Source organism: Chenopodium album, chromosome 10 (genome assembly GCF_948465745.1).
Source record: "Chenopodium album chromosome 10, dcCheAlbu1.1, whole genome shotgun sequence".
Taxonomy (NCBI): Eukaryota; Viridiplantae; Streptophyta; class Magnoliopsida; order Caryophyllales; family Amaranthaceae; genus Chenopodium; species Chenopodium album.
Window position 1 is genome coordinate 21,995,906 of NC_137843.1, and position 144,179 is coordinate 22,140,084.

The window sequence follows — 144,179 nt, forward strand, 5'->3', positions numbered from 1 at the left end:
AGTGTGAGTGTATGAACGTCAGTCAAACTTAAGGTCCCCATCTGCTCTATTATTACCGTGAACTTATGTAATTACAAGTTTAGCCATGCACTAACGCAATTCATGACTGTAGACACCTGATTGTGTCTCCCCAAAACCAAATCCAGTGATGAATATCTTTCACGTCATTGATTATCGAACGAGGTGATGAAATGTGAAAGAGTCTCGTGATGCGTCTATTTTTTAATAAAAATACTTCTTTCTGTTTTCGAAAATATTTCTTTTTATACCTTATTCATGGAGAATGTCCTATCCTATTTAGTTTGGTCTATGATATGGGTCCAATAATAGTGTAGTTGGATGGGGCTCGAAAAGAGCTTTCCAACGATATATTATAAGCCCAATTCCGATGAATAAAGAGGAAGTTATGGCCAAAATACTAAATTGGGCCCAAAACGATTTTATATGGCCCAATGATCAAATGAAAGGCCCATTAATTATCATCTTAAATTCATTAGGAATTTCTTTAATTTTCTAGAATAACCTAGAAGGTTATTTTAAATTCTAATAGAGTTAGGATTAATAATTATATTTTCATATTATTTAGAAAAGATGAAGAATTCAATTTGAAATAAAACAAGTGTTTTAAAAGATAAAACTGATTTAAATTAAGATAATTACAGTGTCTAATTACCTAATTATATTAGGAAAAGGACTCCGTACATGATTTTTATCCTGATCAAGCCATCGCGTTGCGGAGAGCCTATCGCATCGCGATAGGGTATGTCGCGTCGCGATAGTGTCTGTTTTACTTCGAGTCAAATTCTGACTCTTTTCAAAGCGTTCCGGATGTTTTCTCTATAAATAGGGGCGTTATTTCCCAGTTTTCAATCACCAACAATCATCAACAATCATCTAATTCTATTCTCTTCTCTCTCAAAGCTAGAAGTTTATTCTTTCCCCCTCTTTCTAAGACTTCCCTTTTCAAAATACAATATTCGTCCATTACGAGACTTAGACACACATAGCCAAGCTCGAAGTTGCCTTCGCCCTAGACGTGAAAGGTTGATAATCTCTGAAGGTTTGGTCCCAAATCCCTATTTCAATTATTTAAATTAATTGTTTGATTTAATATTTTCTTTGAAGTTACTAACGTGTGTATTGTTTTGATAGAAAAAGATACGGGGCAACAAAGTAAGTTGTTTTATTGTTATATATCTATAGAAAGCATGCTTATATTATTTTAATTCCTAGTATCATGTTAGGACGTTATTTATAGCTTTCTAGTATCATGTTTAGGTTGATTCCTATTTTCTTCTATCATGTTAGTATCATGTTAGGATAAAGCTTTGATCTTTATTGTTTAGTGACATGCTAGGATTTGTTATTAATCATAATAGTATCATGCCTAGGATCTTGCTAATAATATTACTATGCTTTATTGAGAATATTATTATGTTGCTTGATATTACTGTTATTGATTGATCACGCCCTCTCTTGCAGGTTTAAAGGGAATTTATACTTGAAATCACTCTTAATAAGATAATTAATAATTTTATTTAGGCTAATATGATTTTAATTCAAGTGATCACCAATAATAGTTTTGTTTGTGCATTAATATTCAACCAACATAGATTAAACAGATTTTAGGGTTAATCTAATGATTGTATGTTAGTTAGAAAGCACACATGAATATGAGAAGAATAAAGTAGAGGCCTATTTTTAGGGCAGGTTCAATCTCTTTCAGATTGGATTTCTACCTTCATCCCAGAATATCCAGTCATGGTTCCAGACCACTATGGAGTTAGCGATCTCATGGATCGTGAAGGGGTGTAACCTTCACCCTGTGAACGGTTTACAAGTTCCTAAAACTTGTTGGCGACTCGTTTACTCTAGCTTCCTTCCCTTTGGACGCCACCATACTTAACTGTATGATCACAGTGGGGCTCAAGTGTGGGATGCTTGAAATATTCTGTACAGTTTTTGGCGACTCCACTAGGGAGGATTTCTATTTTAATTCCTAAAATTTATTTTGGCAATAATTAGAATAAGAGGATGAGACTCGAAAAGTTCTAAGTATTCATGTGCGTAATTTTGATTGACATTATTGGCATAAGCATAAAAAGGTCCGAATTGGATAGACCATCCGTAATGCGTCAAAAACATAGGATTTTTACACGTAAGAAATTTGGGAAATATCTTTCACAACTAGAATCGAAAAAAACGTTGTGAAAACTAGAAAATTCTAAGAACAAAGAGAGTTGCTGAGGCATGAAGGAACTGGCACTGAGAAAACAGTGCCCATCGCAGTGCGATGGCTCTGTCGCAAGGCAATAGCAATATCGAGGCGCGATAGGGCTATCGTCTCGCGATGGTCCCTGTTGTCTCGCACTACGTTCTTCCAATACCGAGCCAGAAATCTGCATTCTTGCTTTTACCGGTTCTTGTACTGTTTGCTCGATTTTACTTCCTGATTGAGTTTGTCTCACTTTTCTGAACCCATGTGTTCTACATATGGCCATAACCCTCTGGGAATTCATGCTCCATTTACCCAATCGAACACTCATTACAACAAAAGGTACATCTGAGTTTGTGAATTCACCAAACCATGGAAACAAGTTTAACTTGTGGGGTCCCATCCATACGCGCTAACCCTTCCTTAGGTAAGGCTTCCGCGCGATGCATCCAGACTCATAACCATGGACCCTCTTTGACTATCCCTTATCCTTGAACTTTAGAGAACTAGAGCCATGGTTAGGTTGCAAACTCATTGCATCATATTGTGCTTACTTGACTATTTGTGCATCTTTTGCTCGTACATAATCTATGAGTGTTTAAACTAACCGTTTGGTTTGACTTGTGATTGTAAATATGCTAAAATAAGTTAACCAATGACTAAAGGACTTTGCTTAATTAATTGAATAATTAATTGGAGCTAATAAATATGTCTAAAATGGAGTCATAGTTCCTTTGAGTCAACCCGGATTTTTATTCCCGTATACTGCACAAGCGTCAACTTGTTTTGGTCAAATCCGGAGTTCTAGGAAGATTTACAAGTCGTACAGCCTATCGATCTGTAGCCCCGAGTTTTATCTTTCATTTTGCGTTGGTTTCGTCCAATTCGAAGTCACAAATCAAAAGTTACGACTAAAATACTACAGCCTGTCTAGTTTAGTGCATATACATAAGGTCTTAACTTAGTGTTTGTTCGAGTCTAATCATATGTCTAGTCACATGATCATGACACGAGTCTAACATATCACTTACACTCACAAGTATTCACACACTTTGTATATGTGTTTCACCATGACCATGTCTTAGGTTCATGCATGAGCCGTCCTTTCCGTCTTTTGAGTTGGGGGTCCACTCTATTCCTAAATTCTTCTACATCTCTCCATCTACATCATCTTTCCACGCTCCACATGCTTTCTCCATACATGTCATTCCCCCCATTCTTCCATGATCTCTTCCCATCTATGCATGTTGAATTGAGTTTGAGTCAGATAATTAATAATAAACATCCATGACTTCCCTTTCCACAGCACTTGGTCAAGGAGGGAAGGGCATTTAATCAAGGACAACACTTTCATTTAAGTACTATTATTTGATAAACCGATTCGAAAAAGAAGGAAAGCTAAGTGAATGGTATCCCAAGAAGAAGTTAATGAACTAAGGCAAAACATGACTAACTTGACCGAGATGTTCAAAACTCTCGCTCTTCAAGTCAACGACCCTAGTAAGCAACAACAGCTTGAGCGTATGGAAGAAAGCCTTAAGAAAGTTTCCAATGATTATAAGTATCAAGGAATTAGCACACAAGGGGTCTCGGTGGACAAGGAACTTCTTCCGCAAAAGTTCAATGCCAATGACATCCCCAAGTTCAAGCCAACAGATAACCCTTACTTTCATTTAAGAGCTTTTAAAAAAAAATAATGAATATTAAGGGAATTGATAAAAAAGTTTTCCATTCACTATTTTCACTACCTTTAGAAACCGTTTGTCAACAATGGTTCTTCTCCCTAGACAAAGAGAAGATCTCCTCTTAAACAAACGCTTTCATTAATAGATACAAATGCAACATTTAAGTTGAAACTGACCATAGGGAACTTGAGATATTGAAGCAAAAGGAAAACGAAAGATTTACTTCCTTCTTCAAAAGGTGGAGGGAAACTTCCGCTAAGATGGTAGATGTTCCTACCGAAAAAAGAGTCCGTAAGGATGTTCATTAAGAATCTCCAAGACAAATACCAAAATCACTTGAAATATCAATGCAATTTAAATACCTTCAAAGCTGTTTACAAATGTAGGCATTGATATTGAAGACGACCTTTTGAAAGTTGATAATGAGAAAAGAAAGAAGAATGACTATCCTTTCTCTTCCACTCCCATTAATAAAGTACATGCTACAAACACCTCTAAACAACGAATCTAAAGGTCGAAAAGAGTGTCCACTCCTCTTGGTATGAGTTACGAGACAACTTTCGAAAAGCTACACTATAAAGGACTAATCATGCCCATAGGACCCATCAAAGACCTAGTTCCAGAAGCCAGGCCAACTAAGTGGGATCCTAATAAAAACTACAAATACCACCAGGGAAAGGGTCACGATACTGAGGAGTGTTGGAAACTCAAAAAAGCAATTTAAGACCTGATCGATGACAATAAAACTTTCGAAGTTCTAGCCATTGCAGAAGATCAAATATCATTCGATCCTTCGCTCCTTATCACACCTGTAGGTCAGCCCATGATCGAGGCAGTCTATATAACCTCTATCGATGAAGTGACCATGATTGAAGAGGATGAAGGAATTTTCTTAGATGATACCAAGGAAAACTCGTCAAGTCTAAAAGAAGACTTTCGAAAACTGCAAGATATCATTGTCATGCTCTTGAGTATGGTGGAAAGCCTAGCAAATCGGATGTCAGTCATCAAACAACGCTATCATCACCAGGACCATAAGAATGAAAAGAACATTGTATCCTCCTTCTTCTTTCCATCAAGAACTTAAGGAAAAATTCAATTCTCCTAAGCCACGGTCAAAACGGACCATTGAAGAATACACACCAATAGGAATGACTTTTAATGAAGCTTTTGACTATTTTCACAGTCGAAACCTCATTTATCCCATCGATCCAAGTCAAGACCCACCACCTGAGAAATGGTCTCTCAATTGGGATCCAAAGTCCTATTGCAGATATCATAGAGGCCATGGTCAAACCACAGAAAAGTGCTTCACCCTTAAGGATCGCATTCAAGATCTCTTTGATTCAAATTCCCTTTGTGTTCCTCCACACAACAAGAAGGTCGAAATCAATAAAAATGATGGAAAAAGCAGGAAGAACGACAATCCTTCTTCCGCTTCTTCCTATAAAAATGGAAGTCGCATCAATAAAAATGCTTTAAAGACCAAAGAACCAGAAAGAAAGTTCACCGCAATTGGGATGAGCTAAAATATTGCCTTTGATCGACTCCTTGCTTAGGGACTCATCACTCCAATTGGGCCCGTACAAGATCCTCCTCTTGAAAGGAGAACACCCGAATGGAACCCAGAATCCTATTGCAAGTACCATCAAAGCTACGGTCATACTACAAATAAATGTTGCAAGTTTCAAAATCTCATTCAAGACCTCTTCTATGCAAACAAGCTTCCATTCCCTCCGGCTAGCAAGAAAATCGAGTGATGATTAGCGCAAGACACGAGGCGGGCTTCAATGACAAGATTCCATGACGCTTTTTTTTAGTTCCCCTCCCCTTAATAAGTCTAGCATAGGCACCCTTTATCTTCCTTAGATTTATTCCATAGATTTTATCCTTTTCCATTTTAATAAAATGAGCATTTATTTCTTTGCATATGATCATTGCATTGCATTAAAAAAAATAAAAATAAAAAAATCCATGCCGAACTAAGAACAAGGTATACTAGTGATTCGAGGCACCCTTGTAGCCATACAATATTATTTTCACCCTTCAAATACATAATCCTTTCTTAAGAAACCACTTTGAGCCTCGTCTAACGATAGACCTTCATTTTTTCAACCTACATCTACCCAACCTTGGGATGGGATGGTGTGCAACTTATGCAATTTAAAAATAAAATCTTGACTGATTTTACAAAAATTTAAAAAATGCAAAAAATAATAAAAGTGTGCAAAAAGGGCAATTGTTCCAATGTCATTGATATGAACATGTCTTTAATATGAACACGTCTCAGATTGCGTCTCTTATCGAGTGCTCGGTACCGTGCCTGAGAAACATGAATGCCAAGTGAGTGATAGACCACATGATCGGGATTTCCCACACTTATCACAATAAAAAAAATGCAAAAGCAAAAAAGAGAGAGCAAAATATAAAAGAGAATTCAAAAGTGAGGAAATCTCAAGCATACAGATACAAAGATTCAAAAGCAAGGTTGCACACCTTGGGGGTTTATTTTGGGTCTTGAGCCTTTATTCCCAACCTTTAACTAACCACGTTACAACCCTTAAAAGACCTCTTTGAGGTATACACACACTTGTGCGAAGTTTGGCTAGAGCTATGTTCGACCTGATTCCTAACGGATATGTAGGCAACTTCACATTAAGGTGCGGCCGTAATAACAATGCATTCGTACATTCACATTCATACATATCAAGGGATATCCATTGCTCATCCCTATCCATTTAGAGCTAGACTTGGGGGCTTGATCCCTACATCAGATCATTAGCTTACCCAGCCTAAGAGTCACCACTATTTGACTCTTTTCAAAATACTTTTCCATACACTTAGCTTTTGCGGCCTAACTTTAGTGTCACTTTCACACACATCACAGATACATGACCAAATAAACCTTCCCTTAGGAACCTTTGTCATATGTGAAATCTTAACACAACGTTGAAGCATGCCTTGTCATATCAAGATCACTCATTGCATTACAAAGTATGAAGAGCTTAGCCTCTGTGCCTAAGTCACCTAAATACTTTCATTATCGAGTCAACAATTGAGATAGTCTAGCATTATCAATCCTCACACCATGAGATACAACGATCAATGCATACACTTGATTAAGCTCATTCAACATGCACCCTCAAACACTTCACTTCTTCCTTTTTGCGTCTTTCTTTTTTGGGAGAAAGTCGGTACTCTCCACAAAAATGACGGAAAATTTTTGCTTTTCTGCATTTTGAGTCAAGCACATTACAAACACAATGCACACACGAGTCATGCACATTGATTCATGTCGTGTCAAGTTGAGTCTAACACATGTGTCAAAACACATTAAGTCACACAAGAGTCAAACACTGAAACTCGAGTCAACCTCAAGTTAGTCAATCACATTGAGTCAACCTCAAGTCAAATCAATCATAATGTCAAGTACACCAAGCCTTAGGTCAACCCTAAAAAAAACACTAGCAAAGTCTTTTGGCAATCTTTGATTTTACAGGATACAACCATTCAGCAAAACTCTTGTTCGCAGCCATTATAGATAAAGGATAGTAACTCCTGTTCATTCAGGAGTTACTATCTCAAATAGTAACTCCTGAACGATCTCAATCAAGCTATTTTGTTCAGAGACGCGTGGACATTTCAATCAAGCTCTTTTGTTTAGAGACGCGTGGACATTTCAATTAAGCTCTTTTGTTTAAAGACGCTTGGACATTTCAATCAAAGCTCTTTGTTCAGAGACTCGTGGACATCTCCCTTAAGCTCTTTTGTTTAGAGACGCGTGGACATTTCAATCAAGCTCTTTTGTTCAGAGACACGTGGACATTTCAATTAAAGCTCTTTGTTCAGAGACGCGTGGACATTTCAAATCAAGCTCCATTATTCAAAGACGAGTGAACATTCCTCAAAAAGAAGCTCTTTTAGTTCAGAGACGAGTGAACATCAACAGCGGCGAAGCACGACCAAAACATCAAATAGCAACGAGATGGCGTTCACGATGCACTGTGGAGGTCGTCACAACAAATACAACAACAAAATTGGTTACCCGGGAGACGTGTACTCGACGGTGCAAGATACGCGTTTCTTAACTCTTTTATCTGTTTAAACTAACGCTAGTTTGCAGGTATCGGCGTTAAAATATGATTTAGGATCGCAAAACGTTCTGAATCATTCTCCGTCCCTATCACTAATTTGACTTTTGTTTTCGAAACTTATGTTTCTCCAAACTCAATGAAAGTGCGGGCTTCTGTAGAAACCTGATTGTGTCTCCCCAAAACCAAAACCAGTGATGAATATCTTTCACGTCATTGATTATCGAACGAGGTGATGAAATGTGAAAGAGTCTCGTGATGCGTCTATTTTTTAATAAAAATACTTCTTTCTGTTTTCGAAAATATTTCTTTTTATACCTTATTCATGGAGAATGTCCTATCCTATTTAGTTTTGTCTATGATATGGGTCCAATAATAGTGTAGTTGGATGGGGCTCGAAAAGAGCTTTCCAACGATATATTATAAGCCCAATTCCGATGAATAAAGAGGAAGTTATGGCCAAAATACTAAATTGGGCCCAAAACGATTTTATATGGCCCAATGATCAAATGAAAGGCCCATTAATTATCATTCTTAAATTCATTAGGAATTTCTTTAATTTTCTAGAATAACCTAGAAGGTTATTTTAAATTCTAATAGAGTTAGGATTAATAATTATATTTTCATATTATTTAGAAAAGATGAAGAACTCAATTTGAAATAAAACAAGTGTTTTATAAGATAAAACTGATTTAAATTAAGATAATTACAGTGTCTAATTACCTAATTATATTAGGAAAAGGACTCCGTACAGGATTTTTATCCTGATCAAGCCATCGCGCTGCGGAGAGCCTATCGCATCGCGATAGGGTATGTCGCGTCGCGATAGTGTCTGTTTTACTTCGAGTCAAATTCTGACTCTTTTCAAAGCGTTCCGGATGTTTTCTCTATAAATAGGGGCGTTATTTCCCAGTTTTCAATCACCAACAATTATCAACAATCATCTAATTCTATTCTCTTCTCTCTCAAAGCTAGAATTTTATTCTTTCCCCCTCTTTCTAAGACTTCCCTTTTCAAAATACAATATTCATCCATTACGAGACTTAGACACACATAGCCAAGCTCGAAGTTGCCTTCGCCCTAGACGTGAAAGGTTGATAATCTCTGAAGGTTTGGTCCCAAATCCCTATTTCAATTATTTAAATTAATTGTTTGATTTAATATTTTCCTTGAAGTTACTAACGTGTGTATTGTTTTGATAGAAAGAGATATGAGGCAACAAAGTAAGTTGTTTTATTGCTATATATCTATAGAAAGCATGCTTATATTATTTTAATTCCTAGTATCATGTTAGGATGTTATTTATTGCTTTGTAATATCATGTTTAGGTTGCTTCCTATTTTCTTCTATCATGTTAGTATCATGTTAGGATAAAGCTTTGATCTTTATTGTTTAGTGACATGCTAGGATTTGTTATTAATCATGTTAGTATCATGTCTAGGATCTTGCTAATAATATTATTATGCTTTATTGAGAATATTATTATGTTTCTTGATATTACTGTTATTGGTTGATCATGCCCTCTCTTGCAGGTTTAAAGGGGATTTATACTTGAAATCACGCTTAATAAGATAATTAATAATTTTATTTAGGTTAATATTATTTTAATTCAAGTGATCGCCAATAATAGTTTTGTTTGTGCATTAATATTCAACCAACATAGATAACAGATTTTAGGGTTAATCTAATGATTGTATGTTAGTTAGAAAGCACACATGAATATGAAAAGAATAAAGTAGAGGCCTATTTTTAGGGCAGGTTCAATCTCTTTTAGATTGGATTTCTATCTTTATCCCCGAATATCCAGTTATGGTTCTAGACCACTATGGAGTTAGTGATCTCATGGATTGTGAAGGGGTGTAACCTTCAACCTGTGAACGGTTTACAAGTTCCTAAAACTTGTTGGCGACTCGTTTGCTTTAGCTTCCTTCCCTTTGGACGCCACCATACTTAAGTGTATGATCACAGTGGGGCTCAAGTGTGGGATGCTTGAAATATTCCCTATAATGACATTTTTCCCCTGTGAGAAACATAATTTGTTTCGCACGGAGCTGACTTGTAATTACCGCAAAAGATGTTTCATTCCACTGGTTAAATTTTGAATTTTGACATTATATACTAATGCATCATTGAGACAAATCTAACACTATCACTTATGACTAAAGTACAATATTTTGAATCAACTTTTCATTATATGAGTATTACTCCAATATTATTAATGCCAAGTTTGTTTTTATTGAACAAGTTAGTGCCAATCCAATGAGTGGTACAACATGATATTAATAAAAGTGATATACACAATGTTTGGTGTTATTGAGCATTATTTTGCCACGGAGTAATGTAGCCACAGATGAATGCATAGAGATATTGTATTGATTATAAACCCACTGCATTCCTTAGTACTAACGAACTAAAACGAGTTGTTTGATCCATACGGGAGCTTCAGTAATCAGTTCTTTCATAACATCTTCTCTAGAAGCCCATGGATTCATCTTAACAGGCTGACTACCATCCAGATTAATATGCTTTGCTCCTCCTAACAGCATAGGGTCTACTTTAATTGCTTTGTTCCTACAATGGGGACTACAATCCTCATTCTCAATGTAGTTTTGGTGAATTTAGAGGATGAGGATTGTTGTGGAAGTTTGCATAAGGATCCTCAATTAAAGAGGATGAAGGTGAATCCTCTACAGATGGAGGATGAAAGAGCATCGGCTAAAGAGCCAACTTTTGGGTAGAAATGTGTGGGTGGGTGACACGTGGAGAGAAAAAAGGGAATTATTTTGTTTTTTTTTTTAAATCGTCAACAAGCACCAATTATTGTTAGACACTTGGCAATGCTTTTTTAGTTTTTTTAGCTGAATATGTTCATGTTTTTGTAACATCGGTTATATTTTAACGGCTATTGTTTTTTAAAAAAAATAAAAATTACCAACCTATGACAAATATTTTTATCTATAAATAGAGTGTAATTTTGTTTATTATAGTTTTGTACTAGGTTAGGTCCCGTGCCATGCACAATGGTATATTTTAATATTCATTGTAAATTTAGCATTATATTTGATTAAAAAATTAAAAATTATCTAAAACTATTGTGAATAAATTTTGACCTCATTTTCTTCTTATTTCATGTCTTTACAAACATTTAAACATAGAATATCATGTGAAAGAGTTGTTTGGTCGAATGAAACCAATGAGTATTTTAAAATTATGTCGTTGATAATATGGGTAATTATAAAATTTCAAAGACAAATTGATGGTGTATTATAATGTTTTTGTTACTTAAATCAAATGAGTATTTTAAAAATAATTATAATCGTAAGAGTAGGAATTTAATAGAAGTATGGTATTAATAAATTACCCCATTTTTTTTAGGTCGTTTAAGGTTATAGTTGTTTACTCCCTAACCATGTATCTAATCACAACCAAGTGCAATAAATATCTCATGTGGTCTAAATACTTTTTCACAATAACAACTCATATATTATTCATTAATTAATGTCTCTGATTTTTTCTTTGAAAAATTTCAATATTTAAAGTTAATTGTTTTTAATTTTTCTTTTAATATTATGCAATTTTGTTTTGTAAATTATCTTTTTGAATTTTTTTTCTCCTACGTAAATAATGCCATTGGATTGTTGGACAACATTTTTGGTAAGAAGAGTAGTCGAGTAGTCATATTAAGATTGAATATCTTTAATCTTTGCGAATAAAATTTTCATCTTTTGTTTTTTGATGAAAAAATTTTTTTCCTTCTTCTGTTGTATAATAAATATATATAGTAGAAGAAGCTTTCTATATATATAGAATTGAGATCGTGTGAGAACCAATGTCAATAATAAGAACTAGGAACTCATCTCGGCCGTTGATTACACTTACTCTAACGGCTGAAATCTCGCCCGCCTCATTAATGGCAAAATAGTAAATTCATCACTTTAATGACTACCCAAACATTTCCGTTTCTTTTTTTTCTCTTTCCCTCTCTTCTTTACTCTTTCTCTCTCTTCCTCCATATTTTCTTTAGTTTGATTTTTTCACTGTTCTTCGCATATCAAATTCTTTGCATTTTTATTTGGATCATCATCACCTATTATCTATGAACAAGTAAGTTGTTTGATTTTATTTTTCTTGTTCTTTTTCAATTATTAGTTATGTTTTAAAGTTTCGATTATTTGGAGTGTGAAGTTAGGTTTTCGCCATTTTTTGTTTGATTAATTTGTGTCTGCGTTTTTTATAATCAGATATTTGATTTGGTATTGTTATAATTTCACATTATTTCTTTTGGAAATAATAATTCGTTTGAATTATGTATAATTTGATTTATTTTTCTTATTTGTTCGATTGAGGTTTTCTTCAAATTTGACTGACTTTAGGGGTTTTGTATTTGATCTTCTAAAATTATGGCTTCAATCGATACTTTTGTCCTAGGCTTCTATACTGGAAATTTCATCTGGTCTTAGCCACTGTTTTTGATGTTGCTAATGTTGTCTTTGCTCATTTTGTTATTGGCAATTGCCCAGGTGCAACTTTGTCCATAAAATTTCACTAAATACACTGCAGATATTGTCTTGTGCTGATTCTATTTTTATATTTCTTTTGCGACTGCAATACGAGTTGTTGCTTAGCAAGGTACTTATCCAGCTGGCTGTTTTAATCCTATGGAAGAGAGTGAAACACGGGTTGTTTTGCGACTTCAACACACAGATTGTTGCTCAGCAAGGCCCTATCAGAATCAGATGAGAAGGTCAACATTGGTTCAAATCTTTCAGTTATGAAATTTCTGCACATCTTCTGAGTTTTATTATTTAGTTTTGTGAAATTCATGGTGGAATTTTATTATTTAGTTTTATTTACTTTTGAGTTAGTCTTATTTACTTTTGAGTTAATGGTAGTTACTTTTGAGTTGATGTTAGTGACTGAGTTTGGTATATAAATGTGTGCAAGGATTATTTAGTAGCAGACTACACTTTTCAATATGGAGCAGGTGACTTCCAACCTACAATAACACCCTAGAAATTTCTTTCCTTTAAAATACCTGTTTTGCTCTGTTTTAAAACTTTAATTAGGAATATCTAACATATTACCGCCACCGTGATAACGGCTAAGGCAACTATCAAAGACACACAGCGGAAGACTAATTTCAAACCCTTTCAAAACAAGTCAACTTAAAAGTAAATCAACGAAAATAAAGTCAAACCAAAGTAAAATAAAATCAACCTACAACTTGGAACCATTATAGGACCTTATTAAAACCAAACCAAATTCAAAACCTTTTCGTTAATCATGCATAATAATATTATCATAAATAATTAAAGCGATAAACACATCATAAACTTATGGAAACTAGCATGATATGCTCTTCACTCATGCCCATTCATGAATATGCTTCTACACCTGAAAAACTTATCTCTACCTATTTCCACTACTCTCCATTATAAATGGGTCATCATAAGGCCAAGATAAAGACAAGGCCAACCAAACACACAAAAAACACAATCAGCAAAGTTGAGTACATAAGCGTAATTAACACACTAACATACAATTTCCTATTAACACACGACTTACCTTGTTGCACCTGTTTTTCAAGCATACCACATTCAATAAAAATTCTCACTAGACACTAAATAATTTATTTAGCATTGATTACGCATCGAACGGGTTTCCCCCTAGCCTCCCCCAATAAATTGAGGTTACTGACACGCGAGCTAATCGTGCCAGCATAAAAAACCACACATAGGTGGCGGAATTCCTACGCATAATAATAATAAAAAGGAATATACAGCGTCCTGTACTCCATTAGAAGTTATGGTTAAATATAAAACCGCATAACTCCCCCCATATGTTCATACTCAAGGTATATACGTTCCAAGAGTTTTGGTGCGTAATCTATTTCACTTTACGTTATTTACCGATTATTAAACTTGGTGATGACTCTCAAACCATAATCATTCAATCAATAATAATTATTCAAACAATCAAATATTTCAATTTAATTCTTGAATAATTAGGGACCACATAATATTTAATGTTGAACCCTTTTTAATTCTACCTCGGTGCCAATGACACCTTAAACGCATAAAGTGCAACAAATCATATCCCTCGGTGTTAAAAACACCTTAAGTGCACTAAGGCATCAACATACAATTTATTCCTCGTGTACATAGACACTTATATAGCTCCTTTCCTCATGCTTATAGCATCAATAAAAATTATATGAACCATAAATAAATTCTTTTTCAATATTCCAAACCAAATTAAACATTTAGTTTAATTAAACATGCTCTCTATCATGCCATAAATAAATAAGTGGTTCATAAATAATATTCCAAACTATTATCGTCCATCCAATATTCCATCACAAATAAATCATGCTTCATAATCCAATCACCAATGACATCCAAATCATAATTTCCAATCCAAACCTAGCATGATACTACTTGTAATCAATCAAACACATTTAGCATGCTATTACATCAACATAATTATGCTAAGTACGGGAACGTACCTTGAATACGATCTTAATATCGCCACAATTAATAGAAATCACTCACTTCAAAGTCTCCTACAATTTAAAATCATAAAAGGATATTAAAACTCACTCTACACAAATTTCCAGCAATATATACTATTATAAAACCCCTCATAATTTATTTAAAATAAGCTGAAATTATATTTAAAGCCTCATCATTAAATCTCAATTAATGGGTAATTAAAATTCCTTAAAGAAACTTGATTTCTAATGCTTTACCAAAAATTCCAGCACTTTATTTTAGTTAAATCTTGCTGTAATTTAGTCTTAAAACACTTTACTCAAAGGTTTACACCATTATATATCATAATCCTTCAATAATTTATAAATCAAGAACCTAGGGTTTCAAAAATTGGGGCTTTTTAATTAAAAACATAATCTGAAAATTAATTAACATAATACTTTTAATCAAACATCAAAATCAAATCACAAGACCCATAATTAATATTTAGATCTAGGATTAAATTGATTTTTAAAACAAAATTAAATTTTTTTTTTTTTTTTTGTATTCGAAAAAGAGAGAGGAAGAAGGTGGCAGCCACCACCCCTGCTGCTGGCGGCGGCAGCCACCTGCTGCCGGTGGCTGGCAGTGGTGGTGGGGGTGGCCGAAAAAAAAGAAGGGGAAGGGGAGAAAGGAAAAAGAAAAAAGAAAAATAAGGAAAAGGAGAGAGAAGTTTACCTTGGGTTTTGTCCACTCTGGGCGAAGTTTGATTTGCCTCATATGTGGGATATTTATACCCCTTCTCTAAAACCCTTCTCCCTAAACTTTCCCTTTTTAATTTTCCTAATCCCATCCCTAATAAAACTTTACTAAAATAAACTTTCCTAAATTAAACCCCAACTTAATTAAAATAATTAATTAAATAAACTTTCCTTTTATAAAATATTTCCAACTTATTAAAATAAATAAATAAAGTACTTTAAGTAAAACATTTAAATTCAATTAAATACTTCTCAAAATACTTATTTTAAATAAAATAATACTTATTTTAAATAAAATACGTATAAAAATACGAGGTATTACATTTGCCTAATGTATGTTGCCTCTTACACTAATAGCGACACACACACTCACATCACAAACAACCCAAAATTCAATGTGTTGCTTGCACTGCTATTTTAATCTTTAAACTGATTTGAGTAGATAACTTTGTTCTTCTTGGCTAACACCATCTAAATGCTGACCCAGAGCTTACACTATCGTCATGTCACAGCGGATTGCACTTGTCAGATATGTGGGGCTTCGTGTGAATCTTTCATTCATGCTTTGTTCCAATGTCGGGATGCAAAATTGATTTGGGACTTGGGAGCATAGTAATTATATGGAGTTGTTGAATGATGCGCCTACAAGCTCCTTTGTTGAGAGTCTGTAGTGGCTTGCACATAAGGTGAAGAAAAAAGAACTAAGTTTGATCTGTGTTCTGACTCGGGTTGCTTGGTTTTGCAGGGATAAGAGTATTTACCAGGACCCTGTGACTAGTCTTGTAAGTCTAGCATTTAATTATACCAAGCTACTGCATGATTATAGCGAGTACTCTATGCAAGTATTCAAGCCTGTTGTGACAAATAAGGCTGCTCTGAATGCAAGTTGGTGTACACCAGCAGCTGAGGTTGTGAAAGTTAACATTGATGCGCATCTCTCTGCTGCTAATCAGGTTGGAATTGGTGTGCAACAGCAAGGCTTGGCATCATATTGGCAAAACATATGGGTTTCATGAGGATCGAGTGTAAAATAATTTATTTGTAAAACCTAGATCACTCACTTGTCTCTCTGGAACCTCCAAGGCTTCTAAACCTGAAATTTCATTTGGTCTTAGCAACTGTTTTTGAAGTTGTTAATGTTGTCTTGCTCATTTTATTATTGTCAAATTGATATACACTAGCCTACTAGCTTAAGAGGTAGAGTATTTGTGCAAATGCACAAAAGATGTGGGTTCGAATCCCACGAAGGTTTATTTGTATTTACTTTAAGAAATATTTTATTTACTTCAACTTATTTTGTATCTACTTTTATTACTTAAAAACTCAAACTCACTTATCCAAGGATTAAGATATGACAGAAGTTTTTATAATCTTATACTATATATTTAACCATTCATAGCAATTGTAGACTGTCAATAAGCATTTCTGCGTAGCAATTTCTTGACACTACTACAAAAAGAGTGATTTTTGGACGCAATTGGTTCGACGCTGTTGAAGGGGCGTCAGTCTATAGTTTTTGGTTCCGTCTTTTTGCGACGCTTTTTGTAGTCGAAAATTTTCTCGACACTTAAAAGCGTCGAGAAACTCACGTGCATATGAGTAAGGTTGCCCGCAATTTTGAATTTTTTTAATGAAATAATTAGCGGGTTCGTCTTTTTTCACCCTCAGCTCAGTCGAATTAGTTCCCAATTAAACGTCTTCAAAAAAGAAAAAAAAAAGAAAAAGGTTCCCAATTAAACTGCCCATATTCTGTTCTGCTCTCCTCCAAATTTGGACTCCATCATCACTTTCATCAGCGACAAAAAAAATCTCACATTTTAGGTTAATTTCTGGGTTTTGCTTGCTAAATTTCAAGGAATTTGGGGTTTTGTGGCTCGTCACTTTCATAAATTTGAGGTATTAATTTACAATTTGCTGAACAATATTGTTGCTAGGTATATATCTCTATCGTTTTTGGCATATAATATATCACAATTCTCTAAATTTTCGTTAAAATTGGGAATTATTTGTTTGCATGTCTTCGATTTTGCGTTGGTGAAGAACAAGAATCAATCTCTTATTGCGAGGTAATTTTTTGCCCTTAATTAGATAAATTAATTTCTTTTTATGTTGTTTTTTCGTGAATTCTGTTTTAAAATCCAATTTTTCATGTTTTTTTTTCATATTGTTTTTTGGTTTTTGTTTTGATTTTTATGGCGTTTTAGGGTTTTAGTTTGGAATGTTATGGGTTTTTTATATGAATATTATAGGCTTTGAATTTTCTGGTTTTTGATATGAATTTTGTAGGCTTTGAATTTTATGGGTTTTTGATATATATGAATTTTCTGGTTTTTGATATGAAATTTGTAGGCTTTGAATTTTATGGGTTTTTGATATGAATTTTATGGGTTTTTGATATGAATTTTCTTGTTTTTCTATGGTGATTTTGTGGCTGATGATTGCATTCTGTCCTCACATGCTCTACTCTTAGAAGCAATACTCATTCCCTTATAAATCATTAGACAACACCCCCAATACTCACGGCCTGCTGCTGATGAATCAGTATAAGTTTGTTTGTTCGTTATTATGATATGTACGTATAGAGCCAAGGCAGCAGTGTGAACTGGATATGATCCTAGGTTTGGGAGCTGTTGATGAATCAAGTCTTGTTGTTAAGAATGTACGTATTGTTGTTTTCTTTTGAGGTGTGGGAGCCATAGCAGGTAATCTCATATAAATAATGTACTCTATATATAAGAGGAGGACAGTGAGATTGATTTTGGGACAGTGAATTTGGTCTAATATTGGGCTTTATCTCAGAGATGAAATCAAACTTTATGATTTTCTCCTTAAATATGCTATATTAATTGGAAGTTGAAACACAGTAGTTTTTACATGGACTGTATCTAGCAATATCCTTTGTCTTTAGTTTCCCCAATTCTATTTTTTCCACCTAATGTGGTTCCTATCGTTCTTTTTTCCTTTTCCTCTCAGCTTCCCCATCTGGGTGCTCAGTTATTTAAGATTTGATCACTTTGTTTTTCTTCTATCATATTTTGATATTCTCAGTTTATTCGTTATTGTATTGTAGGAAAAATAGAGTTTGACTCGTTGCTTTTCCCTTCTTACACATGCATATTGCATGATGTTTGGGAATCATTGTAGTCTTTACAAGGACCCCTTCAATTCCTTACCCCATGAATTTTGTTACTTTCAGTGCCAATCTCCGCATTGTGCATATTTTGTCTAGCTGGACAATTTACACTCGGGTATCACATCTTGCTCAAAGGATATACACCTTTTTCTTTGTGAGTGACGAAGTAGAATTAAGATTTGATAAAAGATCTATACATAGGATCCATGACACTCCATCAGTAAAACAATGTGGCAGCAATGGGCACATGCCCATAGATTATCCAAAACTGCTTTAATTCTCTGATATTCAGGATTCTTTGTTATGGATGACTTATTTGTCTGTATAAAATAAATGAAGTATCTGAATAGATTTATAATTTAGATAGTGAATGAAAGTAGCTAATTTCTGTGTGTTCTGCCTAATTTTTTAATCATGATAGAACTAAATGTATAGCTGAGTTTACTGTTATTTGGTACTTGTGGCTTTTCATTAAATGTGAGGCTTTCATTAATCTTTTTGAAAGATCTCTTGATGTATAGATATTGCAACTTTTGCACTTTTGACATCAAACATTTCTATTCAACCTCATATCGCGGTTATATAGAAGAAAATATATACTACGTAGTTATGTGGGGTCTTGTTGATTTGTCTTGGTATACACTTTCATTTTGTTTTAGGAGGGTAAAAATAATTCCAACAAATAGACACGTTGATAAGGATACCAATCTGAAACACTAATGTTGGCTACAATCTGATCACTACTGCCTCCCCTAGCCTAGTTCTCTTTCATTGCCTATATTTTTTTAGCTCTTATTTTGGATCAAGAATCTGAAATATTGACAATTGCTCGGTGATGACAATTGCCTCTTAGTGGTAAAAGTAAGCAATGTATGAATTTACATGATTGACAGAAATTTATGTGCAGAAAGCTTACTTCTAAGGTGGAACACTGTTAAATAACTTGTCATAAATGATTTGCATAATATTTAAACAACTCTATGATGTTTGGAGGGAAGCATGAGGCTAAAATTTTTCTTTATAAACAGATTTTTCCTTTGATGTTGCTGCAGCTGTAGATTTCTGGTTGAGAGTTACATTTCGCTTGTGGTTTTAGACAAGCCAAAGTTTATTAAGGTACGATTTTCATTGCATCAAACATCGATATATTCATAATCTTGTCTGATTTTGTTATGGTTGAGTAAAGTCTCAATTTTATACATTTTATATTTAGTCTAAATATGGAGTCCTAGTAGACTCCTACTGTTGTCTAGCAAAGATAGATTACCAAAATGGATGTGTGTGAGTTAGTTGGATTTGAATAGCTTCGTGCCTCAACTTTCCTTTTTTTGTTCACTATTGTATTGGTGCCTTGGTGCCTTGGTGCCTTTTTTTGTTCACTCCGGATTGGCGAGATGACATTGATTTTGACGACAAGGAGGAGGTTCTAACCATAGGTAAATGTTTTGTATTCAAAGTTGTCTGCTGATGCTTGATGTTGTTGTGGTGTGATCCTGCCCTATTGCTGCTGCTTGTTATTGTGGGGGGAGGGGGAGGGGGGCTAGCTTGTGTTATACGTGTTATACATGCATATGTATTTTAAATATCATTGTCAAACTTGTTCTAAATTTGGATATTTGGAATTGTTTATATCTTGAAACTTGTATTGAGCTGCATAATTAATTGCGTTATACGTGTTATGTGCTAATGTCATGTTTGTTTGGTTTTTATTTTTATTTTTATATTTTTTTTCCTTACTTCATCATGAGATCAGATTTTGAGACACACATATGATATGTGTAGCATGCTTTCTTTTTTGATTCAGTACATGCTAATTGTGTTATACGTGATTCAGTACATTTGATTTCAGTTCTGGATTTCAGTTTTGATTTCAGCTCTGAACATCAGAAATGAATTCTAGAATTGAAATCAGAACTGAATCAAATCTGATTTCAGTTCTGGATATCAGTTTTGATTTCAGCTCTGATCATCAGAAATGAATTCTAGAACTGATATCAGAACTGAAATTCAAATCTGAATTCAGTTCTGGATTTCAGTTTTGATTTCAGCTCTGATCATCAGAAATGAATTCTAGAACTGATATCAGAACTGAAATTCAAATCTGAATTCAGTTTTGGAATTCAGCTCTGAACATCAGAACTGAATTATAGAACTGAAATCAGAACTGAAATTCAAATCTGAATTCAGTTTTGGAATTCAGTTTTGAATTCAGCTCTGAACATCAGAACTGAATTACAGAACTGAAATCAGAACTGAAATTCAAATCTTAAAGCGCTTGTTGGACAATTTTCTCAGATTGTAGGTGCAGTTCGTCAAGGGAATGCATCTTCAGGTCTTCTAGACAAAGCATTTGAATTCTTAGGAAAGGCAAAACATCAGGTAACAAACTGATCTGAAGTTCAGAAATGGAAATCAGAACTTCAATCCAAAAATGCTTGTGTGTGTGTGAAATTCAAAGCTTGTGTGTGTGTGTGAAAGTCAGAGCTTGTGTGAATGCTTGCTTGTGATGTGTGTGTGTGTGTGTGTGTGTGTGTGTGTGTGTGTGTGTGTGTGTGTGTGTGTGAGTTTGCCTTGCTCCCCTGCTACTGCTTGTCTGCCCTGCTCCCCTGCTGCTTTTATTCTGCTTGTCTGTCCTGCTCCCCTGCTACTTGCTGTATTGTGTAGTAAGTTGTTGTATTGTGTATTGTAACTTGCTGTTTACTATATATTCTTAACAATTTCAGAACTGAAATCCAGAACTAAAAATTGTTGATTATTTGATTATTAGTAGTGCATAATCGACCTATAAATTGTTGTATCGCCTTATGAAATTGGTTAAATTGCCTTGTTAAATCAAAAGTTTTTTTGTTTCAATTCTCCCTTGTCATCAAGATTTGTTTTTGAAATTTCATCGCATTAGCTGTATGTTTTTGCTACCCTCTCTTGCTTTATATACTGTATTTGATTCATATACTATGATGTTTGAATGTTACAATTGCATTAATCTGTGTATGTTTGGATGTTCAGTGTGATTTTTGGGGATCCTTATTTTTGAACTCTTTAATTTCTTGTAATTTGAGAGCTTGAAAGCTATATTTGAGTATGATAGCAAAAAATAAATAAAATTTTATTGCTTAAGCTTGCTGTGCATATTCTCTGAAGCTGGTGTTCTGTTCAAATTGATTTTTGTGGAGTAGTATAGTTTTGTGATTTGAAAACAATTAAGATCTGGGTTTTGGTTTAATTGCAAGAAGTTCATCATTTTGTTTGGCTATTAAAATTTTGAGTTTTAATCTGGGGTTTTGGTTTTTTATGGCAAGATGTTTATCTGGCAATTATACTGAGTTCTGAACTGGGGTTGTTTGAATTATACTGAGTTCTGAACTGGGGTTGCTGTAGACTGCTAGTATGGCTGGGATGCTTCAGAAATGTTCCTGGTATTTTTTGACATTCCTATGTGCATATATCAAGTTTTGAGTGTGACCACTGACAGAGTATTTTTGAAGTATGTCAGGCAGACTGTAATATTAAGTTTTGACCAAGTATATCCTGCTATTGATTGAAGGACTTAACCTCTGAATAACATGTATTAATAATTAGCATTTCACTCATCTTATGTAAATTGCTTTTTTGGGATAATTTGGAATAAATAAATAATTATTTTAACTTTTTAGCTCGTTTAAGGGCTATCTTGAGGAGTGTCATCATTTGGGAATTATGAAATACAGCATCAAAAATTATGATCATCTGAATTAATCATTCGTTTCCAATAATTATCAGTTAACATTCTTCCTTTTCATATATATCACAATCCCATAAAATTCAAAGCCTACTGTGATGTGCTATTTCTTAATGTGATAAATGAAAAGGAAAAGTTTCTGTTACACTCTTCTTTCTCCTTAATGTGCTATTTCCTACTGTGATGCCATGCTTTTCACATATAGAGAAATGCAGAGTATTAGTTTTTGTTCATTTGTTTTTTAGACATTATGTTTGATGCCATGCTGTAATACCTAATATGTGAAAAGCTCTTTGCTGCTTCTTTTCTTTATAATTTTCTAATAAAGACCATAGTCCATAGGTTACTTTGGCTGCGCTTCTGAAAAACATCATCAGCTAATTGCCCTGTATAAGGCTTAGGTTGGTAATTTATGAGTGTTAATTTATGACATCATTTCTTAATTAGAGTAATCTACTACAGTTTCCTGCTTTTACATTCCTTGTGAAAAATTGTTGATACCCAATATAATTCTTTATTTTGTTAGCAACTGGGATAGTTTTGGACTGAGAAAGTGATGTGTGTGTGTGTGTGTGTGTGTATAAGCCAATATAATTTTGAGCTTGTGTGTGTGTGTGTGTGTGTAAGGCTATATTGTGTAATGTACTAATTTATACTTGTTTTTTTTTTTTTTTTAAGATTGGAAAAGGCAATGTAGGAGCAACAAGAGAATAGGTCGAGACACTTGAGCATCAAAACAAGCGACTATATCTATCTATTTTGGTTTTTAGTCTTATTTATATTAGTGATGTATTTATTTAGGGACAAGCTACTATAATATGCGACTTTTTTTTTATTTTAGTTAATTGTGTTGATGTTTTCTTTTATTTATAAATTTGGTAATTGTTAGCAACATACTCTTATTATTGTTGATTAATTATTGTTTTTTATTTAATCTAATCTAAACTTGTTATATTGAATATTTGTTTATTTTAATTTTAATGTTATTAATTTAATTTATGATAAATTTAAATAACTATATTGTATATGATGGTAATAATTTAATAAAAGGAAAAAAAAGAAAAAAAAAGCTTAAAAAATAAATCTAGACGCTTTTTAATGTCTACATAATTGCACATTTTCAAATTTCAAAGACTTTCCCGCCATACCATAGGCTGACACGAATAAACGCAAGACAACAAAAAGCGTCGCAAAATTTGATTATGTGGATAGGAAAAAGCGTCGCTAAAAAACTACATACATTTGGGATAATGCGCGAAATACGTGATTTTGGACGCTTCGTATATTCGTTTGGACAATAAAAAGCGTCGAGAATCTCGACGCTTTTTTGTGTCTCCGAAAAATTTTCGACTCTTGGATTTGCGACGCTTTTTTGCAGCGTCGAGAAATTATTTTTCGACGCTTTTTAGCGTCGAAAAAAGGCCTAAAAAGCGTCCAAAAAACACGCATTTTGTAGTAGTGTGATTTTAGAAGTAGACTAGATGAATTTCATTTCTATTTACTTTAATAAATATTTTATTTACTTTAACTTATTTTGTATCTAATTTTATAATAGAAACTCAAGCTCACTTATCTAAGGATTAAAGATATAAACATGTTGGTAAACTAATACCCTGCTTTTTTTTCAGCAATGTTCGCCCTAGACTGAATAGTTGTCATTGTCCCATGCTCTAATTTGACCCGTGTTTTAGTTTATTTACTTTTTGTATTATTTTATTAACTTCTTATTTGAAAATTTTTACTTTAACCTCATATGCTTCTTTTTAATTTAATTATTTTTCACTTTGTATTGTGGATTATGATTTGGCTATATCTTATCATGATACAAAAATCAATGACTTAGTTTGCTACACTCATATATCACTTTTACCCTGATTTCATTATACATATGCATTTTTAAAAACTTTATTCACTTTTTTTTTAATCTACTTTTGGCATCATTTTATTTACTTTTAGTTTGGTATATTTTGATTTGCTTTTGGACTACTAGCATATTGGCATATTTTGATTTGCTTTTTAGTTACTTTGACTTAATTACTTTATAGTTACTTTGATTTACTTATGAGATATTTTTATTAACTTTAAAGTGTTTTATATTTACTTTTAGAGATAACCTATGTAGGATTCGAACCTACACCTCTATGCATCCCCATAGTGCTCTACCACTTGAGCTAATAGGTTTACTTCAAAGTCTTTTTTATTTACTTTAGATTCTTTTTAATTTACTTTAGATCGAGACTACTTAGAATTATGACCATTCTATGAAATTTGACAATTGCTAGTGGTCAGTAAAAAAGGTTTAAGGGAAAACTATGATTCAAATTCACAATAAAAATATTACTCATACTAAACAACAGTCGTATACACTGACACAAATATTAAAGACGGTATTGTGAAGGATAACCAATATGTTATCCATGAAGAGATTAGGGATAAGCTTGTCAGTGAGTGACTCAGATTGAGGATTGCAAGTATTTTAATCAGATTAATATGAGGTTTTACCTACCCAAGCAGAAGCAGATTGTGCATCACTTCTCTTCACCTTGGTAGAGACTCTGGCAGCATATGCATTATAGTCATAGACATACCTGGTGAAACCTGCAGCTAGCATTATAGGATCTTGTGTTGACGACTCATGAATGGCGTTACTCCTGCTAGTCCAAGAGGCCCATGTCCTATTTGTCTGATAGTACTAATGCATGTATGTAAATCCTTTTTTGTCTTATTTGACTCTTTTTTAAAAAAAATAGTTTCTTGCACAAGTCTGATATGGCCCAATCCAAGAATCCGCAGGTTGTAATATTTATGGATTAATTGGAATATTAATATTGCAAATGTAAGAGGACCTTTTCATCTTTTGATTTTAATTATTGTTAATCTGAACATTTGGAATGGAATTTATTAGTCTAAGATTAAGGTGTATCATGCTAAGATCTTATTACTTTTTTTGTTTTTTTTTAAAGCAAGATCTTATTACTTCAGCCCCCATATGCTGTTAGTAAAACTCTGTTTCTTAAAGAACACGATTGTTGACCACCTCAGGTTGAAGGGATTTTACAACCTCTTTTCCTAAATGTTGGTTTCCCATACAGTTTAATCTTCTAAAGTAAAATCTCTATGTTATGAATGTAGTCTATGCAGATGAGTTTCTACCAGTATATTGCTTACTTTTTTTCACCATAACAGCCACCTATGCATTCAATCTTAGCACCATAACAACCATAATCTTCCCTTATTCATCCCTAATTATAACACCCAAGCTAACCCCCGTACCTTTGAAAATACGCTGCATCAGAATACACAAACTCTAACTCTGAACCTAGTTCCTATCAACCTAGTGAAATCCTACAACTACTTGAAATCGCCCAAGCGATGCTTCCCAGCCCCCAAGCAAATACTACATGAGTAAATTTAACAACAATGATCAGCACAAGAACTTGGTTGCTAATCATATACACATTACAGAATACAGGCAATGCACAGCATGCGGTCCTTAACATACTGTCCTTTGAGGTCCTTTGAATACTGAGCAATTAGTCTACTTTTAAGGATATCTAATTTACTTTAAGAGTAATTTAGTTTACTTATTCAAGGTCAATTAAATGTATTCAAAGATTTCAAACACATGTGCAATGAAACATGGAGAATATTGGACAATTAAGCATCATAAGCTTCACTTAATCCCTATATCTTTCAAATGACCAAGAATCGAGCTCTAAATTTCTAGAAAATCATAAGCTAAAAACATTCAAAAAATCTTATATATTCAATCGCTAAAAACTACTAATCGTAAGAATTCACTCAATTCACATAGATTTGTTTGCAAACTCGCCAAAATTCACATAAAATTGAATGCTAGTGCTTTCAGATCTAAGTGTTTAGGAATTCTAGCAACAAAATCATCGCTATAAGCCTATAACCATTCATAAGCTCAATAATTATAAATAAGAGTTCGAATTTCACTAAAAAGAACCCTAAATTGACAAAAAAAAAAAAAAAAAAAGAATAAAAAAAAGAAATTAACGATGAACCATTGAAATTGAAATTCGTGATTCAAAACAAAAAAAATAAAAAATAAATAAAAGAGAAAAACAAACATCTTACCTCATAACTTGCTTCATTGGAGTCAAGAAAGCTCGAAAGCCGCTTCAATGGAGTAGATTCGAAAGCTGCTTCAATGGAGGATTCAGAGGCAGTCGTAATGGAGGAGAGAGAAAACGCTTGGAGGAGAGAGAAAGTGAGCTAGATCTAAGGTTTGATTTAATCTAAGCCGCTCATCAAGCGCGCATATGATGTAGATCTAACGACCCTAATTAGTTTTCAGTTCCTATTATTCACTTAGTTCTCATTATAACCTAGTCCTATATATATATATATATATATATATATATATATATATATATATATATATTATATATAAGAAGATACAAATACTATAAGGTTTTTTTGTGCATGATTCTTGCTAATAAGTATATGAAGACTATATTCTTTAAAAAAATTCTCAAAGATTAAGTAAATTATATATTGTCATGGTATGTGATATATTATATAATAATATTTATTTATTTATTTGATATAGGTGAAAAAATCAAGTCAACCATGGTATGTGAATAGTACAAAAGTCAAAGTGATGCAAAAAGAAAAAAAAACGGGGGGAGTAAATTAGAAGATGAGGATTTTGTTGCACATGCCAGCATAGTGTCATGGGCGTTATTTGGGTCACTAAGCATCAAGGCATAATCGTGGCTAGGGAGCTTGCCCTTGGTGCCCAACCAAGCACTTCCCCCGATAGAGCTTTATTAAGCCCAGGTAGTAAAATCCCAATGAACACCCAAGTGACGGTAACACAATAATTGTTCATTTGGAGACCCAAATGAAGTCCAAAGGGGCCTTAGTTGGGGGTCCACCGTATTTTGGGTCAAGGAAGACCATGGTGATGTCGGTTTTTCGAGATGAGGTCCCGAAGTACAAGTTTTGGCAGCAGGTTGTCTGGAAAACGCGGGAAGCTTCTAGAAGGTTACGGAGCTATCTACAAGGTTCTTTGGAAGACTATTATTCTAGAGTGGATGACTCTAGAATAATCAAGGAAGGTCTGGTACATCTTAGAAGTCTTCTAGGATCTTCTATGTATGTACACAAGTATGTATAGTTTCCAGAATGTTCTAGGGTAGGCCTTAGCATTCTAGGTAGGAAGTGTTTATGTTCCTTTTGAGGTGGGAACTCTCTAGATTATTGTATTCTAGAACCCTTTATTTGAGGAGGTTAGGAATATTCTAGCTAATCCTTGTAAGTAGGATGGAGCACTACAAATAGGTTCCAAGGCTCATTTGTACATTCAAGTTGAGAACAATACAAAAGGCATTCCAAAAGCACTTGTGTTCTCTTGCAACTCAATCCTTTCCTTCAAACACTTAGAGAGTGTGAGGAAAACCAAGGCATGAGGTTGCCAAGTGAGTGATCGGGCATACTAGCAAGGGTGATAGCTCGTGCGCTCAATTGCCTACGACACTTAGTCGTAAATTTTCAGACTAAGGCACAAAGGGTGAGTGCTTAGTTCAACTAAGGGGGCTTATTAGCACCAAGGGGTCGTGCTAGCAAACATATTCAAGCAGCACAAAAGGTTGTGCTACGTGGGCACAAGGATTAGTGCCAAAGGAGGAAGCCTGACTCGTCTTACGACGAACTGTAAGCGAGTAGCGCATGGTGCGTGACTAGGGAAAAGTAGTCGGCCCGTGACAACAGGGTCTTCAATTGCTTTGTTCCTAACAGCATAGGGTCAACTTCAATTGCTTCGTTCCTACCATCCTTATATTTCGCCTTAAACACACCACTCCTTAACAGCACAACCTAGCTTCTCAATACCAATTTTCCCCATACTCTCCTTGCTAACGCATTAGCAACATGATATGGAGGTTTTATCCAGAAAATGTAACAGGCAAATTGCAGTCTCGAGTATTCAATTTCAGATTGAACAACTTGCGTGATTTGTAACAATTTTCACAACATGCTGAGAGTTCTGAATTTCTATTAAACAAAACATTAACGTGAAGTATGTAAATAGCTGTATATATGCCAAATTTCAAAATTGTAATTTATTCAATATCTATACATTTTAATAAGATTACATACCCAAAGCACTAAACAATAACTATTTTATAAATATGCCAAACTTCGAAACTTAAGGCAGCAACGCAGCTGGTTACTGGCTTAGATGAAGGATATTAACATGTTTTCGCTTTTACTGTTATGTACTTATGTATCAGGTTTATGTACACTAAAACTATGGTGCTATCTATACATACACTGCACATCTTAGCTACATTATCTATCACTCAAGTGTGATCTACCATTCCAGATCTAAAATTTGAGGCCTACTCTAGATCACCCCTCACCACTTCCAGAATCTGTAGACGATAAAGATCCAAACATATGAACAACTAGGCTTCCACCTGCAGCAGAGGATAATTTGTAATAAGCACAACGAGTGAGGTACAACCACCATGATCACTCATACATAGTAACAGAAGATATTCAAGTATAGCGTTGGAAAAACATAGAAGTTTAGATATTAATGCATGAGAGACTGGAACAAACTTGAAAACAAGCGGCTAGGCAAGGAACAAGAGAGGCTTCTACATCAACTTACTACGTTGCTTTATAGGTAATAATGTTAGGACTTTTCCTTTTCCTTATGTTTCTAACATTGACGTTTCCTATCCCTCCGACAAAATCCTTCCAAAGAGAAAACCATAACAAATGCAGAGTAAATTGAAGCATTTATGGTGGTGCCTCCCAATTGGGGGAAACAATAGGTTTGGAAACTACCAGTGAGATACATAGGGGTTCTGTCTGATAAACTAAAAAGCTGATTGAAACTCCTCCAGGTAAGCCATTGAGCTAGTTAATCTCTCTCATATGCAGGCAGATTGTAGCATATCAAAACAATTTTTCTTTTTTGCTGTGCAAATCTGACTGGACAAACCCTACAGTTTCCTCCGAATCAGGTTTCGGATTTAACTTGCAAGCTGATCCGCAGGTCGTTTTCATGGATGGTAAGAGGGTAAGGAGGAGAAAAGTTCCTATTGAACCACACATTCATGTTTCCATGTCCAAAGGTGGTCTAGTGTTCAATCTCTGGGATAGGAATTTGGTTACCCACTTTGAAAAAGAAGTCTATGGTAAGATGATTCAGCCAATCACTGCTATAACTTGAACCATGCCAATTTCGGTGCTCACATTCTTGAGAGATCTTTATTGATAACTATGGAGTAAATGCTACTACCTCCATTTTTAATTAGTTGACACATTTTGACTTAAACACTATTCACACACTCTACTTTGACCGTGTTTTGTGCTTTATACATAATGAAAAATATAGTCATGTAGGATTTTGTTAGATTCTTCCTTATATATATTTGTAAAATATCAACTTTTCATAATTTTTTCTTATCGGTAATTATTGATATTAATGGTTGAGTTTGTGCATTGGCAAAAGTGACTAAAGAAACGTGTCAACTAAAAAGAAATGGAGGAAGTATTATATAATAGCAAAGATCATAAGATTCCTATCAATTATCAATCATTGCCCTGGTCTAAAATGTTTTGGGCACTTCTAGTACTCCCCGCAAAATTTTTTGCAATGGGCAAGCAGTTTTTTAAATGCTTCTAAGTTCTTACAATAGAAAGAATTGATGTAATGAGGATCAATAAAGTTTCCACCTCAGAAATCCAAGCTAGAGGCAGATGCTTAAGTTACAAATGGCTAAATTTGTCCCATTCCAAGTGGGAAGAGAAACGGGGCTCCAATCAAAAGGACAGAAGCATTGGCACTTAGATTTGCATAGGTGTACTTGCAGCACAGATTCACATATTCACTAGAATCTTTGCTCCAGATTTAAGAACAGAATTAAATCTGTAATGAACAGTATTACCACTTCCACTACATCAGCCCAGATAGGTGTTGATTTTCTTTATTTTTTTCTGTTTTTTTGAGGGAAGGGGTTGCATTTGTAATTTACTGTGAGGACTAATAAAATTAGTGATTGCTTACCAAGGATAAGAGCAGCACCAATCCATCCAATAGTGTCCCATCTTTCACCAAGTAGGAACCAAGCAAACCCAGCACCCCAAACAGGTTCCGTTGCATATATAATCGCTGTTTCAGTTGCTGATACATCTCTCATTGCAGCCATCTGCATAACCATATAAATTCAGAAGTTTTTATGTCACAAAAAAATTTTACCTGATGATATGATATCCTAGATGGTCAGCAATACACCAGATTCACAATTTGTTTACTTGTGACCAAAAATAGAAAAAACAAATGCTTGATAGCTCACTATGCAGTGTGCAACTAGATGTATCTTCTATATAACAATACCCAACACTTCCAGATTATTAATGTCAATGCTGAATTGCTGATACCCACTAAAAGCGCAATTTTTACCATTTTCAAAAATAATAAACAAGACATTTTTCTGATTTTATAATCTACTCACACGTAAAATTGTTATCTCAAAAGATTTCACAAGGTTCACTAGACCCAGCACTCTAAAATGCAAAAATTTCCACATCTTACGCTTCTGTCACCACATGACTCTAATTACCATTAACGGATTGAGAAGGTCATCAGCATGCTACCTATATTAGCATAAAGAGCTCTATATCTGTGGTCTGTCAATTAGTTTATGCAACACGTGCTAGATGGCCAAGAAATAATTTCAAGAAGAACAAGAAACAGGAATGTAGTTCATATACAAAGTTAAATAAAGATGTAAGTAGCCAATGCTCATATGAAGGAAAAGAAGTGTAATATAGATCAAACTAAGGTTTAGAGAAGTTTAACTCTACCCATAAACATAACCCGGTTGTTAATACCCCTGTGTATATTGCTGGTATCCAAGGAAAAGAGACCCATGAAGCCCAAAACAAATCCCATGTCCAAGGTCTAAGACTTTCACCAAACCAGCCTTCGAAGAAGAACCAGATCATTGATGATAGTGCAACAACGCATACCTGAGGAAACCTCAGAACTGCTCAGGACACGGGCAAAAAAATCAATATTTTCAATCAACAGATAGTTTTTTTTTTTTTTTTTTTTTTTTTTTTTTTTTTTGGTTACAGATGTAAAGTATTTCTGAACAGGAAATGAACCTCAATTGCCAAAACGTTGAACATGAAAATTCCTTCATGGCTCCTAAAAGTGAACTTACCTCATATCCAAGGAGCGGTATGAAGTTCTCTTTGCCTGTGCATCTTGAAATTCTTTCAGTTCTCAACATATGAATGCCAAAAAAAACTGCACTCAGAATGTTAAATAGATCTCCAACCTGAAAAAAGATTATACTGAGATAGTTAAGATATCAGGCAATGTCATATCATCTAGCACAGAGCTCAGATAATGGTGATTACTAATTTATCTATGATAAGAATGTAATGACATAAAGCATAAAGCACAGACTGGCCTCTCATACACTTACATCAGGTGGGGATCCAGTAGATTCCAGCATAGCAACCCCTACAACCGACATGATGGCACCAAACCATGTAAGAGGTGGAATCACTGATCCCAACATTCCATCAAGCAAAGGAACCACAATCACCTGAGCAGAAGAATGACCAATAAATCAACAAAGAACATCACAATCAATACATTACAATATTTTCAACCAGATGAGGTTTGATATCCGGAATATAGAAGCTTACTGTAAGTATAGAGATAAAAGATGCAGGTCCTGCATCAGATGTAAGTAACCCAAGTGACTGAAAAAGATAACCTAAACTGGCCCATAAACCCAATTCTGCCCCTGACTTGCATACGTGAGCATCATGTCTTGCTTGAAATGCAGCTGGTAGAAAGGGAATAGCTGATAGAGTAAATCTAACAACATTGAAAGTAGCAGGGTCCATAAATTCTTCAACTTCTTTCAGAACTGGAATGTCACTAGCTGCCATAATAATCAAACCATCATTAATAATGTTCAACTGGAAATTACATATTAATAGTATCGTTAAACAACTATAAAAATAAGCAAGCAATTAGAAACATTATGACAGCTATAATATTTCACCATTTTCACTACAAAAGTTTCAATGTAGGCAGCAGTCAAATAGCGCCTCAACTTCTGATTCATAAATAAACCCCTGGGAATCATATAGAAGTTATATCTCTACTCAAAAGCACCTCACAGCGCACCTCACAGCACTTATCACTTCCAAAATTCATAACACCAATTTTAGAGTAACAATCTTTCAAAGGCCATATTTACTGCTGCAAAGACGATTGAAGTTGGTAGGAAAATATCACTCCTCAATATATGAAGGGGCATACATGGACTCTTCATTTCACCTCAAGCACCTATGTCAGACCGTGGACACTCGGACATAGGTATGACACTTAGATACTTCACTTTTCGTTCAAAACCATGGTGTTTTGGCACAAAATAGCTGAGTCGGGCGTTTGGACACATACCCGTGTTGGACATGGGTACCCGAGTCCATGTAACATATGGGTCAATAGTAAAATTAGCCTGGAAAAAGAACTCTACCCTAATCATAAGGGGTTAACTCTCACAAACCCTATCAAAGTAAACTACAATAATATTATCTTAAAAATATAAACTACAATAAGCTTCATAAATAATACCAAATTAACAATCATCACAAAACATTTAAATTTATTTTTTGTGTACCAAAAAAAGAATCAGCAAAATTAAACCAAATATAGAACAGAATTAAGAACACACCATATATAACAGTAATGACATTAAGGAGAATAATGGCGCGAACTTTCTTGGAAGTGAGAAAGATCCTACGCCACAATGATCGCTTTTGAAACAAAGCCCCAAATTCATGGGATTTGATGGGTTGTGAAACCACTATTGCCTTCTCTCGATTACCATTAGCAGAATACTTACAAATGTAGACGAATTTTTTGGATGCATAAGAATTTTTAGAAGAAGATGAACACGAAGAAGAAAATGAAGAGAGAGAAATGAATGAATTTGAGAAAGAAGAGAGTGTAAAATTGGTGTGAGGTTTTGAAATTAACTGCCATGGATGGCTGCTGCTTGAGCTTGATAGTGCAACTGAAACCATTTTTGTTAGATTTTGCTAAATTATTCTCTGCTACTCTTTTGATCGGATCGTTTTTGGTTAAGGATTATTGATTTATGATTTGTAATATTTGATTTTAATTGAATTAATTTGAATGTTGGAGAAAAGAGTCGGATTTGTATGTGGACTTGGATGTGAATTGTGAAAATATCTTCCACTCGGTCTGTATTATTCATCACGTTTTTCTTATTTGGTTTTTTCGGCCATTAATTCAATGTTTCAAACTCTCAATGTCTCCGGCCAAATGTGTGTATTGTTGTGCTCGTATATGGCCAATACAATATGGGTGAAAATGTCAATTTTAGTCAACAGTTCGGTTTCAAGATGGTTAATTGGGTTGTGGGTTGTAATGGGTCGGGTTAAAACAAATTCATATGGTTAATAAATTACTAAATTGGTTCGACTTAGTTACTTTTTTAAAAAAAAAACAAAATAGCAATTCAATTTTTTTTTCAATTTTTTTTTTTTTGTTTGTTTTCAATTTGAGGCTAATAGTCGAATCGGATATATTGGGATAGAAACGAGCTTAATCGGGTTAAAGCAGATATTAAGGTAGATCATAATTGAATTGGATATATTATAAACAAGTTGGGTTACTGAGTAGCAAGTTGGAACAGATTGAGTCATAATTGACTTGGATCATAATTAAATTCAGTCAACAAATAATAGATTGAAACGAGTCGAGTTATAAATTTATTGGATTAATCCAGGTATTAGGTTATAACGAGCCAAATCATAATGCAATTGATGATCGAGTAGTCGTATATGATATCGATTTATGCAATTCAGATTATAAATAGGAAAATTTGTAAATTACCACCCAAATAGAAGACCTGTTTTGAAATTACTATCCGTTAAATTATTTTTTTTCATTTTACCACCCCTTAAATTAAAAATGTATTCTAATTCCCACCCTTTTCAAAATTCCGGTGGATTTTCCGTTTGAGGGCCCCACCTAACGACTATATTGACCTTTTTGACTGATTTTCCCCTAATTTTTCTATTTAAAACAGCTTGTAACTTCAATTCCCATTCCATTTGTTCTTAAATTAGGATTCTTCGCTAACTATAATTGGGGTAAATGGGTAGATTTGGGAATTAGGGTTCTTGGGACAGTTCAAATGGGCGTTTTCAACAATTAGGGTTCTTGTTGCAATTGAATTGTGGTTTTTTTTTATTTAAAATTTGTGTTGATTTGAGTTGAAACTGTTTAATTTTGTTGAATAATTGCTTATGTTTGCAAATGCCAAGTAGCAAAATTTGAGGAAGAACTGTAGTTAAGAGTAGAAGATTTGAGGGAATGAGTAATCATATAAGCGAGAGCTTCACGGTCTTGATGAGAGAGAATGGAGATTATAGTAAGAATCGCAGTTGGAAGGAGATGATTGAGTGAAGAAATTGGGTCATAGAACATTGATAGTTGCAAAAGAAGAGGAGGAAGAAGAAGAAGGGTGAACTTTGCCTTTGTTTTTGCTTTTGTTGAGCTTCATGGTTAGTATTAATGGTGGTAACCGTATGTCTGCAGTGGAGCTTCATGGTTAGAATGGAGCTTTTGTTGATTTGAGTTGAAGCTGTTAAATTTTGTTGAATAATTGCTTATGTCTGCAATTGTGGGGAATCAATCTTCAAACAACAAGTAGCAAAATTTGAGAAAATTTGGTGGAATTTGGTGAAGGGAATGGGAATTGAAGTTGCAAGCTGTTTAAAATAGAAAAATCGGGGGAAAATCAGTCAAAAAGGTTAATATAGCCGTTAGGTGGGCCCTCAAACGAAAATTCCACCGGATTTTTGAAAAAGGTGGGAATCGGAATACTTTTTTAATTTAAGGGGTGATAAAATAAAAAATAAAAAATTATTTAACGGGTGGTAATTTCAAATAGGTCTCCTATTTGGGTGGTAATTTACAAATTTTCCTTATAAATATATAGATTTAGTCGGGTTGTAACGGATTTGTGTTCATATCACGTTATACTTTGTATATGATACATAAGCATGTATAAGTGTTCCAAAACATTTAACATAAAAATAGATAAGCACTCAAATGTATAATGTACAACCGATTGTAGATGAAAGCCTCATTCAATAGCACCATGCCCATTGCCCATTGCCCAATTGATATACTACATTTTTATCACGTCTGATCCCTTGAAGAATTTAAACAATCTCTTTTATATACTAAATTTCTCCTATAATTTCTTACAGAATGAAGGGGTGTCAGTGTGTCACTTAAAGTAATTTAATTTGTTGAGATAGGTCTGTCTATGCACTAGAAGTACTCTTGGAGTCTTGCTTGGTGCCTATACTAAAATATATAGAAAATTATATACTTTCCAATATGCAAATCGATATCTGTATTAAAACGATGATAATCATCTCACTCTTTAGCCTTTAAACACTTAACAGCCAGCATAACATAAAATACATAAGTCAATTGCAGCTGCCCAGCAATTTAAAAGTGGTACCTTGTCAATGATCTCATAGTTATCAGCTTTATTTCAGTGATCGCTGCTAAATACAACCATAAATTGTAACATATGCAAGGTGAGAGCAAAAAACACTTTGATATCACATCCCAATATAAATCAATAAATTTTACATGAGAAGAGTAACTATAAATTGAATAAAAATAGTAAAATTTGTTTACCTAAATAGCAATATGACCATAAATTTGACAGCAGGATTCAAAAGCAGAGGACTTGTGTAGATACTGGAGTGAAAAGCACCTCGTTTGATTGTGTTGGCCGATGGACTTTGATTTGGACCGAAATAACAACAGTGTGGTCTTTTTCTTTTGAAGGATCAAGATTTTGAAGGCGGGAAGCCCAATTGATCTATTAGATCAACAAATTTTATCAATCTATGCTTATTCACTACTTAGTCATGCTTAGTCACTGCTTAGTCATCAAAATAGACAATTTATTCCATTGAAGCTTCAACCTTCCTTCCACCGACACCTCCCACTTCCTTCCACCGACACCACCAATTCCACCGTGCCGACACCATCTGCATCACCTCCTCCTTCCACCGACACCAGGCCATCTGCATCGTCTCCACCTTTCACCGAAACAATAATCTTCTACCGACAACATCAATGCAGCTTCGCCACCAAATTAAACGAAACCCCTATGTTAAAAAGGTGAAATTAAGGGAATGGTTAACCCTAAAGGGAAGGGGTGTTATCCTCCTCCATTAATGTTACCCTTGGAGCTTTAATTTCTGCCAAAAAAATTCGAAAATCGCTATTTTTAAAAAATTAAAGAAAGGACTTCATACTGTGGCCACCACCGACGCCATCTTTCTGGTGGTTGCCGACAACAAGGGCGTCACAGTGGTGGTGGTGGTGGTTATGGTCGTTGCGTTAGGGCATGAAGCTTAGTGTTTATGGTGGTGGTTGGGTTTACCGTTTAACTGGAAAATGGTGATGGTGATTGTGAGTTGGCAATGGTGAATTGGCAATTTTGTCTAATCATGCTTATGCTTTTACCAAATTGTCCAATACTAAATGAAGGAAAAACCTAAAATACCCTTATGATTGACAATTTTTGTTAATCTAGTAGATCAACATGTATTTCCCTATTTTGAAGATTATAAGTATAAGTAGTGAAGCAGAGCAGATCATCACCGAGGTGGTGCAAGGCATCGAAAACATACTTTGAATAGTCCTCAAACTCAGTGGACAACACAACATTCAACCATTGTTTGGTGTCTAAATCATAAGCCTGAATCAATTCCTTTGATTTTCTAATGTAAAAGTAGATAATTCCATCAACAAAAACAATAGGACCGATCCACACTCCGTTAAAATTCTGAACGAGGCATTCCCAGGTAGCATCAGCAGGGTAGTAGGCGTAGATTGAAGAAGCAAATGGGAGGAAGAGGTCCACATGTACAAGGATACAATCGTGCAAAGGATCAGACACAAGCAGAGAAGAAACTTTAAAATTTCTCCTAGAAAAAGGAATTGGCTTTGGTAAGGGATCCCATGTGTTATTCATGGGATCAAAAACCTCGCCGAAGCAAGCCCATTTTGCACTTCTAAAGACATACAGCTTGCCACAAAGAGCGCCGCAATTTGGGAAATTCTTATGCTCTACGAAAAGAGGACCTTTTTTCCAACCCATCTGAGGGTTAGATAAATCGAAATAAGACATGCCCTCGTAAAATTCAACTATATCATTTACTCCTTTATAATGGGAAAAGTAATACGAGTAATCTGGGTTTAGACTTCCAATTCGGGGCTTGTCGAGGGTGTAAATCACTGAACCTGTCGAGAAAATTGTGCCGATTCCAGCATCCCCTAAGAGAGTAAATGAAGTTTTTGACAACTCACCACTATCTACATCCAATATCTGGAATTCACTATAGGAGGAAACACATATTAAGACTGATTTGTTTTTCTTCGCACTGTGCACCACCCGTAATAATACCTTCTTCTTTAACGAACACTTTTTCACATACTCATCACCCATTATTTCTCTGAGTAGTCTTTAACAGAGAGAAAGAGAAGGAGGGAGAAAGATCACAAGTGTTTTAAAAACTGAGATTAGGGTTTTTACAAAGAACGGTTCCTTAGAAATTGTATTTTTAACCCCTTATAAATCACTAAAAAAATAAAAGCTTTTTAACAACTAAGTTTGGCAACAGATTTTTAGAACATTGCTAAATAGCAACGAATATAATTTTTTTCATTACCTAATTAAAAGCGAGATTTTTTGCTTTAGTTTTTTAATAATCAATGGCTACATGTTTTTGATTTGTTGTTGTTTAAAACAAATTGTCTTACTAGTTGTTACTAGATGGCATCATATTTTTCTCTTGTTGTCATATAGTAACAAACTATGGCAACAAATATTTTATTTGTATTGATTTAGAACTAAACAAAAGCAATGAATTTTTGAATCGTTTCCATTAGAAACAAGTCGTCTAAACTATTGTTGCTAGATGATAACGTATTTTTTTATTTGTTGTCATTGGAAACAAGTGTTACATTTAGTTGTTAATTTATATGTAGGCCACTTTTTGCAGCTATTATGTATAAAATTATTTGAAGACACTCTTCTTATTATTTGTTGCTATAATGACATCAAATAGAGACTGATTTCAGTTTCGTCTCTAATTTAGAGACGGATTTTTTATTTCGTCCCTAATTTAGAGACCAAATTTTTCAATTTCGTCTCTAATATTTCGTTCACTTATTATAAATTATATGCATAGAAATAAACAAATAGTACTTGGTATAGTTGGTAAGAGATTCACCATGTGACTTTAAGGTCACAAGTTCGACCCCTACCAACTGAGATTCTTGAGACTGGGGATTCAAAGAACCTTACGTGCAAAGTTGAGCTAAGTTGATAGCAACCAATATTTATAATTTGTTGCTATTTTTATGAACCAACTTTAATACTTTGTTGTTATTTTTAGGAACTAACATTAATAATTTGTTGCTATTTTAGGAACTAACATTAATAATTTGTTGCTAATTTTAGCAACAACCAATGGTAATCTGCTGCCAAGTTGGCAACGAATGCACCAAAAACAGCAACCATCGTAGAAACTATATTTAAATGGATGCAACATTGCAACTGGTAGCCAAAATCCCATGGCAACAAGCCTTTTAGCAACAACAAATTTTCGTTTCCAACCTGTTGCTAAATAGAGTTGGCAACGAATTTTTGGCGAATAGCAACAAATTTTAGTTGATGCTATATAGACTTAATTTTGTAGTGAATCTATATACGGGATTATACATTAGGGTAGCTAACGTTGCGATGCGCACCATATATAACTAGCCATGTCAGGAAAACTCTTGATTTAGCCTTAAAATTTATATTATAACTTTTGTTGTGGTAGGATTAATGAGAAAAATTATATAAACAAATATTTTTAGAGGAATAATATAAGTACACCTATTCACAAAAAAAAAAAAAAAAAAAAAAAAAAAAAAAAAAAAAAACTCTGTAAAAAATAAAATTATAACATAAGTACACTTCTTAAGAGTTTGAAAAAAGAGGCAATTAACATTAATAAGTGTGAATAAGTAAATAAACATTTTAAAGAATATATTTGTCCAAACACTATTTATAAATCATGTTAATTCAAACTTTTTTAATGGTAACATTTACGTTATTCCTTGTGTCAATACTACATCTTAATTAGGTTTATATGTACAAATACATGACATAGGGTGAATGCTATATACACCAGCCATAGCTTAGGCTTCTAACTAATGTTTCTTTTGCATAAGGTTTTATCTCCTTATATAAGACTCAATTTGAGATAAATCAACATTTTTATCTAATCCGCTATCAACAAGAAACCTGAAAGAAAAAAATAAACGCAATTAGTAAATAGCTTATAATGAGGCAAGGAGAAGTGAAAATGTTGGTCAAGTAAGGTTTCATACTTATCCATAAAGATATTAGTCATGGATCGGCAACCTCCAGGAATAGACGATTGCATGTTCACTGCAATGTTTGGATTATGAACACTCTGCCTCAAGTGCACCCAACCTTGTTCATTTTCCTCCTTATCCAATACCTTCACCCTGCAATGTTTATTTTGTCATTTGTTTTACAAAAGTTCACAACAAAAAGGTTGTAACCTCAACCCTCACGGTTTTTTTGGTCCAGTATTTGCAGGTCAGATACTTTAAAAGTGAGGGGGAAAGAGTAAAGGATCCCTACTCTTAAAGTGCCACTAGTGGGGATTGAACCCCCAACCTCAAAGTTAGAAGGTAGAATCCTTACCACAAAACCAATTTTGGTAGACAATACCAATCTTAGCTTGATTCGCAACTGCCAAATTAGGCACTCTTGGTAATACCAATGTATATGTATCTATATAATTTTCATTTTTATACTCAAATAGTCAAAAGTGGAACTTTCCACTAAATCTTACTTTTTCATGTTTTCAAATTACTACTATGATCGGGAAGATGGAAAAAAAAAATGGAAATCGTATGTTGAGATCCAAAGAGAAATGAAGAAGTATGAAAGAAAGCCCCTACTCCTAAGGGAAAAGACTTTATACAAATTGAGAATCATACACACTTCACAGTAACTAAGGGGGCGTTTGGTTCAAACAATGGTACGGGTTTGGAATGAGGAATGAAACCTAGGTGGTATGGGATTGGAACTTGATACTTGATTTCATGTGTTTGGCTTTTATCTAGGAATGATAGTTTTTCTTTAATTTTAAACCTAAAGGTATGGGTATGAGCCATACCCACCTCCCCCCTTGGATTTCTAAAACCCATACCTTGGGGGTTTGAGGTATGGGTTTGAAAAATGAAATTTCAAGAAACAAACACAAGGTATGGGTTTTGGTCATTCCAAACCCATACCTTATACCTAATTTGCTTGAACCAAACACCCCCTAAAAGAGATGAAAATGTAGAGATAATGTGACCCTTTTAACAAAATAATTCTAAGTTAAAAACAACCCCAATTGATTGCACCCCGACTATTTTGATATTTTTTTCTAATAAAAGAATAAAAATAGTTAAATAGTGGAACAATATAAGATTCTTGTAATGTCTACTCCAGCAAAAACTCAAGTTATTCTTGTAATCTTGTTTAAAAAAAAAAAAGTTATTCTTATAATCTTACAAGTTTGTTAATAGTTTTAATTGTAATTGTAAATGTAAAATTTATCTTAACCACTGCATTCATTTCATAGTTTAGATTATAGCCTTATAAGATGCAATGTCAATAATATTCAATAAACAACATTCAATTGCAATATGAAATATCCAATTTCCCATCATACTCTTGTCACAAATTCCAAATTTAGTCTTATATGAGTACATGCTAGATATGCAACGATAAGATTTGAAAGTAATACCTGTACATATGAGCATCAATAGCTGTTGGATTTTCGTTCAAGTCTACAAGGCAACCTTCGCCGACCCAACAATCTCCACACGAATCAAGCACCCAACCCTCTATTTTATCATCCTGATTGCATATTCATATATCAAACAACAATTAGTATTGATTAAAACCATCACTAACAACTTAACAAGTTAAGCATGATTTTTTAATTTGTTACTTCATACCTCCACATATTTTCGAAAAGTTTCAATGACTTCAACTGCCTTTGTCTTAGCATATCTTGGCTCTGCAACAACATCCATTCTTAGCTCCACAAAATCTACAGGATCTTCAAGGTCTTTGATGAGGCTTCCTATTCCTTCACTTGATCCCGAAAGCCTCATACGAATCATCTCAATAATGATCTTTACAACCATATAAGCACCTAACATACAATAACAATGTTAGTTATCATGCAAAACAATGACTAACAAATAATGCTCAAGTTATTAAGCAATACATCAATCAGTTAATTACCATCGTCGAGAAAGTAGTTCTCCTTAAGAGCACCATGCCCGGAAGTCTCCATCATTAGATGAGTCTCAATGCCGTCTTTATTCAACTGAACACCCTTATCAATAACATTCCTATACCCAACTCTATATAAACAATGCTTTCCTCCACGATTAGTGATGAACCTGGACAGCCCAATGCTAGTCCGAGCATCAGTCACAATGGTTGTTTCAGGATGCTCTTTAAGCACAATAGCAGACATTAGTGCTATCAACTTGTCACCGTTGATGGGGTTCCCTTTGTTGTCAACTAAACCACTACGATCAACATCAGTGTCAAAGACAATTCCAATGTCAGCCGAGTTTTCTAGGACTGCTGCTCTTGTGAAGGCCATGGCTGTTTTGTCCTCAGGGTTAGGAATGTGGTTAGGGAACATTCCATCAGGGTTGAGATGTAGTGATCCAAAAGTGTCTGCTCCAAGTTTGTCTAGCACATCATATGTGAAAAATCCTCCTGAACCATTTCCAGCATTTACAATGATCTGCAATATATTCAAGTTTTTTCATGTAAATATGATTAGGAAAATTTGTTGAAAACTATCTTATAAAAATCAAATTTTGTTGAAAACCATCTTATAAATTTTTTTTTGTCAAAGTACACCTGTTTTAAAATTTTTTTTGTTGAATCCCACCACTTTTCGGATTTCGACTATCGATTGACATTTCCGGCGTTAATTAACATGTGCACCTCATGTGACCTACTTAACCCCACTTTTCTATTATTTTTCCCCCCTTTTCCTTTCATTCATTCCCCCTTCGTTACTTACATTTCCATGCAATTATATAAAAGGCTATAAAAACCAAAGTATGATGAAGAGGATTGACGAAAAGGGGAATGAATGGAGGGAAAGGGGGGATAAAAGAAAAGTAGAGTTAAGTGGGTCACGTGAGGTGCGCATGTTTAGTCAACGTCAGAAATGTAAGTAATTAGTCGGAACCCGAAGAAATGGTGGGACTTAACAAAAAAAATTTTAAAACAGGTGTGCCTTGACAAAAAAATTGTTAAAAGAGGTTTGTTTTGACAAAGAAAAAATTTATAAGATGATATTCAACAAAATTTGATTTTTATAAGATGGTTTTTAACAAATTTTCCATATGATTAATTATGGTTATTGATTTGGAATATTTATCCTCTTAATTCACAATTTTCTTTTATGAAATACAAGTACGTTGTAATGTATTATGTATATATACTCATTCAAAATTGATTTATTGTACTTCTATTCAACTATGGAGTAATGAAAATAAAATCGAATAATTTTATGGGATTCTAGTCCTTATATCATGTGAAAAGAACAAGTCCTTAGTCTTTTTATTTCATATAATGAAAAACTTGACTCAAATTAAGATAAAGACGCGTATAGACATGGAAGTAGACTTTTGTTTTTTTTCTTGATTCAGAATACTATATAAATGTCTATTATAAATTTAGCGTGTTTTGTATGCAGCTGGCCACACCACGTGACTGTTTGTTAAAAAATAAAGTAATCCTATACCACTATTCGAGTTAGCTTCTATAATACTAATTAGGTAATCCCTACAACAATAACAAAATAAATCCTGTAAGATTAACTATAAAACCCCTATAACACTAACGAAGTAACTTTATCACACGGTCTGGCCGCTACATATAAGAATTTGAGTCACAATTTTTTTTATTTTATTATATTTTTTTTCCTGTAATTAGCTAGAGGACCAAATAATTGGCTCAATATATCATACAAATTGTGTGGTCCGTGTTCCTAAGCTAGTGTAGCATGTGTAGAACTTGCATTATCTACAATCGACAGTAGCATGCAAATGTGCGAACCATATAAATTGTCATACCACAAACAACAAATAAATTGTCATATCCACAAACACTTGAAATAGCAAGGTTATGTATCATATTTATTATTTAACTCATTTTAAAACTAGCTTATAGGTAAGTTTTAGGTAAGGAAAAGGGCCCACCCGAGATAATAAGGGAAAATCTCCCAAGTGAACTTGACGATGTTTTTAACTCTAGCCTATTAAATGTTTGGAAGTTGGAGAGCTAGCTAAAGAAAAATGAAAAGGTTAAAAGTTAGTACCTGAAAGCCTTGGAGAGGTGTGTCGTAATGAGTAGGATGGTTGATTCTCTCCTTGATAATGTCTCGGAGATGGCTAGCATAAGCACTCATGAGATTTACTTTAATTGGAGGATTGTTTAAAGTCAAGGAAACCTTGGCTTGCCTATTAGCATACTTGCGGGCAGCTCTGTCACATAGCTCTTCCACCTCTAGAGAAGTAAGCCCTCCTCTTTTTGTGAAAAATTTTAAACCGTTTCTAGTGTATGGTAAATGTGATGCTGTCATCTGCAACATAAATACCATATAGATCGTGTTAACTGAAATTTATGCACGAGTCATTTAATTTCAACAATCTAGATTATAAATGGTACTAAAGAGTAGGTCAATCTATCCTAGGTTAGCGGATAATGCCCCTATAAGGGGAGAGGGGAGGATAAGATAATACACACGTCCAAAGTGTCATTAGTGGAAATTAGAGATACTTTTTTTAACTCTAAACCAATCAAGTACTACTTATTTTGTTGTTTATTTATTCAACTATGATTAAATGTTAAATATGATAAGTAGTTAAAAAATAGAAGATATCACCCCAAAATATAGACATATATTATCATACTCACAAGTTAAGTTTGAAAGTGTTTCATACAAGATTTGGTCACTCCTTTCAAAATATAGCTTTTCTATGATGAAACTAGCTACAATTTAATTTTTAGTTGAAAAAATGAACAACAACAAAAGGAAAATGCACTTCAAAAGAATATTGTAGCTAGCTTGTTATATTTTAAAGATTTTTATTAAACATATGTTTTAGAAATCAAAACCCAAGTAGCTTTTTAAGGCTATATTACAAAAAGCAATCTGTATATTTTTATCAATTTTAAAATCAACGTCGATACATAAATTTGCATATAATTTATACGAGTATAAATTAGATATATATAATGTCAATTAACGTAGCAATAAATTCTAGATATCACAACTTATAACTTTTAGTATACTAATATTAATTAAATTAGTTACGAAATATATGATGTTAATTAACGTGACAATAAATTCCGAATAAAAGACATACATAATTGTATTTACCATGATAGAGCCATGATAAGAAAAATCAGGCAAAACAGTGCTCATAAAACAAGCTGGTGTAGTAGCAAGACCCATGTCAAAACTCAGACAACTAGCTCTAGCAAGACCAGCAAACACAGCCACACTCAACACCGCACCCGTAACTCGAGGATCTCTTCCTAGTGACACCTTAACAACATCCACAACTTCATTCTCCTCCTCACCATCTCTTAACTTTGATATCAACCACTCTCCAAAACTCTCCGCGATAGCCTCCACAGCAGGCGGCGTAAGGTCAACTGATCGACCCTTTTCACCCTCCAATGCTACCCCTCGAATGTCCGACCCATTCTGAAGCCTCTTTATTCTTTCTATATCCTCATCATTGGTCAGCACATCCGACGACAGAGAAGGAGGTGCACTCGACGAAGATCTAACAAAAATGGCATTGCTTCGAGGAGGGAAGGATGGTAAGTTAAGGTTTATTATGGTTTGCAATGGTTTATTCCTCTCTGGTAGCCATGGGAAATGGAGTTTATTCGCGTTGCGATTTAGTGTGAGAGTTGGAGAAGATGTACAAGCCATGAATATTGATATAAGAAGAAAAGTTGTATGTATTTTTAAACAAGCTAAGCCACCTGGAAACGAAGCTAGAAGTTATGATACTAATATCTTTGAAGAAATCAAATGAGATATTGACCAATTAAACCAGAACCTTACAATATTTGAGTTACTATCCATTAAACGTGCAAATATCTTGAGGTAAACTGACAAAACTATTCAGATTTTTTGCTCTCTTTCATATCCACGGATTTGTAATAATTTGCAAGCTTATGGCTTTGCTCTTGTTTTCCCTTTTGTTTTCTTCTCAGCAATATGACAAGCATAATTTTGACATATTATTTGAGAGCATATGCACAAAAGAAGGACTTGGAGAGAAAAAAACGAGCATGTGCTATGTACTCGGGTAGTGTAAAAAAATAAAAAAAAATAAATAAATAAATAAAACTATTTTATAACATGATTTTATTTATAAAAAAATGGAAAATGATAAATATAGCCAATATTGAGGAAATAATAACATTAATTACACCGATCTGCGTGTGATTTAGAAAGTATAAAAAATGCTTATATATAGCCATAAGAGCATCTCCAATGGCAAGCTACAATACTTTGTAGCTTGCTTTTCCACATTAATTTTTAAGTTAATACATTTTTTAGCAATAAAGTGTTCCAATGGTAAGTTACAACATCTTTTAGTTTGTAAAAAATAAATTTTACAAAATAAATAAATAATTATACACATGTTACAATATGAGTGGAGTTTATTCGTCTCTTTTTCAATCAAGCATGTAGCTTGTTTGAGCTACAATTGCTAGCATGTTGCTCAATTTTTTGTTCTCCAATAGTAAGCAGGTAGCTAGGAATTTTATTTATATTGCAAGCAAGTCCTTACAATTAAACCATTGGAGAAGCTCTGGGCTACATATATTATTACCTAATATATATCATACAACTAATATATAAAGCTAAACTTTTAGCCAGGTCACGAGGCAGTGACACTTGACATTCTAATTTTTCGCCAAGTGTCACGCCAAATTGGATAGATTTAAATAGGCTTCACAAGATAAAAAAAAAGTTGGTTTAGAATTCTATTTGGATAGAATTTTAGGATAAAATTGTTAGTTTCAAGTTTTATTTTCGATAAAATACCAATATTTCAGAGTACAAATTGAATTATAATTTTATTCAAAAAAAAATTATTAGATTATAATTCTCAAAAATTATCATATAAATTTAATTTTTATATCATAATATTTTTTGGAGCAAAGGAAGAGTTCAAATCGTAAAACATCCATTTATAATATATATACTAATCGGTTAAAATAATATACTTCATAATCTAATAGAATTTTATCACTGTGTAAACCTGTCAATTAGGGTCGAGTCATGAATCATCTCGGATTGAGACATTTCAGGTTACGAGTCAAGAAATGTTCAACCCTTGCCCAAAGTTTTGGGTTCGGGTCAACCCAACGAGCATTGAACATTTATTTTATTTTTTTGCTAATTTTGTATTTTTTTTAATGTATTAAATCGAACATTTCCACCAACATTATTATTAGTCATTACATGCGTACTAGATAACAAATCGTCACAAAAGCACATCAATTCTTATAATTTTGTATCAACGATATATTTTAAGATTTGACATATAGATTAAAAACTTATCTTAAAATTCAATAAACAACCCGGGTATCGCACGGGGCACAAAACTAGTGTATATATATATATATATATATATATATATATATATATATATATATATATATATATATATATATATATATATATATATATATATATATATATATAGGGTCGGGATCCGGTGAGAACCACCCTCTATGTGAGAACCCATCCCTTATGTGAGGACAAATTACAGCCGCTAGATTTGATAAAATTCAACCGCTGAGATTATATCCTGCCTAACTAACTAACCTTCAACCTCTACTATATCTCTCTCCTCTATTCTGTCTTCAAATCAAAGCTCATCAATAGCGATTTACTCATCAATGGAGATTCACCGAGTATGCTCTTCTTTCGGCAAATTTTAACAATTTCTTTCTGCAAATTTGAATGATTTCTTTTTGCAAATTTCAACAACTCTTTCTGCAAATTTCAACGGTCGCAATTTCATCAATCATTGAGGTTTGTTCGTACTTTTAATTTTTAATTGCATGTTAATGTTCAAAATATTTTGATTTTACATCTCTGAAAATTTTGGAATTGTATGTTAATTTTCGAATTGAATTACATGTTAATTTTTGAATTGCATTAATCGAATTAAATGTTCAATTGAATCAATTATTTGATTGAATTGAATCAATTATTTAGGTTTGATTAATTTGATAGAGATTGTAATGATGTCAGGATAAAATTATGATCAAAAATTAAGAAATGTTCTGATATTTTCAATTGAATGCTCTTATTATGTTGTTAGTTGAATGTTGTTATATGTTCTTATTTTCAATCAAATTTAAAATGAGCAAATATTAATTACATTCACAATTAATTCAAGGATCTATAAGTACTCAGTTTTACAGAATATGCACAACAATGCATTTTTCTTTTCCAAATATAGGAGCAAAAATAATTAAAATGAGCAAATATAATCAAAATGAGCAAACATATTCCCCCTCCTCTTTCTGCTTGAAATCTGATTTCAAAAACTGATTTCAGTTCTAATTTTAGATTCTGAAATTATTGTGTTTGTGTGTATGTGTGGGTGTGTGTGTGTGTGTGTGTAAGTGTGTATCTGTGTTTGTGTGTGTGTAAGTTTGTTTAAGAATATGATTTCAGTTCTAATTATTGACAGTGTGTGTGTGTGTTTAAGTGTGTGTGTGCTTAAGTGTGTTCTATTTTGTGGTATTGACATAAATGATGAGCAACAACGAACAAGTTGAGAGTCAATCAAGTGTCATCACAAATGTGCCAACTACTCCTACAATAATAGTTTCTCCTAAAGTAGCACCTTTGATCACTCCTGGAGGAACAAAAGAATGGCATTCAATATGCCCCAATGAGTTGAAACCAGCTATAGGGATGAAGTTTAACAATCTTGAAGAGGGCCTTGAATTTTATAAAGGCTATGCATTTGCTTTTGGTTTCAATACAAGGAAGTATACAACTAAAAGACAAAAAAAAAAGCAAAGAATTGAAATCATAGTATATCTTGTGCAATAAGGAAGGATACAAAGAGAAAAGAAAGACTACTGTAGAAAAAGATTTAAATAACAAGGAAGGGGAAAACAATGAAGAAAAACCTTTAATCAAAAGGAAAAGACTCGTTACTCGTGTTGGGTGCAAGGCACATATTGTCCTAAAGCATTGTGATGATAACACATTCATAGTGACACAATTTCATGAGGGACATACTCATGCACTTTATACACCTAGTTGCAATCTATTCCAAAAAGAATGAAGGAAAATGAACATTTTACACAAAAAATAATTGTGAATAATTCTAAGATAACACTTTCAAATTCTCTTATGTTTCATGAATTCTCTGTATGTTCTAATAATTTTTTGGTCATTTGCCAAATGAGCATTGAATTGTTTCATGAATTCTCTGCAAATTCTAATAAAAGTTGTTTGCTCATTTGACAAATGAGCATATAATTTATTTTCTCATTTGACAAATGAGCATTGAATTGTTTTCTCATTTGAAAAATGAGCATTGAATTGTTTGCTCATTTTAAAAATGACCATTGAATTATATGCTCATGTGACAAACTGTTTTGTTCTTTAAATAGGTGAATATTGGTCTCGTTACAACTTTTCGAATGATGAAAGAAATTGTTGTAGGATATGAAAACATTGGTGCATCTAAGGAAGATATCAAAAATTTTCATAGAGATTTAAAAGCATACATTCAAGGAAGCGATGTTCAAATGTTCGTGGATAATTTTACTAACAAAAAGCTAATGTGGAGCACTTTTTTCTTTGATTTTGAGATGGATGAAGATTATTGCCTTTGTAGAGCATTGTGGGCAAACCCCCTTTGTAAAAAGAGTTATGCTCTATTTGGTGATATGATATCCTTTGATACCACATACCAAACCAATAGGTAATTCATTTATGTGTTATTACTATGGCTTAAATTAATGACTTTGTTTTAAACAAAATTACTGTAGTTTAATTGCTCATTACTTCTATGTGAAAATTGCTCAAGAATATGAATGTGGGAATTGAATTGCATGTTCATTTGACAAATGAGCATTGAATTATTTGCTCACACTACTATAAAAATGCTCAAAGAGACCTTAATTAAGAGACCATTTAAATAAATATGTGGTCTCTTGTATTCAAGAGACCAAATATTTCAAATAAATGGTCTCTTATATATAATGAAAATGTAACAAAAACCATTTATTCTAAATAAGTGGTCTCTCTTTTATTTTTTAATTAAATAAATAAATAAAAAAAAGAGACCATTTATTTAAGACAAGTGGTCTCTCCTTTTTTAATTATATAAATAAATAAAAAAAAGAGACCATCTATTTAACAGCAGTGGTCTCTGCTTTTTTTAATTAAATAAATAAAAAAGAGAAAGATCATTTATTTAAGAGAAATGGTCTCTCTTTCTTTTTAATTAAAAGCGGGTTAGTGTTGAGGGTTTTCGACCTGTTTAGTTAAACGGGTTAACACGACACGATTAGTTAAATGGGTCAAGTTAGTGTTGAAAATTATAACATGAAAGTAACACGAACAAACCCTTTTAATAAATGGGTCGTGTTCGGGTCAACCCGTTTACCTGGCTAACAACTTAAGATCTAAAACAAACGGTGTATTAGATTATGGCCTAAAAAATGATAATGGCCCAAACAAAAAGAAAAAAACCTAATAACGCTCTTTCTTATCACTGTAGCCGTCATATATATAACAAAAATTACCTAATTTCACTCTCTCATTTACTCTATTACTCTCTCTCTCTCTCTCTCTCTCTCTCTCTCTTAGGCGTATAGGAAACATAGCAAAGAGCAACCATTGTTAAGGTAATCTCGCAGTAAAGTTGGTAAGATTTTCTCACCATTAATTAACAACATTGAATTTTTTTTCTCTAAAGATAATTGATTATTTGTAAGTTTTCTTCCTTTGAATATCAATTTCTAACATCTTTTTATGGTTTACGACTAATTTTTTTGTAGATTTGTTATCAAAATTTGTATTTGCAAGTCTGCTATTTCCCTATTTGCAAGAGGTTCACTTATATCATGAAGCTGGATGATTTTAGATTTTCTGGAGAACAATAATTAGCTAATTTGTACCATTTTTAATCCTATATTTGAAGGACTGTAATATATTTGAGAATTTTTAGTTGTGTTGTGTATATTTAATGTATTAAACTCATTAATCGATAATTGGGCGTTGTTTTACTAACCTATTATATGTTAATTTCTGGAAATTATTATGAATGTATAATTGTGTGCTAATTTTGGATTTCTTGGAAAATTTTCAGGACACAAAGTGTAATTAAAGAAGATTAATGATTTTGTTTGTTGAATTGTTCGGTTGGTAGCACAAGATTATGCTTAGAAGGTCTTGATTGTAGCATTAATAAAGTTTGTTAGTATGAGTTTTGTATAATATTTGAATGAATATTGATTGTAGTATTAATGAAATTTTTAGTATTGGTTTTGTATATTTTTTGTAAGTGTAAACTATGTATATGGTTTTTAGTATTAATGAATTGTATTTTTTTCATTGATATTTTATATATTAAAATATGAATAAAATTTCTTTTTTTAATAATAAAAGAAAGAAAGAGACCATCTATTTGAAATAGGTGGTCTCAAATTTTGAAAAATTGAGACCATCTATTTGAAATAGGTGGTCTTATATTTTGAAAAAATTGAGACCATCTATTCTAAATAAGTGGTCTCTCTTTTTAAAACAAGAGATCACCTTTGATGAAATGGTCTCTTAGGTCAACGAGACCTGTGAGCTAGAGACCACCTCTAAGGTAGTCTCTTTGGTCATTTTGATATGATCTCTTTGGCCAATTTTGTAGTAGTGTCATTTAACAAATGAGCATTGAATTGTTTGCTCATTTCACAAATGAGCATTGAGTTATTTACTCATTTGACAAATGAGCATTCAATTATTTGCACATTTGACAAATGAGCAAAGAATGGTTTGCTTATTTCACAAATGAGTATTGAGTTATTTGCTCATTTGACAAATGAGCAATCAATTATTTGATCATTTTTCAAATAGGCATTGGATTATTTGCTCATTTAAACTTTATTCTGTATGTTAAACAGGTACAACATGATGTTTACTCCATATACAGGGGTTGACCATCATAAGAGCTGATGATTTCATACCAAAGGAAGATATCGTGTCATTTGAATGGTTGTTTAGATCATTTCTCAAGGCAATGGGTGAGAATGAACCTAATTGTATGATCACAGATCATGATCCAACAATGAAAATTGCTGTTAGAAATGTGTTTAAGAAGAACGAAACATCGGTTCTGTATGTGGCACATAATGAAAATATTACCAAATAAGGTGGAGAAATCAATCATGCAAGAAGAAACTGGTTTCCTAAAAAAATTATGTGCTTGCGTTTGGCACCTTGAAATTGGACCCGCTGAGTTTGAAGAAAGGTGGAACAAGGTGATGATTGAATACCACTTGGAACAACATGAGTGGTTAGGTTATATGTTCAAGATAAGAGACAAGTGGATTCCGACCTATTTCAGAGATGTGTTCCTTGCAGGAATAATGCATACAACTTCAAGATCCGAAAGTGAAAACAACTTTTTCTGCTCCTTTATCAATCCTCATGTGTCACTTGTTGAGTTTTACTTGAGATATGAAGCTGCAATTGATGCCTAGAGACACACTCAAGGTCAAAATGATAATGATTCAAAGCACAAATATCCTAAGTGCAAAACACCACTAGGGATAGAAAAGCATGCCTCGCATTTATATACTAACTCTGTCTTTTATGAATTTCAATATAAAGTTGAAATTGCTTGTTTTTCTTGTGGTGTTGATGAATTGAAGAAATATAATGGATTGGAAGTTGCAAAAAGTAAGTGAAGGAAATCGGATTAGAACATTTGATGTTGTGTTTAATCCGATTAACAATGACACCACATGTTCTTGCAAGCTATTTTATAGGCAAGGAATTCCATGTAGGCATATGATTTGGGCTTGGAAAGCAAAAAGGTTTGAAACCATTCCTGAGCAGTATATGCTACACAGGTGGACTACTATGGCACTGAAGAAACCAATATTTGACTTGGGAGGAAACCTGTTGGAGCAATATGCTAATATAATTGACAAGAAAAAGTTGTTAAATGATTTATGGTCAGAGATACACACTTGTGTAAGTTCAAGGAATAAGAAAGGATTTGGAGGCTAAGAGGATTGCAAGAAATAATGAAACAACAACTGTAAGTGCAGAAAACAAAGAGTAAGACATTGAGCTATTGATTAGAGCTAGTGAGCCAAGTGAAATAATTGTCAAACCTCCAAAAGTTTCAAAGAACAAAGGAACAGGAGTTTATGTATCAAAAGAGGCTCAAAGAACAAAGGAACAGGAGTTCATGTATCATAAGAGGCTTCAAAAAAGAAAGCGACTGAGATTGATGATCAACAGGTAGAAGTGCAAAAAGGCTTAAGGGAGAAAAAGAAAAGGCTGTAAAACAAAATAAAAAATAGAATAGATTATGTAAAGGTTGTTGTGAATTGAGTCATCATGATATTAGAAATTGTCCAAAAAAAAGTGTAATGGTACTTTTTATACATATAAGATTTTGATGAATTTTTATACTTTAATCATAGTTTAATGCTTTGCAAATTTTGTTGAATCGAAAATAGTTTAATCATAGTTTAATGATTTGCAAATATTGTTGAATTGCACTCCTGTTTCATCTCTTAATCCAAGTTCCTATTGCTCATTTGAGAAATGAACAAACATTTCTTTGTTCATTTGAGAAATGAACAAGTAAATCATTGCTCATTTGTCAAATGAACAAGTAAATCCTTGCTCATTTTCTGAAATGAACAAGTAAATCCTTGCTCATTTGTCAAATGAGCAAGGATTTCCTTGCTCATTTCTTAAATGAGCAAGAAATTCCTTGCCTAATTATCAAATGCGCAAGAATTTTTTAATCTTTCTTTTAATATGCAAGCATCGATCTGTTTAGTTATTTAAGAAATGAGCAAAGAAATCATTTCTTAAATGAGCAAGAAATTCCTTGCCTATTTATCAAATGAGCAAGCATCTGTTTGCTCATTTCTTAAATGAGCAAAGAATTAGTTGCTCATTTGAGAAATGAGCAAAGTGGGTATGAAATGAGTGAATATCAAATGAGCAAAGTGGACATGAAATTAGCAAAACAAATACAAAAATGAACAAATTGAACTTTATTTGACAAATGAGCACTAAAGTTTTATTTTGCTCATTTGACAAATGAGAAAAAAATTAATTGCTCATTTGACAAATGAGCAAAATTAATTGCACTGAAGTTGAATTGCACTCCTATTTCATCTCCCAGACCAAGTTCCTGTTGCTCATTTGAGAAATGAGCAAACAACTCTTTGTTCATTTGAGAAATGAACAAGTAAATCCTTGCTCATTTATCAAAAGAACAAGTAAATCCTTGCTCATTTGTCAAATCAACAAACATTTCTTTGCTCATTTCTTAAATGAGCAAGAAATTCCTTGCCTATTTATCAAATGAGCAAGAATTCTTTAATCTTTCATGTAATGAGCAAGCATATGTTTGCTCATTTCTTAAATGAGCAAAGAATTAGTTGCTCATTTATGAAATGAATAAGTAAATCCTTGCTCATTTATGAAATGAATAAGTAAATCCTTGCTCATTTGTCAAATGAGCAAACATTTCTTTTCCTTGCTCATTTATTAAATAAATGAGCAAATAATTCCTTGCTCATTTAGCAAATAATCAAAAAGTAAAATGCTGAATTTCTTAGATGAGCATGAAATTCCTTGTCTATTTATCAAATGAGCAAGAATTCTTTAATCTATCATTTAATGAGCAAGCATTTTTTTGCTCATTTAACAAATGAACGAATATTTCAAATGAACACTAGCTGTATATGACAAGGTATGTGAAGTAAAAACAAATAAAAGATTGAATTTTAATTCAACAATCATCACCATAAGCTGTTGGTAAAATCTGTTTTTAAATCAGTTTTACATCATTCAAAAGCTGCTTAAAGTAGATAAAATCTTAATAACCCAATTCCCTAAACCAAGAAAGACAAATCATCACTACTAACTATTTAATTCCCTAACATTCAGCTTTCTTCAGTCTTTTGTTCTTTCTTCCTTGAACTTTTTCTTCTTCAGGCTCTTCTTTTTTAGCATTTTCTTCTTCTTTGTCCGCAACAGAAACTTTTCTTTGCTTTTTCTTCTTCGGAGGAATTTCTTTAACAGATTGATTAGTGTTCACTTCACTGGTTATTATTCCTAGGGTGTACTTTTCACGAAGTTTAGACAAGATTATCAGCTGCAAAACAAATAACATAATCAAACCCTATACAATTAAGGAGATTTCAATAAAATAGGTATACCACACGGTCATGAACTCATGATGCTGAGGATAAGAGTCATAACTCTCATAAAACAAACATGAAACTCTATAGTAAAATGATTACAAAAAGGTGGCACACAATATTCACTATCCAAACAGTCGGGAGCAAGGAGTTAGTCAAACTGCCATCCATCAAAACCATGATACTCTCCACAAGGATACTCTCCATACAATTTTAACTGCAATATTCCACCAACTTTACACCAACCATGTTTTCTTTTCATTTATAAGACAGTAACAGGTTATAGTTGAGACAAAGAAGATAACATTGAATGCAATAGTTGGAATATGAAGTTTCTAAGAATAGGAAACCAAATTCATTTATCAATATGATAGACAGTAAGAGTAAAAGCAGAGTTCAGTTAGCATCTCAATGAGATCAAATGAACAAGTAAATTCTTGCTCATTTGTCAAATGAGCAAGTAATTTCTTGCTCATTTATGAAATGAAATTATAGTTATTGTGACTGTTTAATTTATAGACCCAAAGGGGACATAAGTAGGCTTGCTTGCTTTCTCCTTTGGGGTCTTAAGAATGACTAATTGCTTGAAAATATGCAAATAGACAAAAACATTTCATTGCTCATTTCTCAAACGAGCAAAGAATTAGTTGCTCATTTGAGAAATGAGCAAGCATTTCTTTGTTCATTTATGAAATGAACAAATAAGCAAATAAACCAAAACATCTTATTATTAATGAGACTAATCTGAAAGACTTACATTAATTTTCTTCATACCAGGATCCCACTTTGCACTACCCATGTATGTTTCCATGAGTCTCGTCACTACAACTCCACAGTGCAAATAATTTTTATCCGAAGACTTCCATAGACCATTAATCACAGAAATTTCCATTTGCTTGATATCATTTACTAGTAGAAAAATGTTCATTTGCATCACTCATAGAAATAAACGACACAAATGAGATATTTTGGCTACATTATAAGTAATTTGCGTCGGATATTAATGTTAAAGCGAAGCAAAAGTCTGAAATATTTCCGCTTACTTATATTTGCGTCACTTTTATAAATAGGAACGACGCATATAATATTGTTATTTGCGTCACTCATTTATCGACAAATGACGCAAATAACTTTGTGGACTAATTTGCGTCACTACTTCTCGTATTGAGTGACGCAAATGTCTATTTAGTATACAAAAAAATAAAATAAAAACTCACTGCTGCAATGCCGTTCGAACTTCAAAACCCCAGTAAATTCAACCCCAAAATCCCCAGAAATTCAACCCCAAGAAACTCAACCCCAAAATCCCAAGAAATTTAATTGCAAAACCCCAAAAATTCGACTAGTAAAACCCTAGAAATCCCCAGCGTTGTTGTTCAACTTCAACCCCCAAAACACCAACGAATTCAACAGCAATACCTCGAGAAATTCGACCCCAAAACTTACAAACTCAACCACTAATCGAAAACCCCAGCAAATGTGAGACAAAACCCCCTATATTCAAGCAAATTCGAGCCAAAACTCCCTATTTTTGAGCAAAAGATCGATCCAAAACCCCCACGAAGTTCGAATAATAAAAACCCTATAATTTTCGACCAAAAATTCGAAAAGTTAGAGAAGTTAAGTTTTTGTTTCGAATTTAGGGTTCATTTAATTTTTCGCACAGATCTAAGCAAGGAGGTTGGGTTTTTGTTCAAATTAGTAGCAATTTGTTTTGATTATTTGAATGTTAGGCTTTGTACTCGATTCTATGAAATTTTGGCTCCAATTTTGCTGAAGTTGCAAGCTCGATTTCATCCAATGTAAGACCTCTTCATCTCTTTTTCATATTGTTCAATCTATATAGATATTTGGAGTTCAATTGTAAATGAACTTAGTTTAATTTACTATTTTGTTGCTATTTTTTGCACGAATTTTAGAATTATAAGCAGATTTCCTTATAACAGATTTTTGGTGTTCGTTTTCGAATTTAAGGTTCATCAATTGCAGTATATATTGCGCACAAATCAAAGAAATTTAGGGGTTTATACTCGATTCTAACAAATTTTGGTTCTGTTTTTGTGAAATTTATGTAGTTGATTTCAACGAAGGTAAGATTTGTTCTTTTTTTTTTCTGACTGTTTTCATACTAGTTGGAATTTAGTGTTCAATTTTGCATGAACTTAATTAGTTTAATTTTACTATTTTGCTGTGATATTTTGCACGGATTTTAGAATTTTATTTTACAAATTATCTGCTTTATGCTTAGTATATAGATGTCTATTAAGTCACTTTTGAGCTGCTGAAGTGAAAAGGATTAAGATGTAATAAGGTGTTCTTGTAATGCAACCTACCTATCAAAATGTTGTTCATCATTGTTAAGGTCGACAGTCTCAACACTAACCTATAATTAGGAAATGGGATATGTTCCTTCCTTCAGTTTAAGGCCTTTAAGGAGTTTTTGCTGTCATTTTGTGCTTCTGATGATTTGGATTAATCAATAATGGTATACGACATTTCTTGGAACGGCTTTGTGCACATATGATCTTACAGATAATGCCAAATATACCAAAACCTTTTTTCAACATCCACTTGTTTTCTCTCCTAGTTGAATGAGTAATATGATTTCATGGAAAAATATTGGCACCCAGTAGTAGATATGCTCTCTATATTATTCATGGAATTGGTCATAGTGGCTCCTCACTTTTTTTTGCCAATTTTTACCGAATCTAGGTGTTTGGTCTTGTTCTCAATGAGCTTTTTAGGCCTTCCTGTTTTAAACCAAAGCATTTGTGCATTTCTATGAAACTTAAAGTTATGTGCTATCAAAATAAAGCCTTGAGTATCTGATTTTAGTAGATACTGATGAAGCGAAAGTAGAAAAAAAATTTAAACCCTATTCACCTTCTTCTTCCTTTTCTACCTCCTATATATTATGGCTGCTTGAAAAGGTGTAGTTATAGAAAGCTAAACATGCCAAGGGGATCCCTCTTTCAATTGAATGACTTTGGGATTGAGTGTTATTGTCTAGCTTCCGTTAAAGATGTGATTAAATCTAATTTTGCATACAACTTCCACTTGGGATTTAAAATATTGGGTACAATGTACTCTGCCCTTTTTGAGGATTCTTTATCAATGTTGCTGTAACCTACATCTTTAAATGTGCAAAAATTTTCCTAGCTCTATGCTAGGCTCTAACAGACTTTTTTTTTTGATGTTTTGCTGCTCATTTTTACTGATTTTTAAAGGGTCGAAAATTAGTTTTAGTGAACATTGAACATATAAGATGGTCATGTATGCCTTTTTTTTTTTTTTTTTTTTTTTTTTGTAGCTCTTTGGTCCCCTACTACTTACTAAAGGAAGCTCTTTCCCATATTTTTTAATGCTCGAAAATGTTCCATGATATACTTAGTTGTGAATAGATGAACTATGATACAATGTTTGTATTCAATTAATTTTACCAGGTCGTTTTGTTTTTATTTTAGTTATTTAAATAATTGTAGAAATTTATTTTGCTGCTTAATTCTCACCTCTAATTGTTTATTGATCCATTATGGTGACTTTAAATTATTTGCAAGAGAAAAAGGAAGTAGACTTCCATTATGGACTTGTTCGTGTTAGGGAAAATGTAGATTATGTTTTTGTTAGCTTTAAACTTATCAAATTTCATTTATTTATAGGATTATTTTGTTTTAGTTCTTAGGCTTGAAATGAACGCATTTGGTTTACCAACATTTGGGTTGGTCTTGGTGCTTGTGTTAGTTGTTGATGATGAAGATGTCAATATTGTTGAGTTGTGAACTTATTTGATAGGTTGTTAATACAAGGCGCCGTCATTCCCAAATTAATGGGTAGGCCAAAATACAAAGGAAATTCTGTCGAAATTTGTACTTGATCTTATTATTTTAATTTTTTGTCTCGCACTATTATGTTATACGAAGGGATATAGTTGATGGAAAAATATAATGTTGTTTTATTGTGTAGTATAAAAAAAATGTCATTTGAATCTCTCTTTAAAAAAGAAGCAACGTAATTAGCTCATTTTCTCTTCCTTAATCCAGTCATTTGCATCACTCGTTTATTAAAGAAGTGACGCAAATAACAGAATATATGTTATCTGTCGCGCATTTGTAAACGAGCAACATAAATAACACTTTTTTGCTCGCTCATAGGAGCAACGCAAATAACTTTGGGTCATTTGCGTCGCGAGCTGTTGCGTCGCTCATAGAAGCGATGCAAATACACCCTAAATGAGCAACGCAAATCAACGTTTTTGTACTAGTGTTTGCCAAAACAGAACTTTGTACATTTCATTCGCATTAAATAAAGTTTGAAAATGCAGTTCTCTGAAAATAATAACATCAAATAAGCAAACATAATAAATCTAATCATTCAAGTAAAAGAAACAAACATAATGTGAAAAGAGATTAACTTTTAAGCCATACCAAATGTTTTACAAGCTGTTTATGATCTCCAGCATCTTCGCCATAATAAAAAAGATCGATATTACAATTCACTGTGGTCGTGTTAAAACATACCAAATAGTAATGATCTTCTTCATAAACTGGGAAGAAAAAAAGCTGAATATCCTTGTGTGGTACAACTGATTTGATGTACAAATTCTCAACAACCTCAAAAAAACATCTTATTTCGATGGCCAACAGAATCTATCTCATAGTGAATAAGACAGTCCTATATGTTAAAGAAAAAAATTAATTACAACAAAAATACTGTAAAATAATTCAATAAAACAAAATAAAAGTAAGAATTGGAACTTACGGTAGCAGTAAGGTTAAAAAAGAAATGACTAGGAGAACTAGGATCTTTAAACTGCTCATTATAGTTCAAATGCTACACCAAGCATTAATGATATCTGAATCAACTTTATTTTTAGTATGAAGCTTCTCAAGATGTAATCTCGAAATTTCAAGAACATTCTCTGAATGCATAAAAAGAATAAAGAAAGTTAGTATGACTAAAACAAATGGAAGTTATTGTACAAGATAAGAAATTCTATAGACAAAGAAAAATACTTGCAAACAATTTTTATCATCAGCAAACATTGCTTCCAAGCTGCTAAGCTGAATTGGTAAAATGGATTGTAAATATTTGTAATGCGAGACTTAAAAGGTGATCTAAGTTGTATTGATGGCTGAGGTTTGCGTTTCTGTGGAATAGAACTCTCCTTTTCTCTTATGCATAATTGCCTTGAGCATCAGAAATGAGATCTTGAGGATTAGCATTTAGAACATCAACAACAGCTTAAGAAGCATCGACAACAGAAGCACAAACTTGTGCATTGACAGAAGCAACTACAGGTTCAGTAGGCGAATTAGTTTTTTGAGAAGAGATTCCTAAACTGAATGTAGGAGTCCCAGATACTTTGGCAAGTGAACGTCCTGAACCAGATTTGAAACATGAATCTCCAATTTTTTTTAACACATTTTTAGTAGCCCTATCTGAACATCCAACATCAAGAATACAACTTGCTATCTGAACAACCCTTGCATTGATTGAAGATTCAACATGCTTGTTGTTGCTTAAAATCTCAAAAAACCTATCCAAAGCCTCAATAACCGCAGGATCTTGCCAATACTCTTCATCTTGGCTAAATGAAGAGTATTAGCACTCATTTTCTTCGATCAAAGGTTTGAAACTCAATTTCTGCTCATCACAAATGAGCATTGCAGCTTCTTTCAACTTCTATATTTTCCCATTATTTGGAAAATACTTGACGGCAGCTTCATGATATTGATTGAAATTCATGTATGCCAACACCAAGTTTGTAGAAGCTGTTACAAGACCCATAAGGCATTCCCGTAAAAAAAATACATAAATGTAATGAATTGCAAATATTGTTGAATTGCACTCTTGTTTCATCTCCCAGTCCAAGTTCTTGTTGCTCATTTGAGAAATAAACAAGTAAATCCTTGCTCATTTATGAAATGAACAGGTAAATCCTTGCTCATTTCTGAAATAAACAAGTAAATCCTTACTCATTTGTCAAATGAGCAAGGATTTCTTTGCTCATTTCTTAAATGAGCCAGAAATTCCTTGCCTATTTATCAAATGTGCATGAATTATTTAATCTTTCATTTAATAAGCAAGCATCTATTTGGTTATTTAAGAAATGAGCAAACATTTTTTTGTTTATTTATGAAATGAACAAGTAAATCCTTGCTCATTTATGAAATGAACAAGTAAATCCTTGCTCATTTGTCAAATGAGCAAACATTTCTTTGCTCATTTCTTAAATGAGCAAGAAATTCCTTGCCTATTTATCAAATAAGCAAGCATCTGTTTGCTCATTTCTTAAATGGGCAAAGAATTAGTTGCTCATTTGAGAAATGAGCAAACATTTCTTTGTTTGTTTATGAAATGAACAATTAAATCTTTGACAAATGAGCGCTGAAGTTTTTGCTAATTTGACAAATCAGCCAAAAAATTAATATTAGATCTATATTGAAATATTAAAAATCATATAAATACCTTCTTTGGATCTACTTAAACATCTTTGTTAGTTTGTGAAGCAATTGGAACGGATGTTTCCTAAATGCAAAACATTAAAAAGAAACAAATAGTAATGAGAAAATATCAAATGAGCAAACAGAATATGAAATGAGCAAAGTGGATATGAAATGAGTGAATATCAAATGAGCAAAGTGGATATGAAATGAGCAAAAGAAATATAAAAATGAACAAATTGAACTTTGTTTGACAAATGAGCACTGACGTTTTTGCTCATATGACAAATGAACAAAAAACTAATTGCTCATTGACAAATGAGCAAAATTATTTTTGCTTATTTAGAGAATAGCTAAGTATTGGTTGAAAGTGAAATACCAATTTTGGTTTTTTGCTGCCAGAAGGACCAACAACCTTTAGATTTTTATCAACAAGTCCGAGCCTCCCCTTAAATATTTCCAATTTCTCAAGAGTAGACAACATATTGGTTATCCAACCTTTCAGAACTGGAGTTTCTCGTTTGGATCTAACTTCCTCAATGACAAACTGATCAACATATACAAGCTACAAAAAAGTAGGATAGGAAAAATTAGTACATTAAAACTTAACAAATAAATAACAATTAATACATAAAAAATTAATATATAAAAAAAACATAAAAAATACCAGCCCCACACCCTATACTGTCACTTACCCACACAAACCTATCCCTTCTCTGCTTAGGTTTATGTGCGTGTGTGCGTGTGTGTGTGTGTGTGTGTGTGTTTTCTTGTTTAAGGGAGGGAGGAGGTGCAGAATTGCAGGGTATACCATAAGATGTAACACATTAAAAATAAAGAAAAGGTAGAAAATATCATAAAAAATAACAAAGATCCTGAAAAGCATCGAGAAAGAAGTTGTTCCCATTTAATCTTCGCATTCACAAGGGAATCAAAAATAAACTTCGACCAATTTAAATCCTTGATTTTATGAACATTAGTCAAATATCTCATAATGTCATGATTAACATTCTTGTTTTGCCCACCTAACAATTAAAACAGAAACTAAATAAGCAAAATGAAAGTAAAATGATCAAAATGAAATTGAAATGATCAAAATGAAAGTAAAATGAACAAAATGAAAATGAAAAGACTACCTGACAATAAAGTGGAAACACCAAAAACTATAAAATTGCGTTTGAACATTGGTCCAACTGACTTCCGGTCCTTCAAAATATATTGTAAGATCCCCAATGCTGATAGATGATAAATTCTTTTTGAATTGTTTTTTTCATTGGCTAATGACTTTATCATTCATGGAAAAAAATATTTGCATCCATCTCAATGCCTCCAATTGGAAACCCTAGGACCTCATGTACATGTTGTTTAGTAAGTTTGAAAGGATCGAAATCAGGAATATTCGAGGAACAACTCTGAGCATCAAAGTGCTTGATCAACCAGAAGCCTAACTGCAAAGGCAGTTGGGAAACCTTCAAAAATTCCAAGAACCCAAATCTCATAGTTCTAATAGCAATTTTTTGATCTTCTAAAAGATTCTTTATAACAGTAACTACAGATGAAGCCGAAATCCTATTACGTATCGCCCCGTAAACAACAGACTTTGATCATTGCCCTTCATCCCCTAAATTTAATTCTCCAACTTCACCATCAAGATCCTCGAACTTCATATTCTGTTTTTCTTTCACTTCTTTTTCAACTTTTTTTCCTTTACCCTTGCTGGCGACTGATTTTAATTTCTTCTTCTTGTTTTTTGATTTTATAGATGCATTCAGCTTCAAAGACTCTACACCCACTACTGCACCAGATGAACCAACATCAACAGTAGACTCATTTTCAATTGAGTTCCTGCTCATACAAAACCTTAAAAAAAAGAAGTAAATATCACATAGATTTAGCAATCAATATTCTAAATCAATACATTCACTCTACAGCTAGCACACTCAATGATCAACAAAGAAAGAGCGTAACAAAGAAAATTTGAGTGCTCAATGCTCATGGAGACAGACATACTGTTATGATCACACCGGAACAATGGACACCCTAAAACATACATTTAGGAATCAGAAACATAATAGTCAATAGGCAAAAGGATGCATCATCCTATGAGAGCATAAGGCTATAATACTCTCTGCTTTACAAGAAATACACAAAGATACAGTACTCAATACTATGTCAGTATCCATTAGGACATGTTATAAAATTCAATTATACCATGCGACATCACATTCAATATTTCTTTGATCATTTGCGAAATGAGAAATCAATCAATTTTTTACAATCAATAATAAATTAACAATCAATATTTTGCTAATTTAGCAAATGAGCAAATAGTTAGTTGCTCATTTGTCAAATGAACAAATACTTAGTTGCTAATTTAACAAAATGAGCAAAAACTTAGATGCTCATTTGTCAAATGACAACTCCAAACGTAACATACATTTCATCAGATATGCTATACAAAATCAAAAAACATGATATTTCATAAATGAGCAATAAAACATAAAATGAGCAAGTTTTATCCAAACTAAAACTATTACACTAACCAAGAAAACATAAAATGAGCAAATAAGAAAACATGTACATATACCTTTCCAAAGGTACAGCCGTACAATCATTAGCATTGCTAGAATCAATACCAACAGAAGAATCTTTTGTATTAGCTCCTGTTACATGTTGTTCACCACAACCATTAGCAGTAGAATCAATAGCAACCGAAGAATCTTTTGCATTAGCCCTTGCTGCATGTTGTTCACCACAATCAATAGCAACGAAAGAATCTTCTGCATTAGCCCCTGTTGCATGTTGTTCACCACAACCATTACCAGCAGAATCTTTTGCATCAGCCCCTGCTGCATATTGTTCACCACAACCATTAGCAGTAGAATCTGTTTCAACAGATGTCCTGCTCATACAAAATAAAAAAAAAAAATGAAAAAAGAATTTCAGCATAAATTGGACCAACATGTCATGAAAGTAAACCCTTAAGTTTGAGCTTAAGTTATAGGAGCTTTCAAATGCCAAGATTCATTTCCTTAAATAAATGTTAAGGTTCATATGAAATTAGCAGTCATTAGACCATTCTTTCTTTATCATACATTCACATATACAAATGCAAACCTTATAACAGCAATGAGTAAAGCCAAACACTCGTTTCATTCCTACTGTCTAGCCAAGTTATCACAGCCAACAAAACTGAATATCATACTTTCAATAGCAAAAAGCATGTGAAAATTACTCAAACAAAGCTAAACACAAATTATTATATTGAGCAACAAACAAAAAATGAGCAAGTAAATATAAAATGAAAAAATAAAAATAAAATAAGAAGAAGAACATACATTGGAGTTCCTTGCAAACCAATTACAGATGATTCCACAACAATTAGTCTAGGTTTCCAAAAACAACAAGGAAAATGTAAGACAAAAACTCAAATGCAGTAAAATTATAACTAAAATCAACTAATAAGAACTCAAATATAATCGAATGAATTGATGAAATCGGGAGGAAAAAAATAGAACGGAAATTGAACCAAAATTCGCCAAAAATCGCAAAAAAAATTGACGAATACCTTAAGTAATCAACTAAAATCAACGAAAATGAAACTTTAATCAACAAAAATCAAACTTTAATCAATGAAAAGCAAAATAAAATCAACGAGAACGAAAATCAAACTTTAAACAACGAAAATCAAACTTTAATCAACGAAAATCAAAGTAAAATCAACGAAAATCACCTTAAAGTAAGCAGAATTGATGAACAATCGAAGCAAAGCAAGAGAGCAGTAAGAAATGGCGCAGACAAATTGAACAAGGAGAGAGAAATGGCACGTTGAATTGAATGAGCAGAGAGAGAAATTTGATTTTGGAATTAAATTTCAGGGATTAATTGTGGCCGTTGGATGTAAATGATCCAACGGTTCTAATGAGTCCTCATATATATTAGGGTTTTCACATACGGGATGTGATCTCATGTAATCCCATATATATATATATATATATATATATATATATATATATATATATATATATATATATATATATATATATATATATATATATATATATATATGATTTTGGTGATTAGTTGTTATTTTATCTACTACATCCTTTAGTATTTCATATTTTCATGTACTTGGATTTTTTTTTTCTTATTTATTTTTATTGGTCATAATAATTTAATTCTATTTTTGTCTTGTTTCTTTACCATCTTATCTTTTTAGGCTCTTTTTAAACTTATAGAGGGTACTGAACTGTGGCAAATTCAAAAATTTGGTAAGGAAGGCATGAAATTAAACTCATTCAAAAAAAAATAGAAAAAATTGTCAAGAATAATACGACCTTTGTTAAACTCAAGAATATTGTGGAGAAAACGGCTTAAGCTTTGTATTGATAATAACCACATATATATATATATATACACAATACAAGAGAAGACCTTAACTTGCCTAAAACTCCTAACAAGATAAACTTAACATAAATACAATATTAACATAAATACACCAAACCGACTCTAATACTCCCCCTCAAGTTGGAGCATGCAGATCGCGAATGCCCAACTTGCGCAACAGAAAACCAAACTGTTGACGTCCAAGAGCCTTTGGTGAGAATATTTGCCAACTGATGACCAGTCGAAACATATGAGGTAGAAATATTACCGTTTAACAACTCATCACGAACAAAATAACAATCTACCTCAATATGCTTCGTACGTTCATGAAACACCGGATTCTTAGCTATATGCAGGGCTGACTGACTATTACAAAACAACTGCATAGGCTTTGAATGTAACACCAAGAACAAACAACAACTGATTCAACCATTTCAACTCACGAGTAGTGAAAGCCATAGACCGTTATTCGGCTTCAGCCGAGGATGTGGATACAGTAGGTTGTTTCTTAGTCTTCCAAGAAACAGGGGAACGACCTAAGAAACCAAAATAAACTGACAAGGAACGCCGAGTCAACGGACACGCCGCCCAATCACTGTCACAAAACACCGTCAAGCGTAAATCCTTCATAGGTTGCAACAAGATGCCTTGTCCCGGACTACCATTAAGGTAGCGCAAGACACGAATGCTCGCATCCCAATGAGAAACCTGTGGAACACTAAAAAACTGTGCCAAAACATGCACTGAATAGCTTGGTCAAGTAACCGACAAATACACGAATCGTCCAACCAACCAACGATAATGTTCCGGTTGAACAAACGACTCACCGGAAGCATGAGCAAGATGATGGTTCTGCTCCATCAGAGTGTCAATGGGTTTACAACCCAACATTCCTGTCTCAGTCAAAATATCTAGAGCATATTTTCGTTGAGAAAGAAAGATGCCCTACGAACTCCGAGAAACCTCAATGCCTAAGAAATACTTAAGCAAACCCAAATCCTTCATATAGAAGCATTTGCACAGATTTAGCTTAAATCGAACAATAGCATCATGAGAAGAGCCTGCAATAATCAGATCATCGACATAGACAAGAACATGCAGAGAAACACTGCCTTGTACATAGCTAAATAGAGAGTAATCAGCATATGAGTTTTGAAACCCAAAACCTCGCAGAGCACTAGATAACTTCGAAAACCACTGTCTCGGGGCCTGTTTCAAGCCATATAATGACTTCCACAACCTGCAAACTTTGCCAGGTGTCGGAGTACCGTACCCTGGAGGAAACTGAATATACACTTCTTCATCCAAATCACCATGAAGAAATGCATTATGAACATCCATCTGATGTAACTCCCAATTTCAAGACACAACAACAACTAATAAAATACGTACCGTACCCATCTTTGCAACAGGAGCAAATGTCTCATTATAATCAACGCCTTCAACCTGTCGGTTACCATGCAAAATTAAACGAGCCTTTAGACGTTCCGCCTTTGACTTGTCGGTGTACTTGATTTTGTACACCCAACCACTATCTATTGCCCTTTTACCGGGAGGAAGATCCTCAACAGTCCATGTGCCATTACGCTCTAAAGCGTCTATCTCATCTTGCATCGCTTTACGCCAACCAACGTCTTTAACCGCCTCTTTGAAAAAAGACGGTTCCTTTCCCTTAGTGATCGTCGCCAAAAAACACCTGTGTCTCAAAGAAAAACAATTATATTCAACATGACAAGCTATAGGAAAGGTTTACCTGAGGAATGTGATTGAGGAGGGTCGACAACTGATGTAGCGGGGTCTATATTTTCAGAGATGATTGTATGAGTAACATAGTTCCGATGCCACGAAGGAGGTCATTTTTCCACAATAACCACGACCCAAATTATCCGACGAAGAAGAGCTCCCCCTCAAATACATAAGCGAAATAACAATAGACTCGTCGACAATTTCTTGCTCCGAAACACTCGAAGATTTTAAACCATCCCAATCAAGCACACAACGAGACCGGACAGCCAGAGATCGGCTCGCGGACTGCCAGCATTAGGCAGCGACTGGTGCTGCCCAGCTAACTCGAGGCTGCTTGGCTGATTACTGCCAGCGCTTGAGTGAAAACCATGGGGGCAGCTTATGGCGACTACTACTGTAGACACCTGATTGTGTCTCCCCAAAAACCAAAATCAGTGATGAATATCCTTCACATCATTGATTATCGAACAAGGTGAAATGTGAAAAGTCTTGTGATGCGGTCGTTTTAATAAAAAATACTTCTTTTTGTTTTCGAAAATATTTCTTTCCGTACTCTATTTATGAAAATGTGCAGTCCAGTTTAGTTTGGTCCATGATATGGGTCCAATAATAGTGTAGTTGGATTGGGCTCGAAAAGAGCTTTTCAACGATATATTATAAGCCCAATTTCGATGAATAATGAGGAAGTTATGGCCAAAATACAAAATTGGGCTTGAAATGAGTTTTATATACGGCCCAATGATCAAGTGGAAGGTCTATTAATTGCACTCCTAAGGTCATTAGGATTGATTTTAATCTTCTAGAATAATCTAGAAGGTTATTTTGAATTCTAGTGGGATTAGGATTAATAATTATATCTTTTAGAAAAATAAAAAATTTAATTTGGAATAAAACAAGTGTTTTAAAAAGATTAAATCTGACTTTAAAAGATAAGTACGGATTTAATTAATCTAATTTAATTAGATTAAGGATTTCGTACAGATTTTAGATAACGCGTTCTCCATCGCGAAACGACAGGACCCATCGCGTCGCGATGGAGCTGTCGCGCCGCGATGGACCCTGTCGCGCTGCGATGGGAGCAGTTTTACTCCGAATCAAATTCGATCTTTTTCTGATCGTTTCGGGACCTTTTTTCGTTATAAATAGGGTCTTTTTCCCCATTTTCAAATCACCAACAGTCATCAACAATCATCTTTCTATTATATTTTCTCTCTCAAGCTAGAAGCTTATTCTCCCCCCTTCTTTCTAAGCCTAGCCTTTTCAAAATGCAATATTCCTCATTCACGAGTTCTAGACACACCTAGCTAAGCTCGAAGTTGCCTTCGCCCTAGACGTAAAAGGTTTATAATTTCTGAGGGTTCGGTCCCAAATCTTATTTCAATTCTTTGATTAGATTTATTGTTTAATACTATTCTTGAAGTTACTAACGTGTATATTGTTTTTATAGAAAGAGATACAAGACAACAAAGTAAGAAATTTCATAGTTATATTTCTTTAGAAATCATGCTTAGATTATTATAATTCCTAGTATCATGTTAGGATGTCTTTATGATTCCTAATATCATGTATAGGGTATTAACTAATATTTCTAATACCATGTATGTTTCTAGTATCATGCTTAGGTTGCTTCCTATTTTCTTCTATCATGTTAGTATTATGTTAGGGCTAAAGCTTTGATCCTTAATGTTTAGTGACATGCTAGGATTTGTTATTAATCTTGTTAGTATCATACCTAGGATCTTGCTAATATTATTATGCTTTGATGAGATTATGATGATGATGATGATGATTGTTGTGTCAAATTATATAGAATTTAACGTAGTTAGCGAATTGTTTTCACATAATTTGTTAATTAACGAATTGTTTTCACGTAATTTGTTAATTTGGGAATTGTTTTCATGTTATTTGTTAATTAACGAATAGTTTATATATAATTTGTTAATATTTAATATGTTGCTTGATATATTATTATTGTTATTGCTTGATCACGCCCTCTCTTACAGGTTTAAAGGAAATTTGTATTTGTAATCACGCTTAATAAGATAATTGATAATTTAATTTAGGCTAATATGATTTTAATTTAAGTGATCGCCAATAATAGTTTTGTTTATGCATTAATATTCAACCAACATAGATTAAACAGGTTTAGGATTAATATATTGATTGTATATTAGTCATAAAGCGCACATGAATATGAGAAAAATAAAGTAGAGGCCTATTTTAAGGGCAGGTTCAATCTCTTTTAGGTTGAATTTACTCGGACAAATCACCAATTGAGAACCTTTACTCGGATGAAGGTAATAATCAGTGAACTGCTCGTACTTTGGAGGAGGAGGAGTGTTATCATCGCCAGCCATCACACTAAATCACGAGCACAAAACAGCTTCACAAGCAATCGCAACACATGTGTCAAACTCACGCACCACACGAGGCACAAACACTCCTCGCACACCACACAACAGCATACACAAGGCAAACGGACGCACCACATAGTAGCACACGTTGCCACAACACACCCGCACAGCCCACGTAGCAGCACCACACACAAAACTCAAGCACACCTGCGCACACACCATGCAAAGGCAACAACAACACATGACATAAGCAGCACACCTGCACACCACACCACGCAACAGTAGCACCGCAACACATCAGCACGCACACTCCCTGCGCACCACACACAACCACACAACACAGCACACTTGTAGGAATGCACCACAACAAAACAGAAATAAGGGATTGAGAAACCCTAATTTCGTCCAAGAAAATAAATTGAAAATTGTGGTTAAAATAAAACAAAGCCTAATCTCACAAACAAAATAATTTTGTGGAATTAATTAGAAAACAAACCAAGGATCGAAAATCTTTAAACTCAAGAATACTGTGGAGAAAACGGCTTAAGATTTGGATTGATAATAACCACATATATATATACACAATACAAGAGAAGACCTAACTTGCCTAAAACTCCTAACAAGAGAAACTTAACATAAATACAATATTAACATAAATACACCAAACCGACTCTAATAACCTTACTTGACCTTTTATTAGTAAAACACATTTTGATTATTCCCCAATAAAATGAACTTTGATCCTGACCTTCATTATTTGCCCACCATTGGACTTTCTATGTAAATAATTTTTCCCACGATTTCCCCGTGGGCATTTTCATCTCTTGTGAGTGTTATAAATCTCATACGAAGTATATAAAACTTTAAGAATGCAATGCTATGACCCTTTTTTAAAAAAGCAGTAAAAGAGTATATAGCTTAGTTTACATTGGAGAATTGGACAGAAAACATAATTGAGAAATGACCTCATTGAGTTTAGTTTAACGTTTTAACTTAGGAGGGTGGTCATAACCTTAAACCAAAATTTATATCAATCCAAATCATATGTTCTCGACAAATTTTTTCACATTATGTCAAGTATATTACAGCAATATATACAAGTTTGAGATGTTCCCTTGTTTACAAAACATAGTTGTGAGTATGATACAATCATAACACTTTATACAATAGCAATACCAAATTATATTTTTCATATGAATACTGTAGAATTTTCATTATACAATAGCAATATCAAAACATCGAATAAAAAGACACAAAGGAGTTCCTCAAAATTCTTGTCACGCTTTAGAGTAGCACGCATACATCAAGAAAGTAATCCTTTATTACCTGGAAGATCAAGCCACTCAAGCTGAATTTGTAACTTTCCCCTCTCTACATGTTGTAGCTTAAGAATCATGTCCTGAACCATTTTACCATTACCTGTCCAAACGACCTTACTTTCATCGGCGAGACAATTATTCTCATTAGGCTGCAACTTTTTTACAGCAGTTCCAATGGGAAGTTCTCCTAATCCCATTTGCATACACTCAATATATGGTCTAATATCAATAGTAGCGTCACCCATTCTATCATGTTTCGTGAACGTATCATGGTCATAAACGACCTGCAACAAACTGAAGTGCATTACCAACCATTCATCACCTTCAAAAATTGGGAAATGTCATCAAACATTCTCAAAGATAAGGAAAATTGTCCAAAAGATACTTATATTTTCAATTTTTTGTGAAAAAAGGACCTTATATGTTCAAAGTGGTGAAAAGGGTCCTTATAAATTATTTTTGTTGTGAGGAGAGACCTTGACATCAAAATATGCCCATTGACTTCACTTTTTCGGTATTGACTATGATGTGAATTGCACGCCGTGATATTTAAAAAATGTATTTTCCTTTTTTTTTCTCACATGAATCAATTGTAAATAGAAATATAATAGAGAATCAGTCAAATTTATATTGGTTCTAAAAATAATTTCATTTCAGTAAAAATAATTTAAATTTGGTAAAATTAATTTCATTTCATCAAATATAAGGTGATCTGAAAGTGTTCCTAAAAACGTTTACGTTCCACGAAGATCTACACTAATATTGCGCCACGTCACTATTCAACTACGCCACATCACCACTAGCATTGCAACAACGATTCCATGTCACTATTAATGAGAAAAAAACACCCCACAAGTTTTGAACATGTAACCTCATGAACATAAGATCACATTTATACCATCTTAGCCAATATTAGTTCATGTTATTTATGTACACATAAATTAAAATATGTTTAAGCAAGCACATAAAAAGGATAAAAAATAATTATACAGCGTAGAATAAATTAATAAAGAATAAATTAATAAAGAGGGATAGCTTTAACAAAATTAAGAAAATGTTAACTCTTTTTTTTTTTTGCCAACATTATGTTTCAAAATAGTAATCCGGTGCAACGTATGATATGTCTATTTTATATAGTGATTTACCTCCGTCCCTTGGTCACAATTAGGAGTATTTTTTGCTCTTTATAACCACTTTTATTACTAATATGTGTTTTCTAGTGTTTTCATAGTTTTGGTATTATTTTATAGGAAATTGCAGATTTGAAGCATTTTTTCGGAATTATTGGAGCTACTACGAGCACTAGAGGATCATGACCATCTTTCATAGCCCAAGGCCGGTTAGAATTATCAAACCGGTGATTAAGGGCTCAGAAGAAAACGAGGCATTGAACCGAGTGATTAAAGTCCCAAAGAGGAAATTAGAGTTTGGGCCAAGTTGTTAAGCCCAAACAAAGGTCCAAAGGTTGCCCAAGAGGCTCCGCTCGGCTGGGTGATGATCACCCGAAGGCGCGCCCAACCGGGCAAGGCTGAAGAGAAGAAGGTCTTCTCCGCCCTGTCTCACGCTCCCGACCAGGCGTGAGAGAAACATCCCAGAAGAAAAAGGCGCGCCCGACCGGGCGAGATGGCGTCCAACCGGACGCATGTTTTAAAGGGTGACTTTCGACGATTTTTACTTGGTTTCTAATTAGGATTTTTTAAGGTTTGTATAAATACGTTTTGTTTAGTTTTGAGACGATTATCTTTTCATTATCTAAAATTCTCATACTTAGTTTTAAATCTTAGACTTCTCTCTTGTTTCTCTCTCTACAACTCTTGATTTATGCAATTCATTATTTCCGTTAATTTTGGTAACAATTTCTTCCCTTTTTATTTTCAGTAATTTAATTGCTTTGATTCATCATGTTGTTTAATTGCTTTGTTTAGTTTAGATTTTAATATGTGTGAGTAGATTATTTTCTAGGGTTGTGAGGATCCATAAATAATATGAAGGGGTAATTTATTATCGTTGATTGTCAATGCTTGATTAATTTCCTATTGATTGATTTAATGCTATGCAATTAGATTAGGCCTGGTTTAATTGTATGAGTTATGCAATATTGATTCGAGATTCGAGAGTTGAGAATTGATGTTTAGGCTTAGTTTTAATAGGCAAGTCAATTTATAAATGGTTAAGTCAAGATTCGAAAGATGTGATTTAATACCGGTATATTAATTCTGTGATTGTAATACGTAGCGAAAGCCCTTTATAATCTGATTAATTGATACATTGATGATTGATTATTGATTATTGTGTTTGACCCTGTAATATTATTTCTTGGTGAACCTATGCCCTAGGCTTTTATTTATTGATTTATCCCTACTTTACCTCCCTTAGTTTAATTCATCATATCTATAATTTAGTTACTTGATAATTTAGATTATTTTAATTAATTAGGATTAAAAAGACTTGTTTCCCTTTGAATCCTACCCTACTTCCCTATCTGCTTTAGATAGAGGATTTAGAAATTATTTTTTATTAGATAATACGACTGTAGCTTGTCAAAATTTGGCGCTGTTGTCAGGAAAACGGTTTTATTTTTATTTCTAATTGTTTTTGTGGTCTAAATTATTTTCTCCCGTTTCAGAGAATGCAAGTTTTTTGGGACAAATTTCTCATATTTGTTTGTTTAGGTCTGTGTTTATGCCTAGGGGTTCTACATCAGGTTACATTCAATTCAATCTTGAAATCGAACGATCTTTTCATAGACAGAAAAACTTTTCCGGACAGATATGAGCTACTTCCGAGGGGAATACACCTTTGGAACCCCCATCCGATTCCAGCGATTCAGAAGTTTCTTTAGAATCAGAATCAGAGATGACGGCACCATCACCTCCTCCACCTCACAAGCTTAGAGATTATTTGCAACCATCCCTACAAGATTTTTCTCATCTCGCTCCTACACCTAATCTTGAGGGAGTGGAATTTGAGACTAAACCCAGTTCATTACTATGATCGAAAGGAAGCAATTCAGTGGAGCTAAGGTGGAGATCCAAATCTTCATATTTTGGATTTCTGTCAGTATTACAATACTATTAGGCAAGCTGGGGTCACTCAAGACCAAATCACGGAGATTCTTTTTCCCTTTTCTTTGCGTGGTAAAGCTAAATTGTGGTATAATGTATTGAATAGAACTGCACTTGGTATTACTGACGGGATACTCTTTTTTTAAATTTCTATAATAAATATTACCATTCAGATAGGACAGCTTTATTAAGGAGTTCAATCCAGAATTTTGCCCAAGAAGCTAATGAAAGTCTATATGATGCTTGGGAGAGATTTAAGGATTTGCAAAGGGAATATCCCCATCATGAATTAGCGCAGTGGAAGATAATCCAAGCCTTTTACAACGGGTTTGGAAATTCATCTAGATCAATCCTTCACTCAGCTGCTTATGGAAGATTTATGAATCTTCAAGTAGATCTAGCACGGACAGTTATCGAAGAGATGATAATTCACAATTCCCAATATGGGAATCCTAGAGGCTTTGCAAACAAAGGCAAATATAGTGTCGATTCCGTATCCTTTTTGCAAGCTCAATTAACTTCTATTTGTCAGAAATTAGATAACCTTAGTACTGTTTATCCTGCTTTTGTACCTAATATTTCCACTGTTAATAATACTAATGAAGCTTTTTGTGAAAATTGTGGAATTGTAGGTCATTGGGAGCAAGATTGTAGAAATTTTATGGATCAAGTTAATGTCTTTCAAACCTATAGGCAAAATAACCCATACTCTAACACCTATAATCCTGGCTGCGAAACCATCCATACGTATCTTACCGGAGCACCATGTGCAAAATCCTCTAACTCCACAACCATCACAACCACAAGCACCACAACAACCACGGCAAAAATATTACCAAACCCCTCACCAAAGGACCCAATCACCAACTCCACAACCATTCACTGACGTGCCTTATGAAATTAGAACGATTTTAGCTAGTATGCAAAAGCACATGCAGAGTAGGGATGCACAAATTGAATCAATCTTAACACATAATAAAATCATCGATAATTAAATTGCATAACTTTCCTCTACTCTACAAACTCCCCAGCAGGGAGCTCTACCATCACAGCCAGTACATCCTACTGATCATGCTAATGCAATTACTTTGAGGAGTGATTCACACTATTATGGGCCTTTTATGCCCAAAAATGACGAACGTATTACAATAACAATTTCTAATCCTGATTCTCTTGTACCAAGCGCTAATGTTACTAACCCTGCACCCTTCGAATGTTTCTTTGCAGGGTAAATCATAGGACAAGGTTGGAGATGTACGGGGTCCAGTTATCAAACTTCCATTCCCTAATAGATATTTGAATAGTAAGTTTGATAAGCAATTTGGTAAGTTTTTGGAGGTTGTGAAAAATGTACAGGCAACAGTTCCTTTCACTGATTTAATAACTTAGATTCCTGCGTATGCTAAATTTATGAAATATATTTTGACTAGAAAAAGCGTCTTTAATGAGGTAGAAACTGTAGCTTTTACATAAAAATATAGTGCCTTATTGCAAAATAAATCCCCTGCTAAATTAAAGGATCCTGATAGTTTTCTATTCCTTGTCATATTGGTAATGTCTTTATTAATGAAACATTGTGTGATTTAGATGCTAGCGTTAATGTTATGCCATCGTTTGTGTGCTCGAAGCTTAATGTGGGTGATTTAAAAGTTACTAATATTACCTTACAAATGGCAGACCGTTATGAAATACCCCTTAGGTATTTTAGAGGATGTTCCTGTTATGGTAGATAAATTTTTTATTTATGTTTATTTTGTTATTTTAGACATGACAGAGGATATTCAAATTCCTATAATTTTGGGTAGGCCTTTTCTCCATAATACAGGAGCCATTATTGATGTTAAAAATGAAAAACTAACCCTTTCTGTTGGAGATGATAATATCACTTTTAATTTAGGAAAGGTTTTAAAAGGACCTATGTCAGATGAAAATTGTTGTTTGATTGATGTTATTGATGTCAATAGATGTTGTTTGTGAAGATAGCTTATCACAGGTTCTTGCAAGGGATTCCTTGAAGGAACTTCTTTGTGGTGAATTAACTACATGTGGTGCAGGCACTTGGAGCAGAGAGGTAGATGCCATAAAAAGATCTCTTGCTATAAATGAACTAGATCCTAAAGAGAGTAAGAAGGTAGTAAAATTAGTTCATGAATCAAAACATATAGAGGTTAAGAAACCTAAACTAAAACTTCTCCCTTCTCATTTAAAATATGTTTTTTTTGATGGGCAGGAATTATACCATGTGATCATTAGTAATGCACTTGATGACCCACAAACTTCTCAACTTATAGAGATTCTTTGAATCCATAAAAGGGCAATAGGGTACAATATTGATAATCTCAATGGTATTAGCCCTGATTTTTGTATGTACAAGATACACTTAGAGCAAAATTACAAGCCATGCATTCAATCCCAGAGGAGGTTGAATCCTAACATGCAAGAAGTAGTCAAGAAGTTATGAAATTACTTGATGCAGGTATTATCTATCCTATTTCTGACTCAAAGTGGATAAGTCCTATACAGGTGGTTCCTAAAAAGGGTGGGATGACTGTAGTAAAAAAATGATAAGAATGAATTAATTCCCACTAAAACTGTTATAGAGTGGCGTATGTGCATTGATAATCATAGATTAAATATCGCCACTAAGAAATATTACTTCTCCTTCCCTTTTATTAATCAAATGCTTGAGAGGTTGGCTAAGCATAAGTTCTTTTGTTATTTGGATGGATATTCGGTATTTTTTCAAATTTCAATTCACCCTAAAAATCAGGAAAAAAAACTACATTTACATGCGCTTATGGTACTTTTGCATATCATAGAATGTCTTTTGGTTTGTGTAATGCTCCCGCTATCTTTCAACGTTGCATGATAAGTATTTTTTTCTGATTTCATAGAGTCTATCATGAAATTCGTTATGAATGATTTTAGTGTTTACGGGTCTTCATTTGATTCATGTCTTGGTAACCTAGCTAAAATTTTGAAAAGATGTGATGAATGCAATTTGGTTTTAAATTGGGAAAAGTGTCACTTTATGGTAACAGAGGGAGTAGTTCTTGGTCATATTATACCTGATAAGGGTATACAAATAGATAAAATTACAGTTTCTGTGATTGAGCAATTACCTCCACCAGTTAATGTTAAAGGGGTTAGAAGTTTCTTAGGTCATGCGGGGTTTTATCGTTGATTTATCAAAGATTTTTTTTATAATTTCTAAATCACTAACTCAGCTTTTACTGACAAGTGTTTTGAGGCTTTTAACAGGATTAAACAGGCTTTAATATCGGCACCTATCATATGTGCTCCCGATTGGAACCTTTCTTTCAAGATCATGTGTGATTCCAGTAATTTTGCATTGGGAGTCGTAATAGGACAGAAACAGAACAAAGTTTTACATGCTATTTATTATGCAAGTAAAACTTTGAATAAAACCCAAATTAATTATGCTACTACGGAGAAGGAGTTACTTGTTGTGATTTATGTTTTAGAAAAATTTAGATCATATCTAGTTGGTTCTAAAGTTATTGTTTTTATTGACCATGCACCTTTGAAATGTTTAATAGATAAGGCGGAATCAAAGCCTAGGCTACTCTGTTGGGTTCTCTTGCTCCAAGATTTTGATATGGAAATTAAAGACAAAACGTGTGCAGAGAACGTTGTGACAGACCACTTATCACAAATCAGGTATGATGAGGGTAAGGATTCTCTTCCTATAAATGATTCTTTCCTTAATTACCACTTGTATGCAATTGTAGAGTAACACCCTTGGTATGCCGACTATGCAAATTATTTGGTGGGCGGTACTCTACCTCCCGATGTGTCCTACCAAAAGAAAAAGAAGTTCCTTTATGATGTTAAATATTATTTTTAGGATGATCCTTTTTTGTTTCGTGAGCGTGCAAATGGATTATTTCGCAGGTGTGTTCCCGAATAGAAAGTTCACGGTATTCTCACTAAATACCACAACTCACCTTATGGAGGACATTATGATCCCACCAAAACGGTTGCAAAGATCAATGAGTCGGGTTTCTATTAGCCTACCATGTTCAAGGACGCTCACTCTTTCGTTCAAGCTTGTGACTCTTGTCAGAGTAATGACAATATCTAGCGGCGGCATGAGATGCCTCAAATTGGTATATAGAAAGTTGAAATTTTTTATGTTTGGGGTGTTGAGTACATGGGACCTTTTCCTTATTCAAGAGGAAATCATTATATCCTTGTCACCATTGATTATGTATACAATTGGGTAGAAGTCATTGTCTCACCTACTAATGATGCCAAGGTGGTCCATAAATTATTCAAGAAAACAATTTTTCCTAGATTTGAAGTCCCTAGAGCGATTATAAGTGATGGAGGATCTCACTTTCATAAGCAGAAGTTAGACACCCTTCTCAATAAATATGGTGTATACCATAGGACAAGTATAACTTACCATCCCTAAACTAGTAGTCAAGTTGAATTTTCTAACCGTGAGATTAAGTCAATTATAGGGAAGGTGGTAGCAAAATCTAGAAAACATTAGAGTGATAAGTTGAATGACACCTTTTAGGCATATAGAACCGCATTTAAGACCTCAATTGATACTACCCCTTATGGACTTGTGTACGGGAAAACATGTCACCTCCCGGTGAAATAAGATTACAAATCTTATTGTGATATTAAAGAGATCAATTTAGATGCTAAGATAGCGGGGGAGAAGAGGCTTCTACAACTTAACCAATCAGATGAGTTTAAGTTGATTGGATATGATAGTGCACGCGTTTACAAGGAGAAAACCAAGAGATGGCATGACAAGATTATCCTTCCAAAAGAATTCAAAGATGGTGACAAAGTTTTGTTGTTCAACTCTAAATTTAAACTTTTTCCAGAAAAGTTAAAGTCAAGGTGGTCTGGTCCTTTCACAGTGAAGAAGGCAAACAAATTCGGTTCTGTGTAATTAATTGATGAGTATGGTGGTGAGTTTAAGGTAAATGGCCAAATACTAAATTTGTACCATAAAAGGGCTACGATTGGTGCGGTTGAATTACTCCACCTAATCAATTCTGTTCCATCTTGATCGGCATATGGTAAGAAGGTCGTGCGGCAATTAAATAAACCACCGCTTTGCGGGAGGTAACCCGTATTTTCTTGCTTTTTAGATTAGTTTCTTTTCTTACCTTTTATTTTGTGAGAGGAGAGAGTAGTGAATTTAATGTATTTTAGAGTATTTTGAACAGGTAGGAGAAAAAAATTTAGTCAATTTGTAGAAAAGAAAAGAAAATCGGACCTTAAATACTGTAGCGCGCCTGATCGGTCGAAGCTCCGCCCGATCAGACGCGAGAGAAATGTTTAAAAATGAAGAAATTCGCCGGATCGAGCGAAACTCCGCCCGACCGGGCGCGAGAGTAGAGAAGAATTCAGTATAAGAAATCGCCCGACCGGGCGAGATCCCACCCGATCGGACGCGAGAGGTTGGAATATTTCGGAGAAATGAACGGACTAAGGTCCGCCCGACCGGGAGGAGAATAAATGATTACGAAGCCAACTTCTCGCCCGATCGGGCAAAGGCGTGCCCGACCGGGCGCGAGCTTAAGCAAAATTCGAGAACAAAATTTGCCCGATAGGGCGAAGGGGGGCGCGAAACCACCCTAACCGTTCTTTCCCCCCTTTTTCTTCTTCCTTTTTCCCTTATTTCATCTTTCCTCCATACTTTCTCTCTCTAAAACCTTCAAATTCTCCAACTTCTCTCTAAGATCTCCTCCCCAATTCTCACCTAAATTCAAAATTTTTTACATAATTTTTCTTCTCTCTTCATCCTCTACAATCCTACACCAATTTTGTTCACTTTTAAATAAATTTTTTCCAAACCCACTTCTCAAATGGATTCAAAGAAAGCAAGGATTCTAGAAGGACGTGGTTCGGGTTCAAGCTAAGCATATGACTAGGATTTGCAACTCGAACAATGTCCGAGTATTCGAATTACCTCAATTCAAAGAGGCCAACTCGTCAAGCTCTATGAGCGTGAGGTAATACCTTCTCAATGGTTACATCGACCCACTTTTAAATCTTTAGATTTATATGAGCAAGTTAGGAGATTTATGAATGATATTGTTATGAGGAAATTCATTGATATGCATTATCCGATTTATCGTGAATTAACTTGAGAATTTTTATCCTATTTGCACATTGATCAAACTAAAAACTGTCCAAATTTGCATTTTGGGTTGAACAATAGAAATATTAGTTTGACTTATGTTGAATTTTGTAAATTGTTTGATCTTGATCCCCATCCCCCTACCACTTGACATGAAAATTATAAAATGGAAGATATTTACAATGTTCTAACGGGTTTACCGTCTCCGAATTTCCAGCATGTTAGTGCCCGACTTTTTCACCATCCTGTCCCTAAAATTTTTCAAATATTTTCGGGGACTTATTTTCTAACTAGACATGAACCACATAATATACAAACAAATGAACTAGCTATTATAAGCCACTATGTCTATGGGTTTAGTAAATTGAATATTGATAAATACATCATTCATCACTTAGGTAGGCATGCCACCGCTAGTGGTGGCTCGATTAGGACCCCTATCCAACTAGGGGGCATCATCACTAAGATTGCGGTAAAAATTACCGGGTTTAGTGAAGCTAATAGTGAGGGTTTCACTAATTGTGGGGGGGGGGGGGCACTCTCATAAAGTTGAGATATTTGCAAAGCTTGGATTGGATTATAGTAGACCATCAACAAATCCCCCAAATGGTGTGTAAGGATAGGAACGAACCCTTTGCCTATCTTTCTCCTTCCTAACCCTGATTTGACTGCCTTTTCCCCTAGGCAAGACTCTTATACATATGAAATTTTAAGTGTCCATGTCCAGGGACAAGTACCACCACCCCACTAGTAGAAAAATTCAAAAAAACACCGGTTCAAGGCCACCGGTTTTCAAAAACCGGTGGCTTAAAAAATGCGCGGTTCAAACCAAACACACATTGCCACCGGTTCACTCAAAACCCGTGGCAATAATCTAAAGGCCACCGGTTTTGAACCGGTGGCAATAACTGAGTATTTAAAAAAAAAATAAAATAAATTCGCGCGTCCTTATTCATCAGTTAATTAGTTCCTGTTTCATTCGACCACCAAAAATTTCGAGCTCTAACTCTCTCTTCACGACACTCCAACCCTAGCTACCACCACGAACTCCACCTCTGACGCCCAGCCGCCGCTGCACCCTCCACCACCGTCGAGCACCCCCTCCACCACCTGTTCGCGGCGTTCCTCCTAGCTGCAACTGACCCATCGCGTCGCCCTCACTGAGGAAATCCACCACCTGTTCGCGGCCCTCCTCCAGCAGCAACGCGGCCCTCGCCGCCGCATTACTGTGCCCAGCCGCCGCCACTTGTGGGGTCCTCCACCACCGACCACCGTGCATCTCTCCTCCCTTTCATCTCCACCTAGGGTTAGTTTTAATTTATTTTGCATTTTCAACAATGCTTAGGCAAAATTAAAATTAAGTTTTGAATATAATTTACCCTAATTTTTCTGAATTTTAGGTTATTTTATTAAGATATTTTGAACAATTTAGGTTGTTTTATTATTATTAGGTAGAGATTAGGAGAAAACTTATTTAAATTTTCATTAGTTTTAATGGTAATTTTTATTAAATTAGAGCTTATTAGTAACCTTGTTACTTAATTAGTTGAATTTTGGTAGTAAGTTTTAATTTGTAATTATTAATTGGTATGTGTTAATGTGTAATTTTAGGTTGTTTTATATATAGTTCTTGACAAAATTACTAACTTTTATATGTTGTTGTTTTATTTTTTATTTTTGTAGATTGATATGTAGAGAAGCACAAGTTTGTTAGCTATTAAAGTGGGAAGTTCGAGACATTACATCCATTATAATTGCTATATTGGTATGAACTAGAAACTTTATGGAGCTATATTTCTTTCTATTTATTTATCCATTTGATAAAAGTTTGTTCATGATATTACAAATTGTGTCTATTTTAATTATAAATAATTGCCATAATATGTTGAATGTTTGCATCATCATATGCCTAGATACCCGTTCAAGGCTTTCTCATTAGGAGAAAGTCTTGAATAGTCCCCGGTTGGGACTGTTCTTGAATGTTTACTCTCACTTAGGTGGTGAATGTATGTCTTTTTTTCGATTTTAAGGAACATCTTGGCTTTTCATTTCTTCACCATGTTCTCTGGGTACATATGTGGGTAAGTAATTATCTACATCGTGTACTTGGAGAAGTGGGGGGAAGTGCTGCCGGATTTTCCTTAAAATTGGAAAGTTGACATACATTCACTAGTGAGAGTAGACATTCAAGGATGGGTTAGGTTGGAGTGATAAGGACACTTTGGAAACATGCATTTTTTCACTATATGAATGGTTTATTCACGGTGTGTACTTGAAGTTGATTTACGTAAAATATGTAGCAATTGTACATTATTCATAATATGTTGATATATATGTTTAGAGACACTTTACTAAATGGAGAAGGCTCGTGGTTGGATGTATGGTAGACGTGATACATTGGAATTTTTGAATGGGGTTCAAGAGTTTTGCAGGACGGCTTTATCTTATCAGCGCAAAATGGGTGCGGAATACCTATACTGTCCTTGTGTTGATTGTAAAAATGTGAAGGTGGTCAATAGTGTAGAGATCATTAGAGATCATGTACTTTGTCGTGGGTTTAGACTTAAATACGATGTGTGGATTTGGCATGGTGAAAGTGGAGAGTATAGTGGGGATCTTGATGGGAATGATGTGCATGACAGAAGCAATAATGAGATTCATGTGGGGTTAGAATGTGAGAATGATGAATATGTTTTTGAGGATGGTGAGGATGGAGCTGAGGATGATCCAGTAGATGAGGTCGAGGATGAGGATGTGGATGAGATGTTGCATAATGTCGAAGGTGATGTGTTTGAATTACTTTCGGAGGCTTCCAAAAAGCCTTTGTACCCTGGGTGCAAAAAATACTCCAAACTTTCTGCCGTGCTAACACTTTTTAACATTAAGTCGAAGCATGGGTGGACGGACGTCAGTTTCACTTCTTTGTTGACCGCATTAAGTGATATCTTGCCTGATGGGAATGAAATTCCTAAGTCTTACTATTATGCAAAGAAGCTAATGTGTCCATTTGGTTTGGAGTATAAGAAGATACATGCATGTCCTAATGACTGTATTTTGTATCATAATGAGTATGAACAATTGGAGGAGTGTCCACGATGCAAGCAGTCGCGCTACAAGCGCATGAGTTGCAATCCTGGTACGACGGGACCTCCTACTAAGGTGTTGTGGTATCTTCCTATTATTCCAAGGTTTAAGCGTCTATTCTCAACTCCAAAAGACGCTACAAACTTGAGGTGGCATGCCGAGGGAAGACAGAAAAACAGAATGCTGAAGCATCCGGCTGACTCCCCGCAATGGAAGAACATTGATTTGAAGTTACCGGAGTTTGGTAATGAAGTCAGAAATTTAAGACTTGGGTTGTGCACAGACGGGATGAATCCATTTGGCACTCTTAGTACCCAGCACAGCACTTGGCCTGTTCTTTTGGTGATCTACAATTTGCCTCCTTGGTTATGTATGAAACGGAAGTATATAATGCTTTCATTGCTAATAACGGGGCCTAGGCAACCTGGAAATGACATAGATGTTTACCTTGCGCCACTAATTGACGATTTGAGGAAAATGTGGGACGAAGGGGTTTCTTGTTTTGATGCTCATAAGAACGAGATGTTTACATTGCGTGCAGCCCTTATGTGGACCATGAATGACTTTTCTGCATATGGCAACCTGTGTGGGTACAAGGTTAAAGGGAAAAAAGCATGCCCCATTTGTATTGATGACACATCAAGCATATACCTGAAGAATTCTCACAAAGATGTGTACTTAAGGACTCGAAGGTTCCTTAGGCGTGATCACCCGTACCGTAGGCAGAAAAAGGCTTTCGATGGGACAGTGGAGGAGGAGATTGCGCCTAGGCCATTGACGGGTGTTGAGGTATATGCTCGAGTTAAGGGTATACGAACGGTGTTTGGAAAATATGAAAAAGCTCCGGTCTCAACAGCTCTTTTTAAAAAAGAATCAATCTTGTGGAAGCTTCCGTACTGGAAAGAACATGATGTTAGGCACTGCCTTGATGCGATGCATATAGAGAAGAATGTGTGTGATGCTCTTGTGGGAACGCTTTTTAATATTTCAGGCAAAACAAAGGATGGAAAGGGTGTACGGTTAGATTTGCAAGAGATGGAGATTCGTCCGGAATTATGGCCTCAGGACAAGGTTAGAAAGGGGAAGGATAGAAAGGGAAAGGAACCGGAACAGGAAAATGTAAATGTTTCGAAAAAAGGAAAGGGGAAGAGCAAGGGAAAGGGAAAGGCCGCGGATGCTTCAAAGAGTAGAGATGATGAGGGTCAAGGCAAGGGTAAGAAGAAGTATTTACCACCGGCTTGCTACACATTGTCAAGGGTAGAAAAGCGGATGTTTTGTGCATGTCTTTACGGCATTAAGGTTCCCTCTGGGTACTCATCTAACATGAAAAGATTTGTATCCTTAAGTGGCGAAATGAAGTTGACAAGTATGAAATCCCATGATTGTCACATGTTGATGCAAGTATTTCTACCGATTGCAATTCGTGGTATTTTACCGAAGCACGTGAGGGAAGCTATTACAAGCCTATGTTCGTTTTTCAATACAATATGCAGCAAAGTGCTTGATCCTTGTACACTTGATGCTTTGCAAATGGATGTGGTTGTGACTTTGTGCAAATTTGAGATGTATTTCCCACCCTCATTTTTTGACATAATGGTCCACCTTATTCTATATTTGGTGCGTGAGATTAAGTTGTGCGGTCCAGTTTTCCTAAGGTGGTGCTATCCTTTTGAAAGACACATGGGCACATTGCAAGATAAAGTAAGGAATCCGGCTCATCCGGAAGGAAGCATGATTCAAGGGACCGTGAGTGAGGAGATTGGTAATTTTGTGGCCGACTATTTAGCCGTTGCTGAACCTATTGGTCTTCCTACTTCTCGACATGAAGGGAGACTAGATGGTCATGGCACAATTGGGTCGAAACGAATGTCACCTGATCGATATTAGTTCTTACAAGCACACCTTTATGTGTTGCACCATGTTGCAGATGTTCACCCATATTTAGATGAGCACATGGCTAGTTTGCGTGATGAGTTTCCATCGAAAGGTGAAAGGGCACTGATGCAGTTGCATAATAAGAGGTTTGTGAGTTGGTTTAGTGAACGAGTGATGAGTCGTTTGGATGATAGTGTCACCGATACAGTAAGGTGGCTTGCTTATGGTCCTAGGGATGATGTTCGCTCATTTGAGGGATATGACATCAATGGGTACACTTTTTGGACAGAGGGTCGGGATTTGAAATCTTCGTCGACCCAAAACAGTGGAGTAACTCTTGTGGCATCGTCAAGGGAGTTTGCAAGTGCAAAGGATAAATCACCTGTCGATGCAAAATTGTCATACTACGGTCGAATTCAAGAAATATGGGAGCTTGATTATTGTAACTTCACGGTTGCACTTTTCAAGTGTAAGTGGGTTGATAATATCAGGCGTAATGTCAAGTATGATGACTTTACTCTTGTAGATCTTGGCCACTTGAATGATAGTGCGGAACCGTTCATCCTAGCATCTCAAGCTAAGCAAGTGTTCTTTGTCACTGACCCAGTCGATGCAAAATGGTCCATTGTGCTAGCTGGGAAAAGAAGAATCCTAGGCATTGGAGATGTTGAGGATGAGGAAGAATACGATGCGTTTGATGATTCAGCACCTTTCACTGTTCCTAGACCTATTGCATCAAATGATATAGACGACCAAACAAGTTATATGCGGACCACAACGAAGGAATGTTAGAATGAGGTACTACAACATTTAATTTGAGATTGTAAGCATTTAAAAGTATTATTTAATCATAAGTTAAGTTATTTTATTAATAGGATTTGGGAAAAATGAATGAAAGTGTTAACTTAGTTGCTAAACTTTTACAAGTTCTTGCCTATTTTATATGCTAACATGTACTGAACTTAGTTGCCTATTTTTACAAGTCAATTTGATGAAAATAGAAAAAAAATGATCTATATGTGAACTTACTTGCCTATTTTATATGCTAACATGTAGTATGACCTATATGTCAACATTTTTATCTTTTATGGAACTAATATCGTTTTGTGTTTGTAATGACAGGTTTTTATAACTCATGGCGGACGATCATGATGACCCAGTACTAGAGGATTTGGAGGATGATGACGATGGCTATGATGGTGAGTATGAGGACAAGGACGAGCCATATGATGTCAACAAGGAGACTGATTTGGGTGAGCCAGAAGATCAGGAATAGGATGCTTTTGAGCGGAGGCTTGTAGAATTTGAATTGTCAGCTGAACGTGCGCCTCCTATTGATTCTACAATTGTTGAGGTCGTTGGTGAGAACGCTACTCCTCAAACTGATAGCCAAAGACATGAGCAATTGAACACAGGTGGTGGAGGGGGGGTAAAGGCTCCTGCTAAGAGAAAGGGTAGGGGTCCGACAACAAGTTTTAGGAAGCCAAACGGTCCCATGGTCCTGGAGTATGACAAAAGAGGACGACCTACTGGCAAATGGCTTCGAAATTATGCAAACCAAGTTGGCATGTGTGCGCGCAAAATCCTGATTACACTTGGTTGGCGGCAAGTACCTCCAGGCTTGATTCAAACATTTTGGGATGATACCAGGGCAAGTGTTTTGTTTCAATGCACATTTACACAATTACAAATACTTTCACTTAATATTTGTTAGTGAATTTAACATAATAATTGCTTGTATTTGTGATTGCAGAAGCTGTTTAATATTGCAAATGATCCTGAGAAGAGAAGGGTGTTTGATTCTTTAATAGCGGAGAGATTCAGAGGCTTCAAGACCCATTTGACCAATGGATGGATCTATAAGAAGAAGAAACACAAGAAGAAAGCTTCCAAGGGGAAGGGTGGTGAAGGTGGAAATGAGGATGTTGTTGAGGAACAAGAACCACCGTGGAAAATGTGGCCAAGCGTGACGGAGGAAGAGTGGAAAGAATTTGTTATTCAAAAAACAAGACCCAAAGCAATTGTAAGAACTAGTAAATCTAATGAGAATTATATAATATATTGACTTTTTTTGCAGTAATGATTCTAACATTTGTATTTATGTAGGAACTTCGAGAGCAAAACAAGGCAAATGCATTGCAGAAGGAGTACCTTCATAAGACGGGGGCCAAGACATTTGGTGAATGGAGGCCTACTTGGTTGAAGGAGGGTATATACCCTACTTTGCTGCCTGGGTCATCCAAAGAACCCTCCGACTCCACGATCACTACGTTGGTTAGTCGTGCTGGCGATTTCATTTGTTCTCTTCATTCCTTTGATAAGGAAACCGGAAAATGGGTCATCAAAGAACCGGAAAAAAAAGTGGCTGATAAACTTGTAAGCTATTTGAAACTTTTGCATAACTTTACCATCTAAAAACATTATATGTATTCATGTTGACATTTTTTCTTATGCTACAGCTTGAGTACACTACAGAAGTTGTTGAAGGCAAGCTGGTCCCGACTATAGAGAAAGACCCGTTCACCTTGGCTTTGGGAAAGCCCTACCATCCAGGCCGGGTAGTAGGTATGGGAGGGACGATGCTAGGATGGGAAAAAGTCATGGGTTCGGAATACACCAAATTGGGAAGATCTCGGGCAAGTGTTAACTCACCGGAGGACTTGGATGCCAAGGTGGCATCCATCAAGGAACAAGTACGCAATGAGTTAGTAGGTGAGTTCAATGCTTGGGCGAAGCAAATGAACTTACCCTTGCCGTTCCCCTCGACTACACCGGTCGACTCAAGTAGCCACCCAAAAGGACAAGGAGAAGATGATAGAGATGGAGAAGATGAGATACATGAGGTAGTTTTCAATCTATTAGTTTTGGCATAGTGAGTTATGTGAGATCAAATGTGACATTTTTGAATAACTATTGCAGGTTGTTACTCCCACACATGCGGACTCGAGGGAGCTTGATGATCCAACAAGCCATGAATTTCCAGATTTAGAGGTGAATTTAGGATAATCAATTGTGTAGGAATAGACCATTTTTTTTTATAATTTCTGCTTTTACAAGTGAATTTCGTTAAATGATGTAGGTAGACACCGAGTGTACACTTCTAGCCCCGGGGCTATCAAATAGTGAAGAGTTGCAGTTGGTGGCGCATGGTAGTGCACAAGCGACGAGAGGAACGGTCCATTTCCAAGGGCTTTGGCCACAACATTACGCGGTCGGGATCAATTCTGTCGTAGCTGGGTTCGAAAACATCCCACTCCCGGTGCCTATAGTGGATGATGGGATTACTCTTCTTTGGCAAGCAAAAGGTAGCTATGTGCAATGGCCTCGTGCTTGGGTAAGGTTGATCAACGAGGTAATAATTTTTGAACATGTGCTAAATAACAAATCTGCATGCCATTAGTTGTTATTCGGTTTTTTGTCCAAAAAAAAAAAAAAATTGTGCTGCCTGGGCTGCAGCAGCCTCGGCAGGTGCTGCCTTGGCCGCAGCAGCCTCGGCAGGTGCTGCCTGGGCCGCTGCAGCCTCGGCAGCTGATGCCTGGGCCGCTGCAGCCTCGGCAGCTGCTGCCTGGGCCGCTGCAGCCTCGGCAGCTGCTGCCTGGGTGGCCTCCTGCAGCCTGGGCAGCTGCTGCCTGTCCTGCTGCTGCCTCGGCCGCTGCAGCCTGGGCAGGTGCTGCTGCCTCGGCCGCCGGTGCATCCTTGGCAGTTAAATCCTTGTTTATTGCATTCGTATAGCTTGACCCCCGGCCTATCATTTTTGATCCTATTTTTACTTTGATTGATTAGATTTCGAAAAAAGGCCAAACCTCAAAGCGAAGGAAGGTGGAGAAGCCCAAAAGCGTTGATCAACCTACAAAGAAGATGAGTGAACAAGGGTCGAAGAGTGAACAAGTGTCAAAAAAGAATTCTTCGAAAGGTTCAGCCATGCAACCTACCCCACTTGTTGGAGACAATGTCCTTCAATCGCTCACTAAGGATTTAACTTTTCTACACAATCGTGTTAGTCATTTGCCTAGTGACGATCCCATTGAATTTGCACTACCTGAGGCAATGTTCCACTATGATGAGGATGCAAGTGCATGGTTAAACAAACAAGATGTGAAGGAATTTTTAGGAGGTTCTAGCCTTAACATTTCTCTCATTCAAATATTCATGAGGTATGGGCACATGACACTAAAATTGAATATGTTAATTCATATTAGTGTTGTTTATCCTTGATATGTTAATCAATTTTTCATTGTCCATGCACACAGAGCACTACGGGAGCACTTAAGGGACACTAATTCCCCTGGTAAAGTTGGGTGGTTATGCCCCGAACAGACATCCGAGACTAGAATCTTAAACAACTCCCCTGAGGTGATGGACTATGTTAATCGTAGTATTAGGGAATCAATGCGTGCGGGAGATGAGTTCATATTCGCCCCATGTTATCAGGAGTACGTTTAACCATGTGTAATTCAATTCTTTCTACATTTGAAATATATTTTGTACCCTAATTATTGATTTGTTTGTGAATTGTGAATTTATGTAGGTATCATTGGTTTCTCATGGTGATTTGTCCTGCTAAAAACACAATCTTTCACCTTGATTCAGCTCGATCAACAAAGAAGTACCTCGTGGCCTCTGTACTTCCAAAGTAAATATAGCTACCTAGTGGTGATTATCTTAAGCTAACTCATTTAGTAGTGAAACTAATCAAATTTGAATTTACTTTCCTTCAGTATTATGAAGAAAATACATGTTCGTGCTCCAGATGGTCCTACATGGAAATCACCTACGGTAATACCACATCATATTGTGATTATCTTAATATACATTGCTCGAACAATTGTGGATTTTATGTGATGTTTGATTCATTTGATTTGTTCCTATGCTAGTGCCCACAACAAGATAATGGAGTTGATTGTGGATTGTACGTGATGAGATTCATGCTTGACATAGCGACTCATTGTACCAACACCATACATCTTGATGAGGTACGACCTTAAAACTAGTAAAATGCGTCCTAAATCTTGGTAAGTTGCTTTTTTATGTGATTTCAAAGCTTTGCCACCTAAAAATAAGTATAATTGACATGTTATGAGAAAGAACTAGCTCATTATTTAAAAAATGTAGAAAATGGGCAAGGTAGAAGTCATTTAGGTCTTATTTAGGCCATTTAGTACCAAAATGCGTCCCAAAATTTAGTAAGTTGCTTTTTTATGTGATTTCAAAGCTTAGCCACCTAAAACTAAGTATAGTTGACATGTTATGAGAAATAACTAGCTCATTAGTTAGAAAATGTAGAAAATGGGCAAGATAGAAGTCATTTAGGCCTTATTTAAGCCATATAGTACCAAAATGCGTCCTAAATCTTTGTAAGTTGCTTTTTTATGTGATTTCAAAGCTTAGCCACCTAAAACTAAGTGTAATTGACATGTTATGAGAAAGAACTAGCTCATTAGTTAAAAAATGTAGAAAATGGGCAAGATAGAAGTCATTTAGGCCTTATTTAGGCCATGTAGTACCAAAATGCGTTCTAAAACTTAGTAAGTTGCTCTTTTTATGTGATTTCAAAGCTTAGCCACCTAAAACTAAGTATAATTGACATGTTATGAGAATTAAATAGCTCATTATTTTAAAATTGTAGAAAATGGGCAAGATAGAAGTCATTTAGGCCTTATTTAAGCCATGTAGTACCAAAATGCGTCCTAAATCTTTGTAAGTTGCTTTTTTATGTGATTTCAAAGCTTAGCCACCTAAAACTAAGTGTAATTGACATGTTATGAGAAAGAACTAGCTCATTAGTTAAAAAATGTAGAAAATATGCAAGATAGAAGTCATTTAGGCCTTATTTAGGCCATGTAGTACCAAAATGCGTCCTAAAACTTAGTAAGTTGCTCTTTTTATGTGATTTCAAAGCTTAGCCACCTAAAACTAAGTATAATTGACATGTCATGAGAAAGAATTACCTCATTAATTAAAAAATGTCGACAATGGGCAAAGTTGAAGTCATTTAGGCCTTCTTTGGGCCATTTAGGATGAAAATGCGTCCTAAAATTTAGTAAGTTGCTTTTTTTTTTGTGATTTCAAAGCTTAGCCACCTAAAACTAAGTATAATTGACATGTTATGAGAATTAACTAGCTCATTATTTTAAAATTGTAGAAAATGGGCAAGATAGAAGTCATTTAGGCCTTATTTAAGCCATGTAGTACTAAAATGCGTCCTAAATCTTTGTAAGTTGCTTTTTTATGTGATTTCAAAGCTTAGCCACCTAAAACTAAGTGTAATTGACATGTTATGAGAAATAACTAGCTCATTAGTTACAAAATGTACAAAATGGGCAAGGTAGAAGTCATTTAGGCCTTATTTAGGCCATTTAGGATGAAAATGCGTCCTCTAACTTTGTAAGTTGCTTTTTTTTGTGATTTCAAAGCTTAGCCACCTAAAACTAAGTATAATTGACATGTTATGAGAAACAACTTGCTCACTAGTTAAAAAATGTAGAAAATGGGCAAGGTAGAAGTCATTTAGGCCTTATATAGGCCATGTAGTACCAAAATGCGTCCTTTAACTTAGTAAGTTGCTTTTTTGTGTTGATTAAAAGGCTTAGCCACCTAAAACTAAGTATGATTGACATGTAATGAGAAAGAACTAGCTCATTAGTTAAAAAATGTCGACAATGGGCAAAGTTGAAGTCATTTAGGCCTTTTTTGGGCCATTTAGGATGAAAATGCGTCCTCTAACTTTGTAAGTTGCTTTTTTTTTGTGATTTCAAAGCTTAGCCACCTAAAACTAAGTATAATTGACATGTTATGAGAAACAACTTGCTCATTAGTTAAAAAATGTAGAAAATGGGCAAGGTAGAAGTCATTTAGGCCTTATATAGGCCATTTAGGAATAAAATGCGTCCTTTAACTTATATTAGTAAGTTGCTTTTTTGTGTTGATTAAAAGGCTTAGCCACCTAAAACTAAGTATGATTGACATGTAATGAGAAAGAACTAGCTCATTAGTTAAAAAATGTTGAAAATGGGCAAGGTAGAAAACATGTTTTTAAAAATGCGTCCTAAAACTTAGTAAGTTGCTCTTTTTATGTGAGTTAATTTTTTGCATATTTATTTACACATGTTTATTCTAACATAATGTTTATATATTTCAAGTTTTGCAAGGTGCTAAAGGGTGATCCGTTAACAAGCAAGGACCTTAATGAAGTACGAGACATGTTGGCATCTTTCATCACTTTCAATTTGTAAATGTTACATCATTTTGAATTTAAACTTTGTTGATTAAACTTTAGACTACTTTATATTTATTGTTAATAAGTTAGTATTGTGCAAATTTGTACTTATGTAGTATATGATACTTTATTTATTATATTGCATTTGGTTTTTAATAATTAATGTCTAAATATATATTTATAAATCTTGTTATATATAATTATATTACAGCAGAAATAATAGCAGCAATACAGGAATTACATGCAGGAAATATTTAGCTGGAATTACAGAAATTATTGCAGGAAAAAAAAAATTCCAGTAATGGCCACCGGTTCAGCCTAAACCAGTGGCAATAACCTGCCATCCCTCCAAAAAAAAATGGCGGCAAAGTTAAATTGCCACCGGTTAACCGGTGGCCAAATTAATTAATACCACCGGTTAACCGGTGGCAATTAATTAAATTGCCACCGGTTTTGAATCGGTGGCCATTTGTGCTAGCTTTTGCCACCCCCCCACTGGCCAACGGTTCAAAACCGGTGGCAAAGGGGGGTTTTGAATCGGTGGCCAAGCCTATTTTTCGCCTAGCCTATGGTGCCACCATCACCACCTCGAGTCACTAGACCGCTCCCTACGCATGATTTCGAGACTATTTAGAACATGCAGAGAATAGGCCAGGACTTAAGTCTCATAGAGCAGACCAGGTAGACATTAGGAGGATGGTGGGCTTCTTAAACTAGAGAATAGGGTATGTTGAGAGGAACCGGGTTAGGACCCTCTTTCCGATGTACGATGACTATACTCGTAAGGGTGCTATTCCCGACGATGCCATTTATCTGAACGGATACCAGCCACCGCCCCAAAGATATGTGGATCCCACCTCCCATGGCATTTTCACTGGCTATTTCTCTTTCGCAGGCTATGGCCAGGACTTTCCTTTTAGGGGGCCCGGAAGGTATGTTAACCTTAATTATTTTGGTGGAAGTTCTTCTGGTGATGTAGTTGGCAGTAGTGGAGGATTTAACGCGATGGATGATGATGGTGAGGATTGGCCATGATAGGCTAATTCCCGAGTCAATGAGGACATTGTCTGACTTTGGCTTGAGAGAGATTTTTAGATGTAGGTATCTTTATTCTTCTCTTTTCCTTATTTCTGGTGTTTAGTATAGATTTATTGCTTTCTAATATAGATTTTTATTGCTTTGAAAAAAATTAAAAAATACAAAAAATTTGAAAAATAAAAAAAAATCCAAAAATACGATCCAATGAATGATAAATCATGCTTTTCTGTACCCCATACATACATGAAAATTGTTTTGATTCTTGGTATACGATGATGAGTATTGTGGATAGGTTAGCCATGATTTGATGTTTGTTTGATTGGATGCCTTAACAAGAGTCAATTTTACCCAACTACTTGTGAATATAGTGCTTTACTAGTTGATTTGGTAAGGAATGTGTTTTAGTTTTTGTTATGTCAATGAATTTGAGTATTGGTTTACAACTTTGAGTAGTGTTTATATGACTCATTATTATGCACATTGAGAACGACGAAGGCGTTTTTTTAGGTGGCCTTCGGAGAAAATTAGATACATTTGTTCCCTTCTTGCTACCCATGTTGTTGCCTTGACTTTTTGTTGTTTATTAGCCACATTACAAGCCGATTTTGCACCATCAGTTACTAGTCCCAAGCTTGGCTTGAGGGAGCTATTAGTGAGTGAGGTGAAGGAGCTTGTGGTGTGCTATTTATTTGCACAATTTGGGTGGTATTGAGAAGTTGTTTGTTCTTTATTATGTTTTATTTTTGATGATTTTGAAAGTTGAAATTTTTTTGAGAAAAAATAAAGCATGATGTTGAAAAAAAAAAAAGAGAAGTTCAAAAAAAAGAGTGAAAAAAAAATAAATAAGTGAACTTCAAAAGAAAAAAAAAAGAGCAAAAGAAAAAAAAAAGTGAAAAATGTTCAAATGTTCTAAGAGAGGGTTCAAAAGAACAAGAAATATTGAGTTTCAATGAGAAAAATTGCAAGTATTATTTATTTCAAAAAGTTTGTTTGGTTCGCTCAATTTTTTAATTATTATATTTTTATGAGCAATTTTGTAAGAGTTGGGAGTTGTTGATTAAATTGGATGTTTGGTGAACTTTTGGTTGAGTTGAGTAGTGTTGGAAATGGTTTATATGGTCATTATCTATTTTGACCTTGTTTTTTATTATTAGGATTGTGGCTCTCTTAAACATTGTTTTTCTTTCACATTTTCCCAAATATTTCCTACCTTTTACCCTAACCTTACATTACAAGATTTGAAAATCTTCTGACCTTTGTGCATAGAGTTGTGTGAATGTGAAATTAGTTACTTGTCAATAAAAGAATGATTTGATATATTCCGAGTTGACTGTTTAGGTTGAGTGAATGTATTTCAAACACACGAGTGTTGTGAGTTGGGAGGGCATTGTTCACATAAAGGGGTTGGGATGGAGAGCGATCGGATACATTTTTATATCCGCCACATAAATTAAAGTTGAGTGTGTGAGCACTAGTCTTGAATTCTATATGCTCTTATGGTTTGCTCTATTTGACAATTGTTAGGGAGGATGAGTGATTAGATGAATATGATTGGTTGGCTTTGATGCATACTTGTGAAATTTGCCTTGAATTAGTTATGCTTGATTTTAGTTTATTTGGGGTTAAGTATGTTTATTTGTTTATTGATGAGCACTTTACTTTGGAACAAGCAAAAGTTTGGCTTGGGGAAGTTTGATATGTTTATTTTATACAGTGATTTACCCCTGTCCCTTGATCATAATTAGGAGTTTTTTTTTCTATTTAGAACCACCTTTATTACTAATATTTGTTTTCTAGTATTTTCGTAGTTTTGATATTGTTTTATAGAAAATTGCAGATTTTGAGCATTTTCCCGAGATTATTGGAGCTACTACGAACACTAGAGGATCATGGCCATCTTTCATAGCCCAAGGCCGGTTAGAATTATCAAGCCGATGATTAAGGGCTCGGCATAGAAGAAAACGAGGCATTGGATCGAGTGATTAAAGTCCCAAAGAGGAAATTACAGTTTGGGCCAAGTTGTTAAGCCCAAATGAAGGTCCAAAGGTTTCCCAAGAGGCTCCGCCTGGCCGGGTGATGGTCGTCCGAAGGCACGCCCGACCGGGCGAGGCTAAAGAGAAAAAGATCTTCTCTGCCTTGTCTCGCGCCCGACCGGGTGCGAGAGAAGCATCCCATAAGAAAAAGGTGCGTCTGGTCGATGGCGTCCGACCGGTCGCGTGTTTTGGAGTGTGACTTTCGACGATTTTTATTTAGTTTCTAATTAGAATTTTTAAGCTTTGTATAAATTAAAGCTTAGACTTCTCTTTTGTTACTCTCTCCACAACTCTTGGTTTACACAATTCATTATTTCCATTATTTTAATTTATTTCCTTTTTATTTTCAGTAATTTAATTGTTTTGATTTATCATGTCTTGTGTAATTGCTTTGTTTAGTTTAGATTTTAATATGTGTGAGTAGATTATTTTCTAGGGTTGTTGGGATCCATAAATAATATGAAGGGTAATTTATTATTGTTGATTGTTAATGCTTGATTAATTTCCTATTGATTGATATAATGATATGCAATTAGATTAAGTCTGGTTTAATTGTATGAGTTATGAAATATTGATTCGAAATTTGAGGGATTAGAATTGATGTTTAGGCTTAGTTTTTCGAGAGATGCGATTTAATGTCGTTAGATTAATTATGTAATTGTAATACGTAGTGAAAGCCCTTTATAATTTGATTAATTGATACATTGATGATTGATTATTGTGTTTTACCTTGGAATATTATTTCTTGGTGAACTTATGCCCTATGCTTTTATTTATTGATTTCTCCCTACTTAACCTCCCTTAGTTTAATTCATCATATCTATCATTTAGTTACTTAATAATTTAGATTATTTCAATTACTCCCTCAGTTTTTAAATACTTGCTTCACTTTCCTTTTTCGGCCGTTTTTAAATACTTGCTCTATTTCCTTATTTGGAAAATTTTATAATATTTAATCCATTTCTCTCACCTAATGGACCTAATTTAAATCATATTTTATTAATTTCATATTCTCTCTCCTCTAGTTCTCTCCATAACTTTTTCTTTTTTACAATTTTTTATTCTTCCATCTATCCCACTACCTCCATATTTTATTATTTTCTCCAATGGAGCAAGCATTTAAAAATGGAGGGAGTAATTAGAAGTAAAAAGACTTGTTTCCCTGTGGATCCGACCCTACTTCCCTATCTGCTTTAGCTAAAGAACTTAGGAATTATTTTTTATTAGGTAATACGACTTTAGTCTGTCAACGTCTAGGCTACACAATAGTTTGATGGTTAAAATAGTGAACGAACAAGTATCACCGTATCAGACCATACTAATCCAAAAGAAACATGTATTTAAGTCATTGAAAACATAGAGTTATGAATGGTTCATCATAAGAAGAATTACTTACTAGCTTGATGGGTATATTTGGATTAGTCACTGAAAGTGTAAGAACATCATTCCACTCTGGGTTACAATTCTTTTTTATCACTCGAGTCTTTACACTCTGCACAAACCAAACAAAAGAAATTGAAATGTGAATATTTTTTTGGAGCATCCTAGTGATAACATACAAAGGTATTTAATCCATTGAATACAGTAAGTTGGTATTTCATTCTTTGCATTCAAAAACAAATCATCTAAATATCTAATGCATAATTGATAAATTTGAGTTTGGCTAGGTGAAGCACTTCATAATTACTATTTCCTCTATTCTTAAATTACATTCTTACTTCTCTTTATTATGTGAAAAATAAATGCTAGAAGTAAGAATATAATTTAGGGACGGAGGAAATAGTATATTAATCTCATACTTCATATTACATGTTTTTTGTTTTTTTTTTCGAATAGATTACATGTTAGAAAACCCACACAGGCTTTACAAAATTACAAAATACTACCTCTATTTTTTTAGTTGACATGTTTTGAATTTAACACTATTTATACACTTGTCTTTGACCATATTCTATTATTTATACGGAAAAAAAATATAGTCATATGGAATCTTGTTAGATTCGTGACGATATATAGTTATACAATATCAACTTTTCACAATTTTTGTTTATCGAAAATTAAAGATATTAATGGTTGAATTTGTACATTGACAACATGTCAACTAAAAAGAAACGAATAAATTATATATATATATAGTAGGTGGCCTAGGTGCCGTAACCCTATGGGTGTAGACAGAGAACTTAGTACTAATTAAGAAGTAATACGGAGTAATTAATAGGGTAAGCTCGTATACAAGTTTAGTCGCATGGTAGAGGAATATGCTGGCTATATTTATAACATGATGAACTTTTCACTTAGTATTTTGGGAAAGAACACTCGCTTTACTATATTAAATTGAACACATGGTCAATTTAATATAAATCTAATATATAATTGCAGAGTCAGTGAATGAGGAGCCTCCAAAATCTCATCCCTCAACTCTCATGCATTTAGATTTTTTTTTTTTTTTTAAAAAAAAGATAAAATTAACTACCAATCCCATCCCATCCCTTTTTTTTAAAAAAAAAAAATTTTAAATCAATAACTACCCATTCACTATTTCTTTTTTTTTTTTTTTCAAAGGGACTACTACTAACATTTCACTTTTTTTTTTTTTTTTTTTTTTTTTTTTTTTTTTTTTTTGGTATTTAGTATAACATATGACATGCATTAGCACAAGTATACAATTCCTTTATCAACAATTCACTATAGCACTCAAAATCCCCAACATTTCATTTTTTTTAAACACTACGTACTAACATTTCACTTTGTTTTATGAGTATTTTTTTGTACATAGTATAATATATGTCATGCATTAGCACGAGTATACATTTCCTTTATCAACAATTCACTATAGTACTCTAAATCCCCAACCCTACAATTATGCATTTTTTAGGAACTACCCTCCAAACATTTTCCACATCTTTAATCATTAAAAAAAAAATGCACAACACGTTTTTGTGCATCTGGCCTCAGCAAATAACTACTTGCAAGTTGCAACAGAACAATGTATGCAACTTCTAGAGCAAGACACTAACTCATATGACACTAACCGAGTAACCCCTATAACACTAAACGGGTAACCTCTATAACTTTGAAAAAGTAAACCCCATAATAGCATTGCATGGCCACCGACATAACTATAAAAATAAAAAACCTATTTTTGGAGCTTCTAGCAAAGCATAGAATATCATATTTCAGCATAGCACAGCACGTGTCAGCACATTATTAATAAGATTATTAATACTCAATCCAACACAGCTAATTATGGTTCAACAGAACCGACGAATCCAAAATCGACCATTACAACTCAAGTCTAAATTACAACATCAAAATCAACTTTTCATATTTTAAATATATTTTTTCTTATATATTCCGTGCATTCTGCACGGGTACACTCTAGTTAAACACTAATTGAAAAGTTAATCATGTTATAATTTGAAAATTTTGAAAAGGTTATTTTAATTATTAGAAAAAATAAATCTGATGAATTTCTCAAGATTCTTAACCCAAAAATAAGTTAATGGAAAAGCACGTCTTAATTTCAAAAAAAATTAAGGGCAAGACACATCTAAACATCAATATTAAGTTTGTAAAATGCTAATTGCTAAATAAATTATAATGAACAATAACAATAGTAAAGGATTAAGGTTTTGAATTAGGAATATCATCCGACTTCCCTTATGGAATGAAGGATTTAATTGATTGATTCGTACGTATCATCAAATTGACATTGTAAATTATGAAAAAACGTTACAGACCTGCGAACCCATGGTAATGACGACATAAGGGTCGCTGCTAGAAGTGTCGCGAATAGCGAGGTTGACGCCTCGACGAACTTTGATTCTTAAGAGTCCTTTAATGCCGTCCATTTTAATTTGGGGGGTTATTTTCTCCTCAAAAAAAAAAAAATATATAATTACAGTAATTGAATTGATAATTGAGGAGAGAAGAATTGAAATGCGAAGGAAAAGAGAAAAAAATGGTGGAATATAATGTAATTAAGCATTTTTGGAAGAGATAGCAAAAATTTCGGATTACAACAATGGGATATTTGGAGGATATTCATTTGCTTTTTAATAGGAAGGGTATAAGAGGAGAAACTATGGGGATGTTGGTATGTTGTGCAACATGTATACAGAAGCTAACTAGGACTTGGATGCTAATGATCAAAAGAGTAAACAAAGGTCATTCTCCACACTTTGTCATCATTTTCTTCATTTCTAACTCAAGTTCATTTGCATCGTTACCCTCGTGTTTTCTATTATCATTCCTCATACATATAAATCTCAACCGAATTCTTCCACAAACACATACCTTTTAGACCTCAATTCATCGACATTTCATCTTCTCATTGTCCGATTCTTCCAAAACCTCTTCAAAAGCATCCAAAATTATGAAAACTATCTAAAACATTAAGAAAATACAAACAAAGCGTAATAGAACACAAAACAGACAACTTATGAAAATGGTACATAAAAAGCGACTAAAGACTTAAAATGCAACTATAATAGTAGCATAAAATGGTGTCTATAATAGTAGCATAAATATGATTCATCAAAATACAAATCTACAGAAGAATAAATATTAATTATGCTCCCTCTGTTCCCATTTGATTTCACTTTAGATAGAAAATCACGGGAATTAACGAGAAATTAAGAAAGTATATGGGAACTAAAACCCAATCATTTATTAAAAAAAATATGAGTGAGAAAGTAATCCATGTGGTTTATTAATCAACCAATGAAAATTAAGGACCACATTAGTAATCCATGTGATTTATTTTTAATCAATAACATTACAAGAAATAATTACATCATCCAATAGAATTACACTACACATATTGATGACTAAGCTAAAAATGTTTTATGAAGAGAAAGTCATAGTTACAAATTCCAAAGGGGGCCAACAATTAAAGAGAGCAAAAATACGAGGGTAAAATAGAAAGCCCTCGTAATAAGGACAAAAAAATATGAGGTTAATATTGTAATTTAATGTGTATTATTTAATCAAAAAATGTGAAATGTTACAAACATTTAAGAGCACCCAAAATGATAAAAGTGACAATCAAATGGGGACGGAGGGAGTATTACACAACATAATAAACTAGCATTGTTAATAACATGTCTAGTTGTCTACAGACACGAGCGTAGCCAGGTCAAAACACTTTATTATTTAAGACCTTAGATATGGGAGCACAGCGCAAAGCATGTGCAATGTTATGCATTTATAATCGATACTGAAGTTCCTGCGCTTATTCAACTAAAGCTAACTAAAAGTTGCACTTGCACACAAGAATAAAAACTCAGTCTAATTTACTAACTTAACACATAAGATAAAAGAAAAGGGAGAGACAGAAAGAGAGAAGCACAAACAAATTACAAACTGAGCATTCAAAACCAAGCTGTAACTCCACTCCAAAGTCGGAAACAGATGTACAACCTTCTCAAATCCTCAAGATGCAAGAGTTTAAGATTTTGGAACATCCACCCACTCGATTTGGATTTCTACCTCACCAGTTGCTGTATTTTTAAGCCTGAGAATCATGTCCTGCACTAACTTTCCATCCTTCCAAATGATTTGGCTCACATCAGCTATCGAATTTTCCCTGCTCGGAAGGATCTTATCAACAACGGTTCCATCTGGGAGATCACTTAATCTTGCCTTCAGACATTCTACATACAGTTTTATGTCTATCTGAGCCTCACCCATTAGGTCGTCGCTAGTAAATGTGTCTTTGTCGTACACTGTCTGTATAAAAAAGATCAATAAAATAACTGCACATTGAAGCATAATAAGGCACTGATTCTACATTGAGGTTTTTAAGTGGATAGTAGTTATCAGTAAGACTACTGATCTGGAAATAGAAATGTAAGAAAATTTAACATTTTTGAAATGGTTTAATAGATAGAAACAGGTATTCATACAAGATTATGAACGTATTTTTGTGAATGGATAAATGAATTCAACTGTAATCTGCAAGCATGACTAAACGACACAATAAAGTTCCTACAGAGAGCTGACGCAAATATAATGCAACAACAGAATTTGGGGGGCGGGGGGGGGGGGGGGGGTAATTCAAAGGATACAAAGATACTAAGTTGATTGGATCGTTAAGATCATAAATTGCAAGAGTCAGTTCGTCATTCCATTCTGGATTGCAGTCATTTTTCACATGTCGTGTCTTCAATTTCTGCAGTAAGTCACAATGAAGTTAATAAAAGCTACAAATGCATCTGCATAGCATATAAGCATACAACGGAATCATGCAGTCCCAAAATTCTGCTAACTACAGGAAACATATCTGACATATTATGCTGCACAGGAAGTCTTTGATTCTTTGAATAAATCTGAAGCAGTATTTGAATGAAAAAAGTTAGGAAATAAATGCAAAAGTGACAATAGGAGACCAAGAACTTGAAGAACCCATTCAAACTTTCAAAGGCAATTCACTAAGGGGCATGATAAACATGATAGTTTTTTATATCTTTTATACAGGAAATTGACGCAGAATTTGAGAGGAAAGAGAAATAGAGAAGCTTATCATGCATATTAACACACCCACTATTACTATAAAACTTTAAAATTAGAAATTGGGCCCTAAAAATGCACGGAGTGTAATGGGAAAGGGAGGGGAAGAAAAAAGTGAAAAGAGAAAGGAAGCTGAAGGGAGGGAGAGAGTGACCAACATTTTCCTTCCAAATCTCTCTAACAATGGAGGAATTTGTTTTATTAAAGAGGAAGGAAAATGGATCCGACCATTTCCTTTCCCTTCCCTAGCTCTATGTCTTACCCAAAGAAGGGACATTATATTCCTCACTTTTCCCTCCCTCGCTTTCCCTCCAAAATTTCCCATCCAAACATAGTGTAAAGCTCGAAATCCAAATTATATACAGAGCACAATATAATTTTTCAAACATGGTCAGTTGTTCATGCACTAACGGGTTGCTTCAGAGTGTTTTCGAAGTGAAATCAAAATCAGGATTATAATATAAGGCACTTGAAGAGAGAGAACTGTTCGCAGAAGCAGCAACAGCAAAAGAAAAGGCAAGCTGCTGCGGCATACAAACAGAATGCACAGCGTTCCAACTCCTAGAAACCCAACTCTGTCCTAGTATGTACTCTATTAACAAGCATATGGATTACAGGGCAATCGACAATTTAAGGGGAACCATAAATTATTAGAATATTATTGGAAAAATACTTAGTTAAAGGGTTACACCATAACCTAATCAGTACACCTAAGAAAATGGAGGCTTTTGTGTGTTGCTTTGCAAAATGGTGTGTCTCAAACTTACTGCAAATCTGACAAATGATGGGTGAAGTCTGAAAATGAAACTTGTCATAAAGCCTTCCTAACTTTGCATACAGTATAAGGTTAAGATTTAAGAGTTCTCGTAATATATGACCATTAGAGTGTTACTCGGAGGAGTCAGAATTTGTTTAGTAATAGGATATTATTGGGATACTACTTAGGGCCTATTCCATTCACTAAACTGAGCTAAGCTGAACTAAACTGATTGGAACTGAACTGAAATGATTGGAGCTGAATTGAACTGAAATGAATATTTTATGAGAGAAGGAAATTAGGAACGGAACTGAACTGAACTGATTTGATTGGAGCTGAACTAAACTGAAATTAAGTTAAAGTAAACAGGCCCTTAGTGATATTTCAGTATCTAACCAAGAGATACATAAAACAAAACACCTAGAATTACGTAACCCGAGTATTTTGGGTTGTATCAGTAGTAAAACTAACTCAATCAACCTCCTTAAATGTACTTTGTTAAGGGAATTAGGAACCTAAGACGATTATGTTAAAGAACTTACGTGTTGATTCCTATCATGAAAAGATTACGTTACATTTGTAACTATATTTATGTTGAAACTTCACTTTCTAGCTGCCACTATCACACTAAACTCATTCTCATACTATGATGCGCGGAAACTCTATTTGGGGTCAATGTTTACCTTTCCAACACCTCCAAAACTGGGAGACTTATCCAAAACTCAATCAAAACTAATCCCTAACAGTGGTTTGTTAACTGCAAAACCTTTTCCCAAAAAAGATTCACTCATACAAACAATAAATCTCCTAAATATAGCCTTAAGTTATTATGTTTTTTCGCTCACTCCTTGTTTCTTTGTTACATTAAGCAAATTTGCCCTCAATATTGCTTCTTTGAAGTGGATTTATATATTGCCTTTTGTTATCCTATATTTCCTTGAAAATTTGCATTCATGGGTTCCATGCTTCTATGTTTTATAATGACAAAACTATGATCTGCTAGCCAGAAGGGAAGATCATCTCCACCAGTTCCAGCACCATGAATAATAGTCAATCTAATCAAATTAAAATGATTCTTTTAAACAAGTATATATATGTTCCATTACATATCTGATATCTCACTTTGTATAACACCTCCATATTTGCCTTCCTAATAACTTAAATCACTTATACATAATCAATAAAAAGTTCTTTAACATTGTACGAAAAACGGATAAACCAAAGCATAACTAAAATTAGCCATTGGACATCAACCTCAAATAACACAAAAAACAGAATAATAGGAAACAATTACTAAAGTGCCTCAACCCTTATCAACAACTATGGAATATATATTGCAATTTCACCAGATATCCTATCATTTGACCGTCATTTAAGATTTCGTTTCCAATTCTATTCAAAAAAAAAGATTTCCTTTCCAAATTTTTAAATTCTTTTTGTACGAATACAGTGTATCAAGAGTATAATTACATAGGAAATCGAGCAATGACGTAGATGAGATTTCATTCAAATTGGTGCCGCCTCCAGACTTTTACCAACTAATCTAGTTGACTTCTACTCGAATAACAAAAATGAAGACAAAGAATCAATCTTGCTAATAAAACCAATCTGCGAAATCAAGAAAGTGGGAAGGATTAAACACCTGTGAACCCATAGTGATGATAACATAAGGATCGCTACTGGATGAATCCTTGATTACAAGATTTGTACCTTTAATCACTCTAATCTTGAGAAGACCGGTTATATTCGCCATTATTATTAATTGTTGTTATTTTCAACCTTTTTACTAGACTCGTGTTCGACCGTCACTATGTTTTTTGTGGTTATGAAAAAAAAAAAGAACTGTGCGCTCATAGATATAGGGATATTTCAATTTTGATGGCACTTAGGAAACTTTAAAGTCTGTACTGGTGTGATTGACTTTTTCTTCTTTTTCTTTTTTCCTTTTTTCCTTTTTTTTAGGACAAAGCATAGCTTCATTAATTTGATGATAAAAGGTCTCGGACAATGATCACTCATGATTCTCCCAAACTTTGTCCACACCAAACGGAATTATTTTAGCTAAATGATGCGCTACAAGATTACCTTCCCGCTTGACATGGCACCCAAAAATGAAGCTAAAAAAGAACAAAAATTGCAAATTACAGTCATTTAAAGTTAGTATTTTGCAAATTACAGCTATTTAAAAAGAAATTGCAAATTACAGCCCAATAGTTCTTATAAATTGTAAATTGCAATCTCATTCAATTTTTTCATGGATTTGCGTGTTGAAAAATATTCAATTAAAGTTTTAGAGGTCATTTTAGTCTTTAAAGATCCAAATTGAGTTTGGAATTGGCAAAAAAATTAACGTAAGTGCCTTATTTTTACAGCAAAAAATAGTTGCTCACAAATCAATACATTTTTGTTATGTAAAACGAGGCACTTACGTTATTTTTTTTGCTTATTTCAACCTCGATTCGGACCCTTTATGCTTAAATGGCCCCTAACACCTTATCCGAATTTTTTTCGACACGCAAACCAATGAATAAGTTGAATTGGGTTGCAATTTACAGTTTATAAGAACTTTTGGGTTGTAATTTGCAATTTTTAATTTAAATGACTGCAATTTATAAAATACAAACTTTTAATCGGTGCAATTGGCAAATTTTCCAAAAAAGAACTTAAATCTATCACATCATCGAGAATGCTATCTAAATCAGTGAAAGATGTTAGAGACCTTTTCGAAACGATCCATGATGACCTTGCAATCGGACTCAATTATCACATTCGTGAGACTTTTTATTCTTTTTCTTTTTTCCTTTTTAAAAAATCTAAAATTTATTTTTTGAAAATTTTATGAAGAACTATCCAAAGTTAGACTGTTTTGTTAACAAATACTCGTTTTTTTTTTATTTGTGAAGAACTATCCATAGATGACAAACTTTTGTAGCATTATCCATTAACGGATTCCGTCTAATTGTGTTGTTTGTGGGGCCCCAGTCCTACGATTTCTCCCCCAATTAACTCACCAATAATCCTAAAGTCATCCAAAAATCCAGGAAAAAAAATTCGATCAATTCAACTTAATTTCTTACTAAATTAGGTAATATTTAAGCTATTGTTGTAATCTTTTATCTCTTTGATTGGTTTAGGGGTTTTAATTTACTTCAATTAACATAATTAGAGATTCAATTTAGCGTTTAGGGTTTCAATTCAATTTGGAGATTTTAATTTAAAGGGCTTAGGGTTTGAATTGAATTAGGGGTTTTACTTATTTAAGGTTATTAGGGTTTGAATTTAATTGCATTTTAATTAATAAATAGCTACGTTCATATTTATTGGAAGGATGTATAATTCTTCATACCCCTCTGCTTTGTAATATCCAAGCACACAAATATGGCATTCCACAAAAAAATGGAGACATCTTGGACTACAAAAATTCCTAGCAGAAAGTTCTTGGTTGTAAATTCTACAGCAAGAAAATGAGTAGGAAAGAGAGAGATAGATGTGAGAGGAAAGAAAATGGGTTTTAAGCCTTGTCAATTTATTGAAAAGTAATGAATTCGGAACGCAAAAATTCGCTGAAGCTAGAGATTAAGATGGTGAAAGGTGCAAGGACTAAAAAGAGAAGTAAAAATGGAGGAGGAGAGAGTAGGTACTTAGGGAGGGAGTTAATGGGGGGGGGGGAATCATATGAGCGGGCTCCACAAACAGCACAATTGAAAGGAATTCCTTAATGGGTAGTGCTAGACAAACGTTTGCTATTTTATGGGTACTTATTCACAAATTAAAAATAAAAAAACATGTAGTTGTTTACAAAATAGCCTATCTTTGGGGTACTTCTTCACAAAATTTGAAATAGTTTATGAAAATGTATACTATTCCCTCGATTCACTAACTTATACGAAGTATATATGTAGCCAAACATCATGGATTCAGTTTGTGTTATAGGGGTTACTCTATTACGGTTAGAGGGGTAAGTTAGTGATGCAGGGGTAACTCAATACAGAGTAAGTTTAATAAGGATTATTGTATAAGTATAATAGGGGTTACTATGTCAGTATTATATGAATTACCACAAAGAAGACACATTTTTTTTTTAATTGCAATCCTTTTACAATAAACCTTTGTTTAATTGAAAATACTACTCACTATTTAATTGTATCTTTTTCCTCTAATAGTCCTCACTCATACCACATTTGAACTTTTTAATACTTCTTTCGTTTTTATTTACACATGACATGCATTTTGAAAAAAGATTAGATAATATAAATGAATTTTTCTCTATTATTGGCGTTAAAATTATTTTGATAAAGTCACTCGTTTACCTACCATATTCACCTCCTAAAAGAACGTGCCCATGAATGCGTTGCAAATAAAAGAAATCTGAGGAAATATTTCTTTTCTCTCGCAACCCTTATTTTTTTCATAATTTATTCATGCACTATCACTTCTTTTATCATCATTTATTTCAAGGAAGCCCCAGTGTATATACTTGATAAACAAAATTGGTTTATCAAATGGCAAAGTAGTAAATAAACAACAATTTTACTTAGTCATCATGGCATATTTGTTAATAAATCAACTGGGGTCCATTTTTATTAAAAAGTTGTTGATTTATTTAGAATTTTGTCATTTGATAAACATATTTTGTTTATCAAGGAGATAAACTTGTTTTTCTCATTGTCAAGTGCGGCTAGGGGTGTTCATAAATCGGTTCAGACAAGAAAAATGGATCGGATCACCTCGGACCGACTCCGGACTGAATTAATCGGTCCGATCTTTGGGTCTAGAAATTGATTTTTCCGGTCTTCGGTCCGGTCCACTCCACTCCAAACCCTATAAAAATCGGTTTGGGACCAGACCGATTTTATATTAAAAATATGCGTGAAACCTTAAATAAAGGTTAACATTATCCTTAATAAGCTTAGAGAAATTTAAATTTATGAGCTTTTTTGTACTAAATATACAAAAAAAAAAACATTAAGTGTAGATTTTCCTTTACTTTTTTCGAGTTTTCTACAAAATTATTGAAAAATTAGAATTCTTTTTTAAAAAATTCTTTAATCGGTCCAAAGCGGTCCGGTCCGGGTTTTGGACCGATTTTTTCGATCCGGTCCGGGTTTGGTCCTAGATTAATCGGTCCGGTTTTCGGTTCTTAAAATTCTTATTTTCAGCCTTCGGTTCGGTCTAGTCCGGTCTTGGACCGATGAACAGCCCTAAGTGCGACTATTTTTTTTTAAAAAAAAGGAATTTTGCTTCCTTTCTTGGCAAATTTTCCCATTTTAATATTATATATCTTTCTTCCCATGTTCCTCACTCAAACTCACTACTAATTATAGTTTTTTTAATTTTATTTTCCTCTCACATGTTTTGCTATTAATAAAATATTTACCTCACTATTTTTATTACGTAATACCGAGTATAATTTTTAATCCCCAACTAGCTCAGTTACAACTTTTTATATTAAAATCCAATTAATTTACCTAAAACTATAGGTGGTCAAAGTGTTAAAAAAAAAAAAAAAAAAAAAAGGTAGTAACTAAAAATCTTATTAATGTATTTTTTCAAAAAAAAAAAAAATCTTATTAATGGTTGCTTAAGGGCCGCAATTAAGTAAAAATTCCAAGGGCTAGGAGGTTCAACTTTGGGCCAGATTTTTGTGCCCAAAGCCCACTTAATAAACCTAACCACTTAGAATTCTCCTTTGACCAATTACATAGAATAGCACTTAACAAACCTAATCAATTACACAGAATAAATAATTAACAAACCTAACCAATTAGAATTATCCTTTCACTAATTAAATAGTTAAAGAAATCTATTACAATATCAAGTGATGGTATAGACATGGCTCAATAATAGAACTTGAAATACAAGAAAATTTACGCTAAAATACGAACCCAAGCTTATGACAACTACATATGTACAACTATTTCGTTGGATATCAAATTAACTGGATATATCATATCAATTGGATAACATATCATTTCACAATCTTTGTAATTTCAATTCCAATTTTAGAATCATTTTGTAATAATTAAAAGTTATCTCTAATTATACTTGCAAGCCAAGAATTGAGATAATTGTGTCTAATTAAATAAAAAGACCTTAATACCACAATCAATATTGAAAAAAGATATTAAATTTATTCAAGGATGACGACCTCTCACATTTTGACACTAATCTATACTTAGTATTTAAAAACTCTAACCATGATACACACATGTCTTCATCCTATGTTCACTTTTCCAATCCAATGTGCCAAGTGTTCACTATTCCAATTCAATGTGCCAAGTGTTCAATATTTTGTTTTCAATTCACATATTCATTTATTTATTCATATCAGTATTAAAAGGAATTTGTAGTTAAAAATTAAATATTTAAAATAAATAATAATAATACTACATTTTTTTTAAAAAACCAATAATAATAATAATACATACACTAAAGCTTTGACCTTCCATATTACAAGCACTAAAGCTTTGACATTCCACCTGTTGAATTTAGAGCACACAATCATTTTCCTTTTTTTTTATTTTTTTATTTTTTTATTTTTTGGTGTGAGACACATAATCATCTTCTACCTTTATTGCCTTTTTATTACACATTAATTTCTAGGAATTTCTAATATGGAGTATTTGCAAACCCACAACTCTTCCTCTTCATAATCCCCTAGCCGCTCATCAATGTTAATCGGCAAATTAAACCCACAACTCTTCCTCTTCATCTCCCCTCTTCAATTCCCACAAATTAAATTTCTTAAATCATGTTTTCGGTAACAAATTTCGCCCATAATTATAATAATGATAATGATTTTTGGGTATTTATTCACTCATCTCTCAATGCAATATTAACTCTATATAACATAGTACCTCCATCATCAAATTCATATGTAGATTCACATTCACATTTGGTGAGTGATTATTATCTTGTGCTTTTTTTTTTTAAAAAAAAATAATTTATATTAATTTTTCTTATTATTGTAGAATTTATATTGAAACCCCAATTAACAAAATTGGGAAATTGTTGTAGGCTTTTGTAGAGAGCTTGATGCAAATTGAAAGTGGTAGCTTGAGGTAAAGCTCTTTGGCTAATTATTCTAATATTTGGTATAAGCTTTAACATTTTTGGGAATTGAAGTTGTGTGTGAATTTTAAATCAGTTTTGTTTGGGATTGTTTAAATCAATCCAAAGTTTATACAAATACCATACCATTGAACTGAGATTGTTTGTTGCATAAGCTCATTATACCTCAATTTCACACTAGCTTGGTATTTGAATATTTGAAACATCTTAGGTGCTGTCCATGTCAGCTCCGTTTCCTTGCCAAAAAATAAGCCACTGCAGTAGCGCAAACCCCTTTTGCTAATTATAATTGCAATTATCTCTAGATGGATCTAATATGATTAAAGTATTTTAAAATTTGAAAATAGGCCCCAAATTGGTAGTGTGTCTGGTTGTACAAAACTACAAAGTCATGCATAAATCTTGAATTTTGAACGTTGGCAAGCTAACTAACAAATAATTGAGTGATTAATCAACTGTGGTTGTAGTCTCATAATATTTGATTGATAGTGAGTCAAAGTTAAAGTTTTTTAATAGTAGTAAAAAAAAATCCTTACTCATATTTATATTATTTCACAGGAATGATGACACAATCCCAGAAATAGCCCGGAGAAATTCAAGACAAAAATACTACCTACGCAAAATGCACAACATGAAAATGGAGTCCACAAAGAACATACAAATGTAGATACGACACGATGAAGAATGACATCTCATACCCCATATATCATATGTAAACATAGTTACTTTATTAGACATATTAAATTATTTTTTGCAAATCTATCTTCCAAAAGACCATGTATATTCTCTTTCAGAAATGCATTTTAATGTCATATTTGATATAAAATGTAAATTAAAAAAGTCAAAGAGGCACATAAGATAACTCACAAACAAAAAATAACCACGTCTCGGTCGTCTCCATAATAATTAAATCATACATGCACCTAAAGAAAAACACTAATAACAAGCTCGTACATTGTACAGGCCAAAAGACTAGTTTTGTATAATTAACATGTCAATAGTTAATTTCTTTAAAAAGGAGCGTTTGGTTCGCAGAGTAGTAGAATTAGGAATAAGGTTAAGGTGGTATTGAGTTAGACCTTGATACTTAATAACATGTATTGGGTTCAATTCTGAAATAAAATCTCTCACTATTTCCTTTTTTTATTTGATACATAAGGAAATGGAATGGGTCAAACCCACCTTCCCTCCAAGGTTTTTTTAACCCTATACCTCATGAGTTTGAGGTATGAGTTTAAAATTTATACTTCTAACCATCAAACATATGGTATAGGTTTTAATCACTCTAAACCCATACCTCATGAGTCTGAGGTATGGATTTAAAATTCATACTTCTAACCACCAAACATACGGTATGGGTTTAGTCACTCTAAACTCATTCCTCCCATACCTCATACCTATAATGTGCAAACCAAACGCTCCTAAATTGATATCTACTCGAACAACCAAGTATCAAACTCAAAGGCTAAGATTAAGAATCAATCATGACACAATTATAAGTCAAACTGCAATATGAAGAAAGTGGAAAGGATTAAATACCTGTAAACCCATAGTGATGATAACATAAGGATCGCTACTGGAAAAATCCATGACTACAAGATTGATGCCTTTTACCACTCTAATCTTCAATAGACCAATCATATTCGCCATTTTATTGATTCTTCTTTTCTTAATTTCTTACTCTTTCATGTTCAACCGTCACTATGTTTTTGTGGTTTTGACTTCTGAGAGAAAATGTGTGCCTGCAGAAATGAGGATTATTCAGTTTTGAAGTTTTCTAAACTTAGAATTTGTGGTGGCCACGTTTGAATTATTTTTTTTTTGGTTAATTACTGATATCTAAGTATCTATCATTTTATTCATCTACAGAGTAAAATGTTTACTTGTTATTTTGTTTTTTTTTTATCCCTCAAAGATTTGTGACATTTTGATATGATATGACAACAACAATTAACAACCACAAAGCCTTAATCCAAGTATAATTTGTAGTCGACTAATATCTAAAATAATCTTTATAAACCAACAACAACAACAAAGCTTTTGTCCCAAAATGATTTGGGATCGGTTAACATAAATCGTCTAAAGGAACCATAGTACGGTATAAAGAAAGGAACGGTATGATATAGAGTTTAAAAAACATAAAGGTCTGAGAAAAGTTTAGTGAAGGAAATCAATATAATTCATAAACATTAGTGGGATAAAATTATAAAATTAAATACGAAAATAAATTAAGAAAGTATATATATATAATCACGACTTGTCGTTGACGTGAATTTTCTCCCTCCACACCGCCCTATCCAACACCATATACTCCTCATTCTCCAAAGCACTTATGTCACTCTCAATCACCCTTTTCCAAGTTTTCTTAGCTTAGGTCTTTCCCTATCTTTCCCGATCCCAATACTTAACAATTCTTCAAACCTCCACCAACTTAGGGTTTGTTCACTTCAGCTTAATTTCAGTTCAGTTTAGTTCAGTTCAGCTCCAATCAATTCAGTTCAACTCTTAATTTTTCTTCTCTCATAAAATATTCATTTCAGCTTTATTTAGTTTAATTCACTTCAACTCCTAATCTCCTTCTCTCATAAATATTCATTTCATCTCTATTCAGTTTAATTTAGTTCAGTTCAATTCAGTTCATCTCCAATCAGTTCAGTTCAGTTTAGTTCAGCTCCAACCAATTCAGTTCAGTTCAATTCAGCTCATTTCAGTAAATGTGAACAGACCCTTAGTCTTCTTCTTACATGGTCAAACCATCTTAAGCGATTCTCCCTCATCTAATATGCAATCGATGTAACCTCTGTTTTTTCCTAATTATCACATTCCTCAACCAATCCTTTCTTCAGTTTCTTGCATGGCCACACATCCATCACAACATAGGCATCTTCGCCACACTCATTTTATGCACGTGGCAATGCTTTACACCCCAACATTCTATAAAATATACAAAGCAAGCCTTGACTTATTGTCGTTCGGTAGAATCTCCCTCTTTTAATCTACAGGGGCACACCAGGATCAGTGGCGGATCCAAGATTTTACGGGTGTTGGGTCACCGTCTCCTATCGACCACATATAAATCAATAATTATTACATTAATATTCTAAAAGCTAAAAAAAAAAAAAAGTCACTCCAAAAATATTAAATATCTTGTGGGAGAGGAGAAGGAGGATTTGTGACGGATAATGACAAATAACCAATAAAATTACCAAAATGATTTCAAACGATGAGCTTTAACAAGTTACCTAGTGAGAACTAAGAAGGTAGGATTTGAGGGATGAAGTTAATAAACAAAAAAATAATTTCAACAAGTTGCCTAGTAAGAAATAAGAAGGTAATAAGAAGGTAAAAAGAGAAGAAATAATAAAACAAAAAAACTAATAAGGTAGGATTTAAGCCTTTGTTGGGTGAAGTTAATTAATAATAAAAAAATAAATAATAAATTAGAAAAAAGCAAGGAAAATGCTGCCTATGGGTATTGAACCGTGTTCATTGCCTAGAATTGTTATACCTCGACCATTAGACTAGTGAGCAACATATAACTATTAGTTGCAATGTTTATTATTTATAACCTTTTTTTGATGGGTCACGTGACCCACCATGCACAAGGGTGGGTCCGCCACTGACCGGGATCACATAATAATAAACCCATCGCACTCTTCCACTTCAACCAACCTACTTTGACCCTATAAACTACACCATCCAATTCTCCATCCTTTTGGATAAAAGATCTTAGATATCAAAATTACCTCAAAACCTTGGACAATCTTCATCCAAGGTGATCACCCCTGTCTTACTACTTCTCACACTGCTAAACTGACATTTCAAATACTTCGTCTTACTTCTACTCCCCTTCAAGCCACGGAACTCCAAAGTTCGCCTCCACAATTCCAACTTACTTTCCACACCATTTTTTGTGTCATCAATCAACACATACATATCGTCGGCAAACATCATGCACCATCGTATATCATCTTGAATCGAACTCGTCAATTCGTCTATGACAATATCGAAAAACAAAAGGACTAAATGTAGAATCTTGATGAACTCTAATTATATGTGGGAACACTTCAGGTATGCCAACAGTGGTCTGCACACTTGTGTTAACTTAGCTTCCTCATAAATGTCCTTAATGATATTAATGTATTTCTGCAAAACGTCTTTCCTCGTTAAAGCCCACCAAAGAATCTCCTTAAGAACCTTATCATAAGCCTTCTTCAAATCAATAAAAATCATATGGTAAATCCTTCTTCTTACCCTGATAGGTCTCCATTAGTTGTCTCATAAGATGGATTGTCTCTACAATCAATATTCTAAGCGTAAATCCATACATGGTAAAAAAAAAGTATATTATTTTTTTTTGAAACATAAAAAAAAAAAAAAAGTATATCATTTAGCATCACTTAAAATAGAACAAGGATAGATCAATTGAAGACAAATGGCGTATTTTGAACAAATTAATTTAATTTAAACAACAAACTTCATGTAGTAAATAATCAAAACTTTACTAGTAGAATCCTAACTTATTCAAAGCCAAAAGATATTTTTTTTTTTTTTTAGTTTGTAAAATTCCCAAAATCTATCTATAACTAATACTAAAGTAATTACCGCTGACATCACCACTATACATGTGTCACCTTCTTATAAAAAATTTTCCCTCCTAAACTATTTGTGACAACATTCTCTTTTTTTTTCTTTTTTTTTTTCCTTTTCAAAATAAAGCTAATATTTGAAAATTATTGATTATTATACATTTTTCTAAAAGATTTTATGACTAAAATGGCTAATTACAATTTATTAGTGATAGTAGAATTTGAATTATTTTTCCCTCTTTATTAATTCTTCAAATTTTCTATAATAAATAAAAAACAAATGCTAACATTTTAAAAATTTTATTATAACTATGAAGTTAATTAGAATAATTTTCAACTTAATTAATCTAACTAAAGAAATCGATGACGATTTACTATGTTTTACCTAAAATATTTATATTACACACATATAAGTAAGTTTTTAATTATTTAAATCTAACCTAGTTTCCAAATAACTTGGCTCCCATGAATATAAAATTTAAAAGAAATAGGCAAGATTACTAAAACACGTGAGAAATTAACGATAGAAATTAAATACCGGCTGCTAATTAAAGCACTAACGCATATGCTTCGCTTAGAAATTACGAGAAACGGCGTGCTGCGTGTGTTATTAGATTTCCTCTCTTCTTTAGTCGGCGTATTCTTTCCTAATTTCTTCCTTCTTATTTTTTTATTTAAATAATAACACAATTTCAGAACATCATAAATAAATTGTTAATTATACCCTCAATTTTCCCCCTTTTCCAAACCCTAGCCCTCAGTTCTTCCTATATAAATTCCGCCTTCTCCAATTTTCTCATCTACTCCCACTTTCTCTCTCCTCTTTCCCAATAATCCTTTGTTTCCGCCATTGTTGGGTTTTTTTGCTTCAATTTGAGCAATAAAAACCCAGAAGAATAGCTAGATTTCTGCAAAAAAAACAACAATTGGAAGATTAAATTGGTTGTGAATGGTGGAAATCTTAAGTAAAAATTACATGCGATCTTCCCCCTTCCTCTTTACAAGGGGGATCTTCGTTCATTCATTGTCATCTTCTTCCGCTTTTGCTTTCGGTTCTTGCATGGAAGGCTGGTACTACCGCTGCCTCGGCCTTGACCCTTAAATATTCTACATTCTTTCAATTTTCCAGAATAATTTTCTGGGTTTATAATTTTTACCATTCTATCATTCGATCTGGAAATTTTGAATTATTGTTTTTGATTTTCGGGAGTTTTTTTTTGGGTTACAAATCAATTCTTCGATCTGAGAATTTTGAATTATTATTTAGAAAAAAAATCGGAAAAAATGTTGCTAAGCAAGCAAAAAAAGGCGAAGGGAAATCGGGTGTTGATTACGGTGAATGTTCTGGGAAGTGCTGGACCTTTAAGATTTGTTGTGAATGAAGGGGAGCTTGTTGCTGCTGTTATTGATACGGCGTTGAAATCTTATGCTCGTGAAGGTCGTCTTCCTGTTCTTGGTTCTAATCTTAATGATTTCCTCCTTCATTGCCCTTCTGCTGGATCTGATGGTATTAATTTCCTTCCTTTTCTTCAATTTAATTTGATTAATTTTATTATTATTAATGTTTTTTTAGTTGATTAATATAATTTTGTGATTTAGAATTTTGTATTTTTGTGATTAGGTTAGGTGAAATTTGGTAATTGTAAGTTAAGTTAGGTGAAAGTTAGTTTCTGTTGACTTGAGGTGAACTTGGAAAATTTGGGTTTTTGTTTATTTTGTGGATTGAATGGAAGTATAAGCAATTGGAATAAGAAATGGGGTGTTTGCTTATTGTAATTACATTGGACAATTATGGAATTGTTTCCACTATGCATCATGTTTTTATGGTTTGGACTGATTCCTGAATTCTTAAATTTGGCTTTAGTTTTTTGTGTAATTATGCGTTTTTCTAGGTTCGGCGAATTCACAAATTTTAGATGGGTGAGATTAACAATGGCTTAGTGTTTCAATTATTGGAAGAATCAAGTGTTTGTATAATTTGGGTTATTTTCCTGTGATTTTACCTTTAGTGTATAGGATTGGCGTATTTTTAAAGTTGTATAGGGGAGAATGACTTAACTGCTATTTTTAGAGATTGGTAATTGTAAAACGAAAGTACGAGCTTAGCATTATGGATACACATTTTTAGTGATCCTGGTTAAAGTTTTTGAAGCATCTCCTTTAATCGCAATAATTTTGGTGTCTTCTGAACATTGAAGGCTTCGTAAAAAGAAGCCAATTATGAAGTTGTCAATGCTTTTGTTTGCGTTGTCAATCTGAATATCTAAATTTGTCTATTTGATGATGCCCTACAACAAAGAAATCTCTAATGTCTAATGTTTGTAATGTTGACTAGCATCATTGCCTTGCTGTCAGCATTCTCTTACCATAATATCTACAACTTCTGTACCTTTGCGTGTGTGTTCAGCAGTATCTAAATGAGCTACTAGATAGCTTAACTTTTTAAATCACCTGCATTATGGAAGGTTTGGAACACTGATTAGTCTACATTGCACGTCAATACTAGGCCACGTGGATCTTGTTCTATGTTTTTAGATTCTTTTCTAATTTATATCTATGACTTGAGGTTTGTGAACATTCTATCTTCCATAAATCGGTACTTGTCTAGATTTTGCTTTCTTTTGTCTGCATGATTTGATTGTTAAACCTTTTTCTTGCTCTGTAACGAAATTTATCTTCAATTTGATTGTCCTGCACTCCTGCCACTAAACTTGTTGATTCACTGATGCAGTGATGCATTAATGATTTACTTGTATCAATTTTCTGATTGTTCTTTATGTTTCTGGTTTTTTCAGCTTTAAGTCCACTTGAGACAATTGGGACAATTGGAGCTCATGGTGCCCGGAATTTTCTTCTGTGCAAGAAGCCACAGCCCGAGAAAGCTGCAAATGTTGAGGTCGGTGCTGAGTCTGCTGTTAATATAACAAGAAGGGGAAACGGAAGCTGGAAGTCATGGATCAATAAGACCATTATTCTTAAAATTGCATCGCATTGAAGATGGAATTATACTTCTCTGAGATTATCTCTGTGCTCAGAGATTTAATTATCCCCATTGCTTATGAAGTTATGATTATCAAACCCTTTTCATAAGTTGAATTGCAAGGGAAACAATTTATACACTTGTGTTTACTTGAAAAGCTATAGATTGGTTTCATGTTTTTTTCTTTTTTTTTTTTCCGTGTCATGAACTTATAGAGTTTCTCCTGTCCCTATTGTGGATATTTTAGAATTCAATAAAGTTGTTTCCTATATGGTTTTTCTTAATTTATATGCGTGATTGGAATTTCATTGATTTATGCTTTCATTTTAAACGTGTAAAAGATTTTTTTTTTCTTTTTTTGTTGTGGATTGGAGTAATTTCATGCAGTAACATGAATGTCATCTGGACATGGGAAGTTTTTCGTTGGACACCACCGAACGATATTGATCTTGCTCTAAGTCAATAGGTAACTCATGACAGTCGTTTTGGTTTTTTTTTTTTTTTTTTTTTTTTTTGAAGATAAAATTTAAAGGTTTTATTTTAAAAGAAAGGTATTGGTCAAGGTTTGAGGGAAATAATTAGCTGTTAACTGTTATTATATGTCTAATGTAGGTGGGTAGCAATATCAAGCTTACTTCACATGATGAGTATCAAGTAGTGCTGTATTTGCGCGTCAAATGGAGTGGAATTGGATAAAGAGCCCTTTCCCACGCAATTCCCAAAATACAAGCCAATCTTTTTTTTAATTCCCGCCGTACCGTTTATGTCAGCTAAGGAAAACAAACCGGTTTTTTTTTTTTATTCTCGGTCCAGCAACAAACCGTTGCTTGAAGTAGCACTTGAAGTAGCGGTTTTAATTTCATATACCGCTACTTGAAGTTGCGGTTTTTCTCAATATACCGCTACTTGAAGTAGCGGTTAATAAAATAGATACCGCTACTAGGGCTTGTTTGGCATCATTTTTGGTTTTCAGTTTCCTGTTTTTTTGAAAACCAAAAACCAAAAACAGGAAACAAGAAAAAGGTGTTTTCACTTTTCTGTTGTCAGTTTTTAAAATTATCATGATTTTAATAAGTTTATATAATTTTTGATTCATTATGAAACATATATCATATACTTTTAAAAAGCAAAAAAACCAAAAAACAGAAAACCACAGCAATGCCAAACGAACTCGAAGTAGCGGTTTTTGCTGTAATATTTTTTTTTAAACAAGGTAATATTTTTTTTTTAAACAAAATATTAGTAAATCAGCTAAAAAATAAACTTGCAAGTGTACCTGTAAAACCTACTATTTTCAACCTGCAAAGTCCATATACCATATCTTCAACACAACCACCACAAATAACAAGTTAACAAACTTAAACATTCTTATCCATGGAAGTCCAAATTGTATTAAGGTATTCTAAGAGCAATGTCAAATACTTGTCAAAAAATAAAATATAAACAAAGTCTCAAATACTAATCATTTGCTGTAACATCCTAATAATTCTCTCTTTAAACCTGTAAATACCTTTAACAAAATCCAAGAGAATTACTGACGTGCTACCGCCACGTGTTCAAACGTTAAGACTAATTCAGAATTTAGCAGCGGAAAAACTAATTCGGTTATAAATAAGTTTCAAAACCAACAAACAAAACCAAACTAAGTCTTATAACTTGGAACCATTAAGGTCCTTATTCAAAACCCAAACTAGTAAAAGTAGCATAAAAGTGAAACCGAGTTTAAATAAATTCAAAAGTAAGTAGCAAAATAAGTAGTGAAAAGTAACCAACACTCCACTCAAAATCCCACCACCTTGATGCAAATGCTGAATATGTAGAACCTGTGGTTAATCTACTCCCCAATATTACAAGTGTAAAACTTGGATCGTCACAGGGTCATTGAAAGGCGAAGGCCATGACCAAGGAAAGACACACAAAAACACGCAATCAGCAACGCTGAGTACATACAAGCTAAGAAATATAATAAGAAATCCCTAGCATGCTACTAATATTCAATCATCTCACACAATTAAATTATGGACTCAACACACGACTCACTGTCAAGTTTACCGAGACTTCACTAGTTGATAATAGTTAAACCATTTTATTTTATTCATTGGATTAAGCAATAGACAAGGTTGTCCCCCCATGCTCCATGTGGAACATCAATATAAGAAAACCCCATGCCTTCTTTCGGAAACATCAATAAACATCCAACGGTTACGGGCGCGACTCCGTAACCGTAACTAGTATGTGATCTTATCTAACTCATAATTTTTGAAAAGTATTTGAAACAAGAGACTCGTAGATCAGACGGCCTCTAGAAAAGTGCATGGCTAATACCCCGTGTACACAAACCCTGATTGTCATTACTCTAGATGTGCATCAATCCAGAGTTTAATTGCTCATCCACGTTGCAATTTACGTGATTTACAGGTTTAGACATGGTGATGACTCGTATGCAAACAATACAATCAATCCAATATCAATTCAATCAAGTAAACCAAGTTTCCAATTCAATTCTTAATTTATTAGTGACAAGCAATATTTATTATTGATTCCTTTAACTACCTCGGTGTATAAACACCTTGAGTGCATAAGGCACCCCAAAACCTTAACCTCGTCTTATAAGACTTAAATTCTTTCTTTACTCATTCTATCTCAATAATCATGAACGAGTAATAAATAAGTCATTCTACGAAATCACATACCTTTGCCTCTAAGCGCATCTTGCAAAATTAATGCATAAATAATACTTGCAAAGTAGAATAATACATGTACAACATACGGAAATCACAATGTAAAACCAAACAATTAAGCCCAGTCTTCTCTATACATGATACTAAGTTCTCGATACATCCCTATACATGCTTCTAAAGGCAAGGTTTCGTAACTCGTACGTACCTTGAGTAAACGAATTGGTTGGCCACTTAACCAACTAGAAATCACCTTCTATAAATTCCTCTCCTAAACCAAAGAATAAGATTTCAATCAATACCCAAACAACCAAATTTACAGCAATATAACTTGATTTAAAACTCAATAAAACTTCCTTAAAACATGTTTTATGCTCAATTAATCAATAGAAATTCAATAGGAACAAAAGCCCCAATTTAATTGATCATACGAACCCTAAAATCCCAATTTTAATAAATTAGAACTCTAGGTTTTAGAATTCACAAAATCTGAAAATTATAACACAAGTATAAATATGAAATTATAAGTTTAAACCATCAAAATCATGAATTGATACTAAATAAACTAATTTCAAACAATAAAATAAAAACCCAAAACAATAAAATCAAGTATTAAGCAAAAGAAACAAAGGAGGAAGAAAAAGGGGAGCCACGGCTGGGCCATAGCTGGGTCGGTGGTGGTGCGCCGACAGATTGGTGGCCGACGTTAACTCTGGCAGCCTGTGGTGGCAGCGGCAGCAACAATGGTGGGCAGCAAGGTGAATATTCTCACGTGAAGTGGAAAAGAAAGAAAGAAAAAAAGAAAAAAAAGGAGACAGTAAAGAAAAAATTAAGGAAAAAGGAAATAAATAAAATAAAGGGAAAAGAAAACAACTAACCTTTTGTATGGGAAAAATTTGGGGATTAAATTGGGTATTTATAGGAGAGAATATTGTAGGGTAAGTAGGAAGATTGGGCCTCATGAATATAATGGGTCAATTAGGGAATAAAATGGACTAGACTTTGTTTGTATAGGTATAAATTAGAGAATGAAGGTACATATAATACTTTGTACTAAATAATTTTCGACCCAAATTAATAATTTGAAACTTTTGAAATTAAATTCCGAAAAAAAAATACAAATAAATATAATAAATAAAATAAAATTTCATTTATAAAATATTTAAAATACGGGGGATTACATTTGCAAAATAGCATATGTCAACGGTACCAAAATATACACCTAGCTCGTACGTTGCTTCTTCCCATAAAGTGATGATGAAGGTGATGTAGCTGTCTCGTCCTCTGGATGCAGGCCAACTCCAACTCCAACTCCAACTCCAAGCCGAGACTTTCTATTGCTACGCCATCGAACTCTTTGATACTGGCGTTGCTGTAATACCCCGTATTTTTAAGTCATTTAATCTATACTTATATAAAAAGAGAATTCATGGTTTGGTTGAAAAGGGTATTGCTATAGTTTATTGTTTTATCAAAATACCAAACATGTCCTACTAATATGATGTGATAAACTTCATTTTTTTTGGAAGTATTCTCCTCTATATTACATGGGTAGCTATTGTAGCCATTATAGCCCATAGGTATAGCCGTATAGATTATAGGACACCTTACCATTTTTTTAAAAAAATTTATTTCTTTTTTAATTTTATTTTTAATACATTATATTACACCATCTGTTTTACAACAATATCCCTATTTCGTATTTCGATTGTAACTTATTTATCACTAATTATTTTAATTTCACATTAGCATAAATGATAAAAATTAAGTATTAATATTGTACCCACCGATATGAATCAAACTAAACCTCATTTGCCTATATTTTTTTTTTCCCTTATACTTAAAGACAAATTTAAAGGATTTTATTTCATTTTTAATAATCACATGATTGTAAATAGAAAGATCATTATGAACCAAAGGGAACATTATTTTGTTTATCATGCACATTTTTTTTTTCCTTTTTTTTTTAAAATTTTCAGCGTAGGAGCATTAGTACTCCTTCCATTTTTGTAGTGCCTGTTACATATTATCCCCTCCGTATTTTAATTAGTACCCCCTCCGTATTTTAATTAGTACACTTATCAAATGTGGACATGTTTAATAAGTGTTACATTTTTTTTTTGTAAAAAGTTACATTTTAATAATATAATTATCTTTCCTATCATGATCCCTCCTCAAACTCACTACTACTTCCCCCCTCAGATTTGTTACTTTTAATAAACTTTTAATTTTACTATATTTTTATAATTTTTTAATACTCTAACCACTCCATTTATCTCTTACTTAATTTAAGTCAATTGAATTGCCTAAAATATTTTCAAGAAAATCTAAATTAAAAAATTTGATATTATGAAAATATATTCCGGGAAAATCGAACAAGATCCCACACGATTTTAATGTTTTATTTTTAGTGTATAAATTACAAAAGACGCTCAAAAGAATGTGTGCAAAAGTATGTTTTGTAAATGTTGCGATTTAAAAAAAAAAACCGGAGAGTGTAATATTCTTATGTAATTGCTTGCAAAGATATAAAGACTTTCATACATTTAAACTTTAAAGCACTAAGTAAGACGTTAATAGTAAGGACTACATTTATTTTATGAAAAATTCACTTACAAGCTTGTGTTTGCATCCCTTCCGATTATAAAATCATTAATTTTTATCCAAAAAAAAAAAATATCATTAGTTACCATTTTTGTAATTAATATTACTTGGCGTTTATTTATATATATACTTCAATTTCTTTCTATTCCACTGGGTTATTTTTATTTTTTTTGACTCATTTATCAATACACATTCTCTATTAACTTGTCTATATCTTTAACACATGTTAATAAAATGAGAACGAGGGATATAGCTCAAGAGGTTAGAGCTTCCGTCCATGTCTTAATATAGATTATCATCACCTACCCCTGTGGCTCTATAAACACAAAAAAATAAGTTAATAAAATTTATAAAAGTACATATTGAGATTGATTAAATAAGAACTTTATTTGATGATGTTTTTTCTTACATTGGAAAGAATTGAAGATTTTAATAAGGTGTAAAAATTTGATCGCAAATATCTTCAATATATTAGCAAGATTTATGAATTTAAGATATTAATAAAGCACTAAGCGCGATGAATTAAAGTAGACCCCATAGACTATAGTTGCTCTTATATATACATAAGATTTTTGAAGATTTTCTGCCATGTTGAATTGTTAAAAAATTTCATATAGAAAGATCATTGTGAAACGAAGAGAGTATAATATATTGGTATATATTATTATAAGCTAAGTTTGATTTAAAATATTGAGATGGATAATCTAACAAAATCATATATGATCACATTTTACTTATGTACAATTTTTAAAAGGTTGTAAATAAAGATGGTATTATGCATATTTTTTAGATGTTATAAATAAGATAAATTGGACGAAGTGTATTTCTTTCAATTTGGGGATATGATTGATTAAAGGTGATCAAGAAAAATTAGTTGTAAAATTTAAACTATGTCGGCAAGGAGGGAACTACCACCCACTTGCCTCCTTCATTAAGGGTGAAGGTTGAAATAATGCCAAAAATGCTCTATAAATAGCCATGGAAAACAAAAGCTACTCCACTCCACTTCCTTCTTCAAGTTTCCTCTTTTTACCTTTTTTCACTAGCCTCAAAACCTTCCTCCACAACCACTACCACCATTGCTGCCGCCACCTGTTGCCGTCAGCCACCGACCACCGCAGCCCCTCCTTCCTTGTTGTTGTTGTTGTTGACCGTAAGTTCCAAACAACATATATAAACTTTCTACTACTACTACCATGTACTAGTGATAATGTGATATTACTACTACGTACTGCTACTTCTTCTTCTTCTTCCTACCTTATTATTATTATTATTACTACTACCTTACTACTACTACTACTACTACTACTACTACTACTATTATTGTCGTTATTATTGTGGTTGTTGCTGTTGATGTTTGCTATTATTACTAACAACTACTACATATATAAGCTAGATACTACTACTACTTACATATTTAGTTATCTACTACTACTACTCTCATCTACGTACTACTACTGCTACTTATTATTATTATTATTATTATTATTATTATTATTATTATTATCATTATTATTATTAAATTGTGAAAGCAAATGCTAAATTTATAAAAGGGTTATAATAATAAGTTGTTCATTCACAACTAGTCAAAGTCGGTATTCTAGTCCTCGTGTCCACGGGTTGAAAAGTATTTGATTAGGATTATTGGTTTGTTGTAGGAGGAATTTGGTGTTCGTAAGTAGGAGTCCTGTACTTGTGTGCAAAGATCGAGATACGTACACGTGACTAGATCTTTTATGAAGTGACTTTTATATGCAACGTGATTTACATGTTAAGTGTTTTCGAACCATGTTTAAATGATTGTGAAATGTTAAGTGATTCCGAACGATGTTTAAATGATTGAGAAATATATTTCAGTGAAACATGTTTTATTTGTTCGATCTCAAATGTTTAAATATTTTATATGGTTGATTATAAACTTGTATTGATATTTAAGATGTTTAAACAGAAAGTTTTATTGTTTAAATTATCCCGAGTATGGGATATTGGAAAGTTTATTTATCAGGTTTTATTCCTTGGATCTTTGGATTTTTAACTCCCACTATGCGGAGTAAGTTGAAGATTATGGACTTTGTATGACCTAATCTTTCCCCTTGATAGCACTATGTAAGGGAGTTACTAGCTTGGGGGGGGGGGGGGGGTGTGCACACTTAGATGGGAAAATAATTTATGAAAATATGGATTGATCCATCCTATTCGGAATTATCTTTGGAGAGTTGGTTATTTCGGAAATTGGTTCTTTTGACAAGTATTTATACATGAATTTCTATTCATGAATGGTTTGGATAAATTATGAGTTATCAAAGTCAAATCTCTTTGAAAGCATGTTTAATTAATTAAATTGATTTTACATGTCTAGCATTTGTATGTACTTAGTATTTTGGCTAATACGTATTTCTCTTTTTGTTTTGGCTTGGCCCTACTTATCATTAATGATGAGTAGATAGGTAATGACGACCAGACGACGTGATTATATGCTGCATTGGGACGATGGGCGGTGATCACCTAGTTTAATTTATTAAACATAGTATCAGTGTTTTAGTTGCTCCAGAAGTGTTCAAAACTATTACTATTATTATTAATAAAAGATAAGTGCTATTTTCCGCTGCAAAACTCTATTAAGCCTTACGTAATCACGTGGCGATAATACTCCCAAGTTACTCCCTAAAGTTGGATTATTATAGTTAATATTAGAGAGTAATTTGAGGGTGTTACAAAGTGGTATCAGTTTTTGGGTTTTAAAAAGATAAAAATGGGAATATAAAACTGATGGGTAGACCTAAGAATGGCATATAGGATAGAGTTTCGCATTTTTTTCTCTCAAGTATATATTAAGTATATATTTTAGTAAAAACTACTTTCTATTTCAATATGAAGAAAGATTAATAGTGGGGATTATTAGATTGGCAATGAGCTCTGGCTAGGCAGGACTTGGACTCAGGGCAACGTCGACCCTAACCTCTCCTACCTGGGATCTCATTGGTCCAACTAATCCACATTATGAATCAAGTATTCAACTAATAAATTATGTAATATTTTCGAAATTAAAGAATTTGAAACGTATTCAAAAAGTGATTTCGAACTTTATGTGAATTATGTGCATATGGACTAAGCAAACGTCCAAACTATATTTTAGAATATAAAGGTTCGAATTAAAATTCGAATTGCATTAAGATTGGTATATTGGTGAAGGCTCATGAATTATTCGATAATTATTCCTAAAGTGGAAATGGATTGGAAGGCGAATTGCACTCTTATGTGATGAATTATATGGTGAAGTATTTGTTGATTTATATGTTATAATTGTATGAAAATTATGATAAATGTTGTGACGATTTATTTTAAGATGTTATTTATATTTGCTTTTAAAATGGCAATTTAGACTTACTAGTTAATTTTATGAAACGTTTAGTACTCAAGATATTTTGTGAACGGTAAAATTATCACATTTCTGATTCTTTGTTGATGGATGAATAATTTATTTGTGCTTAATTACCACATTATTCAGGATCATGTCTCTAAGGCAACGAATTAAGAAAGGGAGTAGTTCCAAAGTCAACTCTGTCATCAAAAGGCTAACTAAAATAACCGAAAATACTTACTTTATTAGATTCGCGTGGAATGTAATTAAAAAAATGCGACTTAATTATAAAAACATAAGAAAAAAAAAGTTCTGAGGCCAGGAGCCTCAGAGCTCTTTGCGCACTTTTAGTGGTGTTGGGTGGAGCCGGTATTGTCTCAAACCAGGGAAAAACCCATAATGACCTTGATGCTTTTGGGGAAGTTTTTAAAAGAATAGCTGCGGCCAAACCACCCACTTACCTAGGCAAGGTAGACCTAGCGAGCTTAGAAAATTGGGTGAGAGAATTTGACAAACTTTTTGATGCTATTAATTGCCCTGAGGAATTTTAAGTCAATAATGCTGTTTATTACCTTAGAGAGGAAGCCGATTTGTGGTGGAGTCAAAGGAGAGATGACTTGTTGAGTAATCCTAACTTTGGGTGGGCTGAATTTAAGGAAGCTTTAAGAGAGAAGTTTTACCTTGCCTATTTAAGGAAACAAAAGTGTATGGAGTTTACGAAACTTAGGATGGGGAACATGACGATTAACGAGTATTATAGCAAGTTCATTGAGTTAATGAGATTTGCACCTGAGGTAGTACCAACTGAGGCACTTAAGGCCCAGAGGTTTGAGCAAGGTTTGACTTTGACCCTTCAAGGGAAGCTAGGAGGAGTGACCTTTGAAACCTTAGACGAGGTTTACGGGAGAGCAGCGCACCTTTATGGGATCAAGGGGAGAGAGCTAGAGGGAAACTTTTCTGGGGAAAAGAGGAAGCCTAGTGGGGCTTTCAATGGGAGTGAGAAGAAACCCAAGGTTGAGGGGAACCCGAGTAGGAATTTCAATGGGAAAAGGGACAACATGGGTAATTTTGAAAGAGGAAATGGGAACCGAGGGAATGGAGACAAACCCAAGAGAACCTATTTTTGCAAGAGATGTGCGAAAAACCACCCAGGAAAAGATTGTGAGGGAAACCTAGTGACTTGTCGATACTGTCAAAAGCTAGGTCACCGTGAGTATGAGTGTTATAAGAAGGTCTGTAATGAGCAGTCGGGTAAACCCCAAGATGAGAAGAACCAACCCAAGCCAGCTCAGCCCCAGTGGATTCATTCCTAAGCCAACACCCAACAATAGTGGAGCCGCTCCCAAGGGTCGTGTGTTCGTGATGAACAGCCGTGAGGCTGCAACTGCTTCTGATGTGGTAATTGGCAATTTCTTTATTTGTTCTGTGTCTACTAAAGTTTTATTTGATTCAGGGGCGTCTCACTCTTTTATTTCTAGAACTTTATTAGATAGGCTCAAGTTAGAGAGTCTGGTGTCTATTTCCTTAGATATTGCTATCCCATCAGGGGAAGTGGTGAGTTGCACTAAGATGCATCAGGGCGTACCTCTTGTCATTTCAAAAGTAGAATTTCCGTTAGACTTAATCGAGCTTGACTTACAAGATCTTGATGTTATTTTGGGGATGGACTGGTTGGGCAAATACAAGACCCAAATTGATTGCAAGGCCCAAAAGGTCACGTTGTGTGGGCCGGGCAAAGTAAGGGTAACTTATCGAAGGGAAGGGAAAAGATCAGGGTTGAAGATCATATCTGCTTTGCAACTTAAGAAGGATGTAGCAAAAGGATACCCACTGTATATGTGTAGTGTCCAAAGGATAGAAGAAGGAGATAGAGATAACGGGAAGAATATTCCAATAGTGAATGAATTTCTTGACGTTTTCCCTGAAGAAATTCCAGGGATGCCACCTGTGAGGGATGTTGAGTTCACTATAGACTTAGTGCCTGGGACATGACCTATGTCAAAGGCTCCATATAGGATGTCTTCGGCTGAGATGAAAGAGTTGAAGACTCAATAGACGACTTGCTGGAGAAAGGATACATTCGACCGAGTTCATCACCATGGGGTGCACCAGTGTTGTTCGTAAAGAAGAAGGATGGAAGCTTGAGGTTATGTATAGATTACCGAGAGTTGAACAATGTGACGGTCAAGAACAAGTACCTGTTGCCTAGGATTGATGATCTATTCGACCAGTTGAAAGGGGCAGGAATATTTTCGAAGATTGATTTGAGGTCAGGGTATCATCAGTTGAGGATAGCAGAGTCGGCCATTGCAAAAAGTGCTTTTAGGACCCGTTATGGTCACTATGAATTCACTGTAATGCCATTTGGGTTAACCAATGCACCTGCGGTTTTTATGGATTTAATGCACCGAATTTTTAGGCCATACTTGGACATGTTTGTTGTAGTGTTTATCGATGATATTTTGGAGTATTTGAAGAATCGAGATGAGCATGAGGATCATTTGAGGACGGTGTTGTCAACCTTAAGGGAGCATCAATTATATGCCAAACTCTCAAAGTGCGAGTTTTGGTTGGAAGAGGTAGCTTTCCTAGGTCATGTGATTTTTAAGGAAGGAGTATCGGTGGATCCAGCAAAAGTAAAGGCTGTAAGTGAATGGCCAACCCCGAGGAGTGTGTCAGATGTTCAAAGCTTTCTTGGATTAACAGGTTATTATAGGATATTGGTTAAGGATTTCTCAAGAATTGCAAGGCCTATGACAAGCTTGATGAGGAAAGAATGTAAGTATGAGTGGACTCCAGAATGCGAGGAAGCTTTCCAGACGTTAAAAGAGAAATTCACCACGACACCTATGTTAGCCTTGCCTGATGGAAGTGAGCAGTATGACGTGTATAGTGATGCATCAAAGTTCGGGTTAGGTTGTGTGTTGATGCAAAATCGAAAGGTGATTGCTTATGCCTCGAGACAGTTGAAGCGTTATGAGGTGAATTACCCGACCCATGACTTGGAGTTAGCCGCAATTGTGTTTGCATTGAAGATTTGGAGACACTATTTGTACGGAGTGACATGTAGGATTTTCACCGATCACAAGAGTTTGAAATACATATTCACTCATAAGGAGTTGAACATGAGACAACGACGATGGTTGGAGTTGATTAAGGATTACGATTTGGAGATTCAGTATCACGAGGGGAAGGCGAATGTTGTAGCTGATGCATTGAGTAGGAGGTCAATTCATGCAGTTAACGCAATGATTCTCCCAGATCAATTGTATGCGGAATTCTAAAAGATGAATTTGGAGGTATTGGAGCAAGGAGAGGTAAAGAAAATTTTGAGTGCCTTGTTGAGCAAACCGTCGATTTTTGATGAGATTCGAGAAAGTCAACCGGGATATGAGAAGTTGAACAAGATTAAGGGAAAGATCGAGGAAGGGCAAATATTGGACTTTTCGATAGCCAATGATGGAAACATGAGGTTTAAAGGGAGATGGTGTGTTCCACATAATCGAAGTGATTTGAAGCAAAGGTTGATGGAGGAAGCTCATAGTTCTCCTTATTCAATGCATCCCAGAAGGGATAAGTAGTATAAGGACATGAAGAAGACATTCTGGTGGCCGAATATGAAAAGGGAAGTGGCAGAATTTGTATCTATATGTTTAACTTGTCAAAAGGTTAAAATTAAGCATAAGAGACCCTAAGGAACAGTTCAATCCTTGGAGGTGCCTAGTTGGAAGTGGGATTCGATATCTATGGATTTCGTGTGAGCATTACTGAAGACTCGAGCAGGAACTGATACAATTTGGGTCATAGTGGATCGATCAACGAAGTATGCAACGTTTATACCAATGAAGAGTACATGGTCGATGTACCAATTGGAAAGGGCATACGTAAAGTTTGTAGTGAAATACCATGGTGTGCCAAAGGACATCATATCAGATAGGGATTCAAGATTCTTATCTAACTTCTGGCAAAGTTTATAAAAGGCTATAGGGACTAAGTTGTTGATGAGCACTGCATTCCACCCCACAACCGATGGTCAAACAGAGAGAACAATACAAACTTTGGAGGATATGCTGAGATCATGTGTTATGGAGTACTAGGGTTCGTGGGAAGATCATTTGGACTTGATAGAATTTTCCTACAACAATAGTTATCATGCAAGCATTGGGATGGCGCTGTTTGAGGCTTTGTATGGGCGGAAGTGTAGAAGCACGATATGTTAGAACGACATAAGTGAGACAGTTACACTCGGGCCAGAGATGATCGAAGAGACGGTGAAACAAGTAAAGATAATTCAAGAGAAAATAAAAGCCGCACAAGATCGTCAAAAGAGCTATGAAGATCTAAAGAGAAGGGATGAGGAATACGAAGTAGGAGAGATAGTTTTATTGAAAATATCTCCGATGAAGGGAGTAATGAGGTTCGGGAAAAAGGGAAAGTTAAGCCCGAAGTACATTGGACCGTACGAGATCATCCAAAAGGTGGGAAAGAAAGCATACAAATTGGATTTGCATAATGAGCTAAAAAGAGTTCACAATGTGTTCCATGTGAGCCAAATTCGGAAGTACATACCAGATGTTTCTCATGTTTTACAACCTGAAACCATCGAGATGGACGAAAACTTGACTTATGAGGAAAGACCTGTGAAGATTTTTGATAGTAAAGTGAGAAGCACTAGGAACAAGGATGTTAAGATAGTCAAGGTTTTATGGTCAAACCATAAAGCCGAGGAAGCTACTTGGGAAGCCGAAGCAGATATGAGAAAAAGATATCCAGAGTTGTTTTCTAAGGTCAGTAGTCGAGTTACGGGGGCGTAACTCCTTTTAAGGGGGGTAGAATGCAATAGAGTTTCGCACTTTTGCCCTTTTTGGTTAGTTTTTGAGTCATTTAGAATTGTTATGTGTTAAACCTGAGTCATAGTTTGAGTCATTCCGAGTCATTGTAGGTTGTGCATGAGTCAATTTGAACAAATTCAAATAATTTTTCTTATTTTCAACTTAAGTTTCGAGGTCGAAACTTCTTTTAAGGGGGGTAGAATGTAATACCCCGTAATTTTAAGTCATTTAATAATTATTAAATACGGATTTTCCGAAATATTTTATCATACAAAAATATTTATATGATTTTACGAAAATAATTTTATACCTTTATTTTATAAAGATTTTAATTATACGAGTCAAGTCAAAGTTTGTCGTATCCAAATCAGATTTTAACTGTTAACACTTTGTACCCGATTCAGACGACAAAAAACCAAATTTGCTTTTTTTTTTTTTTTTTTTTTTTTTTTTTCACAAGATCAATTCATATGTACAAAAATGGTATGTCAACCAACCTATTAGCATTCTACTCCAATATTATTATTATTATTATTATTATTATTATTATTATTATTATATAAAAAAAAAATTTAAACTATGTCGGCAAGGAGGGAACTACCACCCACTTGCCTCCTTCATTAAGGGTGAAGTTTGAAATAGTGCCAAAAATGCTCTATAAATAGCCATGGAAAACAAAGCTACTCCACTCCACTTTCTTCTTCAAGTTTCCTCTTCTTACCTTTTTTCACTAGCCTCAAAACCTTCCTCCACAAGCACTACCACCATTGCTGCCGCCACCTATTACCGTCGACCACCGACCACCGCAGCCCCTCCTTCCTTGTTGTTGTTGTTGTTGGCCGTAAGTTCCAAACAACATATATAATCTTTCTACTAGTACTACTACCATGTACTAGTGATAATGTGATATTACTACTACGTACTACTATGTATTGCTACCTCTTCTTCTTCTTCCTACCTTATTATTATTATTATTATTATTATTATTATTATTAATATTATTATTATTACTACTACTACTACTATTATCGTCATTATTATTGTGGTTGTTGCTGTTGATGTTTGCTATTATTACTAACAACTACTACATATATAAGCTAGATACTACTACTACTTACATATTTAGTTATCTACTACTACTACTCTCGTCTACGTACTACTACTGCTACTTATTATTATTATTATTATTATTATTATTATTAAATTGTGAAAGCAAATGCTAAATTTATAAAAGGGCTATAATAATAAGTTGTTCATGCACAACTAGTCAAAGTCGGTATTCTAGTCTCGTGTCTACGGGTTGAAAAGTATTTGATTAAGATTATTGTTTTTTGTAGGAGGAATTTGCTGTTCGTAAGTAGGAGTCCCGTACTTGTGTGCAAAGATCAAGGTACGTACACGTGGCTAGGTTTTTTATAAAGTGACATTTATATGCAACGTGATTTACATGTTAAGTGATTTCAAACCATGTTTAAATGATTGTGAAATGTTAAGTGATTCCAAATGATGTTTAAATGATTGAGAAATATATTTCAGTAAAACATGTTTTAATTGTTCGATCTCAAATGTTTAAATATTTTATATGGTTGATTATAAACTTGTATTGATATTCAAGATGTTTAAACAGGAAGTTTTATTGTTTAAATTATCCCGAGTATGGGATATTGGAAAGTTTATTTATCAGGTTTTATTCCTTGGATCTTTGAATTTTTAACTCTCACTATGCGGAGTAAGTTGAAGACTATGGACTTTGTATGACCTAGTCTTTCCCCTTGATAGCACTACGTAAGGGAGTTACTAGCTTCGGGGGGGGGGGGGGTGTGCACACTTAGATGGGAAAATGATTTATGAAAATATGGATTGATCCATCCTATTCGGAATTATCTTTGGAGAGTTGGTTATTTCGGAAATTGGTTCTTTTGACAAGTATTTATACATGAATTTCTATTCATGATTGGTTTGGATAATATGATTTATTAAAGTCAAATCACTTCGAAAGCATGTTTAATTAATTAAATTGATTTTACATGTCTAGCATTTGTATGTACTTAGCATTTTGGCTAATACATATTTCTCTTTTTGTTTTGGCTTGACCCTACTTATCATTAATGATGAGTAAATAGGTAATGGCGACCAGACGACATAAATCATATGCTGCATTGGGACGATGGGCGGTGATCACCTAGTTTAATTTAGTAAACTTAGTATCAGTGTTTTAGTTGCTCTAAAAGTGTTCAAAACTATTACTATTATTATTAATAAAAGATAAGTACTATTTTCTGCTGCAAAACTCTGTTAAGACTTACGTAATCACGTGGCGGTAATACTCCCAAGTTATTCCCTAAAGTTGGATTATTATCGTTAATATTAGAGAGTAATTTGGAGGTGTTACAATTGCACTAGTGGAGGAGATGTGAAGATAGTATGTTGAGGAGTAACAAGTAGAGTTTGAGGAGGAGGACGAGGGGGAGGGGGGTGGGGGAGGTGGATAAAAAGGAGCAGAAGTAACAACCGGATGTCAAACTGTAAGAGAGGGAGAAAGAGCATGTAAGGGAAAGAGGGAAGGAGCATGTAAGGGAGAGCGAGTGGGAGCATGTGAAGGAGTGCGAATGGGAGTCGGTGGACGAAAGGCACGTGATGAATGACCACCACGATGAGGTGGTAGTCTAATCGGCCGAGTGTGCACAATAGAAGCAGAAGAAGATAGAGAAGTGGACACTCGAGGTTGCTCAATAAGGTGTGAATGCCCCACCCTATAGAAGGTCTGCCCACAAAATGATGTAAGACTCTACATCATCTGTATGGAAAATGGTAGAGCCTTGCTTGGTGGCAAAACAGAGATGGACTCAGTAGCTCCCGATAGCTTCGCGTGCAAATCAGCAACTGCATGTGCCTACATTAAAGTTAGTTTTAATGTTACTACAATTAATTCAAAAACGAAATAACTACATTATAATTGAAATGAAATGAAGCTCATACAAGTACTAGGTCAGAGCTAGATGGCTGGTAATGACTTGGGGGGCGTGGCTGCGAAGGTGGAGTAATGATCAACCTCGTGATGCGATGGTACCAAGCCATGTACTCTATCATGAGTAGTGAAGAAGTCCCAATGAACGGGTTACCCTGGACTACTAATGCCTTTCGTCTACTTCCACTCATGTACATGCTCCGAGTGTCGAATCTCCCGGTTACGTTGTCCCCTTCGATCCTTCTTGTGTAGAGCAACGTCCGTGTCAACTGCCTCTGGGACCGGTTGCTCTAACCCAAACTGATGCATGACTCGGCCTGGGAGGTGGAACTCAAAAACGTCAAAGAAAATAAGAGGGGCACGTGTACGCTAAATGTGAATGTCAGAGCGACAAATCTCTGGAAGTTGCTCCATCACCGCCTAGGTATATGGCTGCCAAATCATCTAATTCCTAAAATAGGTATGTTATTTGTATAAGTTAATATAACTATTATAATGGACGAATACCAATGCATAAAAAACATCGATTATACCCGGTCCTCATGCTAATGGTCAAATGTATCTTGATAGTATGAGAGTCTAGAAGCAGTATGTGCACACGAAAGATGTACAAGTAGCCAACTGTAAAAATAGTTAATAATAATTCTTAGTTCTCATCAGGGAAAACAATGTAAGAACTAAAACTGTAAGCAATACACTACCTGCATGCCAAGGAGTCAACACCTCGCTCATGCTGAGTCCTTAAAATATCATCCTCCTCCTGAAGGTCCTCCTACGGCGGATTTCAAGGCTTCCTTACATAGGGTCGACCAATACAAATGTGCTCCCATGACCACAACTGCACTAGGATAAGTGGGCCTCCAATCTGACACGCTCCTCTCTAACATGCTCGACAGAGCTGACGTTAAAAAACCCAAGAGTCGCACTTCCCTAACTATAGGTCAAAGCTGTTTCCCAATCTCTAAGTAACAGTAAGTAGTAGAGTGACACAACATCACCACTCTTGTCAGCAAAGAGAATAGATCCCATGAGAGTAAGAATGTGAGCACAACTATGTCGCTGAACAGTAACGTCATCGGCTCCCTCTGGAATCTGTGAGAAGTGTCGTCTGAGCCATGTCAACTTCAAAGAAGATCCCTCTAGAAACAGCTTACCCTTATCATCAACGCCTGGTCGAACTCCAAGCAACTCTTTAACAAGGTCATGCCATCCCTCAAGCGGAGGACCAATGACAGGTGGGTCGTGAACTCTCAAACCTAACAAAACGGTGGCATCTTGTAAAGTAATGGTGGCCTCTCCCACCACAAGATGGAAAGTATGTGTCTCTTGCCTCCACCTCTCAACCAACGCAGTGAGAAGATAACGGTCAAGCAAAAACCCTCCACCCGCTATTCTATGCACATCGTATAACCTAATACGCTTCACATAGTCTAGTAATCCACCCTCTACCCTCCACTCACGTCCCAAGCCGACCATATGCTCCCTAACTGAAAAAACTCCATCAGCCACGCCACTCCAAATATGATGAATCCTATGGGAAGTTTGTAACCGTAGAACAGATGAATCAATTGGGCTTGGTCGAATGACCGAATCCACGGGACTTGCATGATAAGAGGAAATTTAATTAATTTTAAGCATGTGTAAGGAAAAAAAATTTAAAATATATAAGATTTCAATTTTTTAGAACACAAATTAGGCATTTTAGCAATATCTAATGGTCGTTACCCAAATGATCTAACACCACTAATTATAGGAATTGTTCTCTTGTTATGCTTAGGTCACCGACAAACACTGCATGCCTTCTTGAGACGATAGGGACGCTCATCCATTTCATTTCGGATTCTAGTAGACCGTCGGCCTAGGCCTATTTTAGATCCGGGTTGGATACAACATTAGGCCCATTGTAAGTGGACCAATGGCAAGGATTAGGAACTGGTGTGAAACACTTCGAGTATGAAAGTCCGTATTCGGTGGTCCTAAAAAAAGAATCCGCCAAATCTGAGTGTGATAAGCTTCGATACCGACAAACTGCTAGGACATGAGAGCATGGCAACTTGTATATTTTCAACTTCTCACAAGTACATGTCTTTCTCATCAAATTCACAGTGTGGGAGTTACCACCTTTACCAGCTTTTCTTCTTCCACGACCTGTCCTAACCTGATACAACCTCATGGCATCAGAGTCAAAAGCAACAACCTCATGGTGCATGGCTTTCTCCATGCTGGCCTCTATTGTCTCCGTAGCCTTTTCTGATAACTCATGGCCTTCTTCAAGTCTTCTTTTACTCCAACTACGTCAAGTTGCAAAATAGGAGTTAACTAAAAAAAAAGTCATTTGCACTAAGGCAGTTATCGGGAGACAATGAGCCCCTTTTAAGACTCCATTGAAAACTTCTGACATGTTTGTAGTCTTCACACCAAACCTTAAACCACCATCATGGTGGATGGACACTTATAGTATGGAATCTCCATCAAGTACTGTAGACACCTGATTGTGTCTCCCTAAAAACCAAACTCAGTGATGAATATTTTTCACGTCATTGATATCAAACGAGGTGAAATGTGAAAGAGTCTCGTGATGCGTCTTGTTTTAATAAAAATAATTCATTTCTGTTTCGAAAATCATTCTTTTTGTACCCTATTTAAGAAAAACGTCCAGTCTAGTTTATTTTTGTCCATGATAAGGGTCCAATAATGGTGTAGTTGGATGAGGCTTAAAAAGACCTTTCCAACGGTATATTATAAACCCAATTCCGATGAATAATGAGGAAGTTATGGCCAAAATACTAAACTAGGCTCATATCGGATTTTACCTACGACCCAATGATCATGTGGAGGGTCTAAAGGTTTAATCCCATTCCTATAATAATTAGGATTTATTAGAATATTATATTAGTTTCTAAAAGTTCTTAATTATCCTTTTTGAAAAGATAAGATCAAAGAATTTGAAATTGAATAAAACTTTCATTTTTTAAGTCCTAATTCTATTCGAAATGAAAGACGTTCAAAGAAAGTCAGATATTATTTTTGTGTCCTATAATTTTTATCCAAATCTTATATGGTTGGATAGATCTTGAAATTATCTTTCCAATGATATATTATAATATTAATTCCGAGTTATAACGAAAAAGATATGAAAGAAATACGAAACTCTATCCAAAACTGACACCTTTCCACTATTTCGGCCATATCTTTTGATCTACAAAAGATTTTAATATAATTCAAATTGGTTTGGAAAGTAGATTTCGAGAGCTTTCCAACTACATATTATATGACTTATTTTGACTTTTGGATCAAAAGATATGATAAAAAAATCCGCAAAAAACTGTCTCGTCGCGCCGCGATGGACTCTGTTGCGCCACGACAGCTCTATCGCGCCACGACAGCTCTGTCGCTCTGCGATAGAACCAATTTTATTCCGATTCGAATTCTAACTCTTTTCTATCGTTTTTGGACTATTTTCTCTATACATAGGGTCGATATTATCCGTTTTTAAATCATCAACAATCATCTAATCATCATTCACTCTCTCTCAAGCTAGAAGCTTATTCTTTCTCCCTCTTTCTAAGCCTTCCCTTTTCAAATAAAAATACCGCATTCACGAGAATTAGAAACACCTAACCAAGCTCGAAGTTACCTTCGCCCTAGACGTGAAAGGTTGATAATTTCTAAGGGTTTGGTCCCAATTCCCTATTTCAATTATTTTAAATTAATTGTTTGATTTAACATTTTCCTTGAAGTTACTAACGTGTGTATTTTGTTATTAGAAAGAGATACGAGGCATCAAAGTAAGTAATTTGATTACTTAATTATTCTTTTGATGTAGAAATCATGTTCTTTATATTATATTAATTCCTAGTATCATGTTAGGATGTCTTTATTGCTTTCTAGTATCATGTTGAGGTTGCTTCCTATATCTTATATCATGTTAGTATCATGTTAGGGATAAAGCTTTGATCTTTATTGTTTAGTGACATGCTAGGATTTGTTATTAATCTTGTTAGTATCATGCCTAGGATCTTGCTATTATTATGCTTTGATGAGATTGAGAGTATTATGATTATGATGATTGTTGTTATTATTGTTGCTTGATATTATTATGTTATTGCTTGATCACACCCTCTCTTGCAGGTTTAAAGGGAATTTGTACTTGAAATCACGCTTAATAAGATAATTAATAATTTTGTTTAGGCTAATGTGATTTTAATTCAAGTGATCGCCAATAATAGTTTTGTTTGTGCATTAATATTCAACCAACATAGATTAAACAGGTTTAGGATTAATATATTGATTGTATGTTAGTCAGAAAGTGCACATGAATATGAGAAGAATAAAGTAGAGGCCTAATTTTAGGGCAGGTTCAATTTCTTTTAGGTTGGATTTGTACCTTCATCCCCGAATATCCAGTCATGGTTCCAGAGCACTATGGAGTTAACGATCTCATGGATCGTGAAGGGGTATAACCTTCATCATGTGAACGGTTTACAAGTTCCTAAAACTTGTTGACGACTCTTTTGCTCTAGCTTCCTTCCCTTTGGACGCCACCATACTTAAGTGTATGATCACAGTGGGGTTCAAGTTTGGAATGCTTGAAATTATTCCCTACAAGTATCGACGAGCCTCTACATTCAAGTCACCATTTTTGTTGATGTAGTAATCAAACTTCTTCTTCTGCCTTGTAGGAGCTGATTTGCCAATAAGGTTCTTTATGATGACACTTTTAAATTTTGGGACATGTGCAATACTTGTGATAGGCATTGAGCTCCTCCCAACCACTTCTAACCTCATCCATTACTGCTAAAATGCTAGCATGTCTATCAGATATCACACATAGACCTTTTCTATCTGTTACCCGAGCTCTAATACAAGACATGAACCAAGACCAACTATCATTGTTTTCTCCTTGAACAACCGCAAATGCAAGGGGGAATAATCGAAAATTAGCATCGGTTCCAATAGAAATAAGTAGAGTCCCTTTGTATTTTCCATATAAATGAGTTCCATCAATGGTGATAAGGGGCTTACAATGATGGAATCCATCAATGCATGGATTGAATGCCCAAAAAATTCGTTGGAAAACATAAGTTCCAAGTACCGTACTGTGTAACAACCTCCACTGAACAACAGTTCCAGCATTTGATTCCTTCAACGCTTGCATATACTTGGGAAATTCTGGAAATGAACCCTCCCAATCCCCATAAACGAGTTTTATTGCCTTTTTTTCGCTAGCCATGCTCTCTTGTAAGTTATTGAGAACTCAAACTTCTCTTTCACAAGTTGCACTGTTGTTTTGATTTTCAATGAAGGGTCAACGCGAAGGACATCTAAAAGAGCATTGCAAACAAACTCGGAAGTGAGTAGCTTATGATCCATGGAGTCGATGTCACCAACACAATTACTTGCATGAGGGCCGTTGTATCGAACAATTTTAAAAGTAGAAAGTGTTGGATCTTTCACTCCTCTAAGCCTCCACGAACAACTACATTGTTCTTTCCTCTTGCACTTAACAACATATTTCTCTGGCTTTGCCTCTATAACTCAAATTGTTTGATTTCTAACTATGGAGTAAGACTTCACAACATCTTTCAATTGTTGCAATGATTCAAACTGCTGTCCAACCTCAAATTCCCCACCCGTGTTATATCTCTCATTTCCTAACCAAGTCATCCATGAGTTATTCAAACGTGGATTAACTTGCGGCACTTCATTGAAGTCTGTAATGGGAGCACTATCTTTAATTGCCTTATCACGAGCTTCAATTACATCTTCATCAGTATCATTCATCCCGACATCCCCAAAAACATCAACATTGTTTGGGTCAAGAGAATCGTGAATGGCTTGTGGTTGTGTGCTTGTTGAGGTTCCAACATTAGGCGATAAGGTCGGAGACTGTAGACACCCAAATGTGTCTCCCCAAAACCAAACCTAGTGATGAATACCTTTCATGTCATTTGATTATCGAACGAAGTGAAAGTGTGAAAATTCTAGTGATGTGGTTGTTTTTATTAAAATATCTCTCTTTCTGTTTTTGAAAATATTTCTTTTCTTACTCTGTTTATGAAATAGCCAGTCCAATTTAGTTTGGTCCATGATGAGGGTCCAATAGTAGTGTAGTTGGATTAGGCTTGAAAAGAGCTTTCCAACAATATATAATAAGCCCAATTCCGATGAATAATGAGGAAGTTATGGATTATATTAATTTGGGCCCGAAATGATTTTTATATGTGGCCCAATGATCTAGAGGAGGGCCTATTAATTATTATTCCTAAAGTTGTTAGGATTGATTTTAATCTTTTAGAATATCTAAAAGTCTCCTTTTTAATTCTAATGGAATTAGGATTGATAATTATATTTTGAAGAATTTTATTTGGAATAAAATAGGTGTTTTATGATAAACCTGATTTTAATTATATAAACACGGAATTTGCTTCTTAATCATATCAAGAAGAGGATTCCGTACAAAAGCGCATTTTATCTTTTAATTAGCGCCAAACGACAAAGTTTGTCGCCTGGCGCTAACATCTGTCGCCTGGCACTGGTCTTGTCGCCTGGCACTGATGTCTGTCCTTTCCGGACTGTTTTCTTAAAAATAGGGGTCGTTTCTTCCCCGTTTTTAACAATTCACAATCAATCATCTCTCTCTATTCTCTCTCTAAAAGCTAGAAGCTCTCTCTCTCTCTCTCTCTCTATTCTTTTTCTAAACCTTCCCCTCTTACAAAATTCCTCATTCACAAGTTCTAGACACACCTAGCCAAGTTCGAAGTTACCTTCGCCCTAGACGTGAAAGAAAGAGATACGAGGCATCCAAGTAAGTACTTTAATTGTTATTCTTTTGATATAGAAATCATGTTTTAATTATTTTGATTCCTAGTATCATGTTAGGGTGTCTTTATGATTCCTAGTATCATGTTTAGGGTAATAACCAATATTTCTAATATCATGCATGTTTCTATGATGCTTCCTACTTCTTTCCTAATATCATGATAGTATCATGTTAGGGATAAAGCTTTGATCTTTAATGTTTAGTGACATGCTAGGTTTTTTATTAATCTTGTTAGTATCATGCCTAGGATCTTTCTATTATTATTATGCTTTATTGAGATTATGGTTATGATGATTGTGATTGTTATTATGTTGCTTGATATTACATTATTATTATTGTTATTGCTTGATCACTCCTTTTATGCATGTTTAAAGGGAATTTGTACTTGTAATCACGCTTAATAAGATAATTAATAATCTTGTTTAGGATTAATATGATTATAATTCAATTGATTGCCAATAATAGTTTTGTTTGTGCATTAAATTCAACCAACATAGATAAATAGGTTTAGGGTTAATCTATTGGTTGTATGTTAGTCAGAAAGTGCACATGAATACGAGAAGAATAAAGTAGAGGCCTATTATTAGGGATCTCTTTTAGGTTGGATTTGTACCTTCTTCCCCGAACTTCCAGTCATGGTTCCAGACCTATTGGAGTTAACGATCTCATGGATCATTAAGGGGTGTAACCTTCCCCTATGAACAGTTTACAAGTTCCTAAAACTTGTTGGCGACTATTTTACTCTAGCTTCCTTCCCTTTGGACGCCACTATGCTTAAGTGTAAGATCACAGTGGGGCTCAAGTGTGGGATGCTTGAAATATTCCCTACAGAGACCTAATCTTTGAAAGATGTTCATTGACATATTCAGGATCAATAAGCTTTCTTGTGAATAAGCCTATCCCCACAGTTTGATTAGTAAGGGGAATTGGTTGCTCCATACTACAAAAATAATCCATTTTCGGAAAGGAACCAATATTAGTTTGCACAAGTGGCTCCTTTGGAACCTGTTCAATGTATAATTGCATTGAAATACAAGAAGTCTGAGTCACAACAATCCACATAGCCCTAAGAGCATTGTCGTCATTCAACGGATTGCGACATATGCCCAGTCATAGGATACCGCATAACCACCTTCAACTCCATAAATCTAGGATCAATACTCAATTCTTCATATAGCTTGTTCAGAACATGTGAATATGTCATCCCAGGATTTACAAAAATAAAATTTTGATTTCCTCCCCTATACGTTACATCACCATCTTTGTGGATAATTTCCCCACCCCAATAGAAATATAGAGGGTAATTTGGTACCTCCATTTTCCATTCTAGAAAACACCATGATTAATTTAAGACATTAGTTTTGCAAAAATTTTGTAAGACGAGCATGAAAATAAATTTATTTACCATGATTAATTTAAGACATTAGTTTTGCAAAAATTTTGTAAGACGAGCATGAATATAAATTTATTTAGAAACCCCCCTGCACACATATTTCAGGTTCCTTTGGTATATTGATCGTCTTAAAGTCCAACTAATATAAATTTGCAACTTATGTAAGAATTATATTATACTTGTAATAAGTTATTCATAGTTTAGAAAGGCATAATCTTAAATTTCCACTATGTAGCCATTGGTATTTCATATTTTATACTATATGAAGCATGCAAACACCTCTATATAATTAAAACAAATATGCTGTTGATGGGTCCTAGCAAAAAAATATGATATAATCAAAGCCAATGGTCCCAGCAAAATGAAATGATACTAAGAAAGAGACAACTAACAATTTTGTATTTCATGTATGCATATGGTCCCATGTAATTACTTAATGTTGGTGGTATACTCTGACATCACTAATCTATAAATAAGAATATCAACACCAACACTAATACGAACAACTATTCTTCATTTTTTTTAAAAACCAAAAGCTTTCTTCATTTTCACAAAATACATTGGTTGAACTCTACAACAAGTCTACAACAATATCCAATTATTTCTAACATCAACACTGAAACTACATAATTAAGCACAAATTGTCAAACACGTACTATGAATTTAGCATAAAATTACACTAAAATAACAAATTAATTTGATAATAGAATAAAAAATAATAATTAGGGCACAATCGACTTACCACTAATTCAGCAAACAACAACAAACCCACTAATTCTCTGACATTGGCGTCGGGAAACAATCTTGAGGAAGTCAAGTGATGTGGGCGACGGTGGCGATTGCGGCTTCCGGCGATGGGGAGTAAGTGGTGTTGGCAGGCTGCTTTGGAGGAGTAAGTGTCGGCTTTTTTTTTTTTTTTTTTTTTTTTGGGATGATGCTGTTGAATTATTTTACCAAGGAAAAGGGGAAAGTGATTTTGTTAAAAAAATACTTAGTAAATGCAAACCGCTACTTGAAGTAGCGGTTTCTAATAAGTAAACCGCTATTTGAAGTAGCGGTTTCCAGTTAGCACACCGCTACTTGAAGTAGCGGTTTCTTAATAAACCGTTTTAAAAATAATTCCCACTAAACCGGTGACGTGGACGGTACGGTGGGAATTTAAAAAAGATTAGCTGTAATTTAGGAATTAGATAATTTCCCAACATTATTTCGGGAAAGAGCTCTAAACATACGGAAGTAATCAATTTAGAATCTATTTAGATGTGTATTTTTAAGCTATAAATTTAAAATCTAACAAGAGTCCATATAATTATGCTCGTCTTATTTTTATAACAAAAACTTTTGTGTATACCCGGTTTACACTAATATTAATATACATCGAACATTATTAGGGTAACTTTTGGCCAATTTGAGTAACTTTTTATCTTTTTGGGTAACTTTGAACCTGATACAATTTTTATATAAATAGATAACAAGAAAAGTTTTATAAGGGTAATATAATTACTTTCAATCACTAATATTTAATGTTTAGTTATGTAAAATGTGATTCTTTACAAATAAAGCATAGATAATTTATATTTGTATTAGATTACTTTTATACATATTAGGGTAACTTGTATTTATTTCAGGGATAACTTTTGATCACTTTAGGGCAGCTTTTATAACGGATGTACAATAATTATTGTACACCAGATTTTTTTAAAAGTTTTTGTTATTATAAATTGAGTTGTGTGTATTTGCGAGTCAAATGGAGTGAAATTGGATAAAATATAAGGAAATATTCAGTTTAGAATCTATTTAGATTTGTTTTTTAATCTTTAAATTTGAAATCTAACAAGAGTTCATATAACTATTCTCGTATATTATAGTTATAAATTAATGAGAATTCTTGATAGATGTATGTTTGACCCTATGAATTGTAATAAATCAATCTCTACAGAATAGAGAGATAAACACCTTATCAACACATCATCTATTGAAGCGGTCCCTTTTATAAAGTTTTTTCTATTTTAGGCAATAGTTATTTTGATTCAAAGGTAATAGTTATTTCCTTTCCTTTTCCTATTAGTCCTTAACTCCCTACAAATTGAGTTCGTATCAGTGCATAGGTGCTATTTGCAAAATTTTTCAAATAGGAGGG

At 34.2% G+C, this 144,179-nt stretch overlaps 6 protein-coding genes, 2 long non-coding RNA genes and 1 other non-coding gene across 11 annotated transcripts; 4 read left to right on the plus strand and 5 right to left on the minus strand.

Annotated features, from left to right (window-relative positions):
• The first annotated feature begins 16,847 nt into the window (after window positions 1-16,847).
• On the plus strand, window positions 16,848-23,007 carry LOC145563795 (uncharacterized). Its single transcript, XR_014094609.1, has 5 exons — window positions 16,848-17,118; window positions 17,263-17,288; window positions 19,384-19,471; window positions 20,651-20,734; window positions 22,752-23,007. It is a non-coding gene; the product is annotated as an uncharacterized LOC145563795 (long non-coding RNA).
• A 5,134-nt stretch (window positions 23,008-28,141) lies between these two features.
• LOC145563796 (uncharacterized) lies at window positions 28,142-33,379 on the minus strand. Of its 2 annotated transcripts, XM_081624218.1 has the most exons (7): window positions 32,819-33,379; window positions 31,779-32,020; window positions 31,553-31,675; window positions 31,286-31,402; window positions 30,924-31,088; window positions 30,124-30,265; window positions 28,142-28,522 (listed from the first exon to the last, which is right to left on the minus strand). In XM_081624218.1, exons 1-7 carry the CDS (start codon window positions 33,168-33,170, stop codon window positions 28,455-28,457), a joined length of 1,209 nt encoding a protein of 402 aa, XP_081480344.1. In that variant the 5' UTR covers window positions 33,171-33,379; the 3' UTR covers window positions 28,142-28,454. The 2 variants fall into 2 exon arrangements, with proteins under 2 accessions (XP_081480344.1, XP_081480345.1); XM_081624219.1 differs by lacking the exon at window positions 30,924-31,088.
• A 5,804-nt stretch (window positions 33,380-39,183) lies between these two features.
• Window positions 39,184-45,383, minus strand: LOC145563797 (uncharacterized). Its single transcript, XM_081624220.1, has 7 exons — window positions 44,709-45,383; window positions 43,644-43,907; window positions 41,537-42,053; window positions 41,245-41,444; window positions 41,031-41,143; window positions 39,592-39,732; window positions 39,184-39,505 (listed from the first exon to the last, which is right to left on the minus strand). Exons 1-7 carry the CDS (start codon window positions 45,270-45,272, stop codon window positions 39,436-39,438), a joined length of 1,869 nt encoding a protein of 622 aa, XP_081480346.1. The 5' UTR covers window positions 45,273-45,383; the 3' UTR covers window positions 39,184-39,435.
• A 4,695-nt stretch (window positions 45,384-50,078) lies between these two features.
• Window positions 50,079-50,889, plus strand: LOC145563798 (uncharacterized). 2 transcript variants are annotated; one of them, XR_014094610.1, is made up of 2 exons: window positions 50,079-50,262; window positions 50,396-50,889. It is a non-coding gene; the product is annotated as an uncharacterized LOC145563798 (long non-coding RNA). The 2 variants fall into 2 exon arrangements; XR_014094611.1 differs by having other exon boundaries at window positions 50,079-50,242.
• Window positions 50,890-71,016: 20,127 nt separating this feature from the next.
• LOC145563799 (protein C2-DOMAIN ABA-RELATED 7-like) lies at window positions 71,017-99,324 on the minus strand. Its single transcript, XM_081624221.1, has 3 exons — window positions 99,214-99,324; window positions 96,870-96,965; window positions 71,017-71,316 (listed from the first exon to the last, which is right to left on the minus strand). Exons 1-3 carry the CDS (start codon window positions 99,322-99,324, stop codon window positions 71,017-71,019), a joined length of 507 nt encoding a protein of 168 aa, XP_081480347.1.
• On the minus strand, window positions 74,278-74,388 carry LOC145565798 (small nucleolar RNA R71). The gene has a single exon (XR_014095174.1). It is a non-coding gene; the product is annotated as a small nucleolar RNA R71 (small nucleolar RNA).
• A 1,341-nt stretch (window positions 99,325-100,665) lies between the features above and the next one.
• On the minus strand, window positions 100,666-104,547 carry LOC145563800 (protein C2-DOMAIN ABA-RELATED 7-like). The gene is made up of 3 exons (XM_081624222.1): window positions 104,383-104,547; window positions 101,550-101,645; window positions 100,666-101,203 (listed from the first exon to the last, which is right to left on the minus strand). Exons 1-3 carry the CDS (start codon window positions 104,491-104,493, stop codon window positions 100,922-100,924), a joined length of 489 nt encoding a protein of 162 aa, XP_081480348.1. The 5' UTR covers window positions 104,494-104,547; the 3' UTR covers window positions 100,666-100,921.
• A 10,556-nt stretch (window positions 104,548-115,103) lies between these two features.
• LOC145563801 (uncharacterized) lies at window positions 115,104-117,564 on the plus strand. Its single transcript, XM_081624223.1, has 2 exons — window positions 115,104-115,907; window positions 117,196-117,564. Exons 1-2 carry the CDS (start codon window positions 115,685-115,687, stop codon window positions 117,393-117,395), a joined length of 423 nt encoding a protein of 140 aa, XP_081480349.1. The 5' UTR covers window positions 115,104-115,684; the 3' UTR covers window positions 117,396-117,564.
• Window positions 117,565-127,385: 9,821 nt separating this feature from the next.
• On the plus strand, window positions 127,386-128,015 carry LOC145565049 (uncharacterized). The gene has a single exon (XM_081625161.1). The coding sequence runs from the start codon at window positions 127,386-127,388 to the stop codon at window positions 128,013-128,015; it is 630 nt and encodes a 209-aa protein (XP_081481287.1).
• Window positions 128,016-144,179: the final 16,164 nt, after the last annotated feature.

Excerpts from the sequence above, each read along its gene's own strand:
- LOC145563800 (XM_081624222.1), bottom strand. The coding sequence starts at position 104,493 with ATGGCGAATATAACCGGTCTTCTCAAGATTAGAGTGATTAAAGGTACA. Across the intron at positions 101,646-104,382 it reads TCATCACTATGGGTTCACAG|AAATTGAAGACACGACATGT; the intron begins GTGTTTAATCCT and ends GACTTACTGCAG. Across the intron at positions 101,204-101,549 it reads TTAACGATCCAATCAACTTA|ACAGTGTACGACAAAGACAC; the intron begins GTATCTTTGTAT and ends TTTTTTATACAG.
- LOC145563796 (XM_081624218.1), bottom strand. The coding sequence starts at position 33,170 with ATGGTTTCAGTTGCACTATCAAGCTCAAGCAGCAGCCATCCATGGCAG. Across the intron at positions 31,676-31,778 it reads CTTTTATCTCTATACTTACA|GTGATTGTGGTTCCTTTGCT; the intron begins GTAAGCTTCTAT and ends TCTTCTGCTCAG. Across the intron at positions 28,523-30,123 it reads TGGTGCTGCTCTTATCCTTG|GTGGAAGCCTAGTTGTTCAT; the intron begins GTAAGCAATCAC and ends CCTCTGCTGCAG.
- LOC145565049 (XM_081625161.1), top strand. The coding sequence starts at position 127,386 with ATGAACAGCCGTGAGGCTGCAACTGCTTCTGATGTGGTAATTGGCAAT.
- LOC145563797 (XM_081624220.1), bottom strand. The coding sequence starts at position 45,272 with ATGGCTTGTACATCTTCTCCAACTCTCACACTAAATCGCAACGCGAAT. Across the intron at positions 43,908-44,708 it reads CTTATCATGGCTCTATCATG|ATGACAGCATCACATTTACC; the intron begins GTAAATACAATT and ends TTTATGTTGCAG. Across the intron at positions 41,144-41,244 it reads CTTTTCGAAAATATGTGGAG|GATGATAAAATAGAGGGTTG; the intron begins GTATGAAGTAAC and ends ATATGCAATCAG.
- LOC145563801 (XM_081624223.1), top strand. The coding sequence starts at position 115,685 with ATGTTGCTAAGCAAGCAAAAAAAGGCGAAGGGAAATCGGGTGTTGATT. Across the intron at positions 115,908-117,195 it reads CCCTTCTGCTGGATCTGATG|CTTTAAGTCCACTTGAGACA; the intron begins GTATTAATTTCC and ends TGGTTTTTTCAG.
- LOC145563799 (XM_081624221.1), bottom strand. The coding sequence starts at position 99,324 with ATGGACGGCATTAAAGGACTCTTAAGAATCAAAGTTCGTCGAGGCGTC. Across the intron at positions 96,966-99,213 it reads TCATTACCATGGGTTCGCAG|AGTGTAAAGACTCGAGTGAT; the intron begins GTCTGTAACGTT and ends TGGTTTGTGCAG. Across the intron at positions 71,317-96,869 it reads CAAATATACCCATCAAGCTA|GTCGTTTATGACCATGATAC; the intron begins GTAAGTAATTCT and ends AGTTTGTTGCAG.